This window comes from Polyodon spathula, chromosome 18 (genome assembly GCF_017654505.1).
Source record: "Polyodon spathula isolate WHYD16114869_AA chromosome 18, ASM1765450v1, whole genome shotgun sequence".
NCBI lineage: Eukaryota > Metazoa > Chordata > Actinopteri > Acipenseriformes > Polyodontidae > Polyodon > Polyodon spathula.
The window spans coordinates 34960431-35104609 of record NC_054551.1 but is presented as its reverse complement, the minus strand read 5'-3'; the positions used below and the strand labels follow the sequence as shown (position 1 = coordinate 35104609).

The 144179-nt window shown below is 42.5% G+C and overlaps 5 protein-coding genes across 7 annotated transcripts in view; 2 read left to right on the top strand and 3 right to left on the bottom strand.

The window, feature by feature from the left end:
- LOC121331087 (sterol carrier protein 2-like) overlaps window positions 1-2110 on the bottom strand; it is a 14376-nt gene extending 12266 nt beyond the window's left edge. The window contains exons 1-2 of the mRNA XM_041278250.1: window positions 1965-2110; window positions 77-134 (exon numbers count right to left, since the gene is read on the bottom strand). Coding sequence (XP_041134184.1) covers window positions 77-134; window positions 1965-2015 — 109 coding nt within the window. The 5' untranslated portion in view covers window positions 2016-2110. The remainder of the gene's footprint in view (window positions 1-76; window positions 135-1964) is intronic.
- Window positions 2111-2264: 154 nt separating this feature from the next.
- Window positions 2265-5055, top strand: LOC121331088 (carnitine O-palmitoyltransferase 2, mitochondrial-like). 2 transcript variants are annotated; one of them, XM_041278252.1, is made up of 3 exons: window positions 2265-2734; window positions 3748-3907; window positions 4125-5055. In XM_041278252.1, the coding sequence occupies exons 2-3, from the start codon at window positions 3904-3906 to the stop codon at window positions 4466-4468; spliced, it is 348 nt and encodes a 115-aa protein (XP_041134186.1). In that variant the 5' UTR covers window positions 2265-2734; window positions 3748-3903; the 3' UTR covers window positions 4469-5055. The 2 variants fall into 2 exon arrangements, with proteins under 2 accessions (XP_041134186.1, XP_041134185.1); XM_041278251.1 differs by having other exon boundaries at window positions 2265-2864.
- A 720-nt stretch (window positions 5056-5775) lies between these two features.
- Window positions 5776-8755, bottom strand: czib (CXXC motif containing zinc binding protein). The gene is made up of 8 exons (XM_041277064.1): window positions 8663-8755; window positions 8466-8549; window positions 7896-7952; window positions 7271-7352; window positions 7033-7064; window positions 6559-6636; window positions 6301-6366; window positions 5776-6120 (listed from the first exon to the last, which is right to left on the bottom strand). Exons 1-8 carry the CDS (start codon window positions 8666-8668, stop codon window positions 6043-6045), a joined length of 483 nt encoding a protein of 160 aa, XP_041132998.1. The 5' UTR covers window positions 8669-8755; the 3' UTR covers window positions 5776-6042.
- A 1699-nt stretch (window positions 8756-10454) lies between these two features.
- Window positions 10455-13077, bottom strand: LOC121330541 (protein mago nashi homolog). The gene is made up of 5 exons (XM_041277129.1): window positions 12886-13077; window positions 12044-12102; window positions 11360-11470; window positions 10784-10866; window positions 10455-10672 (listed from the first exon to the last, which is right to left on the bottom strand). The coding sequence occupies exons 1-5, from the start codon at window positions 12971-12973 to the stop codon at window positions 10573-10575; spliced, it is 441 nt and encodes a 146-aa protein (XP_041133063.1). The 5' UTR covers window positions 12974-13077; the 3' UTR covers window positions 10455-10572.
- A 41030-nt stretch (window positions 13078-54107) lies between these two features.
- Window positions 54108-127891, top strand: LOC121331037 (metalloprotease TIKI2-like). Of its 2 annotated transcripts, none has more exons than XM_041278145.1 (7): window positions 54108-54504; window positions 59220-59780; window positions 93632-93778; window positions 97875-98049; window positions 114620-114710; window positions 124115-124360; window positions 125941-127891. In XM_041278145.1, the coding sequence occupies exons 1-7, from the start codon at window positions 54400-54402 to the stop codon at window positions 126098-126100; spliced, it is 1485 nt and encodes a 494-aa protein (XP_041134079.1). In that variant the 5' UTR covers window positions 54108-54399; the 3' UTR covers window positions 126101-127891. The 2 variants fall into 2 exon arrangements, with proteins under 2 accessions (XP_041134079.1, XP_041134081.1); XM_041278147.1 differs by lacking the exon at window positions 54108-54504 and adding an exon at window positions 56437-56500.
- The last annotated feature ends 16288 nt before the right edge of the window (window positions 127892-144179 follow it).

Sequence of the window (144179 nt, the reverse complement as noted above, 5' to 3'; positions counted from 1 at the left end):
TTCTTGCACTGTGTGTATAATTGAATAGTTGGTTTAAAACCAAAAACAGAATGAGGTCAGGCTGCAGTACTGTTACCTGCTTCTTTAGCCATATCAGGGTAGTCAAAATCCTCTCGGGCACCGGGTTTCTCAAACTGGAAGAAAAAACAAAAGGACAGAAGAAATTGTGAAATCATAACAGACTGAGGCTTGGTACTGGGCCTGTACACAGTAAAATCTTTATATTATTTTATTAGTTACAGTCAGTGGTGTAGTCCTAAATCTTAAAGTACTGGAACTTTCAATTCAAATCTAGATTTTTCTAAAACATTGTTTTGCGTTTTACTGTTATTACCTGTGCATTACCCTGCTGCCACTGTGCTTTATTACACTTTGCTTTTATCATGGGAAACTTTTACAAGGGTTGAACGCTAGATGAAAACGAGATGAAAACCACAAGTGGCTTGTGAATTTGCTCGCTGAGTCACCCTGCCCCCTGCAGTTCTTTTTTTTTTCCCTTACACTTCAGACAACTGCTGCAGTGTGTGCAAATGGCATTGTGAAATAATGGGCTGATGTTGCACTGTTACCTGTATCTATGTTCTATCTGTGTGGAGACAAAATTCAAGATACCGTGATTCTGACTATTGGAGTTCAGCTCAAAGTCTGTCACGCCAAGAGCAATCCCCAGCACCTCAAAAACCATGACCCATAAACTAGCACCCCCAGAACATTATAGCACTGCAGAACATCAGGCTGTAGATCTACAAACTAGCATCCTCAGCCCATGACAGCACTGCAGAACATCAGTCTGTAGATCTACAAACTAGCATCCTCAGACCATTACAGCACTGCAGAACATCAGGCTGTAGATCCAGAAACATTACAGCACTGCAGAACATCAGGCTGTAGATCTACAAACTAGCACCCTCAGACCATGACAGCACTGCAGAACATCAGTCTGTAGATCTACAAACTAGCATCCTCAGCCCATGACAGCACTGCAGAACATCAGGCTGTAGATCTACAAACTAGCACCCTCAGACCATGACAGCACTGCAGAACATCAGTCTGTAGATCTACAAACTAGCACCCTCAGACCATGACAGCACTGCAGAACATCACTGTAGATCCAGAAACATCTACAGCACTGCAGAACATCAGTCTGTAGATCCAGAAAGTCTATTTCTAATACACTGACTGGGGTAGTCTTTATACTGTGCATTCAAGTAAGTTTGGGGCAACAATAAACTATATATAAAACAGAGCACAATGATAACCATGTTGAATAACACATTCAGTATTACAAGTGCTACTGGTGTAGATGTAGAACGATCACAGATAGTGTATGTGATGCAATATGTTATACAGAAATGATTTGTGCATTTACTCTATTTTTGTAGGTTCACTGATTGTTGTACTTATGAAAGGGCCACATGGCTTTTAATATAAATATTATTCTAAACACATTAAAATAAATAATGTTCCATTCCATCTGTGTTCATTTTACTATGCTATTGAAAATGTTAACATATGTTTATTCTTTTGACGAATTTAATAATATTTAAACTATAAAATAGTAGGATCAAGCATCCAAAATATTGCATTTTACAATGTACAATAAAGTACAGCAAAGTAAAAAGTATTATTATTATTATTATACTCTGTCTAACTATGGAGACCAGACTCCCAAGTTTTGTACTTGGTTTCTTTTCAGCATTGCCAAATGAACTGTGCAATACAGATTTGTGTTGAAATACACGCTGCAGCACGTTATCTGAGCTGCGCCATTGTTTAAATGCACAGCTGACAATGCACAATTGTTATAAACAGTACAAGACCCACAACAAGCAACACTACAGTGCACTGTTACACTGACGTTTCTTGCAGATCTGAACACAGTGCATCGTAACCAGCGACGACTGACACGTCTTTCCAAAACAAGCATAGCGATTATTAAAACTATTCTACATACAATTCTCTACCTTAGTCATGCCCACTCCCACCACAAACACTCTACGACTCGACGGTGACATCTTTGCAGACTGTCTTGCAGCGTAAATCAGCTGTGCTCGAAGAAGGAAAGTCGCGACTGACTGGCACTGCGTTGCTTATAAGAATGCGAAACACCGCAGAGACAAACACTTATCCCTAACAAGCCGTCCAATCTGTGACAAAGTTCATCCCTGGTCTTAAAGGCAAACTACACCCTGTTTGAAAATGTAGAACTGTTGGTTTAACTTATGACCATGTAACATCATGAGCCATGTTTTATTAGATATTTCCTGTCCGTTTTTTTTTTTTTTTTTTTTTTTTTTTTTTATATTGTCAAGTGTCACTGCGGGTGTATTTAATATGGTTAACCCTACATCATTATTGTAACTCTATACGACGGCAGTACGATAACATTGCCTTCTCGTTTTACATTGCGTTTTCAGCGGGCACGACTGTGTGTGACACCGCGACACGGTCTGTGCAAGATCACTGTCAAATGAAAGGGGCGGTCAAACTGAACAAGCACAGGGAACAAGCAAGCACTTGAACTGTAAATAATTAAACCAGGGCTAAAAAAATAATAAAAATAAAAACCACACACGTGTGCGTGTAACTGTATTGTACAATGTATAGCTTCTGAACAACATACAACAACCCAGCTCCCGCCTCGGCTTGTGTTTTGAGCCGGCTGCATTGTTTTCCTGCTTGCTGTTTTAATAGCGGTGAAAGTGTGGGCATGGCTAGCTTGCGAGCTCTACAGGTGAGTACAGTTTTCAGTAAATCGGGAACACTTCCGAACCTCGCCTGTGCGTTTGCAGCGCCTGGTTCGTGCATGCGAAGACAGAGGTACAGCACAAAGTAAAGATGAGACAGCAGATACACTGCACCAGGTGAGAGATTCTGCACTACTTTGTCATTTTTGTTGTTGCTGTTTGTACCGTAGATCAAGCACGTTGCCCCTGGCTATATAGCGACCTTGCATGCACAAGAACCGCACATCACACTAAATGCGGCTCATTTTACAATCATACATATGTATGCTTAGTGCTCAAAACCAACAGTACGACACTGGTTTAATTAAACGGGTGCTTTTGTCCAGTGTACAGACCGTTTAGAAACATCAAGCACACCTGCCTACTTTGGAACACCGTGTATTTACAGAGGCACTCATTCACTGGCAGTCGGCTGCCAAGTTAAAACTGGATTGAAAGGCGTCTGTTGACTCGGTTCAGAGTGCAGTCAGTATGTAGGCGAAAGAGCAACTCTGGAGGGAAGGGGTGGCGATCTGGTCCATGGTGATGCTTCTGGTGTTGCATACAAATACTTCCCTCCTGCAACAGACATATATTTGCAATATATCATTGTGTTTTTATACCACTTCAATGACTGTGTTCAGTTGTGTTTTGTAAATGAACTCATTACATGAATTTATTTTGTGCTGGGATGGAAATATGACACTGCAGTGGGTTCTTATTTCCGTCCCATGAGAAATCAATCTTCATTGTTTTATTTTCTGGGTTATTGTTTAAAACCTGAGAAGTAAAATTATAATAGCGCATATTGGTGGTAATCTCAACAGCAATCCTAAATGATATTAGTTTAACACACTTGTATATTTATACAAGGACCTCCACTGTTTGTTTTCAAACACAATTTCCCTTGTTAAACATACCAAAACAATGAGAAGTTGGCTCTTTTGAACAAACAAACAAACACACACACTATATATATAACGGTGTCAGAGCTTCAGGCGTTGACTTCTTTGTTCGTTAGGTTGCCTGTTCCAATGCTGGAAGAAACGATTAGACGATCCGACCGGCGTCCATCCATACCAAGCAATGCAGCCACGCCTTCGTCCGGGAGCCGGGCACGCACAGCGTGGACGAACTGCGCAAGATATACCACGGGCAGCTGACCTGGGAGGCCGCCATGGGTGAGTGACTTATCTGGACTGTGCGCTCCCCTCGTGAAGGTTCTCTGCATTCAATTCAAAAGCAGTTCAAGCATATTATATGCTCATCTGTGTTTTTAGTTTTTTTTTGATACTTGAGAAATGGACATTTTTTGCACATTTACAATTCATAAACTTGTGCAGCTTTAGTTCTGTTGTCTGATAAACCATCCATCCATCCTTTCTCGTCCCCTCACAGGCCAAGGGTTTGACCGGCACCTCTTTGCAATGCGCTACTTGGCCAACTCCAAGGGTCAGGCCCTGCCAGCTTTTTACCAGGACCCGGCTTACGCAGCCGTCAACCACAACATCCTGTCCACCAGCACGCTGACCAGCCCCGCGGTCAGCCTGGGCGGCTTCGCTCCGGTGGTCCCTGACGGCTTCGGGGTGGGCTACGGCGTGGGCTACGGCGTGCACGACCACTGGATCGGCTGCAGAGTCTCCAGCTACCCGTCCCGCCACGTGCACGAGTTCCTGCAGTGCGTGCGCAAGTCCCTGGAGGACATCTTCACTGTGCTGGAGGGGAAGCCCATCGGCAGCTAGATCCACTGCCTGAGAGCTGTGAACACACGCCGGCACAGGGATGGGAATAAGACTCCTATTGCAGAGCAGTTTCACCCATTCCAGGTTTTACTACCAGCTTGATTAGCCACAGTATGTGTTGGTAACAATCTCAGGTGTGTATTATTAATAAACTCATAGTAAAAACAGGAATGGATTAAACTGCTGTGCAGTCTTATTTCCATCGCTGCTTCATCAGGAGTGCTCTGGTTCTGTGAGGATATAGAAATATATGAGTTCTGTAACGGCAAAGGATTATTAATCAGGCAATAGGTTCAGTGTTCTTTTAAAAAAAAAAAAAAATTCTTCTGAAATAATAATAATACCCACATATTTTCTCAACAGAAAAGGTGTTAGTTGCTGCTATAATTTAACACAAGGTGAGCCTCAACATCAGTGGTACTCATTTGTGGCTCTTTCAGTCCACTGTAGAGATACTGCTAGTTTGCATTGTACTACTTTTGAAGTACAATACACTGTGAGATTAATACACTGAATTGAGTGAAATGAATGTAATTTAACTGTATATGCATTACCTCTTAGCACTTTGAGACTGCCGTGTTTTTAAACTGTGCCTTAATAAACAGAATAAAAATAAATGGATGTTGTCTGTTTGCATTATCCGTGGCTTGAAACAACCCAAGCCTGCCAGACAAGCCTGCCGGTTCTCCCTCAGACTGAATGTATTGCATGCTTAGTTAATGTATAAAGCAGCACACATAGCAACCCAGTCACTGTGATTCAGCGCTGCACAGCAAGCAGGTACTGCCACTAGGGGAAGTGCAGTGTTATTAACTGGGCTAATTTACCATTCCACTAAGAAACGACTGCTTGAATTTGCACTGATTTCCGGTTGCTGTTGAATGAAATTAGGCCAGTAAATGTCTATAAACCCTTAGCTGAGTATCAGTGCTTGTGTGGAGAGCTCAGTGTGCATAATTAAAGGGAGTACTTTGTGCAGCTTACGTTTAACAGGTTTAAATGGGAAGGTTCTTCCCTGCAGAAGAATGTAAATGCACTGGATTCATTTTATGCCTTTTCTCACAATCTCAAATACTCACTTAAAAAGCAATTCTGTGCAGTGCACCCAGACAGCCATGCAGGCGTGCTGGGATGGGAATGATGTAATAAAGAACTGTGGGAGTTTCTGAAGGTTAAAAACAATAGAAATCTCGCTGCAGTTTTTATTGTAACAGACAGAATCTACAGTAAGTAGCCTTCAGGAGGACACAGGGATCCGTTTTTGCAATTTTACACAATATTAAAAAATACCAAGCCACGCTGATGGATTCATTGAGCAAAAATGAAATCTTTTATTTAGGCTGCAGCTTCCACAAGTGTTCTCTCCATGAAATATCTTTGCCCTGGTGAAGCGTCCACCTGAACAGAATACAGGTGAGCAGTTCACCTGTGGTGTAACTGACCCCCCACATGCTGTATTAAGATGGCAGTCTATACAATGAAGGGTCTGATACTGCCTCATATCCCCTCAGTTGTGGGTAACTAAAATATCCAGCTGGTCTGGCGATGCGAAGGCCTGTTAGCGTGAAGACACTTCAGCATTTGATAAACTGGTGAGCGACTTCGTAGATTCCCACTGACTCTTTGGCTTTCTCGTCATAGTCGTTCCAGTCCTGGCAGAACCAAAGAGAAGACACTGAGCTGTGCAGGAGCTTGCGGTAGCACACGTGCTGCTCGGCTTGCGAGGGCTTTTTCATCGGCTTCGCTTCCTATCATGCACATTCAGCAAAGTAAAAAACACTTCACGACTTGTCCTGAATTCAGGATTGAGACGAACTCCAGCCAGTACTTACTCCTTCCTGTAGGTTAATTTCTGTGAATGGTGTTCCTGTCTCGGCTCCCTCTGCAGCAAAGCCAGCCTGAAAGCAAATCACACAACAATAGAACAACATGTAGGTGGAGAGCAGCAATCTGCATGGACTTCACCACTGAAATCTGGTTTAACTCTACAGCATGTACACGAGAAAGCACAATATATGAGATAGGGGTGTAAATAAAGACTCCCATTGCATAGCGGTTTGAGCCATTTCTGGTTTTAAAGATCTTCTTACCTGGGGCTGGAAATCCACAGGCTCCAGCCCCCTGCATTCAAACTGCACGATGGTCTTAAACCTCTCGCTGTCCTCAGCCTAGAGACAGCATGACAGAAAACAAATGAAAAGGATTATTATCCTTGTGGTTCATTTCATTTTTGTATCCAGCTTCCCCGAGCTAGACTGCATTTGCTCCTGAGTGGTAATCTTACTCTCACGTATCCTTACTTGTGTTTGCAAGGTCACTTGGTCTCTGTGGCTAAGTTTGCAATAATACATTTTCTCCCCATGCTTCTAAAGTGGAGCTTGAACTAACTACTCTGTCTGAACAGCACTAACCTGTGCTGCTGGGCTGACTCTTACATTTAAACTAAACAGAACATCATATTTAATAGCCTGCTGAAAAACTAAAGGTTATATGTTGCTAAACTTGAACTGTATAAACAATGCAATGTTTTTTTCACCCCCAATGGGTAACTGAGCATCACTTACATGGTAAGGTTTCATGGTGTCCTTCAGGATATCTGCAGAAACATGACAAATCTATTATGATTGCAATCTACAGCAGTGAGATCACCACACAGCAATACAATGACCTCCAGCGCTGACACAGCAATACAACAGATCAGTCCAGGGGAGGAGACAGGCGGGCGTGATTAGCTGCTGTGTGACCTCATGGGACGCCAGCATGCACAGCGCACAGCAATGATGAGCTCTCCCTCGCACTCACCGATCGAATTCTCTCTGGAGCACAGCTTGCACTTCTGCACCATGCTGGCACTCCCTCTCCCTCCCTTCAAAGGCACGCTGTCCTGCAAGACCAGGGATCTCTTACAGAGCTGTGTGTTAAAGCGTGCTGCCTGTGCATCTGGCCACCGAGAAATGCATTGAGGTGGAGGCACATGTTCTGCACGTTCTAGGGTCAGGTACACAGCACAGCATGCACCATTTATAAACACAAATCCTATTATCCATTTACTAGTACATTAATACCGGGATTAATGATGACACTATATAGTAGTGATTCTCAAACTGGGGGACCAAAAAAAGACAAGCAGATCTACAGTATAAATGCTGGCTACAGAGCACTGCAGCGGGTCACTGCAGACAGCATTGCATTTTGAAACTCCTGTCATATTAATAACACAGTAGTGGGTCTTTTCGCCTTACTATTTGTATATTTCACGGCACTTACTTGATTAGTAAACCCCAGTCTGGCAGGGCTGTTTGTGTGATTGCATTTCATTGCTTGCCTTTTAAGGTTTAACTCTCTGAATCCTAACTAAATGAGTGAAGATCACTGCCACTAATGAGTTTAAAGTTTGCTTTCATCATGAAAGAGCTCCGAGTCCTACCATCAATGTGATGTACTGCCATTTGTCAGAAACCTCGCCACAGTTTCCACACTTCAGCTATAAGAGAAAAAATGTTCAAAACAAATTTAGTATTCCGATCTAAAGTCAGTTTATCGAATACTGTTTCTTTTTCGTTATACAAGTACGACTACATAACAGTAATCAATTGTTAGTCCAAGTTAAGAAAGGCTAGGCAAGACAGTTGTAAGTTGGTGGCAGTGTAAAACCATGCTGATTCACTGTTCTTCATTTCACAGTGAGAACTCGCTAGACAAAACAACAGGACTCCCTTGGAAAACGATACATTGTGTAATGTCCAAGTATGGAAAATCCTGTTTTAAAGGGGTTGCTGTGTTAGGTACCGCACTACGTGGGCCGGTCTATGGTGGTACAGCAGTTTTTAGTTTTGTGAAATGCACTGCATTACAGCAACACAGGGCTGTGTCTGCAGCGATCGTGCTGACCCAGCAAACCGGATTTGGCTGTCGCTGTAAAACAAAACGTGTAGTTATATTTCTGCAATTCACATTCATGTCAGATTAATATAGCCGTCGGTTTGCACACGTTTACCTTCAGGAACCAGCGAAAATCATCCCCAAATGGCCGGACATTTGTGATGTTTTCTAACATAGCTTTGAACTGCAAACCAATTTTCTGTAAGAAAAACAAAAAGGCAACACAAAAGCTGTGTTAATAATAAACACTTTCGAGGTAAAGCGATACTATCAGGGCCGAACGAGACTTCAGCACGCTGTCCAGCTACTTACCACCATCTTGAACTTTCCAGCAGCTGGCAGACGCACGTATCTCGTCCTAAAGCTTTCACGCAAAGAAATCTACGCAATGGCTACGTGAATTATAAAACGAGCCTCGATGCGTACTTTCCGAGTGTAATGTTTGGAGAAGTGCACGGTAGTGAACTCCAGTGAGCATATGGAAAATAAAATCTATATTACCTACGTGGTATCAAGCCACACAATTACAGTAATACCTGACTTCTCATTAAAAACTTATGGAAACCATAATAGATCCAAAAGGAAAAACCTATATGCTAACTACTGGGAGACAGTCAATGGTTTTAGGAAAGGAGATCGTGCCTAACTAACTTGCTTATTGATGATGCACATCGACTGGAAAATTGCAAAGCAAATAATATTTAGATCCACAAAAGCTTTTGGAACAAAAATTGCAAGCTACGATCCACAAAAAGGGAAACAAAACTGAACCAGGTAACTACAGACCAGTAAGCCTGACTTCTATTATATGCAAACTTATATAGTCAACATGGTTTTAGGAAAGGGAGATCGTGCCTAACTATATATATATATATATATATATATATATATATATATATATATATATATATATAGACACACACACAGCGTATCAAAAGAAACTTATCACTTATATTTGGACACAACTCCTATGTGATCGAAAAATGACAAACTCTGTTTTAGAGCAGGTGCAGTGACTTTTTATTGTGCTGATTAACAACTGACATCACGAAGATGCTGCAAAATGATTTGTCGATCTTGGGCAGGTGTTGTGTCACCCAGTTCGTGGCCTGTCGTTAACAGAGTGTCTGGTTATACCTCTCACCAGGTTGGAAATGGCTGGCTGTGAGCCTCCAACATGCCGATTGCACTGCTCTCTTGACAGACGTGACAAACTGCTTTTATTCAAGCTTGCAATTCAACAGCTGAAATCACTCCATATCCAGTGTCCACTCCACTGTCTCACTAATTAGGTGATTAAGTGCATATGCTTCAGTCATAATCAAGGATGAATGATCAAGTGATTTATCAAAAATAAATGTGTTATAATAGTGATACATTTCTTTTGATGCTCTATATGTCTAATATTCATTGCACTTTTAATCAGCTGCAATCACATTTCTGTGTTATGTAGACTTGTCCACAGGGCTTCCCATGCAGCATGGTATGCTTTGGTGGTGACATCCATAGCAGTTTTATAAAATACAGTATGTAGGCTACTATATTACCAGATTCATACAAGGGAATTAATTGTGACCCGCTCATAGACAACCCTGGGGTTAGGAAAACACTGAGGATCTCTGAAGAACTGTGGGACTGGGCAATGCATTTGATAGGTGATACTTTGAAAAAATCAAATGGTAACTATGGTTGTAACCACAATTATGATGTGCACCCTCAAACAAAATCACATTCTACCAGTCTAATGTAAACCTAACCATAAGCATAACTAGCATCGCAAACAATACATTGACCAGCTGTTCTCCAGCAGCAACGCCATCACAGCCCCATTTAAAAACATGTGAACAAGTACAAATACAGGTTAAATAGTAGTCTACACAGTATTTGCCTGTATCCAGGTCATTTGTTCTTAATTTAGCTTTTTGAAACAGTTGAATCGTTCCACAAACGGCTTCTGAAATGTAACTGAAGGCAAGACTTTTGAAAATATTGTCAAATCGTTTCAGAATCTTGTTAATCCAACAGGATGCAGCTGATCTGGAAAACAGTTTACTGTAAATCACAACCTAACTCGTGAAAATATAAAAGCACATGCTAAAATAACTGAAGAAAAACAAGATTACTTTATTTAATTTAAAAAAAAGACAAATTCCCCCAAAAGCAATATACAAATGTTCCAAAAGAAGCAGACCAAAAAAAAAACACAGCTCCATTCCCCTTTTCTAGATGGGCTTGATCTTGAAGTGTAAACCGATAAGACTGAAGACGAGACATTTCAGATCTTGAACCAGGTAGTAAAATACTCGGAGGCCTTCTGGGTCTCTGAAACAAAAACAAAAGTATCCACTGAAGCAAGTGGCAAGCCAACAGTACATGCTTACATTGTTTTAATTCTTCTACTGGTACACATGCCTTCTAAAACCTTGTACTTACTTGGACTGATTGACGTCAATCAGAGATCCAATTTTGGAGGTTGTGAATGAAATGTGTTCATCTCCTATCACAATCTCCAGCTCCTGCAACACAATTACACACACTTAGAAACTAAACAGATACAGATTCAACAGAAATATACTAAGTGTACTGGCATCTGATTATTAATGTTACAAGATCAAGATCAGCCCAAGACATACAAGAAACATCAGCTCCATTTCAATGCAAGTGCACATCTACGCACTGATTGGGCTGACTTAACTTTAGGGAAACCAAGAGTCACCAAATAAAATATGCAATTACAGTAATACCAGAAGTGAAATCCATTGTACTAAATCATAGTCCAAGGCTCTTTGCTGCTTAAATAAAGCTAGCAAATAGTATTGTGTTAAATAGAAAAACACAAACACTTCAGGTCAAGTCTCACTTGTGGTGCAACCTCTGATGTACAGAAGAGACAGGACTGATGTGAAGTGCTCCTAGTAAAACTGCAGGGAAGGGTTAGGGATGGCTGATGAGATAATAACAGGATACTAAAGACCAGGTCCATACAAGCTAAACAAAGAGCACACCGACCTGCCGACCAACTCGATCAGGAGGCGGCCACAAAGCATCATCTTCCTTTGTGATTTCACTGTCGTCGATTATCCTCTTCAGCTCCTCCATCACGCTCTTGTGTACATAGGCCTGAAGAAATAAACAGGTTACTAGGCATCGTTCTTCACAACAACAAGGGCACTGAACCCCCAACATTACCAGTCTGGAAAACTTCTGTTTGAGAAATGATTCATTTGGAAAGAATTAGGTAGGATTTAGATAAACACTCAATTTACACACGTGTGGAATACAGAGCCTACTCTTATTTTAGGGTTATAATAACATTTTATTTTTATATAGCACCTTTCACAGTGGACCACCATCACAAAAAGCATTACAAGATACGAGGCTAGGGTGTGTGAACTATGCATCAGCTGCAGAGTCACTTACAACAACGTCTCACCCGAAAGACGGAGCACAAGGAGGTTAAGTGACTTGCTCAGGGTCACACAATGAGTCAGTGGCTCAGCTGGGACCTCCTGGTTGCAAGCCTGTTTCTTTAACCACTGGACCACACAGCCTCCTATGGATTATGGATTTTTGGTTAAATTATACATAAACTACCTATTTGTTTCATATTTACACTTTCATTGTAGAAAAAGGTCAATGTTTAACCATTCAATGGTTTAATTCCACAGAAAATGAATGGAGACCAACACTTACTTCTTTTCTGATCATGACATCATTTTTGTAATTACTGTTATTGGCGTACCTCAATTTTCCTGTTAAAAGAAAATTTACAATTGGATCAGGAAATCATTTGCAGGGCATAAACCAGAGTGTATGTAAATACAGTCAATTAGAATTAAACATGTAGAAAGGTTCAAATGTATATTTTGCCAGATTTAATTTCACACACTATATATATATATATATATATATATATATATATATATATATATATATATATATATATATATATATATATATATATATATATATATATATATATATATATAGACACACACACACACACATTATATATGTATACATGTGTGTGTGTGTGTGTGAGAAAGAGAGTATATACACACACACATAAATAAAAGCTGGTTACTTCATTGTTCATCCCAATTTTAAGCGCAGGAACACGAACGCATAAGAGACTCCAGTAGGAAGTCCTAACTTTCCTAATGCATGTTTTTTTTCTTTTTTTCGTACAAAACATTCCTGGACAAGGCGACTGTAAAGCTGAAATATCATTACTGTAGTCTAGTTATCTGCTGTGGCATCAATCCAGCAGACAAACTGCGCTCCCGGCTACTCTCGTGGGTCTCACAGTCAAACACACGCCATTTCTATCTCCCGCACAGGCCTAATCAAACAAGCTACCCCGGAGACTACACACGCCGAAAACAAATCCTCCGCGATTTCCCTCCTGCCGGCCACACCAGTTACTTCACTAAACGAGGTCGAGGCTTTACAGAAAACCACAGGCCCAGCTGCACCCCCCGATTTCCCTGCACAGCCGAACTGTGCGATCATTATTCCCGCACCCCAAAGCTCACCGTCGGGTCGGAACTCAAACTCCAAGAACTCGTGGCCGAATTTGCCCTTGTGCCCGACGTAGTACCGCAGGTAGAAGTCGCTCGACATGCTCCCAGGCTGCAGTTTCTCCGAGTCTATCTCCGAGTCTATCTCTTCCTCTCTCCTCCCTCTCTCTGCCGCTTTCTTTCACAGCAAGCCTCCTGCACGCAGCGCGACCTGATAGCGTCACCAGTACAGAGCGGTCGCAGGGAAAGCGCGTGTAGCGTCGAGACCTGCGTGGGAGGAGCCACGCACGACGTATCTCGTTTGGGACTGTCCGAGGGGCTCGTAAACCAGATTTTAAGGACCGTATTAAATAATATTATGGTAAAGACATGTTGTTTGAAAATCCATTTTATTTAATTAAATCGGTTTGCAGTTCATTGAACTTATTTTCACCTGTTTTAAATAATTTTGCACAGTAGCTTGATACTGCTTTGTACATCCTTGTTCAGATACATGCATTTAAAAACGACTTGAAAATCATTTCTTGAAAAAACCCTTAATTTATTTTACGGCACAGTTCTTTGTTTGTTTTCTATATTACTGTGTATAACGAGACACAGAAAAACATGTAGAGGTTTGGTAAATTATAGTAAATGCAGGTAGTCGTGGGGGAACTGCAATATGAACGTGTAAAAGATATTATATTATGTTGTAAGTGAATCGAAATGAATAGGCATTTTGTTCATGGCTTGCTTTCTTTCTAGCAGCAACACTATCTCTTACCATGAGATGTCAGCATTAGCTTGGAGTTGCCATCAATGCTGCTCCCCTTCGGAATGGCTGCTAACAATACAAACGGGTAACCAAACAATTGTACTCAATCTCAGCTGATATGAATCCCCAGCATTTCAATTACAATGTTACATCTAGGAAGCAACTGACAGCGGCAACACCAAGATCTTCAAAACACTAGACTGTTCCAAGAAGCAGCTCTGGGTGTGAACGAGGAGCTGTTCAGAGTGTCTCCGTTATTTCAGCCGACCTTAAATTCTTTCAAATGTATTTATTTATTTCTTTAACAGGTGTGGAACAAACAAACAAACAAAAAAACCCTAATGAAAATACCATTAAAAACTAAAAATAAATAAGTTCTTGAATCCCGACACATGCACTCTTTATTTTCCTTTGCAAAGAGTTTTAAGAAACACATCTACCAGCCGAAATTCTGGCAAAAGTGGGTTTCGATTAAACTAGTTAAAAGTGCCGATGAGCGTAAAGATTAACGGACGAATTTTGAAGGGCAATCTTTGATTTACAGCAGATGTTTTGAACAAACTTTCAGTTTGCATGAGAAAAGTAAAACAATGCTATGCAATGCAATATTTTTACAAGGTTGCCAAACTCAGCATGCATGTGTGACAATGGGGCAGCACTCAGCTTGGTATTAACATGGGCATATCTATTTGTCTGGCTGTCTGCCTGCCTGTATCTGCCTGTCTGTGTGTATCTGTGTGTCTGTCTGTATCAGTATGTCTGTGTGGCTGTGTCTTTGTGTCTCGCTGTATCTGTGTGTCTGTCTGTCTGTCTGTGTGTATCTGTGTGTCTGTCTGTCTGTGTCTTTGTCTCTGTCTGTATCTGTGTGTCTGTCTGACTGTCTGTCTGTATCAGTGTGCCTATCTTGCCCATGCAATCCTATTACATTTGGGATATTGGTTTTAAAATATTTTTAAAAGCCCAGATGTTTTGTGTTTGCCCATAACCAGCATGTAGAGTTCAACTACTCGCTGCTTCTCTTCCTAACAAGTGGGGATCCTTGTGCACTATTATCTTTTTCTGGTTCACATTATTTCATTTTTCTGTTCTTCTGCCTTTCTGACAGGTGCAGGGGATGTAGCGATTAATTTCCCATCAGTGCTCATGTTCCTGGGCTACAGGGACTCAGCCCACATCTGCAGGGCGAGGTCCAGTAGGAACAGACACATATTAGAAAGTGGTTAGAGACATCAGATCAGAGACACCCATCCAAACAGACCAGAGGGTCTCGTCACAGTGAGGTGTTCACCATGTGTAAGGACATTCCCCTGGAATAGCCAGGTTTTGTTTCCAGTTACTGGGCTAAGTTTGGCATCTGGTTGGGATGAGGTGCAGAGTTGTATTTGAAACCAGGAAGCCTCTTTAACTGCCGAGCTTCTGTTGCAATGCAATGTTTGATTAGTGTGTTTGAAGAGTTTCCATGGCTACCTCTAAACAAGTTGAGAGTGTATTTCTCACGCACTGTCTGCAGGATTGGGTCTGCAAGGTAAGCGAGTCAGGTCTGTAATACAAAGAATGCTAATGGAGCTATTTACTCTTTCAAAAAGAGTCTCAGTATGTAACCAGGTGTTCAACTGCCTTCAACCCCATGCCTTTAACCATGAATGAGAAATAGTAGTCCTAGTTCATCATAGTTCATAACACTCAGTCATGAGATATGTACTACACAACTGAGAAGAAACATAGAAAATGCAACTAGACAAACCTTGCCTGTAGTGTGAGTCAATGTCCTTTGACCCAAAAACAGATACTCACCTCAGCCCTCTTGCGTTTGACCTGAGGTATACAGTTGGTATGCTGCCCATATGTTCCTGTCTTTGTTAGTCTGATACAGACTCTTCAAAGAATAGTGGAAGATCTCAATGAGTTCCTTGTTATTATAATTCATCATCTACCTTCGCCATGAGTGATCACTGCAAATTCCATTGTCTTTTTAAAGCATTTTGTTGTCTCATCTGTGTGAATTGAACTCCATTAATAATGGGGGTGCCCAAGAGAATCAACCATCTGCTGGAAGATTTGGGAACCCGACGAGAAAATCACGAGCAGCTTCTGAATTTCTTTATTTTTGAACGGATATATTTTGTATCAGGCTGCTCTACTAGCTGATGGTTCCGATCCAATGGTCTTGTACAAAGTGCAATGGAAGCACAAGCGCTAAACACAGGCATACTGGAGATGCCAAGGTCAGAGCAACCAAATTAATTAGATTTGAGACACTCAACTGAAATACAGTTAGGAGGGAGACTGCTATAATCGATGACTGAAAAGTTCCTAAAAATATGGGGGACTCGACACTTCCGGAATATTGATAGAGCTGTGTGGGAAGCTCCGAGCTCCTTAGAGCAGCTCCAAGAGCAAAAAAAAATAAAATAAAGCAGAGAAGGCAGGTGTAGTTGCAGAGTAACCCAAACCCTGGGCACTTATCAATGAGACATGCAATGGAGCCCATGCCAGCCCACTGGCTCATTTATTGAGAGGAAGAAAAATCACTTTTTCACAAATGCAGTTGATAAAAGTTTGATGTATGGTGTAGACAGACTCTCAGGTTGGTAGCACGCTATATGATGAAGATGATGTGGAGTGACAGAATAATTACAAATGACTTCATGGCTGAGAAAGTAATGTCGGCATGGCAATACTGATGAACTTGAGTTTCACACAGGCTAATGAAAGCACAGCTCCATCTGCTTGCTTACTGTCAGAAAAGAATTCAGACACCTTCTTTTGTCAGGGTGGTTCGTATGAATGTGTGAATGCATAGAAGACTCGTACATTTCTAATGCAGAACATGTACAGAATATATATTCTGTATAGAAATGTATTTATTGAAGTAGATTTCTAATGCATTAAGTTAAAGAACATGTATTTGTTTATTCTACATTTTTTTAAAATATATATGTCTATTGAATACTGTATAAGCAATCAAATAGATATTGAAAACATATATATTATACAAGTTTGAAATAAGCTATGCACTTTTATTTATTCAACGTCATCGTGATTAAATGAATGGGAAAGGAAAGAAAGGCCTGCGTTGTATTTATAGCCTTTGTGTTGTGCCTGCAAAACTCAGCCTAGTAAAATGATGGTGTTTAATCCGTGTTGTAACAGCCAGGAAAAGTGAAACATTAATCTAATAAAAAAAAAAGCACATTTCCATGACATTTACCATTTTTATAATGCTGTAATGTAATCCTAACGATTCCAATGGGCCGTGGACTCTGGAGAATGAAACCAGCTTCGGATTCCCTTGGAAACATTACACCACACCTTAATGAGCTATAGCATTACTGGAACCTCTCGAGTGTGACTGACCTTCACTCAACCCCTTCCACAGGGCACAGTTAAGAGTGTCTCCACCATTCACCTGTGGGTGGTTCAGTGGGTTACAGGCTTCATGTGTTTGTATTATGAACCCCTTGGATAGGTACCCAGTACAGATGATAACGACTGAGGATCGCACCCCGATCTTCAGCTCCCATGCACTGAATGAGCCAGGCTCTATTGCTAGGCAGGCAGACATGTTATAACATATCCTGCCTGCACTTCTGTCATTGCTATCAGATATGCTATTAAATTGAGGGAACACAAAGACACTCTGTGGCTTGGAACTTGGTTTCAGGAGACTAGTTGGCCCACTGCATGGCACACCAGGGGAGACTTGGGGTTTGATACAGCAAAGCTGCCTCAAACTAGGTCTGCCGGTCTCCTGGGACCAGGTTTCAAGCCAGAGAAAGTAGCTTTGTGTTCCCTTAGATGTACCTCCTTGATTCATAATGTCTTTACAGAGGATGCACACTCCAGAAATAGCCAAAGCATGTTTTTGGATATATTTCTGCCAATGTACAGTAGCTTGTCAGCTATAGTCTGTAGGGCCAGTGGAGATGGTGGCTTTGGGGTTGCACTTATTTTGACTAGCACAGGAAAAGCATGGTAATCAACTACATCCAAGCATAAAAGCAAGGCACTGTTAGGCAAGGGAAATACAGTTTTGACAAGCCATCACAATAATGCTTGCACAGTTCAGTGCTGAGCTCTTCATTCCTTCAGCTGATGTATTGCTGCAGCAATTCCCCGTGTGGCTTGTTAAGGAATACATTTGTTTTGAAATGATCAGGTATTTGGCCCTTCCACTCAAGTACACATCTCGTGTGGCCCGTGCTAGACTGCCAGTAACTCTTCCTGCTGGAACGGGTGCTTCCTGTAACTCATTCTCACTCCCGTCTGGAGATCCCTTTATTAGTCACCTACCACCCTTTGAGTCGTTCATTTCAGAGAGTGCTCTCCGCTGGGACGCTAGATATATTTAGCTTCTAAAAGACAAATGCTTTCTGATTATTAGCATTGTTATTATTGGAAGAAGAAAAAGAAGATAGTGAGATTGGAGAGTGCTTTGAGGAATGGCCCTGCCTGCTTCTCGGGCTATGGGAGACACAGTGATATATGCTGGGTCAACCCTTCAAGCAAATCTGTGTGTTCTGAAGGGGTCCTGTCCCCATGCTCTAGGGGTGCTAGCTGTGTGTGCAGTTTGAGGGGTCCTGTTCCCATGCTCTAGGGATGCTAGCTGTGTGTGCAGTTTGAGGGGTCCTGTCCCCATGCTCTAGGGGTGCTAGCTGTGTGTGCAGTTTGAGGAGTCCTGTCCCCATGCTCTGGGGGTGCTAGCTGTGTGTGCAGTTTGAGGGGTCCTGTTTCCATGCTCTGGGGGTGCTAGCTGTGTGTGCAGTTTGAGGGGTCCTGTTCCCATGCTCTAGGGATGCTAGCTGTGTGTGCAGTTTGAGGGGTCCTGTTCCCATGCTCTAGGGGTGCTAGCTGTGTGTGCAGTTTGAGGGGTCCTGTTCCCATGCTCTGGGGGTGCTAGCTGTGTGTGCAGTTTGAGGGGCCCTGTTCCCATGCTCTAGGGATGCTAGCTGTGTGTGCAGTTTGAGGGGTCCTGTTCCCATGCTCTGGGGGTGCTAGCTGTGTGCAGTTTGAGGGGTCCTGTTCCCATGCTCTGGGAGTGCTAGCTGTGTGTGCAGTTTGATGAGGCCCCAGTAGCTGTCGCCCCAGTCAGGCACCAGTCGTTTCAGACCACACATAAACTGATCAGGAGTTGTATTACCGTTTAGTTTCTGGTATTTCTAAAGAGGGTGATTTAAATGCTCTATATTTCTCATTTCAAGATATTTTATACAAACTCAGTGGGGTTGAAAAATTACCCTAGACTATGCAAACTCCCCATGGCTAGAGGTTACTAAATTACTGTTTGACAAATGTGGTGGATTTATATTTTTTGCTGACTTATGCCTTTTATGGCAGTAAGTGCCCAGTCAACCTATCTGTCTTTAAAGAGCTGCTCTTGAATCCCAGCACGCACACAGCTTCGGTTAGATTATTGGAATAATCAGCATATCCGGAGTAAAAGGAAATCTTCTTTTTTCATTAAGCGGGTTGGAAAATTATTTTTTTTTGATCTAACTGATTTTCTTCTAACTCATTTTTTAGTAAATTGACGAGAGCCTGGAGCTGCATCTGCTGCAACTCACAGAACAAAATGTGATCTCATATTCCTGCTGCCATCTCCTTTTTAACTCTTTTACATGTTCCGAAATAAATAAGGATCTAAATGCAGTGTTTGGTGCTCCTGGAGTGGGGTTAGTAGGACTGGAGACCATAGGGACAGAAGAAATGCTGCTGGCCAGCAATATGTTGCCGTTATAAATGCACATTTGAGAGTTGTTAATATTTCTAATGGAGGTTTACCATATTCCTGGTCAATTACCAATGCCTTGATTTGGCTATGCCTAGTTACATCAGAGATGAATGTTTTTCAACCCCAAGTACGAGAGCTGGTTCACATATAACATGTCCTGACAGCCCCAACCTCCCCAGCTGAAGTGTTGAGATGATCAAGATGTTTGTTCACTCGCCAGCGCTGGCCTGGTAGGTGAAAGCAGGATAATTTGATGAATGGGCTGCACCGCGCCAGGTCCCCTGTCAACACAGTCAGCGCTAACCTGGAAACAGATCTATCTCCTCTAGCTCATTACCACACGGGCAGGCCTGTGGCTAATACGACTATGGAATGCAAAATCACAGAGGCAGCTTGCCAAAAACCTGCTTTTCTGGGACCAAATGATAACACCTGGAGGAAGAAAGCAGTACTGCCAAACAATGATTCATGACAGGTTTCTCAAGCAAGGTAATTTTTTGCAAAGCACAGGTGTAAGATGTGTGTAGGATTGAGAATGGTTCCAACTCTCTTATGAGAACATTGGATAATTGAAACACAATATATACTGTTTACAGTTGAAGTATTTGTAAGGCAGTAAAAACAGCTTTTCGAGCAAGGATGTAATGATGTAAGTACATGCAACTGTCAACTTGCATACCGGTCTGTGTAATTGATGATTTTTTAAAAGAATTGAGCCCATGCTCTTTAAAGAATTGAGCCCATGCTCTTTAAAGAATTGAGCCCATGCTGTTTTTAAAGATTGAGCCCATGCTCTTTAAAGATTGAGCCCATGATTGAGCCCATGCTCTTTAAAGAATTGAGCCCATGCTGTTTTTAAAGATTGAGCCCATGCTCTTTAAAGAATTGAGCCCATGCTGTTTTTAAAGATTGAGCCCATGCTCTTTAAAGAATTGAGCCCATGCTGTTTTTAAAGATTGAGCCCATGCTCTTTAAAGAATTGAGCCCATGCTCTTTAAAGAATTTTTTAAAGAGCCCATTGAGCCCATGCTGTTTTTAAAGATTGAGCCCATGCTGTTTTTAAAGAATTGAAAGATTGAGCCCATGCTCTTTAAAGAATTGAGCCCATGCTGTTTTTAAAGATTGAGCCCATGCTCTTTAAAGAATTGAGCCCATGCTGTTTTTAAAGATTGAGCCCATGCTCTTTAAAGAATTGAGCCCATGCTGTTTTTAAAGATTGAGCCCATGCTGTTTTTAAAGATTGAGCCCATGCTCTTTAAAGAATTGAGCCCATGCTGTTTTTAAAGATTGAGCCCATGCTCTTTAAAGAATTGAGCCCATGCTGTTTTTTGAGCCCATGCTGTTTTTAAAGATTGAGCCCATGCTCTTTAAAGATTGAGCCCATGCTCTTTAAAGAATTGAGCCCATGCTGTTTTTAAAGATTGAGCCCATGCTCTTTAAAGATTGAGCCCATGCTGTTTTTAAAGAATTGAGCCCATGCTGTTTTTAAAGATTGAGCCCATGCTCTTTAAAGAATTGAGCCCATGCTGTTTTTAAAGATTGAGCCCATGCTGTTTTTAAAGATTGAGCCCATGCTGTTTTTAAAGATTGAGCCCATGCTCACAGTATCAACAGCAGTGAATGATTGAAGTTACTCATGCACTACGGTATGTTACTACTCCTTCTTGCCCACTGCACATTGTTGTAAGATATTAGAGTTCTATATTAGTCTCCATTCTGCAATGCACATTGCCATGGGTATTACAGCATGCCTGGAGGATGCACAAGCACTGGCCAGCCTACAGGTCTCCATTCTGCAATGCACATTGCCATGGGTATTACAGCATGCCTGGAGGATGCACAAGCACTGGCCAACCTACAGGTGTGGTGTTAGAAATGCACTAACGTGCTGAAGCTACTTGAGATGGTTTGACCAATCTAGTGGTTTACTGGGACAAAATGGGTCAGCAATTGTAGGGTTCACTTACAGGACTGCTATTTACTTTTTGTGCGTTTGCTCAGCCTATCCAAACCAAAGTCTGTATCTGAGTATGTCTGTGCAAAGGTAAAGGTGTAAAAACAAGTAATAATCTGTTTTATATTGCCATGTATCATTAATGGTACACTGGTGTATCCTTTCTGTCTTCCATTTAACACATGCTACTGGAATGTCTTCTCAGGGCAGCTATTTATCATCCTGTTATAAAACCGGGCGATAGAATACAAAATACAGAGTTGTAATTCTTGTGTAATTTATTGTGGAATACAATGCAGTGTATGTTTTAAATTACTGGTGGAAAAAAAATGTGCATCTTATCATATGAATACTTAGAAAAATCTGTTGTTATTTTCTGTTATGGAGGAAGCTGCGTGGTATATATTATAGCATCTTTAGAAAGAATGTAGAGATTTGGTGTATTTTTAGACATCTGGGAACAGCGCATGCATTTGAAACCCAAGGACAACAGACAGCAGTAAACAGGTTCTGTCTGAGTCCTGCTCTCACTGTCAGCATTATGTTTTGTCTCTTGTCTGGATCCACTTGCTGATCTGTTTATTCCTCTAACTGGTACTGGGCACATTCCAATAGAGCCTTTCTGTTCATGACATAAGCACTTGTTGAAATGATGCCTTGTATAAGCCCCAACAGGAACACAGATTGCGGCTTGCCTGAAAACAAACAACAGCATCAACAAACTTTTTCAAGTTTTTCACCAGAAAAGCATTCAGAAGTGGGAGTCGTGGAGCTGAGGTGCCAGATGGTAAAGTGACTCCAAGGTCACATGCATGACTTTCTGTCCGTCTTTCTTCTGACACAGCATTCGAAACCCTGTGTAAATTGCATTAGCTGCTGTGCATTTCAGGGTAGCACAATCCCTACATTTTTGCAATGACGTTTATGATTTATTTGGGGAAATATCTTACAATTAAAGCTACTCTATTATAAGAATCAATTTTTAAGCAAGTGCAACAGGCAAATTGTTGAGAGAAGAGGAAACAATGGAAAAACCCAGCAAGAAATCAGGAGCAGTTTTATTATTGTTTGGAAATACAGTATAATTGTAAATCTCGAAAAACTACTCACTTCTAAATCTTTTGTAGTCATTTTTGTATTACTTTAGTATAAATACATGTTAGTTTGGATTCATATGTTGTTTTTTTCTGACTCTATGTGAACGAAAAGACACACATTTGCCCGTTCTCCCATTGGAAATAGTGATATTTTGAAATATCACTGTCCTGGTCACAAAAGCAAAGGTTGTGGGGAATAATAGCCATTTTCTATACTTTTGAGGCATAAGCAATTAGGAAATAACACTTACTACCCAGGAACAAAAAAAAAAAAAAAAAATTGTTACACAGTGTAATGGTAACAATATTTCATAAACAGTAACAGAGCCTGTAATTATTGCCACCTGAAAATGATCTATCAAAGCATGGAGATCACTGACAAAACAAACACGCAGGGCTGGGCATTTTTGGGAAGCTTGCGCCAGGGAAGAACCCATTTATCCTCTCCTTGCGGTGTTGACAGCCTCTCAAAGCAGAACAAGCATCTGGAAGGGAGCTCAGCTTTGAAGGGAGCTTGGAATTGTCAGTCACAGAACACTGAGCCCGGAGTTGCCACGGAAACCCTGGCAGAGTGCAGGTTTCTTTAAGCATCGCCACGTGATGACAGGACCGTGACTAACCCATGTGTGCTGAGCTGTAACACATTAAAGGTTACGCAACAGCGATTTTCTTTCTTAACAAATTATATTGCCCCCGTTTTTATGTTTTTTTTTTATTATTATTATTCATACATGTTTTTTTTTATTGAAAAAATAGATATTTTTGTTTTCAATTGATGGATCAGATGTGGACTGAGACAAGTTCAGACACTGATCACCAGCTGAGCCTGATTGGAACACAATGACACCGAATAGCCTCCATCATCAACAACGACAAGACATGAGGTTAACAAGAGAGCCTGGCTCCACTTAATAAAGGGAGCCGCGCTTCCTGTTAGATTACCAGTCAGTTTATCATTCTTTCTTACTGCAGTTTCCCATAGTTAAAGTGTGGTAGAGTGAATAAAGCATAGTGAAAGCATTGTAAAATATAGGGAAGCATTGAAAAGCACAGAGGCTTTTGTAAAACATGTTTACCATACCAGTTAACAGTGCTACAGTTTTATAAGGCTGGTCCCATTCAATACTAATCTTTGCTGTACCTGTCTTTACCCCCGTCTGACTTCAAGAAGACATGGTTTACTTTGATGAAGGCAGTCGCCGAAACGAGAGCTGGAAATGAACCAGCAACCCTAGCATTCCCAATCAAGCACTGTAACCACTGCACAAAAGAGACATGCTCCTGGGCAGAGCTAGATTGCATTCCCTCATCTTAGCTGTAGGGGTCAGTCACGTGCCAAAACTCGCATTACACTTTTAACTTCAGAACCCCGCCCCTGGCACGTTTCAAATACATCTTCGTGAAACCAAACTCTACTGCAATATAATAATATACTTTTGACCCCAAGTGTTGGGATGGCCTCAGTCTGTGTCTATCTCACCTCCTCATCAGATATTGGATTAGAGCCCCACTACACACACACAGCCAGCGCCCTGTAAATAATGATAGTTGCCTCGCATTTCCTGCATGGAGCCTTGCTGTCTGCCAGAGATGGGAGGATTAACTGTTATTAATGAGCTGCCTCCTGTCTGCACTTGAGGCTGCCTGCCCTCCGCAGCGATTGCCAAATGAGATAATTAATAGCTCACTGTTGCCCTCACCGCTCTTGCTGGGATGCGCAGGTTTCAAAGCTGAACACAGCCCTGCAGCCATTCACTCACAGTGTGCTGGCAGGCTGCAGTGCTGCTTGTTTATTTTCATTTCTATAACAGGAGTAAAAGAGCAATGTTCTTATACATACATATATATATATATATATATAATTTTTGTAATCCTATTTTACATCTGTTTTTCTACCCAATTGGAAACACTCAGCTGAATTGTCGCAGCTGCCTTGACCAATCAAGACACTGAAGATCAATGGTCAACCTCCATTCCCACTGTCAAGACAATTTCCTGCTTTATCGCCCACCAGACTTAATCAGGAACATTACTGAATTAGCATTACTGCTGAACCCTGGGTGTGAGGCCAGCCTGGAGGATCTCTCAGCAGTAGTGGTGTCTGAAGTGAATTAGCATTACTGAGATGTTCGGATGATCATAGCACTGTTAACACGTGACTAAGCTGCTTCATACGGGGCCCAGCATTTTCCTTTTCTTTTTCTTCGGCTCTTCTGCCAGGTGAGATAATATTATTTCAAACTAAAAGAACCATTATGATAACCATTTGTCACAATACAGCTGAGGCTTGTTCCTGAATCCAAAGGTCAAAGGACATTCTAATCAAAGACGTCCAAAACCATTGTGGGTCCGGCTCACAGTCACTTATTAGGCTGTGCTGCTTGACTCCTTCCAGAGGGTGTGTTTAAAACATTCCCAGAGATCACTGCAAGTTTGCGATGGTGTTGACTTCTACACACAGAGATACAGCTGCGCTCAGTCCAATAGATAAACATTGTGTCAGATGCTTTCATCTGACACTTCAGAAACACAACTTTCATCTACTGTTAGGAAAGATAAGATATGCTAAATATCGTACATGCATTCTCAAGGTAACATTATCCTCATGACTCCTGCTGTACACAATGAGGGATGCTATTTTTAGAGCGTTCGAATACCACAGTTCAGGTCAGGCTGAGATATCTAGTTTGCAGTCCTCGCTAGGAGGGCATTGCATCCGTCTTGATGCTGCCTCTGAGATGTCTGCCGTGGGTGCCAAAATGAACAGTCCCTGATGTGAGGGAGGCTGCGCTCATGGGGGCACTGCCTGCAGACAAGGGGACAACAGGAGCTGTCTGTGCATGGCAAAGGAGGACTGTACTGAGATGCAGGGAGGAGTGATGGAGAGGGTCACAGAGATACCCTTAGTAGATTACTTGCATGCCAGTCATGGTGCAGAATTGTGGGTTAAGGGTTAACAAGAAGAGATTCTGTGTATTATTAAATGAAGAGATTCTGTGTATTATTAAATGTATTATTAAATGAATAGATTCTGTGTATTATTAAATGAAGAGATTCTGTGTATTATTAAATGTATTATTAAATGAAGAGATTCTGTGTATTATTAAATGTATTATTAAATGAAGAGATTCTGTGTATTATTAAATGTTGCTTTTTACAATAAATTGGAATATGTTCTGGCTTTAATCTTTAATACAGCCAGGATTTTCTTATCCCAGGAGAGTGAACGCTTTTTTCCTTCAAGTGGTAAAGCCAGTTTACCTGTGTTTACCCTCGACTACACTGTTCAGCCTCCTCTCCAGACTGTGGCACTATGGCATTGACTAGACTACTGTACTTGGAGTCAGCAGCTGCCTCAGCCTCCTCTCCACTGTGGCACTATGGCATTGACACAGGGTAGAAAACATGCCAAAAATAACAGTAGATTTCTTAGGGAAATAAATGAAAGATACAAGATCTGTTTTGAATAAAAGTTGTTTGAAATACCTGTCTGTTCTGCCCACGTGGAAGTTATTTCTCCAGTCCAGGCCCCCGAGATCACAGCCACTGAATATTCAAGGAAAAAATAAATTGGGTTCAATTGGCTGTAATTAAGCTTGGCAGCAGACAGGCGATTGTTGATACACTGTACCACTACTGCACAGTATAGCACCGGTATATCAACAAGGCCTTTGTTTTCTATCCCAGGGGTTTAGCATAATGTGTTTTATTAAGGAGTTAAAAGACTCCCAAAAAAAGTTGTGGAGAGGCAGGCTGTCTTTGAAATGTGATCAAGAGAGCAGTGAGTGTGAGCAGCCAACACACTAGAACAATCTCCCCATTCTTACCCCAAACCCAAATGCACACTTCTGCCTGCCTTCCCCCATGCAGGCTTGCCTGCTAATTTGAGGGACACAATGATTTAATAAATGCCCTTGCAGTCTGCATGATGAATCAAGTGATATGCAATACACTGGTTTTTATAATGTTTTTCTTTTTTTTTTTAAATTGATGAGCACAATCTCATATACTGAACCATTAAGTTATTTGTCCAGAATACATAAAAAAAAGTATTTTTAAAAAGCTGAGGTGCATTGAAAAACAACCACTGGAATGGGCCGCTGTAATTTTGCTCGACTCAGTCACTGTGGCTTTGCATTGAGATTCTTTATTAACTCACAGCTGCCACATTTGCAAAAGGGGCAGCAATTACAGATTACTAAAACCACCTACCTTTTAGAAATTCAGCTTTTAGGAGTCCTTTTAGAAAGAGATCTTGTGATTGAAAAGGAACGAGTGCGTCTAGTAAATATTGATCGAAGCAGAAGCAGCAACAAAGAATTATACAGAGCATGCAGAATAAGATATTAAACAGGTAACAGATAGAATATCTGAAGGCAGTATAAAGTTCCCCTTTAACTACACAGCTGTTTCTGAAGATGTTTTATGGGGTTTGATCCAAGCTGTGGTCTATTGAATTGAGCATCTGCTGCCATTCTGGTTTCTGCAGTGTGCTGTAGTCTAACAGTGCCTGTGAGTCAGTCTTATAAAGCATGTGCAATCAAAGAATAGGAGCAGATCCAGAGGTCCGAATAGATCCAGAATATGAGGAGAATTCTTTTTTTAATATATTTTTTTAAATTGCAAGACATGTCAGAACTGTGTTAGTATCAAAAGCCCATGCATCACAACATAATGCATTTTATGGAGCAATAATGTATAAATACAGTAATTGCAGATCAGTGATCCCTTGCGAAATCCTGCATGTGCTTTCTTCAGTGTATTATTACACATAAATCATGGCACGGTTTTTAATGAATGCTGTAATTTTTCCTCCTGTCAGTGGAATTTGTTAATTAACATTGTACTGCTTTCCATTCCCTATAGGAAAGGTTAATCAAGCATTTATAGAATTGTGGCTCACTCTGGTGTACAGACATGTCTTCATTACAGACTTGCCCTGTATGGACATGTCACTCTGCTGCAGCCAGTCTCTAAGATTACCCCTGGTATGGAAGCCAGATTCTGATTGTTGAGCCAATCACAGTGTGGCAATGGTCCTGTGAATACAAACCTGTTCTTTAAGCAAGTAAGAAAAGTAACAACTTCTAAGCACAGCTAATAACATCCAGCTAATAAAAGGGTGGCTTATGACTGGAAATTAATTAAACCGTTTCATTCACGGCTTTACTACCTGTGTTTTCTTTGGCCTGGCTGAGGGAAACCAAAATATTACACCTGGTTAATAACTGGGCACTTTGTTTTGTAACGTTTTTATGTTAATCTTGGCTTCTCTCCCTCTCCCTGGATAGATGCTAGAAGACTAATCCTTGAAAAGATTGTTTTCTCTTTTAAATAATAACATAATATTAATCAGACTTTTTTTTCCACAAATCCAAATCTGCAGAATCCCCTTTTTTACCTTCAGTAAAACCTGCGGCCTGTACTTCTGTACATCAACTGAGCAGCTGGTAAAGACTGCGGGCTAATTACAAACCCATGCCTTCACTTTATTGCCTTCTGCAGATTACACGCAGCACCTCAAATACAATGACACCCCAGTGCAGCATTAAGGCAGGTGGTCTTCAGCTCATTATTATTCAAAACTACCACTTATAACGGGGCGGAGGCTGGACGCGAACTGGCAAGCACGCACATCACAGCAAGCATCTCAACCACAATGCATAATACTATAAATATAAAAACAGTTACATTCTGAATAGCACTTTGTGTAGACTTTCTGTACATTGCTGCACCTCAGAACTCGAAGCAAACCAAGCCTGCTCTCAGTTCCCCCACAGCTGTCTTATGTTACCCGCGTGGAGTTTAATAAAACAGCAGTCTTCAATCGAAACCAGAAAGGAAGGAGCAGGAAGAAAGTTTTAATCTGGGGGGTTCGTCTTAGCTTTCCAAAAATGAAAGGTTCAGAGTGCTGAGGCCATTGCCATCCTCATCTCCCTCCTATCCGGTGCCAAGGGCAGGAGGACTGGATTGAGAAATTCATTTCCAGGGCAGTGCTCACTGTATCTGAGTAATCCCAAACCTTAGCTCAGTGTTTGGATAACTTCAAAGAGGGGGAAGCTTGTTCTGTTTAGGGAGAATGGCCAGTTATACTATTGTCTAAATTATCTTATGTTTTTATTCTCTTAACAGCTCCCCACTGGGCCCCTTGCAACTTACATTAAACTAGATTTCTAAAACAGACTGTGTGATGCCACAAGATTCTTCTTTTCATAGCAGGTTTGAAAGACAGTTTCAGTTTATACTGAATGATGAAAAATAATGTAATGAAACATAGCACGGCAATTAGTAGTTAGGAAAAGCTTTCATGCAGACAACAAAGTGTCATGCTTTATCGCACTGTCCATGTGAAGGGGGTGGGGAGTGTTATGTGTGGGTCTCCATGACTGCCAAATGGAGCACCAAATCACTGCAGGCCTGGTCTGGGGAGCAGCAGGGCCTGGGGAGGGGGCCAGGGTCATTGAGATTCAGAGGAAACACGTTCATTATCTGGGAGGCAAGCGTGATAAAACAACACCAGAGCCATTGCGCTGGTGAGAGCGGCACTGGGGTAGCAATTACCCTGGTGCTGCCGTATCTACCTTGCTGATCTAGATGCTGCCCAAGTGCCTTGTGCACTAAACATTCCGTGCCGTTTCAGAATCATTCCAGCAGGTGGCAATGCTGTGTACACCGTTTATTCTACAAAGAATTCTGGAGAGTGAGATAATCAGCATTTCTGGCCATGCAAATGATGGTTGAATGAAAGTTTGGCGAGGAAAAGGTTTTCCTAGAAATGAAAACCACAATCTCCTCTTATTGGGGTGTGGGTTTTGCAAGTGGTGGTTGCTGATTTGTTGGTCGGCTGGTCCCATATTTCAAGAGTAGAAGAAAGAGTCTCCTCCATCCAAAAGAGGTCTGCTCTGAAGATGCTCAGTTTGCACAATAATCCACTCAATGCTGGTCTTGAGCAAGCTGCACCTACCTGAACGATGTGCAAGGAGGTAGACAGAGAGACACATAGAATTACTGGAGACATTCACCAATGTTTCATAAGAGTTAGATTTGAATCCGGTACCTGCCAGGCTCGGTCCTCCCTATTGGTAATGAAGGGAACACTAAAACCTGCTTCAGTATTTGTCTCTGTGGTTGAAACCATGAATTATTATAAAACAAAACAAAGCAAAGCAATTATGATATTAAAAAAAAAAAAAACTTCCTCCAGTCTATAAAAAAGATCAAAACCTTACCAAAGAATGAATCACACCAGAACTGCAGTAAGTCTTGAAGGAACGGCTGCTTTTGTAAAGGTTTGCACAGCCAACCCTGGCTTCTTTATTTGTAATAATGATGATTATGGTTGTGTGGTAAAGGGACACCCACCCCTCCCACTGTATACAGTATCTTTTACCACGTCAACGTTATTAGCAAATTAACATCACATGGATTCCTTTGGCGTATTAATTTCTAATTACCCTTATTAAAGGATTACCACAATGACATCAGTTATAGCGAAGGACGACAGTATAATAGAACGACAGTGGGGCAGCAGTGTGTCATTATGCTGGGGTAGTTGCACATGCAGTGAGGCTGATTCGCTCACCTGTTTGCAAGATTCTTACCCTCTTAACTTCTCTAAGGTAAGACAATGAAGGCATGTTTCTCCGAGAGATCAGTCACAGTGCAAGCCAGAATCAGTGTGCAGGCACTCAGACAGTGTTTGGATAGACTCAGATAGAGCCTGTCATTTGTTTATTTAATATATCTGTTAATTCTGGAATTCACAAACACCTTTTGTTTCCTTCCTCTAATTTCAGGACAGCTGGTATCCAATGTTTGTTGATATTACATGCATAGCATTCATAACATTGGCGTTCAATGTGCTGCCATAACATGGCTTACAATAATGCGGCAAAAAGCGTATTCATTAATAGATCTCAGTAATTGCAGTTAGTGTTAATCGCTTCTCAGACATGCTTATCAAATGCAGAATTTGCAATTACTTTTGGCCTGTGACTAATGCTATTACAACATGTTATATAAACACTTATTAGGCAGGATATGTCAAGCGATCATGACGGATTATGCACAGAGTTATGATATTGTGATATTATTACTTTAATAATAATATTAATATTGTGGGTTTCTTTGGCAAGTCCTAATGCAAACAGCAATATCCCCAACATGTATATGTATGTGTATAGTTAAGGTTGTGCATTTCACTGAGTGAATGAATGAGTGAGTGAGTGAGTGAGTGAGTGAGTGATTGAGTGAGTGAGTGTGTGTGTAAGTGAGTGAGTGTGTAAGTGATTGAGTGAGTGAGTGAGTGAGTGAGTGAGTGTGTGTGAGTGAGTGAGTGTGTGTGTAAGTGATTGAGAAAGTGAGTGTGTGAGTGAGCGAGTGTGAGAAAGTGAGTGAGTGAGTGAGTGAGTGTGTGAGTGAGTGAGTGAGTGTGTGAGTGAGTGAGTTAGTGAGTGAGCGAGTGTGAGTGAGTGAGTGAGTGAGTGAGTGAGTGAGTGAGTGAGTGAGTGTGTAAGTGAGTGAGTGAGTGAGTGAGAGTGTGAGAAAGTGAGTGAGTGAGTGAGTGTGTGTGTATGTGTGTGGGGGGGTTACCAAGTCAGACTCTTCACTATGAGATTTGTTTCAAGAAGGAACGGTTAACCACATAATTGCCCTGCCGATGGTTTTTTAAATGGCTCCATGGTTTTGAAGTGTGCTCAAACATTAACATCTGTTACTTACAATCCAAGGGGAGGCAGTCTCAGTCCTTGCTGGGGGTGTGTGTAGCGGCTTTCAGGCTCAGAAAGACTGCTCCGATGCCAAGAGGAGAACATGCTGCTTTTTTTTTTTTTTTTTCAACCAGGTCTTTGGTTTAGCAAGCTGAAATGGATGTAGGCTAAAAGAATAAAACCTTCTGCAAGGTTGCGCAAAAAATGGAGGGAGAGACGCCAGACATGCTTTGCTTTAGGCACACACTGGAAATGTGTTCGATTTCCTGTGCTGCCAGTGCTGTGCTGCAGAGCCCGTGGAAAGCAAGGCTTTAAAGAGTCGTTTTTGGAAGCCTGTCAGGGAAGCAGGTTTGGATAGTTTGGATGTATTTTTTTCTTTATTCATGTGCAGTTTTGGATGCTCAGTTTTCGGGCTTGAAAGAGTTTGATTCTGGATCCCGTTCGTGTGCTTGAAAATGAAGCCGTTGATGTTTAGTGAGAGCTCCGCTGTTCCGAATAGCAAGGCCCTGCAGAGCTATATCAGTATCTGATCTCTAATAATTTTCTAATTTGAAGAGAATGTCTAGCCCAGGTCTGAGGCGCTTCCTTGGAATCGCTCCTCATTCCCATCGAATCATTCAAAACCTCCTCTGGGATTATCTGCAGGATTGTCTGCAGTGTGTGTAAAGTCTGCTTCATTGAGCTCTGGTGCTTTGTGATAAGAGCAATCAGGGGAAGGAGGGCTGTGAAGCATGCAGTCTTACCTTTCCATGCCAACATTCATAAAGGGAGTCTGTTAAAAAAAAACACCTGACGCTACAAAAATACAAAAAAAAGCTCAATCTGAACCTCTCTCAACTGTTCACTTTTGCACAAGTCTTTTAAGTGGTAATCTTACAGTAAGGCTGACCCACTCTAGCAGCAATAACTGAACCACTCCACTAGATGCCATCACTGAGCTCTGAGCAGCCTACTTCAGCAGATGCTCACTCAGTCAGTTGCATGTAGTAACCCAAAGCTTGGGACACTTTTGGCACAAAAATGGGATGCAGCATACAATCTAGTCAATGAACACTAAAAATACTAGATACTAAAGGCTTACAGAGACAATCTGCTTTAATAAAATGCTAAAACATTCATTTCTAATGGTTGCTTTTACATCAAGCCCTGCCTGAAGGGCATATTGTTCTAGTCTCTGTGAATGTCTGTGAGCCTCAGTAAGAACAGCGCTGCTGAGGTGCCACGTTTGTTATTCCGCAGCTCGCAGAGCGAAGGAAAGAACATTCCAAAACGTAGATTGTCTGCACAGATAAAGAAGAGCATGAAGGCTGGCCTGTCTCTCCTAGCATGAGCGCACTGTATGTTTCTCTAAAGCAATAGAGTTTAGATAAGGAATGGTTTGGAAGCCAAGCATGCCCTTATTTATAAAACAATTCCCCTTCTTTCATGCTGATCTACAGAACATTGTGGCGCTTTCTCTTTTGATAAGCTCTCCCATCACTCCCTCCTGCTAAAAGAGCCATGCCCCATTGCACACTGCCTTACTGAGGCTTCCACTTCTCTCTGCTTGGGGGCAGCTTCCTTAGAGAATTTAAAGGAATAGCACAGTGTGTGAGTGTGGTAGAGTGGCCAGGAGGCAGGAAGGACACTCAGAATTTAAGAACTGTAAGTTTATTCTTCCAAAATCAAATTATAAACAAAAACACAGCTCACCGAGCCAAAACAAAAAGGTTGATGAACATAAAATAAAACAGAAAATCCCTCACCCAAGTCTGTCACAATACAGGAACGTTTCTCTTATCTCTCTTCCTGCAGCAGCACACCTCTTTGTTCCCTGCTCCCTGGTCGTCTCTCTAATAGAGCTCTGGGCTCCCCTTTTAAAGGAGGTGGCTGCTTCCAGTTATCACCAATTATTCTATTTTGGAACAGCCACATTCTCAACCTTTTGGCAGGGACAGGAATTAATCCCATCCCTGCCAACCATCACCAAAACACTGAAACACACCCACACTATTTACAGGCAGAGCAACAACAAGGCAGTGCATGCATATACAGAGGGTCCTGATAGTCTACAATAGTCTACAGGTTAAATATTTTTAGAGAAGGGTGTACTAGGATGCACAGCAGGATGCAATGATAATGCATTTGTGTAAAAGCAACAGTTTTATACCCAACAGCAATATGAAAGGTCTATAAGTAGCAGAATAAAAGTTTCATGTTGGTGTTCATCATGAAGAGTGACAGACAGACAGATACGATCAGCAAATAAGGGTTCACTTTTCTGAACGAGGACATTGAACATGGATTGTAAAGAATTGAAAATGCTAAATATATAATCAGAATCATGATGGAACTGAGTGGAGGCTGGGCACAAACTGGCCACCCCACACCACAAGCAAGCATTTCAACCACAATGCAACGGTCCTGTTAACACAAAAACATTGCAATATACAGCCACTGACAAAATACACACAGCACTGCAGCTGGGGGTTTGATTTAAGTCAAAACTTGAACTTGAACTTTGAACTTCAAGACTTCAGCCTTTAGCTTTTTTCTTTAAAAGCTCTAGTTTTACCCTTATCATTGTGAGGTTAAACTTTTCATTGCTAATATAATTATATATTCTTTAGATCAAAGTAAAAAACAAACTATAAATAAAAACAATGGGGGGTGATTATTATTCCCATGGAAAAGGATTTCCGAAGCCACTAAACTGTGCATTCCTCACTGTCTGCAGCACAGTCAACAGCACGCTTTCTATTCATAGTCAAGATGCTATCTCACATACCACACTGTACCAGGGCAGGCTGTGGACGCAGGCCGTTCCAGCTTAATGAAATGACACTTCAACTTCAGGGCTGCAAATCAGAAAATCAGTCTTAAAGGATGCACTGTTACTCAATCTGCACCACAGAGGATTGCATTGCATCCCCTCTGAAATGAGTCTTAACCATTGTACAGATAAAACAGTTAAGAGCTTTATCAACTCACTTGCATGGATCATGTACTGTACCTCTCGACTGCACAGCTTGTAATGAATCTCCTAGCGCTTGACAGGCTAATAATACTGATGTCAGCATATTATCCATACTTACTGTACCTCTCGACTGCACAGCTTGTAATGAATCTCCTAGCGCTTGACAGGCTAATAATACTGATGTCAGCATATTATCCATACTTACTGTACCTCTCGACTGCACAGCTTGTAATGAATCTCCTAGCGCTTGACAGGGTAATAATACTGACGGTAACATATTATCCATACTTACTGTACCTCTCGACTGCACAGCTTGTAATGAATCTCCTAGCGCTTGACAGGGTAATAATACTGATGTCAGCATATCACCCATACTTACTGTACCTCTCGACTGCACAGCTTGTAATAAATCTCCTAGCGCTTGACAGGCTAATAATACTGATGTCAGCATATTATCCATACTTACTGTACCTCTCGACTGCACAGCTTGTAATGAATCTCCTAGCGCTTGACAGGGTAATAATACTGATGTCAGCATATCACCCATACTTACTGTACCTCTCGACTGCACAGCTTGTAATGAATCTCCTAGCGCTTGACAGGCTAATAATACTGATGTCAGCATATTACCATACTTACTGTACCTCTCGACTGCACAGCTTGTAATGAATCTCCTAGCGCTTGACTACTGACTGCACTTACTGTACCTCTCGACTGCAAGCTTGTAATGAATCTCCTAGCGCTTGACAGGGTAATAATACTGATGTCAGCATATCACCCATACTTACTGTACCTCTCGACTGCACAGCTTGTAATGAATCTCCTAGCGCTTGACAGGCTAATAATACAGATGTCAGCATATTATCCATACTTACCGTACCTCTCGACTGCACAGCTTGTAATGAATCTCCTAGCGCTTGACAGGGTAATAATACTGATGTCAGCATATCACCCATACTTACTGTACCTCTCGACTGCACAGCTTGTAATGAATCTCCTAGCGCTTGACAGGGTAATAATACTGATGTCAGCATATCACCCATACTTACTGTACCTCTCGACTGCACAGCTTGTAATGAATCTCCTAGCGCTTGACAGGGTAATAATACTGATGTCAGCATAATCATACTTACTGTACCTCTCGACTGCACAGCTTGTAATGAATCTCCTAGCGCTTGACAGGGTAATAATACTGATGTCAGCATATCACCCATACTTACTGTACCTCTCGACTGCACAGCTTGTAATGAATCTCCTAGCGCTTGACAGGGTAATAATACTGATGTCAGCATATCACTCATACTTACTGTACCTCTCGACTGCACAGCTTGTAATGAATCTCCTAGCGCTTGACAGATAATACTGATGTCAGCATATCATCCATACTTACTGTACCTCTCGACTGCACAGCTTGTAATGAATCTCCTAGCGCTTGACAGGGTAATAATACTGATGTCAGCATATCACTCATACTTACTGTACCTCTCGACTGCACAGCTTGTAATGAATCTCCTAGCGCTTGACAGGCTGATAATACTGATGTCAGCATATCATCCATACTTACTGTACCTCTCGACTGCACAGCTTGTAATGAATCTCCTAGCGCTTGACAGGGTAATAATACTGATGTCAGCATATCACCCATACTTACTGTACCTCTCGACTGCACAGCTTGTAATGAATCTCCTAGCGCTTGACAGGTCAGCATATTATCCATAATAATACTGATGTCAGCATATCAGCATATCACCCATACTTACTGTACCTCTCGACTGCACAGCTTGTAATGAATCTCCTAGCGCTTGACAGGGTAATAATACTGATGTCAGCATATCACCCATACTTACTGTACCTCTCGACTGCACAGCTTGTAATGAATCTCCTAGCGCTTGACAGGGTAATAATACTGATGTCAGCATATCATCCATACTTACTGTACCTCTCGACTGCACAGCTTGTAATGAATCTCCTAGCGCTTGACAGGCTAATAATACTGATGTCAGCATATCATCCATACTTACTGTACCTCTCGACTGCACAGCTTGTAATGAATCTCCTAGCGCTTGACAGGGTAATAATACTGATGTCAGCATATCACCCATACTTACTGTACCTCTCGATAGCTTGTAATGAATCTCCTAGCGCTTGACAGGGTAATAATACTGATGTCAGCATATCACTCATACTTACTGTACCTCTCGACTGCACAGCTTGTAATGAATCTCCTAGCGCTTGACAGGGTAATAATACTGATGTCAGCATATCACCCATACTTACTGTACCTCTCGACTGCACAGCTTGTAATGAATCTCCTAGCGCTTGACAGGGTAATAATACTGATGTCAGCATATCATCCATACTTACTGTACCTCTCGACTGCACAGCTTGTAATGAATCTCCTAGCGCTTGACAGGGTAATAATACTGACGTCAGCATATCACTCATACTTACTGTACCTCTCGACTGCACAGCTTGTAATGAATCTCCTAGCGCTTGACAGGGTAATAATACTGATGTCAGCATATCACTCATACTTACTGTACCTCTTAGCTTGTAATGAATCTCCTAGCGCTTGACAGGGTGATAATACTGATGTCAGCATATCACTCATACTTACTGTACCTCTCGACTGCACAGCTTGTAATGAATCTCCTAGCGCTTGACAGGGTAATAATACTGATGTCAGCATATCACTCATACTTACTGTACCTCTCGACTGCACAGCTTGTAATGAATCTCCTAGCGCTTGACAGGGTAATAATACTGATGTCAGCATATCACCCATACTTACTGTACCTCTCGACTGCACAGCTTGTAATGAATCTCCTAGCGCTTGACAGGGTAATAATACTGATGTCAGCATATCACTCATACTTACTGTACCTCTCGACTGCACAGCTTGTAATGAATCTCCTAGCGCTTGACAGGCTGATAATACTGATGTCAGCATATCATCCATACTTACTGTACCTCTCGACTGCACAGCTTGTAATGAATCTCCTAGCGCTTGACAGGGTAATAATACTGATGTCAGCATATCACCCATACTTACTGTACCTCTCGACTGCACAGCTTGTAATGAATCTCCTAGCGCTTGACAGGGTAATAATACTGATGTCAGCATATCATCCATACTTACTGTACCTCTCGACTGCACAGCTTGTAATGAATCTCCTAGCGCTTGACAGGGTGATAATACTGATGTCAGCATATCACTCATACTTACTGTACCTCTCGACTGCACAGCTTGTAACGAATCTCCTAGCGCTTGACAGGGTAATAATACTGATGTCAGCATATCACTCATACTTACTGTACCTCTCGACTGCATAGCTTGTAATGAATCTCCTAGCGCTTGACAGGGTAATAATACTGATGTCAGCATATCACTCATACTTACTGTACCTCTCGACTGCACAGCTTGTAATGAATCTCCTAGCGCTTGACAGGGTAATAATACTGATGTCAGCATATCACTCATACTTACTGTACCTCTCGACTGCACAGCTTGTAATGAATCTCCTAGCGCTTGACAGGGTAATAATACTGATGTCAGCATATCACTCATACTTACTGTACCTCTCGACTGCACAGCTTGTAATGAATCTCCTAGCGCTTGACAGGGTAATAATACTGATGTCAGCATATCACTCCATACTTACTGTACCTCTCGACTGCACAGCTTGTAATGAATCTCCTAGCGCTTGACAGGCTAATAATACTGATGTCAGCATATCACCCATACTTACTGTACCTCTCGACTGCACAGCTTGTAATGAATCTCCTAGCGCTTGACAGGGTAATAATACTGATGTCAGCATATCATCCATACTTACTGTACCTCTCGACTGCACAGCTTGTAATGAATCTCCTAGCGCTTGACAGGGTAATAATACTGATGTCAGCATATCACCCATACTTACTGTACCTCTCGACTGCACAGCTTGTAATGAATCTCCTAGCGCTTGACAGGGTAATAATACTGATGTCAGCATATCACTCATACTTACTGTACCTCTCGACTGCACAGCTTGTAATGAATCTCCTAGCGCTTGACAGGGTAATAATACTGATGTCAGCATATCACCCATACTTACTGTACCTCTCGACTGCACAGCTTGCTCTTTAGTTGAATGGTTAGACGTTCGTCTTTGATCCCTATGGCTTGGGGTTCACCTTGCCTTTCCATTCAACTCAATGGGCTAAGATGCCAATTCATTCCATTAGATTGAAGGACGTTTCTAATTAAATGATTCCATTAGGGATTCCTGTCACAATTATAAATCCTGAGCACTAGGTGCACTGTAAGTTAAAACCTAATTAAAGGTACTGAGTTTTTGCCACCAATGGTGCTGTCTGCTATGCAAATAATCCTATTACAAGTAATACAAACTATAAGGGAGAACCAACCCCCTCATTCTACTCCTTGTTTCCAGTCCTAAGCTGCTGTACATGGCTGCACAGGGACTCTAGTGGTTATGGTGTTATTAAAATCAAAGCACAAAACTATTGATTTGTTATCCACCCAGGGCAGCTCTTACATTGTGCTTTATTTACAGTAGTTTATTCAAGTATTAAAGTCACTAAAGAGAGTTCCACTAAAACATTTTAATATATATTTGGCCCAGAAATGTTTTTTTTTGTAATCATTATATTTTCTTTATTAGTGTGTGATTCTATAGCTGTATCCGTTTTATTTGCTTTCATAAAGAGGCTTATTATTCGAACTTTAATGGGTTCACATTAGAACAACACTCTCACAAATCACACAGTGAATCACTGAATCTCTGAAGTAAACGTGTTTTTCTTCAGCTGTTTCTAAATGAACTGGACTTGTTTTCATTCCAGAGATTTCGTTTCCTTGACTGACTCCTCCTTCACATCTGTTGCTGTTCAAGAACACCCACTCACAACAAATGATCATTGTTATATAAACCTGATTTCTTTCACTCATAAAAACTCACGACACAGATCATGTTAGCTCTTGAATGTTAGTAAACATGTTTTTGTTTGCTATCTACAGCCTGTAAGTCCTGTAGTTTTTTAAGCAAGTGCAACTCTTGGATTTCCTGCTATAGCATCACTGCTTTAATAGTCAGACCAGCTAGTGTGTATTTCATATGGTTACTCGTTGACAGACCATCCTTGGTATTTGACGCACAAACCAAATCAAGTTACTGCTGTAAAAGCATAGAAAAGTCTAATAAAGCATAGGGAAAACATGGTAAAGCATAGGTAATGGGCAGTGTTTGCGATGCACTGCCCTTATAGATTCTATCCCCTGGCCAAATAATCAATTTAATTGAATTACTGAGATGTGTGCTAAATGAATTTGCAATAAATGAATGTTTCTGTCAATTTTATCCGTTCTAAAATGAATCTGGAAAATTCACAGAGTCAGACCTGTGTCAAAGACCACCTATATATCTGGAGCACCTGCTATTTATAATCTTTAATGACTGAAGTATTCAAGTGTACGTATCCCTTTTTAAACCTCCTCTGCACAGAGAGAGACCCCATGCTGACACAGCCAGTGAATTCAAAATGATTTCAAACTGTGCGTCTGTCCTGCTGTCCATACTTCAGATTTTGGTTGTATTTTAGCAGCTCAGCTCAGCTCAGCTCTCCCAGACAGCCGCAGAGTGACAGGGTGTGCTCTCCTGTCAGACACCTGACTGGAGTCAGCATGGTTGCCTGTCAACACCAGGGCAGGACTGTCTGCTGCTGATTGAGAGGCAGGTGGGGGGGAGTCCAGGGGTGAGAAAGTGCTGGTCAGCAGGATGATACTGGAGGCAGTTTTTTGGGAAACACGTTACATTAAGTGTCTTTAATTACTGTGTGTTTACATAGCAGTTACTTAGTAAATACATGTGTGCTTACACATCATTACAATGTTATTATGCATAGTTACAATGTACTTAATTTGTAAATCTTTTTTCATAACTGGTAGCCTAACCCTAACCCATTTGTTATACGATTGTGTACTTACATATATCGTGCAAAAAATTGTAACTATGCATGATAATATTGTAATCATGCGCAACTACACATGTATTTACTAATATGAAGTGTGACCACAACTATATGAAATCATAAAGATTTCTTAAAAATGGCATCATTATAAAAAAGCTGCTTTTCCATTTTGAGCAGCTGGTTTAAAATGGAAGAGATGTGAAGCAGTGCTGCGTGCCACTGGCTGGGCCCCCCGCCCCCCGTGTTCCAGAGCCACAGGAACTTGCCCCCCTGACCAGGAGTCTGCGCTGGCCTGGGAAGTAGTGAAGACTCTTTGTTACTGCAGCAGAGTTAATGATTGAGAGGTTACTGAATATACCTGTTCACATAAACTTTGCAAATTCTTACACAGGACTCTGTCCAGTCCAAACACGATTACCGGAGAGAAAGAAAACAAACTTTTGCCGTGCAGTACAGTAGCACACAGTACACACCATAACACAAGCCCTGGATCATGAAATGAAAGAGAAAAGGAGCGCTCTCTCTCTTACTGGTTCACCCATAGCAAAAACCAAGGATTGCAGTGACAGCAGGACTAGAAGAACGTTTCATGGCAGCTAAGGCCATTGCTTACAACCTCAGCTGAAGCTAATACAAGAACAGTTAATTAAAAAGAAACCCGAATGTGACTCTTAAGCTGTTGACAAGCATTGTTTTTTAGGGGTTGTCAACTAACCACAGAACAAATGTTTTTGAGTCTTTGTGGTGAAAACCCCAACTTGTTGAGTTAGTTGAAATACCAGCCACTCGCACACAGTGAGTTCATACAAAGGTGAAGACACTGGTTATTCTCACTGGTGCATGTCCAATACCTGTCAACTGTGTGGAGTTCACATAAACCCCATTGAGTTATACGCAGGCCTCTAAACATTCACCTCAAACTCAACTTTGTTGATCCCTTCAATATTGGACACACCTGCTTTAAATATCATAGTTTCTAAGTTGCATCAGAAGTTATAAGTTCTAAGTATTGCCACATGTCTACTGTAAGAGGCATATACAGTATCATTAGTTTCATAGAGTTTCGTGATGTTTATCTGGAATAACCCACAACCTCCCTAAACCCTGCAGCGTCACACTGTTTTAGTCACTGGAGAGCACTGTTAGTCACATTTTCATAATCCTCGGTCACAACTTCATCTCAGATCCATCCATTGGTTTGCCAAAAAAAACAAAACAACAAGCAGCCTACTTTTTATCAGTAAGAAGAGTCTGCACTGGGACAGCCCACTGAGCTCTTTCTTCAGTGACCAGGTCTTGTCTATTGCATCTCTTTGTCTTGCCTATACTTCACAGCCCACCTCAATGTCTTTGGCTGAAGCCTTCATCATGACCTGGAAGGCACAGAAGCCGTTGTCCACTCCATATGGTTTGAGTGCTGAGGGATGGATTTAGCTTTATTTGTCTCCTTTTCAAAGCGCTTCAGTTAAGATTCTCAATGGTTGCTCTTTCTCACTCTTCTGGTCCTGCCCAGTAAATTGGCAACAGGGCTGCACAGAGGATAGTGGCGAATGCTTCAGTTTCAAGCAGAGATCTCTCTGCTCATTCTGTTGTTAAAGTGGGACCCTGCACTGGGTTCATTTTCTTGAAGGATATGATGGGCTGACCAGGAGCTGCAGGAGGGCCAATAAAGAGCAGATGTGCCTGGCCTTGAAGCCCCAGATGACTTGGATAAATAAGTCTAACATTTCTCTCTTCTTGGAAAGCTCGAGTCTGTGGACTGCAGCTGCCCATAACAAGGTGGCCTTTGTTTCTTTTGGCAATTAGGAGGACTTGGTTGCCATTTATTTGCACAGAGAGCTTTGCCAAAGAATAAAAAAAATAATTAACCATGTTGACTGTGGCAATAAAAAAACAAATCACATAGAAAAAAAAAAGAAAATAAATCTAAGGCTGAATTAGATTATTGAATTAGTTTTGGTTTCAGTTCAGATCCTGTGTGTTTTTCTTACTATTTTTGTATGTTTTAATGTTAATTAAAAATCCACAGACCCTTGGTTTTCTGGACTATATATGCCACAGGATTGCTGAACAGCTCGATCCATTCCTGGTTTTTCTAGGAGTGTGATAAGACACTCCTGAGCTTACCAATACACTGTGGCAAATCAAGCTCGTATTAAAACCTGGAATGGATGACACTGCTATGAAATAGGTGTCTTATTTCCATTTATATATACACACTATAAACTGTCGTTCATCTTTAGTACAGGTCATTAACAATCAATCATAAACTGAGGTTAAACTATGAAATGACTTATACGTGTGGCTAATCCCTTCATCAGTGTAACGTACTGTAGACACTGGAGAAAAAAATAACCAGGACTCCTGTCTGCTTTGCTTAGTTTATTACAGGATAACCTGTGCATTACAAGTCACAACTGTTTGAGCTTCAGATAGATAGACAAATAGCATTTCAGAACAATTTATCTCAAATTTCTTTGAGAAAAATATGACAAGAACAAAACAACCCTGCCAAGAACTTAAACACTGCCACAAATCATATGGATCTTGGCAGCCTTGACAAGTCTTCAAAAAGGAAATGAATGTTCTAAATTAGTTAAGACTCTGTGCTCTCTGTAAGACATACTTGCTTAGCAGACAGAGCGGTGTTAGGGTAGAGATCACACAGACGTTCAGAATAACAGTCAAAACTGAAGAGGTATTTGCTGGTTGGCTTGGAGTCGCAATCAAGTTCCAATTCTCTATGACTGCCAAGAACACCTTTAATACACAGCAATACTAGATACAAATATGGGAAAAAGGGGACTTGGTTGAAGACATAAATGGAAAACGAGTTAAAGTAAGTTTAGAACAGAAGGTGGGAAGCACTGTTTTACACTGAGAGTTGTAAGTGCATGGAATAGTCTATCACGTGAAGTAGTAGAATCTAAAACAATGGAAACATAAAAAAGACTCAATTCTGTGCTTTTAAATGAGATCCCCCAGTGCGGGAGAATGGTGCTAACAAGAGACAAGCCTGGATGGGCTGAATGACCTTTTCTCATTCCCAAACTCTTCTTATGTTCTTATATAGAAAATTGTTTATTATTTGTTTTATCTTAAACTGTTTGACAAAGTGGCAGGCTCTTCTCGATGTGATCAAATGAATCAGTACGAGGCTCAGCAACCAGGAAACCTTTTTTACCATAATTCTATCCATTAACCAGCTATGCAGAGTGATCGGGATGAAATGCAGTACCTTTGATATTTCAGGACTGTCAGCCTTCAGGACTTCATGAAAAGGCACCCCAAGCAGCTGGAAGTCCAATAGCTTGAATGGATAGATAAACACATCTGAAAGTGTTTTGTGTGTAAAAAGATCCAGCTCATTTCAACCCTTCTGGCTGCGATCCAGTTTCCCTGGCTTGAGGGTTTGCTTTGTATGAATATGGATCCTGTGCTGGTTCAGAGTGAGCTGGGGCAGTTCTTTTGGGGCAGTTCTTTTGGGGCGGTTCTTCTGGTCAGTGTTTGCTTTCTATGAATACGGATCCTGTGCTGGTTCAGAGTGAGCTGGAGAGGTTCTTTTGGGGCGGGGCGGACTGACACAAAATAGAGCATTGTTAAAACTGCCCTTCAAACAACATACCTGTACTCACTTGATCCATTTTTTCTATATCAGTTATTCAATGACCTGGATCTCTGCCTTGTCAAATATTACTGGGGGGTTTTATTTTGGGGTTGCATGGAAGCAGCAGGCTCGTAGGTATTCTCTATGGACAGGAAGAGGGTGTTTAATGGTGAGCTGGTTTTTATAGTGATAGCGAGCTGGGATTCATATGTCTCGACATTGGTGTTTGAATTGTGAGCACTGAACACCCGTCCGAACCGCTGCCATGTTGAAACTCCACTCTGTTCGATGTACTTTCTACTCAGTGGAGGGGAGCGGAGAGCGCAGTAGTGTACATGCAGTTAAACCAGCTTTTCAACCAGGTGCCTACACCTTGTGGAGATTTTTAAATAGACAACAGGCACTGAATTGCTCTTGGACACATCAGCCCCAAGCCACTTACTTAATTCAGAAGGAATAAGTATTCAGTTATATATATATATATATATTATTATATATATATAGATAATTTACATTTAAATTTTGATTTCCTAAAGGAGACTTGGGCCCTCTGAGGTTATTATTTTTAACCTCTCATTAGGAACTTTTGAAGACTTTTCTTTCCAACTTTGTGCCACATGGTACATGGGAATAACAAACACCTGCTTTCAAAATGCTTTCCCTATTCTCTGACCATGAAGCAGCCTCATATAAATGAATCTTTGAAAATGTTTCAAGAATGACAGGTTGGCAGGGAGAATCCACTCGTGTTCATAAGCACCAGAGCTCATTGCTGAAATAAATAGATATGATTCCTCATCCCTAATGTTCTTGGCACTTACTTCTGCTGGATTTCCTTAGAACAAGAAGAAGAAAATGTTCTGACTATACACTATATTAAGATAAACAAATATTCTAGCTATGGTTGTAATATTAGACTGCAGCGGCCAGATAGATTGCATTTCTACCAAGCTGGCTCCCTGTTATTAATCCAGGAGCACTTATACGAAGATATACAAGAAATAAGAAAATAAATTATTGGAACATGAAAAGGGAAAAGGGAACAAAGGGAGTGACAAATACAGGAACTCAAGAAAGAGTTAGAAAGACATCAAACACATTGAAAACCAGGGGGAACAAGAAAAACAGAGAAAAAAGGAAAAAGAAAACAACTTTAGAAAGAAAATAAGAGATAAAAGCTGATAATAGATGTGTTTCAGACAAAGATGATGACTGCAGAGATTCACCTTTTCTGGTCTTTCCTTGTGTTGAAGTCCCCTTGTATTGCGTTACAATACCCATCCTCTCTGGAAGATGTCTTGTTTAGATCCCTCTCCTCCTCCACTCACCCAAGGAGACCTCGTAGAGCCCCTCCACCCTATTAGAGCTCACCGCTGCAGTCCCCCACTCACACACAGCCTCCCCTTTCCTCCAGTCAGCTGACCCGAGCCTGGATCCTCACAATGAATCAATATTTTCTTCTTTTTTATCTCCAGGAAAGGCGAGAGAAGAGGGAAAGGCACGCAGTGACAGTCAAGTGCATTCTGTCAGCTGGAAGTGAAACCCGGTATCCTGTAATCTGTCAGTCTCCGCTCCGAGAAACCTGTGTTCCCATGGCAAGTCCTGTTCCTAGCTGTCACTGGCTCCCCGAGACACACCAGCTCCGCTCCCCCTCCCTCTCGCTCCTGTCTTCTCCCGCTGTCTCTTCTTGTTTCTCTGATCTCTCCACAGTCTCCAGTCAGGATTTCTCTCTTTCTCTTTTCTCAGTAGATTTCTCTCACTGTCCGTCCTTAATATTATCCTTAACCCTAATTATAACTGTACATCTAACCCTAACCCTAACATTTTTCTGATACAATTGAGTACTTAAATATATGAGAGGGTTTGTATTGCAAAAATATTTACACATTAAGTACATTGTAAGGGTGCTCCCTGCAGGATGCTCCCGGAGTGTTTGAGAGGGTTTGTATTGCAGGATGCTCCCGGAGTGTTTGAGAGGGTTTGTATTGCAGGATGCTCCCGGAGTGTTTGAGAGGGTTTGTATTGCAGGATGCTCCCGGAGTGTTTGAGAGGGTTTGTATTGCAGGATGCTCCCGGAGTGTTTGAGAGGGTTTGTATTGCAGGATGCTCCCGGAGTGTTTGCGAGGGTTTGTATTGCAGGATGCTCCCGGAGTGTTTGAGAGGGTTTGTATTGCATGATGCTCCCGGAGTGTTTGAGAGGGTTTGTATTGCAGGATGCTCCCGGAGTGTTTGAGAGGGTTTGTATTGCAGGATGCTCCCGGAGTGTTTGCGAGGGTTTGTATTGCAGGATGCTCCCGGAGTGTTTGAGAGGGTTTGTATTGCAGGATGCTCCCGGAGTGTTTGAGAGGGTTTGTATTGCAGGATGCTCCCGGAGTGTTTGCGAGGGTTTGTATTGCAGGATGCTCCCGGAGTGTTTGAGAGGGTTTGTATTGCAGGATGCTCCCGGAGTGTTTGAGAGGGTTTGTATTGCAGGATGCTCCCGGAGTGTTTGAGGGTTTGATTGCAGGATGCTCCCGGAGTGTTTGAGAGGGTTTGTATTGCAGGATGCTCCCGGAGTGTTTGAGAGGGTTTGTATTGCAGGATGCTCCCGGAGTGTTTGAGAGGGTTTGTATTGCAGGATGCTCCCGGAGTGTTTGAGAGGGTTTGTATTGCAGGATGCTCCCGGAGTGTTTGAGAGGGTTTGTATTGCAGGATGCTCCCGGAGTGTTTGAGAGGGTTTGTATTGCAGGATGCTCCCGGAGTGTTTGAGAGGGTGTTTGAGATGCTCCCGGAGTGTTTGCGAGGGTTGTATTGCAGGATGCTCCCGGAGTGTTTGAGAGGGTTTGTATTGCAGGATGCTCCCGGAGTGTTTGCGAGGGTTTGTATTGCAGGATGCTCCCGGAGTGTTTGAGAGGGTTTGTATTGCAGGATGCTCCCGGAGTGTTTGAGAGGGTTTGTATTGCAGGATGCTCCCGGAGTGTTTGAGTGTTTGAGAGGGTTTGTATTGCAGGATGCTCCCGGAGTGTTTGAGAGGGTTTGTATTGCAGGATGCTCCCGGAGTGTTTGGAGGGTTTGTATTGCAGGATGCTCCCGGAGTGTTTGAGAGGGTTTGTATTGCAGGATGCTCCCGGAGTGTTTGAGAGGGTTTGTATTGCAGGATGCTCCCGGAGTGTTTGAGAGGGTTTGTATTGCAGGATGCTCCCGGAGTGTTTGAGAGGGTTTGTATTGCAGGATGCTCCCGGAGTGTTTGGAGGGTTTGTATTGCAGGATGCTCCCGGAGTGTTTGAGAGGGTTTGTATTGCAGGATGCTCCCGGAGTGTTTGAGAGGGTTTGTATTGCAGGATGCTCCCGGAGTGTTTGAGAGGGTTTGTATTGCAGGATGCTCCCGGAGTGTTTGCGAGGGTTTGTATTGCAGGATGCTCCCGGAGTGTTTGAGAGGGTTTGTATTGCAGGATGCTCCCGGAGTGTTTGAGAGGGTTTGTATTGCAGGATGCTCCCGGAGTGTTTGAGAGGGTTTGTATTGCAGGATGCTCCCGGAGTGTTTGAGAGGGTTTGTATTGCAGGATGCTCCCGGAGTGTTTGAGAGGGTTTGTATTGCAGGATGCTCCCGGAGTGTTTGGAGGGTTTGTATTGCAGGATGCTCCCGGAGTGTTTGAGAGGGTTTGTATTGCAGGATGCTCCCGGAGTGTTTGAGAGGGTTTGTATTGCAGGATGCTCCCGGAGTGTTTGCGAGGGTTTGTATTGCAGGATGCTCCCGGAGTGTTTGAGAGGGTTTGTATTGCAGGATGCTCCCGGAGTGTTTGAGAGGGTTTGTATTGCAGGATGCTCCCGGAGTGTTTGAGAGGGTTTGTATTGCAGGATGCTCCCGGAGTGTTTGAGAGGGTTTGTATTGCAGGATGCTCCCCGAGGGTTTGTATTGCAGGATGCTCCCGGAGTGTTTGAGAGGGTTTGTATTGCAGGATGCTCCCGGAGTGTTTGAGAGGGTTTGTATTGCAGGATGCTCCCGGAGTGTTTGAGAGGGTTTGTATTGCAGGATGCTCCCGGAGTGTTTGCGAGGGTTTGTATTGCAGGATGCTCCCGGAGTGTTTGCGAGGGTTTGTATTGCAGGATGCTCCCGGAGTGTTTGCGAGGGTTTGTATTGCAGGATGCTCCCGCAGTGTTTGCGAGGGTTTGTATTGCAGGATGTTCCCGGAGTGCTTGTGAGGGATTGTATTGTAGGATGCTCCCGGAGTGTTTAGTAAAGGTTTGTATTGGAGGTAATAGAATGAGCTCTAATTCTGTGCTGTTTGCTGTGCAGTTGTGGTGGCTCTCTGTTTCCTTGCTTGTTGAGGTTGGCAGAACAGACTCTCTGGCTAAGGGGGGGGTGAATCAGTACCCGCAGGATGTAGCAATCTCCTTGTTTTCTGCTGTAACAATGTTGACACGTGCAGTCCGGCTGGTCTCGGTCCAGTTCATGCTGTATTTGCATTATTCAAACAGTATTCACTGGCAAGCCTGTTAGGGAATGCATTGGTTTCTGTTGGAAAATTGCTTTCCACCACCCCCCTTTTTCCACACATTGTCACACCTTTAACTCCCTCCTGATCAGACCAATGAGGGGTGCTGTTCACTCCTAGCTCTCATATGGGAGGGGCAGGGGCAAATTTGTACATTATTACATGCTCCTTTCCTGTATATAATGTGGCCATTTTCTTCCATATTGCATGCGTTTTCCAGCTCTATAAGACTAAGTGCTGGAGTTTACGCAGTAAATTAAACAAAGCCCAGGCCAATGAGGGCCTGTGTGACCAGGTTAGGAACAGTACAGAACTGCAATAGCAAGATCACCAGATCTATGAACCATGAGATGGAACCTGAGGAAATTGTGAAATAAATATATTTTAAAAAGAAGAAGAATGATGCCAGCAGTTAAGGAATGGAAGAAGATACCACAAAGCCCATTGCATGAATGAGAGCCTGTTACTTTCAAAGGATTGTCTTAAGAGTATTAAAAATACTGCATTGAAGATATATGGTCACACACACACACACACACATGCGCACGCACACATGTACATATGCACTGCGATACAATACAATCAATACATGCAAAGATTCACACACATTACATAAATCTTCCTATCGGTCTGCATTTCATCACATTTAGTGTTACAAAGCTTTCTTAACAATAAAATCCTCACAGTAGTTGTTTACATTCTTTCTTCCTGCCCTGTAATAAAAATGTACAACTAATACTGTGTTCCAATTCTCCTTCTGATCTTAACCTCAGGAATTTGGGTTCGTTCCAGATTAGGAAACAAATCTGCAGTATAGTCTTGTGAAATCACTTGGACTTTGCAGTGATACTGGGGCACTCAGACCCAGGATGAATGTGGATGGGAGTAAGAATAAAGAATAGGGAATAGTTACGTGAAGGGAGGGATCCGAACAGATGAAGAGGAGGCTCCGGTGACACCACGTTCTAGGGACGCAGGTTCCACAGAAGCAGTGGCTCATTGGCTGTGTTAAGTAAGTGAGCAGCTCTACTCACTGATCGCCGATCAGATCTGCTCTGCAGCGCTCTGAGCAGCTCGGGGAGGGCGGAACTGGGCATGCCATTAAGTGGGTTCTTAAGTAATGTTGTGAGCTGCTCATGTAACACACCCACAGTGACGGTGAATTCCACAGAGGCTGCTTGGCTTCAGACTGTAAGCTGAGTATTCTGTGGAGGCCTGGGGTTAATTGTAACACATATTCTTTACTTTTGTCCTCATATGGAACAGGCGTGATTATCGATCAACAGAAGAACAAACCAGATGCAGATTTATGCAGTGCTTTCAACGGACAGCAGACTGATTTCAATTGAGCCTGTGAGAGATGGGAGACTGACAGCATTGAGCTGGGGAGCCTTGTATATACACAGATCAGACTGACAGAGCTGTGCTGGGAAGTCTTGTATATACACAGATAAGACAGTTTAGAAACAGAGGCAGCCTAAGAATGACCAAAACCATACCTGGAAACCTCTGCTCAGAATGGGTTACTGTTCCTTAATATTAAAAAATGAGTCCGGTTAGCCAAAAGGAAATAAATATTAGTACCGTCAAAACGCGGGCCAAAAACGATGAAGTATTGCATCTAATAACAGTCTCTGTGAGCTAACCCTAACCCTGGCATCCCTGCTCCACGGTCAGACAGCATCGCTGATCGAGGAAGCCAACGTTTTCCAACGTTATGGAAATGCGGAAATGGCAGATAAAGTTTAGACCCATTGCTCAGTCAATCTGTAATGGTTTCCTCACTTAAACTCCAGGTCCCAAGACGTACATTTAAAATTGAAATGATTTCTCTGGTCTGCGCACAGGACATTAACTTCCACTCCCCCAAATACAAAGCCTGGGCTTTGTCCAGGAAACTCATTTCCATTTATGTACTGAGCTTTCTGAGTATTCTGTCTCCAGAGAGAACAGAGACTAGTTTTAGCTGGTAGCCGTACTGATGCTATTAACACGGTAGCTGTGCTACATTTAAACACATTGGGAACCGTTAATACACGTACCCATCTACTAATAATCACCTTGCTTGTCAGGTGTTAAAACAACAATATGCCTGCTTCTATTGGTCCACTGAGTTCTGTAGAGGTATATCTGACTACTCCAAAAACATAGCATCTCTTTTAGCATTGCAGACAGGCAGTTTGCCTGAATTTAGTGACTCTAAATGGAAGCTTCATCTTGGGTCAATGGTTTTGGGATGGGGGATGGGGAAAGTTGCACAGTACTGATTTGTTTTTTTTATCCAGACCTAATTTGCTGAAGCCTGGCTTCTTTCAGGGAAGGTGCCCTCTCACAGCAACTGTATAAAATGCCTCAGGAGATCCCACCAGGAATACACCCAATAAACAGTCATCACAATCTCCACGCTTTCATGTCTTTAATGATGAATAAATATTTACAAAATCTCAGCAAGATCTCCGACAGGCTGCTACTTTTAAAACTGAAGCCTCGCGCTGTTCGGATTCAATCTCCTTCGTTTCACTGTGATTCATTCTCCTTAGAGAGGTTTACAATGAGGATTGACTGTCCTGAAGATACTATATGCTGGTGACTTTGCTAAACATAGCAAATGTCATGCTGAAATAGTTAGAAGAGATGACTAAAAACACATATAATAGGATAACGAACAGACAGATACAGGGTGGGACACATTCCTTGAAAACGTAGTCGCTGTTTTGATCTTTTTTTATTTTAGTGGTTATTCTCATATGAACGTTTCCAATACCAAAAGCACAGCAAAGTGTAATAAAGCATATTAAAATCATGGCAAAGCATAGGCATGCAAAGAGAGGTATGGTAAAGCTGATTAAAAAAAACATAGTAAACTATAGTAAATACATAGCATAGCATGGAGAAATCATGGGGGGGGGGGACAGCTAAACAACCCTGGAAACCTTTTAAAAGAGGCAGGCTGCTGTTGACTTTAGGAAAAGGAAGGACGTCTGCCCTTGACAAAACTGATTTTAACAGCTGAATTTGCTGAGCTTCAGGCAGAGGCCCAGATGGGTAGGAAATCGATGTTTAGGGTTTTTCACTAGTTCTGGTATTTATAGAAGGAACATGCCAACATCAACAGAAGAGAGAGATGAAGTGGAGAGCGAGAGAGAGAGAGAGAGAGAGAGAGAGAGAGAGAGAGAGAGAGAGAGAGAGAAGAGAGAGAGAGAGAGAGAGAGAGAGAGAGAGAGAGAGGAGAGCTGGGGAAGGGTCACAGAGAGAGAGACCCAGGCTGTTGCTGCTACATCATAACCTCTTTAAATAGAAATGCAGCACGTGAGCTAGTGGACCAACAGGAGAGCAATGCAGGGCTCACAGCTATTTGCACAGGTAGCTCATATTGCATGTAGCCCATTGTTTGTATTTCAGCAGCAGGGGGCAGCATTAACTAGAACAGAAGAATGTCAACTAAAGGCAAACTTACAGTCCAGTGCAGCCCCAGGCAGCTTCTACTGAGCAGCTACTGCAACTTCTCTTGGAAACTTTCAGCAACTAAATGCCACTTTAGGAAAACAAATAACAGAACATTTGCTTCATTTTAAAAGCCCTGTCTTTACCAGTGGATGTTTACTTGTTCACAAGACTATGTTTATGGGTGGCCTTGTCTAGTGTACAATTCGCTTTTAAATAAGCATATCTTATTCACATATATTGTGCAATCATTTTTTATATCAAGATATTACTGTAAGACAATGTTGTTGTTTTTTTTTAATTAGAACTACTGTTTATCACGTATAGAGTACCGTAGACTGGTGAAACTAGAGACAGGCTACATCTGACAAACAGCAGCATTGGAAGGAATAGAGTCTGGGAACTAATCAGCTCAGCAGAGTCATCAAGCCACAAACCAACCATCCCACAGCCATGTCTAACCTGAACCCTAACCCTAACACTAACCCTAATCTCAACCCCAACCCCAACCCTAACCCCAAACCCAACCCTACCCCTAACCCCAACCCTACCCCTACCCCAACCGCAAATCCCACAGCCATGCCTAATCTAACCCTAACCCTAACCCTAACCCTACCCCCAACCCCACCCCCAACCCCTACCCCAACCCCAACCCCAAAACCGAACCCCAACCCTACCTCTAACCCCAACCCTACCCTTAACCCCAACCATACCCCAACCATCACCCTAACCCCAACCTGAACCCCAACCCGAACCCTACCACTAACCCCAACCCTACCCCAACTATCACCCTAACAACAACCCCAACCCCAACCCTAACACTAAGCGCTGAGGTCAATATCATCTGCTACAGAAGTATGTCGTCTAACAAGGCAGTCTGTAATAAAAAAAATATATTTACATCTTTGCAAGCCTCATACCTTCACAGGAATGGAAACCAACATGTCAGCGCCTGGTTAAACTGTGTGACACTTGTTTACTTAGTCGCTCCCAAGGTATTTAGCAGAGACGGACAAGACATCTATTTATAGTTTAAGAGTATCTGGGATCATTTGATTACATAACAAGTTTTTATGCATTTCAGCACCACAAAGTCTGTGCTGAATCTGGCGAGGTGCCCATCAGTTAAGGTGCCGTGGATTTCACTGCCCACTTGCTGACAATCATGTGTCCTTTTGTACAAAGTAATGCCACACACACTCTGCACCCCTCTCTCTACACTGCATCAGTGAGCCAGCTTGGAAAGGTCTGACGTGCACATCCTGGGTTGCATTCTGTGCACCCAGGCAGACGCACATCTGCCATCATGCTTTCTCTGGTTACAGCATTAATATCTAGCTACTGTGCATCAATATTAAAACTTGTTGCCTCCTTTTATAGGGGTGCTTTCTGTGTTGGTAATGTTTTCCCATATGAAATATAAATATCTCTGACATGCAAAGCACATCTACATGATTCTATTTCATTGTGCTTGTATACCTGCCATATCTGAACTACATGACAGAGATGAGGTCTTCTCTGCAGTTTTCACCACCCAGAAGAATGTGGCCTTAGAACATACTGAAAAATGAAGTCCATGGTGTTACCACCCAGTGAATACAAATGTTCATGTATAATTCAGTATCATTTTCTCACCTTGGCTATACATAGTTATTTTAGGTAAGGGGACCTAAAATAGTTCAAACTGCCTAAAGACCGCCATAAATCTGGTGAAATGTGCAGAGCGCTGCGCTGCGCATTATGCTTTGCAGCCCTAACCCCAAACAGGCGCTTCATTAAATACCTGTGGCAGACACAATTTCACAAGCACAACAGAGTCATGACTCGCTTTCAATGTGTTAACAGTAAAACCCGCTCGACAATACTAATGCACGTTAAATAACAGCAATAGAAAAACGCAGCATATTGTAAAATATTCAGGCGTGGAGAGCGAAGAAAAAGAGGAGCAGAGCGAGATGAGATTCTGCAAGCTCTTTGTTTGCGAGCGTTTGGAAATGAGCAACAAGCCTCGGCAGTATAGCTCTATTGTTAGCAATGGTGTTTGCACGTCTGTAGAAAACCCCGAAAAAGCAAACTGGGGAGAGTACAATAAGGTCGACATGCTTTTGACTGTATATGAAATCATTATTGTAAATACATGAATTCAATTGGTTTAGATCAGTACATTAACTGAAGCACGGCTACACCTACATTAGATTCAATTTACAGAACTAACAAGTTTGAACGCACAGTACTACAGCTGGTTGATGTAAACTGAAGCTCGTCGCGCCCCCTTGTGGTAATGTATTATATATTTTAAAGTGCTTGCTCCGAGTTTATGAGAAGTTTTGGATTCTGACAAGTTGACAAGGGTGTGTACCCGCCTCCCTCTGCCTGCCTGTTCAAACAACAATCATGAAATCCCATCTCAAACACACACCCCCCCCCCCCCCCCTCTCTCTCTCTCTCTCTCTCTCTCTCTCTCTCTCTCTCTCTCTCTCTCTCTCTCTCTCTCTCTCTCTCTCTCTCTCTCTCTCTCTATCATGTTTAAAAAATTAAAAAATTCCCACGTACTCTCCTGTAAACAGTAAAACATAACTTCATTCCACTGCAGCCAGAGTGGGAGACCAAGTCAGCACTGAGCAGCATGGCGGAGATTCGGGCTCAGCTCGTCAATTCTGACCAGACAACTTAAAGTAACTGAGCAGGGCTACAGGAGCCTCGCATACCAACTGTAGATTGCTTTAGTTGTTTTATAGAGATTCATATCGATATCAGAAAGAACAGCAACAACAACAACACACACACACCCCGAGCTGCCGGCTATACCTTCTTCTTTTGGAAAGCGGAGATGCGTTGCTACGCTGCCTTCAGCTGCCTGCTTGTGAGTGTGATTCTACAAAAAGTTACACCCACGAGCCACAGCCAGCCCTGGCAATGCGAGCGCCCGAAGTCGGTAAGTTTACCTGACTGACTGTCAAACTTTTCAGGGCTCTGCGCAGTGCACAGGCTGTACAATACAGGCATAGAGATAGCAGCACTGGCAGTGTTCAGACACACGCATAGAGATAGCAGCACTGGCAGTGTAGTCTGGTCCGATCTCGATCGGTCGTTACCGTCACAAGGCTGTGTGCGTATCGCTATCGTCGCTACCGTCACAAGTCTGTGTGCGTATCTTATCGTCGCGACCGTCACAGTCTGTTGTGCTTATCTCATCGTCGCGACGTCACGAAGTCACACAGACACAGCAGCGCTGGCATAGAGATAGCAGCGCTGGCAGTGTTCAGACACACGCATAGAGATAGCAGCGCTGGCAGTGTTCAGACACACGCATAGAGATAGCAGCGCTGGCAGTGTTCAGACACACGCATAGAGATAGCAGCACTGGCAGTGTTCAGACACACGCATAGAGATAGCAGCGCTGGCAGTGTTCAGACACACGCATAGAGATAGCAGCGCTGGCAGTGTTCAGACACACGCATAGAGATAGCAGCGCTGGCAGTGTTCAGACACACGCATAGAGATAGCAGCGCTGGCAGTGTTCAGACACACGCATAGAGATAGCAGCGCTGGCAGTGTTCAGACACACGCATAGAGATAGCAGCGCTGGCAGTGTTCAGACACACGCATAGAGATAGCAGCACTGGCAGTGTTCAGACACACGCATAGAGATAGCAGCACTGGCAGTGTTCAGACACACGCATAGAGATAGCAGCACTGGCAGTGTTCAGACACACGCATAGAGATAGCAGCGCTGGCAGTGTTCAGACACACGCATAGAGATAGCAGCTGGCAGTGTTCAGACACACGCATAGAGATAGCAGCGCTGGCAGTGTTCAGACACACGCATAGAGATAGCAGCGCTGGCAGTGTTCAGACACACGCATAGAGATAGCAGCGCTGGCAGTGTTCAGACACACGCATAGAGATAGCAGCACTGGCAGTGTTCAGACACACGCATAGAGATAGCAGCGCTGGCAGTGTTCAGACACACGCATAGAGATAGCAGCGCTGGCAGTGTTCAGACACACGCATAGAGATAGCAGCGCTGGCAGTGTTCAGACACACGCATAGAGATAGCAGCGCTGGCAGTGTTCAGACACACGCATAGAGATAGCAGCGCTGGCAGTGTTCAGACACACGCATAGAGATAGCAGCGCTGGCAGTGTTCAGACACACGCATAGAGATAGCAGCGCTGGCAGTGTTCAGACACACGCATAGAGATAGCAGCGCTGGCAGTGTTCAGACACACGCATAGAGATAGCAGCGCTGGCAGTGTTCAGACACACGCATAGAGATAGCAGCGCTGGCAGTGTTCAGACACACGCATAGAGATAGCAGCGCTGGCAGTGTTCAGACACACGCATAGAGATAGCAGCGCTGGCAGTGTTCAGACACACGCATAGAGATAGCAGCGCTGGCAGTGTTCAGACACAGGCATAGAGATAGCAGCGCTGGCAGTGTTCAGACACACGCATAGAGATAGCAGCGCTGGCAGTGTTCAGACACACGCATAGAGATAGCAGCACTGGCAGTGTTCAGACACACGCATAGAGATAGCAGCACTGGCAGTGTTCAGACACACGCATAGAGATAGCAGCGCTGGCAGTGTTCAGACACACGCATAGAGATAGCAGCACTGGCAGTGTTCAGACACACGCATAGAGATAGCAGCACTGGTAGTGTTCGGATTAGTTATGGGGAGTTGATCGTTATCCACGTTTTGTAATGTTATTGTATTGTATTTTTTTTTCACGTATGGTAACCGATGACACGTCAGACTTTCTAAACGTTACGTTTTGAAAAACTTTGCTATAGTCATGCAACCCAGTCTGTGAATGATAGGCTTGTTCTTTCTCTTGACAATGTTCTGTATAGTCCAGCTTTCTTTCACTTCTGAAGAAATAAAATGCACTGTTTCAATGTATCTTTAATAAATCGGTTTGAATAGGTTAGTTGCGGCCTTTGCTATAGTACGTCGCACCCAGTTGTGAAAAGTTGACATAGTTAGTCCCAGCTTTCTTTCCTCTGAAGAAATAATTGAATTTTAGTATTACCAGACATTGGATTTTTAATAATAATAATAATAATAATATAATAATAATAATAATAATAATAATAATAATAATAATAAACTATATGAACATAATTTTGATTTTTTTTTTTTTTTTTTAACATTATGTAATCAAAGAAACTACAAAATGACATCGCAAAAGCCTACCGGAATTGATAGTATTTCATGTTAGCTTTTAAAAAGGCACATTCTTCAATTGTTGTCAGTTTTTCGTTAAGAATATGGATAATGTCAACATAAATTTATTAAACTATGAAGCACAACTAGTTAATCTAATATTGATGCTAAACTTATCTATCTATCTATCTATCTATCTATCTATCTATCTATCTATCTATCTATATACGGCAAGCCTACAGTTATGGCAAACACATTAATAGTTAATTAATGCGCACGGCTTTCCACCTTTCCTGTCCTCACTGTTCAGTCACTCTACAAAGCATTACGAGCAACGCTTATATACTAGCGAATTACCGCCTGTGTAATTATTCCAGTAATGGGGTTTTACATTTATTTTATTCCAAATATTAATATTTCCTCCTCATACCGTTATAACAAGTTATAATAACAGGTAGTGTTAATGTTATGATTACAAACATGTGTTTATTTGTAATCTGTCAGTTTTGTTGGTGCTAGTGACTGTTAACAAATAAACACACGCACACGCAAGTGGAACAAAACAGACCTTGGAAAGTCCAGATTGGACATTTCACCGATCGCATGACAGCGTGCCTTTGACCCGGGTGTGCGGGCTACGATTACTGTAATGCGCGTTTAATTTACTGTTACACTGGACTGTAATTAATTCATGGTTTTAGGGTAATCCGTGTTTTCTTTGTATCCAGTCACACCGCTGTCAGGTTACATGTTTTTATTAATTAAAAAAACAAAAACAACAACAAAAAAAAAACGGTCCTCTACGCTTATTTGTACTCTTCTTCGGGAGACCATGTAAGACTTATCAATTAGGGAAGTCTGGCGTGAACTGTTAATTCTCCAAATAAGTGAAGCCAGGCTGCAGAGATTCATTTCAAATGGGTTTAATTATATTTACTTAACAGATTACACACATTGCTATCTCTATATCTATATATATATATATATATATACAATCCGTGTAAAAGTACTTTCTGAACTGTGCGTGTGCAGTCACATTTTATATTAAACAAGAAAGAGTCTGCACAGTTCCATATTGCACGTCGTGGATGTTTTGTGATCGCTGTTTGAATTCCTACTCATCTGCCAGTTAAAAGAGTTAAACCTGCTGAACCGGGTTCTACTTAGTTTTTCTGTTGTTTGGGTTTTTTTTTGTTTTTTGTTTGCTTTTAAATGATGTAACTGATTTATTTTTATATATAAACACATTCATAGATTTAAATAGAAATACGAGAGTGCAGTTACCACTATATATTGAATGGAATTTCGCAATCCAAACTGGATTTGTTTCTTTTAATTCTTATAAAATAACTTCATTCAAAATTAGGATTACTCGAGTTTTGTTTATTATAAACATACTGTTTTCCTAAATTATTATGAAGTTTCAATATGTCAGAATTAGTTTCAAGCATGTTAAATAACCATGACTTCTGTGTGTAACTAAATTGCTTTTGAAAAGTACGGTAGGTTCAATTTGACTTACAAAAATGGTATACAGACTAATAATAATAATAATAATAATAATAATAATAATAATAATAATAATAATAATACCTATATCAGCAACCTTTAATATAAAACTAATGGTACGTCTCTGAAGCGCAAAGACACGTTTTTCGAAGAGGAATAAAACTAGCCAAAAACAGAGACAAAAAGATGCCTTTATATTATTGTCATCTAAATGAATATATTATTGTGTGTATGTGTGTGTGTGTGTGTGTGTGTGTGTGTGTGTGTGTGTGTGTGTGCTTGCGTGTCTCAGTACGTGCGTGTGTGTTGCTTATAATGATCTACACCTGCAAGTTTGGCTGGTGTCACTGTGTGTGTCTGTGTCTACCAGAGACACACAGCGGGTACATCGAAAAGGCAGGAGGGAAATTAAGCTCTGCAGAAATGGAAGAAAGTGAATGCAAGAGAAAGATGTAACAATCAGAGAAAACATTAGGGGAGTATAGAAGGCTGGTCTGGGTAATAGGGATAGCTGTGCAGACAGAATATACGGGTTTGTCTATGAGAAGGGGTGCTGGTGATTGTCACTATTATTTTGGACTAGTAAGGAAAATGATACGATGATATTGCATTTGATTACAATGTATTATTATTATTATTATTATTATTATTATTATTATTATTATTATTATTATTATTATTATTATTATTACTAGTAGTAGTAGTATTACAGAAACTATAATTAGAATTAATATAACCCTAATCTCATTTTAATTTTGACCATTTTACGTTGCCAGGTATTAAACACTAATGTGTTTGAGAGAGAACTAGAACAGGGTTTCCCAGAAAAAAAAGGTGTCAATAGTTTGAGCTGAAGCCCTTTTTCCTGTTCCTTGAGTATCCTATGCCCTTCCAGTTCCTCAGCCTGTACAAACCAACTCAATCAAATCCTCGCCTGCTAAATTGCTGCTTTTGTTTTTCGACCCAACAGCCAAGTCACATGAACTCGTTTCTGTGGACGATCAAGAGAGACCCCCCGTCGTACCTGTTCGGGACGATCCATGTCCCCTACACCCGCGTTTGGGACTTCATCCCTGAGAATTCCAAGAAGGCCTTCCAGCTGAGCAGCAACGTGTTCTTCGAGCTGGATCTCACTGACCCCTACACCATCACGGCTCTCACCAGCTGCCAGCTGCTTCCCCGGGGAGAGAGCCTGCAGAAGCTGCTGCCCCGGGAGCTATATCGTCGGCTCAAGAGCCACCTGGACTACGTCAAGCACATGATGCCTCACTGGATGACCCCCGACCAGCGGGGCAAGGGGCTGTACGCCGATTACCTCTTCAATGCCATCGCCGGCAACTGGGAGCGCAAGCGGCCTGTCTGGGTCATGCTGATGGTCAACTCCTTGACCGAGGCAGACATCCGCTCCAGGGGGGTCCCCGTGCTGGACCTGTACCTGGCTCAGGAGGCGGAGAGGCTGGGGAAGAGGACCGGGGCCGTGGAGAGGGTGGAGGAGCAGTGCCACCCGCTCAACGGGCTCAACTTCTCACAGGTAAGAGAGGCATCACCCTGGAATTGACAAGGGAGGGAATGAGGGGGTGAACAGAGAAGTGTTCGGCATGACCACTTAGAGCCTGAACATGTCCCAGCAGGGATGGAACTAACACTCCTGTTGCATGGCAGTTACACCCATTCCAGGTTTTACTCTGAGCTTGATTTAGCTAGTGTATAGGTAACATTTGGTTCCATTGGTATAGGTGCAGGTATAGGTTCCATTATGGCAGAAACCAAACTTGTCCATCTTTATCCCAGGGATAACCAACTCTAAAACAGAGTAAGATTTCTACTGACCAAGCCTGTGTAGAGTAAGCTGCTTAGAGACAAGGCACCAGTCTGGAGGGCTGCCTGCCGGCCGGCAGCGCAGAGGGAACTGTTCTGCCGTCTCTGCTGCTGGGTTAGAGTTTCTGGAGGCTCATAGAAACTGAAGAGCATGTGAGGTCACTGCTTCTGCTGCTGAGTATAATAAATCAACAGAAAGAGAGACAGGGTGCGTCACACTGCAGCCTTTAGGAATCAGCAGGGGCACAGTTAGTAACTTCATTAGCAGATGATATAATACAAGTTGGAAACAAATGCTCTTTAGAAGTGTCGGGTCGACCTCTGTAGACTTCATGCGCCCTTAATTACAGCAAAATGTTCAGTTGAGCCCCAGTTTTCTAATTCGCCTGAAATCCGCTGCTATTGAAAGCTATGCTATTGTTCTCTTGAGCGGCTCATTCTCCTAGTGGAGTCTGGTTCCCAACTGATCTGAATGTCGTGTTATTTACATTTTATAATGCTCTGTGTGGCAGCACCTGCCTCTGCAGCATGTTCGATATTCTACCGATAAACACATTACTGCTGTTCTGATTGAAATCTATTTCCAAAAGTCAGTTGTTAAGTGCTGGGGTAGTTAATTCACTTCAGTAACAAACCATCAGTCAACCAAAAAACTCAGCAAGCCTCCACCATGCCAAGTCCAGACCTCCTCTTCTCAGCTTACCAGTGAGGCACATGTCAGCAGGTTGCTAACTGACAGGGCTGCCTGGCGTTCTATTTCAGCGCAAGTTCCATGAGCTCCTCTCATAGGTTTGTGTCTGTGTGTACGGGAATGGGTGGCTCAGATCTCTCAGACACACACAAGCGTAGCCACATGCACAGCGATGGCCATGTTTTGCATCACCCTGTAGAATTCTGCTTCATAAAGTCAAATGAAACGTTCTGAATAATATTACGTTAACATATTGACTAACACACCACTTTGTAGTTTTCCATATACTGACAAAAATGGAAAAATGTGACATTTCAAAATCTGACATAAAATACTGTACAGCTGTTATGGCTTTTTAAATGATGTCTCAATCCTAAAATACTAGGTGATGCGAAACTGTTGACCATAGCTGTACATACGCACGCATGCATGCTGATGTGTGCAAACCCCAGCACTCAAATGTACATCCCCTACAGGAGCAAACATACTTGACATGCTGCTGTGTACACGCAAACAGATACTAACATGCATACTTTGCACGGCTGTAATTGAATGTAATTGAAGGCTCCCAGGTCAATGTCGTGCTAATTTGAGAGGTTCTACTCGCTAATCTGGCTCTCTCATCAGCACCTCTTAGCTACACTGTCATGACAGGCTTACCACATTTCTACAATCATTAGTGTATATGTCAAGCTGGTTATATCACAAAGCATTCCTGCGACCAGAAACAGTGCTCAAGTGAAACCTGTAATAAAGTTGCATCACTGTTGCTTTACTGCATACTCCTTGAACCGATCTGAGCATGATTTACCATAGCTTTCCCTGACAGTTTTACCACTGTCTTTATTGTTTCAGATGCAAGGTAATATTTTATTGTACCTGGTGGCAGGGGCACCCCGTACTAGTACTAGTGTATGCCTAAAGGACTTGATACTCAAAGATATTTACACTGATGTTAGTTTAATTTACAGAAAGAAAAGAATCCACCATAAACAAATGAGACATTCGATTGTGGGACTTTATAGGTGTTTAGGTAGTTAATTATTCTTTTTAGAATTGTTTTAGTTGTTCTCTACTTCTCTATATTTACTTATTCCTCTTCCTCCCTATCTTTCTCCAGTAGCCTGGGCTGTGTCTGCAGTCTGCAAGTCCTCAGGTTTTGTTGCGTTCTCCGTGTTGAATTTCTCTGGCTCCGAGTTCTCCACCACTGGCTTGTGTATATTGGGCTTGCCAGTGCTGAGCTCTTCATTCTGCCGTCACTGGCACTGAGCTGTTAGCACAGAGTTCTCTTTATTGAAACGCTGAGTGGGTTTCCTGTACGGTGCTGACTAACCTGCAGTGCAATACCTTCATGCTTCAAATTTAATTCACAGTTTTTTTTTATACTGGTATCACGTTGCTCAGGAATTTTCTATATCTAACTGTCAATGTACTTACTTATAGAACCCCTGTTCTGCTCTCTTTGTTACATTTATTTTATTATATATATATATATATATATATATATATATATATATATATATATATATATATATATATATATATATATATATAAATTAGATAAAATAAATATTTGGAAAGAGAGAGAGAGAGAGAGAGAGAGAGAGAGAGAGAGAGAGAGAGAGAGAGAGAGAGAGAGAGAGAGAGAGAGAGAGAGAGAGAGAGAGACATAATGGTATTTTGTCAAGTTTTTAATTGTATTTTGTATGCCAAGATATCCCTTTAAATTAACTTTCAAATGGAACTCTCATTATCTGCACAAAACTAACAGTCTCTGCTCAGGAGACACCATGGACCTTCTCATTGCACAGCCTACCCACAGTACAGTCCCATCACCTTCTCAATGCACAGCCTACCCACACTACAGTCCCATCACCTTCTCATTGCACAGCCTACCCACACTACAGTCCCATCACCTTCTCAATGCACAGCCTACCCACACTACAATCCCATCACCTTCTCAATGCACAGCCTACCCACACTACAGTCCCATCACCTTCTCATTGCACAGCCTACCCACACTACAATCCCATCACCTTCTCAATGCACAGCCTACCCACAGTACAGTCCCATCACCTTCTCATTGCACAGCCTACCCACAGTACAGGCCCATCACCTTCTCATTGCACAGCCTACCCACAGTACAGGCCCATCACCTTCTCAATGCACAGCCTACCCACACTACAGTCCCATCACCTTCTCATTGCACAGCCTACCCACACTACAGTCCCATCACCTTCTCATTGCACAGCCTACCCACAGTACAGTCCCATCACCTTCTCATTGCACAGCCTACCCACAGTACAGTCCCATCACCTTCTCAATGCACAGCCTACCCACACTACAGTCCCATCACCTTCTCATTGCACAGCCTACCCACAGTACAGTCCCATCACCTTCTCAATGCACAGCCTACCCACAGTACAGTCCCATCACCTTCTCATTGCACAGCCTACCCACACTACAGTCCCATCACCTTCTCATTGCACAGCCTACCCACAGTACAGTCCCATCACCTTCTCATTGCACAGCCTACCCACAGTACAGTCCCATCACCTTCTCAATGCACAGCCTACCCACAGTACAGTCCCATCACCTTCTCAATGCACAGCCTACCCACAGTACAGTCCCATCACCTTCTCATTGCACAGCCTACCCACAGTACAGTCCCATCACCTTCTCAATGCACAGCCTACCCACACTACAGTCCCATCACCTTCTCATTGCACAGCCTACCCACACTACAGTCCCATCACCTTCTCATTGCACAGCATACCCACACTACAGTCCCATCACCTTCTCATTGCACAGCCTACCCACAGTACAGTCCCATCACCTTCTCATTGCACAGCCTACCCACACTACAGTCCCATCACCTTCTCATTGCACAGCCTACCCACAGTACAGTCCCATCACCTTCTCAATGCACAGCCTACCCACAGTACAGTCCCATCACCTTCTCATTGCACAGCCTACCCACAGTACAGTCCCATCACCTTCTCATTGCACAGCCTACCCACACTACAGTCCCATCACCTTCTCATTGCACAGCCTACCCACAGTACAGTCCCATCACTTTCTCATTGCACAGCCTACCCACAGTACAGTCCCATCACTTTCTCATTGCACAGCCTACCCACAGTACAGTCAACACCTTTCTTTAGAGCTAGAAACACATAAAACAGGTATAAAGCTTTACTCCAATACCAGTTCTCAATGGCACAATCTGACTGTGCCAGAGACTGTTAGCAGGCAGGTTCCGTTACTCTAACTCAAGAGCCAATTTCGGATTGTGCAGGGGAGATTTACTGTGTGACTACAGTTTTAAAACTTGCATTTTTGGGACTAGTGGACTTTAATTTAAAAAATATTTTCTTAGTCGAGTGGTTTATTTTTAGAATGATACAATTCCCTTTGTTAATAACACAATATACTAATAAAGTATAGACTACATTTAGACTGTACTGCAATTGAAACAAGGCATACTTGAGACTGTACTCCATCTGGGGTCCATTATATGTACATATGGAACTTTGTAATGTTACAGTACCTGTTGCAGAATTGCCAAAGTATTTTGCTTGGATTCATTTATTTTATTTCATTAGTTGTCCCCAGTTCTGCATACCTGTCAACCCCTGTAGCGATACCCTAAGACGGGACAATTTAGTATATTTATTTTTGTTAAAAATGCTGTTTAACTTATTTCTTTGTGCCCTGTTAGCTGCGTATCACTTGACTTTATTCTAGACTGTCCCCAGCCAGACATTCATTACAAAGAGCTCCAGCAGTAGTAGTTGGTGTTGGCAGACGTGTTGGCTCGTTCGATCAGATTCAAGGCGCTTCTTATATAATGGAAAAATAAGACTTTGAGCTGAGATCCAGTGCGTTCCAAGAGCTGTAGCCATGATCATTATGGCCTCATGGGGGGAAAACATTTAGGATCAGGAGGCTCCATGATGAAGGTGAATGGAAATTAAAGAGGGGGGAGAACAGGGTGTCGAAAGAACAGCCTGTATGGGGAATTTCATACTACATTCTTGTTAGCGGCATTAAGTACGACTATAATATTATTCATATTATTAATTGTAATTAAAAAAAAAATCAAATAGTGACCTGTCTTGGTACTCTGGATGGGGTATACATTTACAAGGGGGTCCTGGAATAGAAGGCAGCAGAAGCACACAATCACCTTCAAGCATTTGTAAAAAAAAAAAAAAAAATCCTTTAAAATCTCTTCCTGTGATTTGCACACATTTTGATTTATTAAGATAGACTCTTACAAAATCAAACATGAAAACTATGATGCTTGCACTGGTCATTGAAATTACAACTTTTCTACTGCGATCCTTTGATGCCTCTCTAAGGCTGGATTGTGAAGATGGGAATTTGGCTGTTTTCTGGTTTCTAACCAGCATTGCCAGCCAGCCAGCTCATTTGGAGTAACAGGTCCTTAACTCGGCCACAAACAGCAAATCTAACTGTTACTACCTTGGCCAGCTCAGTAACGGTTACAGATAAAAGTGTGAGGCTAATTTTATGGTGTTTTACAACCTACTGTGGACTTAATTCTATGCAAATAAAATATTTAAATCTGGCTATGGTAGCGTTTGTTTTAAATTGAAGCCCTTCTCCAGTATCAGAGGTACTTTCTGTTTAGGTTGGGTTGGGCTCTAATGTTTTTAATTCCAGCCAGAAAAACCTGCTAGCTCGCAAACTACGAGGACCCAAAAACTTTTATTTCACCCGCCATGAAATCTCAATCCTGAAATAACTGAAGTAACAGTGTGTGCTTGTGATGCTATTGCACCAATCACATCCTTCACATAAAAAATAAATTAGTCTAGCAGAACCACAACCTTCTCAGCCAATTCCTCCCACCATCTCCAATTACAAACACAAAAAATAAATCCAGATCGCTCAAGAGCACCCATACTTTACAGTAACACCATCCACTTTTATATTCTACAGCGTTATTCATAAATATTCATCTGAACAGGATGAGTCCCTTGAGTTTCACATCTTGCATGTCTGTAGCAGGTAAATGGAGTGGTTCATAGCAAATGAAACATTATTAGAACAAGCAACGCTGGTCTCCTTAATGTAATGAAGAACATCGTTAGATCTGTGTTTTTTTTAATTTTCTTTTTTTATAGATTTTTCACAAGCTGTACTGTAGCTTTAGGAATCCGCTCCGCACGCACTGTGTATTCACTCTTCCAGAAGGCTATGTACGATTCAGATAATGGGAAGGATTGATTTGGAATGAGCTTGTGGTTCTGGATCTTCAAGCCGCTATTGATTTAAAAAAACAAAACCTCAAAAGAATTTTATGAATCTAGGAGTTGGCAGTCCTGAATCTGGCACCATGGTTTGAACTGGAATCCTTTTGAAACTGTTGCCCAAGAATTTAGCACCATTTGCTTTGAGTGAATTTGCATAAGGACACAAAGTGTATTGGGAAATGGTACAGATTGGACTGCAATTATGCAATTGGACATCAGCAATGACTTACTGTGTGAGAGGTTTTTCTAAAACTAAACTGGTCTACTAAGAATGGAAGACACCAGGAGGACAGTAGCAGTAAACGAGGGACGCATTTCGACAGGTGGAAATTTACAATGTGCGTACAGGCTGTAGACTGCAATACACTGCAAAACCCTTTTAGAACAATCCTCCTCTAGAGAGTCATTTGCCAGTGAGATATTAAATATGAAATAATTTGTTTTAAACTGTTGATCGTTGTTACAAAATGTGGAAATAATAATGCAAAAAAAAAAAAAAAAAAAATTAATAAAAGTTTCCAAAGGAAGTAAAAATAAGTTTCCTTTATTTTTCTCACTGGCCCCACCATACAGAAGCTCTCAGGTTATTCTGTTTTAATAAAATTGTTACCATCTGGAGTTACTGACTCCTCACTGCTGTATGCGTGTGTGTCTCCTGGATAGTCATACTAGAGAGAAATGTATTTGAATGCATGTAATGTTTCCTCTTGGAAAAACGTACCTGTCAGTAAGTAGGTCTCAAATGTGTAGTACTGAAAGAAACCCCTATGAGTTGAGTTGAGTTTATTCCCTTTCTGCCCACAGGCCCAGCACAAGTACACGTTTTCTTGGTCATTTCAACTGGATAATTAAATTGCCCCTAACCCTTTCAACACCTCATTTCCTGTTATTAACCAACCAGCTGCTTCCCCTGATGATTGACTGGCTACAGCACCAATGAGGTGGAATGCTCACACCACTTTCTTTAACCTTGACAGTACATGTTCGCTATAATATGTGCTTCTTGAAAAACCGAACATTTGATGTAGCGAATGGAAGGGATCAAAAGGTAATATGGTAAAAGGTACTCAGTGTGACAAAGAGTATCACAGCTAAGTGCTTGCCTTAATGACCCTCCTTTCAAACAGTCATCAAAAGCCACAGTGGAATATACAAGAAGCCCCCACACTTCACAAGAAGCCCCCACACTTCACTTGTTACACTTTCTTTATTGAGATCTACAGTACACCTAGCATGTTAATATTTCAGCTTATTTATACTATGCATTTACTATAATAACCACATTTTGCTTGTTTATTTTAGCATGCAAGCGATGAACTATGCTTTACTGCACTTTGCCATGCTTTCTTCATGATATACAGTTAATGCGGTTCATTTCTGGATCATACTGGCACGGCTCCTATTCTTGTTTCTGCGTGTATTGTAAGTGCAGTAGGATTAGTGGGCTTTGTTAAACTAATTTCTTTCTGAGTGTTTTGTCTAGGGGGTGGAATTCTATTAGTACAGGTGTAGTGCACCTGTTGGTTCTTTTCATTTCACAGCTGAGACGTTTTGTTTTCTGTTGCCGAGCTGGCACAGCTGGTATTAAATCTCTTTGTTTATGATGCAAATGGGTTGATTCCACCACTTGCTTGATATTCTTAATGCCTTATCAATGCCAATAAATTTATTTTAGCTGTGACGCACAACAAAGTTTTTGAACTCCTGCTGAATATTGTTTTGGTTCATTTGTAGACGTGTTCATTTGCAGACTCACACGCAAACTGTACTGCAGAATCAGGTTTCATGAGATTAACTTCTAGCTGTGACCTGGGGACACCGTTGAAAATGAAGTAGAGATGGGACGTAGGAAAGGGGGAAGGAGACATTACTTCTTGTAGAGAGTGACGAGGGGATGGAAAGGGTTACCTAGTCATTGGTGTTGAGGCAGAATCACTTGGGTCTTTTGAATTAAATCTGATAAGTTTTTTAGATTAATATAGCAACTAGGAACCAGACAACCTAACCCTCACCCTAACCTTAACCCTACCCCCTCTCCTACCCCTAACTCTAACTGTACCCCAGACATCTACCCCTACCCCTACTCCCACACCCCTACCCCTAACCCTAACCCTATCCCTATCACATTTATAGCAACTGCATTAACATCATTGCAAAGCAAGTCCTTTTTTTTATCTACTTTTCTTTAATGAAAAAAAGAAGTGTAACGTACTTGCCATCTTTTGAAGCAATGTAAGCTTGTTTTGAATGGCTTTTTACAGTTTATGTTTTATGTAGGTGCTTCCTAAGAATGGCATTTCGCAAATTGTTTCAGTGTTCATGGACTTGTATTATTGACTTCCCTCGGCAAGAGATGGGACAGGACAAACTACAGCCCAGTATAGCCCGTTTCTTTCCTATGATAAGAAGGACTAAGCCTTTTCTTTTGTCCTGTACTCCTCATTCAGTGAAGTGCAGCTTTTTTGTCAGTGTTTTGATTGCAAGCCTATTCCCAGATTACGAGAGATGCTGGTGTAGATTTAAAAAGGGTTGATACCTGATCTCAAAACAGCAGCTCAGTCTTCAATGAGGAGATTAAATTGTAAAGACCCACACAATGTGGCAGGCCCAGTGATGATAATTGTTTAATTTTGTTAAAGCTCTTTCTAATCTCCCAGGGATAAACCGATTTCCTTGTTGAATATCCGATCCTGTGCTCTGTGTTTTTAGGAGTTAGCTTTGCCCCAGCTAAACCCTCCCCCTGTTTATTTACAAAATTCCTGGGTCGGACAGCCAGTTTGGGTGCCAGCCTTTAGGACAGCGTCCCAGAATCCCTGGGAGTGCCTGGGAAATCATACAAGGACAGTGTGTGTACATGTTTCCTCTGAAAAGCTGTCTCGAAGTGGGTGAGGCGGCACAGTGGGGTCAATGCACTGAAAATCATACGTTCGCCTCTTTGACCTTGGTGGGATTGGTTTGGTGGTCTCAGAATACGATTACATTGACTAACATTGAAACTAAACTGAAACACATTTTCTCAGACAAACTTGTCTGATCCTTTCAGTTAACTAGTTTACTCAACCATGTCTTGACCTTCAGGGTTCACTTGCTGAGGTCAAATGTTTGAGTTTCACCAGCACTGAGGAGTAGATTAAAAGGTTTGTGACTCAGTCGAATGCCTCTAGCAAATGATACTGTGCCTGAAGTTTATTGGACTGGCACTTTGATTGTACAGTGCTGTGCTACAGCATGGTTTAATACTTCTTTAGTAACCAGGTAACACCTACCAGAAGCAGAGCTCTGTCTTTGGCCTGATCCCTTACCCTTCATGTTTACAATCTCCTGCAAGAGAGACAAAGACAAACTTCACACCTTGACAGCCGAAAGGTCATGAAACCCAAGAGACGGTGCAATCCCACTGGGGAAGAAAACACGGCTTTGGTTGGAAATCACAGAGGTTTTGTATTTTTCTGTTTCCTTGAGGTAGTCTGTTTCACCTGCAGATTAAATGTAATGTCAAGCATCTGCGAGTGGTTTAGAAGCAAAACAAGTAGAACAAAGCAAGCAGCAATCCTGCAACAAGCTGAGAAATATTTCCTCTTCCGTCTGCAGAGGAAAGCTAGTGTTTTTGTACATCACATTTAATACACTTTGTCATATCTTTATATATATATATATATATATATATATATATATATATATATATATATATATATATATATATATATAAAAAGAATTCCTTCAAATTCTCCCTGTTTTTGTGAATAAAATCAATGTACATTTACAAAAACGTGACATGCAGTCACATCCTTAAACACTTTTAAAGTTTGGTCCTCTATTTAGAAACTGTCCAGTCAATTCAGAAGTTCTTACCTTCTCCCTGCGTCCCACTGCAGCCCTGTGTCGGGTCAGGAAGGGATTTCGAAAGCAGTGCAGCCCCGTGTCGGGTCAGGAAGGGATTTCGAAAGCAGTACAGCTCCGCGTCGGGTCAGGAAGGGATTTCGAAAGCAGTACAGCTCCGCGTCGGGTCAGGAAGGGATTTCGAAAGCAGTGCAGCCCCTTGTCGGGTCAGGAAGGGATTTCGAAAGCAGTACAGCTCCGCGTCGGGTCAGGAAGGGATTTCGAAAGCAGTGCAGCCCCTTGTCGGGTCAGGAAGGGATTTCGAAAGCAGTACAGCCCCGCGTCGGGTCAGGAAGGGATTTCGAAAGCAGTACAGCTCCGCGTCGGGTCAGGAAGAGATTTCGAAAGCAGTGCAGCCCCTTGTCGGGTCAGGAAGGGATTTCGAAAGCAGTACAGCTCCGCGTCGGGTCAGGAAGGGATTTCGAAAGCAGTGCAGCCCCTTGTCGGGTCAGGAAGGGATTTCGAAAGCAGTACAGCTCCGCGTCGGGTCAGGAAGGGATTTCGAAAGCAGTGCAGCCCTGTGTCGGGTCAGGAAGGGATTTCGAAAGCAGTACAGCTCCGTGTCGGGTCAGGAAGGGATTTCGAAAGCAGTGCAGCCCCGTGTCGGGTCAGGAAGGGATTTCGAAAGCAGTACAGCTCCGCGTCGGGTCAGGAAGGGATTTCGAAAGCAGTACAGCCCCGCGTCGGGTCAGGAAGGGATTTCGAAAGCAGTGCAGCCCCTTGTCGGGTCAGGAAGGGATTTCGAAAGCAGTACAGCTCCGCGTCGGGTCAGGAAGGGATTTCGAAAGCAGTACAGCCCCGCGTCGGGTCAGGAAGGGATTTCGAAAGCAGTACAGCCCCGCGTCGGGTCAGGAAGGGATTTCGAAAGCAGTACAGCCCCGCGTCGGGTCAGGAAGGGATTTCGAAAGCAGTACAGCTCCGCGTCGGGTCAGGAAGGGATTTCGAAAGCAGTGCAGCCCCGTGTCGGGTCAGGAAGGGATTTCGAAAGCAGTGCAGCCCCGTGTCGGGTCAGGAAGGGATTTCGAAAGCAGTACAGCCCCGCGTCGGGTCAGGAAGGGATTTCGAAAGCAGTGCAGCCCCTTGTCGGGTCAGGAAGGGATTTCGAAAGCAGTACAGCCCCGCGTCGGGTCAGGAAGGGATTTCGAAAGCAGTGCAGCCCCTTGTCGGGTCAGGAAGGGATTTCGAAAGCAGTACAGCTCCGCGTCGGGTCAGGAAGGGATTTCGAAAGCAGTGCAGCCCCTTGTCGGGTCAGGAAGGGATTTCGAAAGCAGTACAGCTCCGCGTCGGGTCAGGAAGGGATTTCGAAAGCAGTACAGCCCCGCGTCGGGTCAGGAAGGGATTTCGAAAGCAGTGCAGCCCCGTGTCGGGTCAGGAAGGGATTTCGAAAGCAGTACAGCCCCGCGTCGGGTCAGGAAGGGATTTCGAAAGCAGTGCAGCCCCGCGTCGGGTCAGGAAGGGATTTCGAAAGCAGTACAGCTCCGCGTCGGGTCAGGAAGGGATTTCGAAAGCCAGCCCCGTGTCGGGTCAGGAAGGGATTTCGAAAGCAGTACAGCTCCGCGTCGGGTCAGGAAGGGATTTCGAAAGCAGTGCAGCCCCGTGTCGGGTCAGGAAGGGATTTCGAAAGCAGTGCAGCCCCGTGTCGGGTCAGGAAGGGATTTCGAAAGCAGTGCAGCCCCTTGTCGGGTCAGGAAGGGATTTCGAAAGCAGTGCAGCCTCATTTGTACTTTGACCCTGTGACCTTGTTTCAGAGTGTGTGTGGAGAGGGCAGAGAAGGGGAGGGAGGGAGGTAGGGATCAACAGGAATCATCTCTCTTGGGGAGCTTTTAGTTATGCTATTAACCCTTGCACTCCTGAGTTCAACAGGTGGTCATATAAGTTTTGGTAAAGTAGTAAAGTCCAACTGAATGCATGGTTATCTAGCCATGTGTTAAATTGGCCATTCTCCCGTTTGGAAGGCTCTTACTAATCTTATTTAATTAAGCCTTTTGAATAATGGCAGCTTGACTAGTTTTGCTTCCTTTTTGTCATTTCAATCAATTGCATATTCTAGTACAGTAGTATCTCATTATTGCTTCATGGAGAATACCTCTGAAGTTGAATATCTTAACTGAAACAATTTCTCATATTAGTGGTAATAGAGTGTCTATAAACTGAGAGAATTCTGCTTTCTCTCTTAAATTGAAAGTCTGTCTGTGCTGGGCATGAAGACACCTCCCTCCAGGCTGTTGGTGGTCTGCATATCCTGGTACCAAGCAGTGATGATGAGAACAGTAACAGAGAGGCAGACTGGTTGTGATTAACGTACCGGGGTGCCGATCCAACATTCCTGCTACAGCATCTCCTCATCGCACACACACACACCCACATGGCACTTGGATGAGAGTGTGAAACTAGGCCTTTTTGAAAACAGAGCACTTTCGGATATGAAAATTTAGCTTGGCTCAGTAAGTCTTTATGTAAGCAGAAGGTTTAATTGGTTTCTGCTGCCTTGGGTGGGACTTTGCCAGTCACTGAGCCCTGGTGTCGGAACACGCAGAGTCCTGAAAACTGCAACCAAATTATGCGTTCTGAATTCTTAAAAATGGGAAGAAATTTGACTCCATTGCTGGTGTTGCATTTTATATCCTGAATAATTATGCTTAATATCTACCATGTGGTGAGGCAACAGAAATGTGTCATCCACGCTAGTAGAGTGTGTCTTGTATGCTTTTATTAATGGGTCGTCTGTCTGACTGTTCGGAGCAGTGATTCACATGTGACGTTTTTCAGGGATAAATACAGTTTCATCTTGCTGTTTTTACTTTATTTATCACTGTGATTTTTTTAGTAATCCAATCAAAAAAATGAATGAACTGAGAGCGCGGTGAACTGGGGGGGGTCCAATACGTGTTAGCAAAGGGGTCTTTCAGGGAATGAGACAACAAGGATCTATCCTATTAAATAAAACCAGACACATCATTTGTAAGACAGGAAATTCCTGGTTGTTCACTCATTGGCTATGCTCTCTCATTGTTTATATACATTCCCGTACTGTTCACCCCATTGGCTATGCCTCTCATTGTTTATTGTTTATTTTGATTTCAAATACACTGCAAAGTATCTGAATCAAAGAGTGGCAGCCAAGTGGTTAAAGGCTTGAATATCACCCCTCAAATCATACAAATCTTTTTAGAAAAAACAAAACAAAACAACATTTTAAAAAAATTTAAAAATTCAACATATTTATTGGCATATAATAAAGTGGAGCCTCTCACCTGGAGCTGGTGAGTCCAAGGCCTTTTCGTTCAAGTTGCCCCAGTGTGAATGCTCCTTTATCCTGGCGAGGAACGCAGCTGGGAGCCCCTGTCTGAAGAGTGTAGTGGTTTTCCCTCATAAAGATAGTTTGTTCGGCAGATAGATTGCATCAAACGCGACCACTGTGATACACATTCCTACGGGGAGTTACAGAGCTTTAGTACTTTACGATTTCCCCTGCCACGCTTTTTTCACTTCTCAACAAATTCCCTCCAATTGGGTGGTGCATTCTCAAAAGAAAGGAATGGTTTGACGCGAGACATTGCTCTAGCTTGTAATAGGCCGCCCCCCCCCCACCCCCCCAACCTGCTACACGCGGGGAAACTAGTGAAGAGATCTGGAAGCCAGTATATTCTGGAGTGCTATGACAAGGATCATAAAGTCAGCAAATTCAGTGCTAGGGACTTCAGAGACTGCAAATTCATGCTGAGGATTTCAAAGACTGTAAATTCAGTGCTGGGGATTTCAGAGACTGTAAATTCAGTGCTGGGGATTGTGGTCGGCTTGTGAAAACAAGTTTCAAACAGGATACAGTAACACTCTATCAAACTTCTGTGCATGTACAATTCATTAAGACGCTATCAAACCGCCATACATGTAAAATTCAATAACATGCTATCAAACTCCCTTACATGTACAATTCAATAACACGCTATCAAACTCCCATACATGTACAATTCAATAACATGCTATATATATAAGTTTTCAATTTGAATCTCAAAAACTGTGCCAGAAAGAAGTTACATCACCAACTATAGTTGTAACCGTGATGAAATGAAAGGTTAAATTTACAAAGAGAATTCACAAGCAATTCAAATCAGCAAGCAACTACTGTACTGAATGAAAACCACTTCATACTACTTGAATCCAAACAGATTAGAAGTGATCAGAGGCTTTGTGATCTTGAAATGACCCATCTCTCCAAATACACCCTGGAAACCATGGATGTTCAATCATTCTCTGTAACATAATTGCATTTTTAAAGGATAAATGGTTCCTATTTCTTACAAAGGCATGTCCGGATCTTTAATACATTCCAGATGCGCTGATGTCTGGTTTGAGGGAGTGAAAGCCAAGCTCGGTAGGGGAATGAGATATTAAAACACACAACACAGGAGCCAGGGCTCCAGTGACTAACACATGGGGCGCAGCATACAGCAACAGAATGTACTGTCCGCTAATGGAGCTGGTGTTAGGACTGCATATAAATTATCACGTAGGAGCCTAAGCAGATACAACAGGCAAACGATTCAAAGAGGACCCAGATTGTTATATTTGTGCACCCTGTGCCGCTCTACCCTGAGCTGTAGTGTTTCCTGGGGACTGACTGCAGTGTTCATGTACTTGTCTGGATTTGAATAACCCAGTAAACTGAAGTGCTGAAATGCGGCTACTGCAGCCTGACTCTCAGTGTGGCCGTTATTTCCAACGGTGGCAGATCTCAATTCCACACCATTGAAAAGCATTCCAGCAGGGTTAAGAAAACTGTTCTTCTCTTTAGTGTATTTTGTCTGTAAAAGCAATCCTTCTGCAACTCCGCTGCACTGAAAACATCTGCAGCTGCTAAATGAAGCTTTACAGCTTTAAATGGCTGTTTCAGAGCGGGGTCTTTTTCAGTGAGCCAATCCTGGTTCAATTTTGGATCTTAAAAAAATTTCAAAAGTTATTTGGTCCAGTTTCTGAAACAGGATACAGGTGATCTCCTAACTAGGCAGCTATGATTAACCTGAACTGACAGAGAACTTTTGACAAGTATGCTCCCTTTTCAATGGCAATTTATTTTTTTTGCAATTAGTAAAAACAACACAGACTTGCAATGCAACCAGGGATAAAAATAAGACTTCCATTGCATAGCAGTTTCACCCATTCCAGATTTTATTAAATAAATAAAATAGCCCCAGACACCCTGTCTGTGTGCATGAGAGCTTCCACTGCCAGTGCAGGGAGAGTCAGTGCATAGCTGTACGGTCGGGTCTCGTTCCTGCAGGGGGTAATGCTGGCTGCAGCCCCGCATTGCAGGGAGAGTCAGTGCACAGCGGTACGGTCGGGTCTCGTTCCTGCAGGGGGTAATGCTGGCTGCAGCCCCGCATTGCAGGGAGAGTCAGTGCACAGCGGTACGGTCGGGTCTCGTTCCTGCAGGGGGTGCAGCCCCGCAATGCTGGCTGCAGCCCCGCATTGCAGGGAGAGTCAGTGCACAGCGGTACGGTCGCGTCTCGTTCCTGCAGGGGGTAATGCTGGCTGCAGCTCCACATTGCAGGGAGAGTCAGTGCACAGCGGTACGGTCGGGTCTCGTTCCTGCAGGGGGTAATGCTGGCTGCAGCCCCGCATTGCAGGGAGAGTCAGTGCACAGCGGTACGGTCGGGTCTCGTTCCTGCAGGGGGTAATGCTGGCTGCAGCCCCGCATTGCAGGGAGAGTCAGTGCACAGCTGTACGGTCGGGTCTCGTTCCTGCAGGGGGTAATGCTGGCTGCAGCTCCGCATTGCAGGGAGAGTCAGTGCACAGCTGTACGGTCGGGTCTCATTCCTGCAGGGGGTAATGCTGGCTGCAGCCCCGCATTGCAGGGAGAGTCAGTGCACAGCGGTACGGTCGGGTCTCGTTCCTGCAGGGGGTAATGCTGGCTGCAGCCCCGCATTGCAGGGAAAGTCAGTGCACAGCTGTACGGTCGGGTCTCTTTCCTGCAGGGGGTAATGCTGGCTGCAGCCCCGCATTGCAGGGAAAGTCAGTGCACAGCTGTACGGTCGGGTCTCATTCCTGCAGGGGGTAATGCTGGCTGCAGCCCCGCTTTGCAGGGAGAGTCAGTGCACAGCGGTACGGTCGGGTCTCGTTCCTGCAGGGGGTAACGCTGGCAGCAGCTCTGCTTTTCCTTTTCTAATCCCTGATCTGGGACCTCATTTACAAGCTGCTGCTGGAAGATCACCGAAAGCATGCAGATAAGAAGCTGTGGTTTACTCAGGAGTTGCACAGCTGGGGATATGATTCTGTATTTCAAATTCAAATCCTAGCCTTGTATTTAAAGTATTATGCCTGTATTTAATGTATTTGCATTGATTTTTACTGCTTGTGTTTAATGCACTATGCCCTGTATTTCACTGTATTTAATGCATTATGCATCGTTCCTCATTCTGTTCTAAAGCGCTTTGTGATGTTGGTCCACTATGAAAGAAACTATATAAAATAAATATTGATTGATTGAGTGATTGTTAGCAAAGCTGGATAGCCATGCACGTGAGGGTACTATCGGGTTCAGGTATATTATACTGGCACTTATACTTGGCAATTGTACTGGGTTTTAAATCGATTTACCATAGGGTTAGGGTAAGGGTAAGGGTTAGGGTTAGGGTTAGGGTTAGGGTTAGGATTAGTGTTAGTGTTAGGGTTAGGTTTAGGGTTAGCGATAGGGTTAGGATTAAGGTTAGTGATAGGGTTAGGGTTAGCGATAGGGTAAGGGTTAGCAAACTAAAACTTTTTTTTATCTGATACAAATTTATGTGTGTATATATATATATATATATATACAGAGTTAGTCTAAACACAGCACATAAATACAACCTCAAAGCTGAGATCACAACTGTATCGTTTTTGTGCATCACAATCACACAAACTTTTTCTGTGACACAAACACGACTGTTCAACCAAACTGCCAATGCAAACATATTCTTCACAAACCTCAATCAACATAAAAGTGATTTTGATGTTTTACAGTCCAGCATTAATATATTTAGCCACAATGCTCTTTTATTATTTTGCAGCCCTGGGCTCAGCATGATTCAAGAATGATTTTAAAGCAATTAAAGCAATTACTGGATCAGTTGGGGGATTCTCTCTAATCCCATGTCATCTCCGATATGATGCTAAACACTCTTCAGCCCGTTCAGGGTAGCGATCCGCACTGAGTCGCTGTGTCTGTGCCTGCACTCTCTCTCTGTCGGGACACAGAGACTCTCTCATTGTGAGGGAGGGAAGGAGGGAGGGAGGGCAAAGCCTTTTGTCGATGACGCAAATAGCCAAGGCCAATTATGTGTAATTATCAGGTCTTTCTGTTTTGACACCTGAAAACCTGGTCTGATGAGCGTCTGGAATCAAAGCTGCCGTGTGGGAATGAGTGAGGCTCCCTCCAGGTGCCTCTGTGAAGAGGGGCTGGCTCGGAGCTCAGGGCTCGGACTGGGGGCTTGCGGGGGGGTGGGGTGATGGGTGGATGGCTGACAGGTGGTTTCTGTTGTTTATGCAAATATTTGGCTGATGAGTTTTAGTAATCTAGATTCCAGTCCACATTAGTAAAACAACTGCAGATTTTTGCTCTGGTATCAAAAACTAGATCTTTCAGTATCAAGCAGAGCGTTCATAACAGAACATTTAAACAATAGAGCAGCTTTAATTACCGCCCAAGCACCTGGCAGGCAATTTCAATTGGCATCTGCTCCACAAACACTGTATCAGGCCACTGCTTTCAATGATATGAGATGTATAATAAACATGGGAGAATGACTCACGCTTTCCCCCTGGTTATGCTGCGTGTTTGCCAGAGTTTGCCATGTTTTTAACTTTACCATACCTCTCTGTGCTTTACAATGCTTACCTGTTGTTTGTATTTGGAAAGTTCATTCTAGATCTTTTACTGAATTTTCCAGTTCTTGACGGCTCCCTTTACAAGATAATAAAGTTGCAAAAAGGGTTTAACGCGTTGGCCCTCAGGCCTCTTAGCTAAATGTGAAGTTACTGCATGTGGTCTGTGCTGCCTCCCTGAATAATCGCTAAAAACCGGGTGCTGTTAGACATTTAAAATGGCTTGTTTACACAGATATTAAGCCTCGGAACCCGGTCGATTGGCGTTTCGTGTCATTTTTCATTAGCAGCTCTTTTTCGAGGTGAGGAAAGGCTTGTTCCTGCCTTGCAGTATGCCATCTTGTACGATTTGCTACCACATGTTTACAGAACTGCAATCAGCAGATACATAAAAAAATAAAATAAACATCACATTAGCGGATGAGGTCAACAGTCTTGTGTATTTGTGAGTGCTTCTTTCGCTAAACATTGCAGCCAATAAAACCTGATTAAGTGCAGTTGTTTCAGTGAAGGACTGGATTTTGGCTGATAAGTAGCGTAGCTGCTAAACTAAATGGAGGTGTATTTTACCATGGACCAATTCACATGATGTAAATAGAATAGTAGATACATACATACATACATACATACATACATACATACATACATACACACATACATACATACATACATACATACATACATACATACATACATACATACATACACACATACATACATACATACATAACACATTCATGCATGCATACATACATTAATAATAAACATAGACATAAATAAATACCTAATAATAAGTAATAAACGTGTTCATACCAGCACCATGTGTGCTTTTGTTCCCTGATTGTGTTAAAAAAAAAAAAGTTAATGCAGACAGCAAAGAATGTGTTCAGACTCTATCGGGTGAGCTGAGGAGACAGTGCACACTTGGCAGAAACAATCACTCACGTCCCCTTCGCTTTGATGTAACAGCCTTAAATTCTTTAATTTGATACAATATATATTAGAAGTTAATCTTGATAAGTAAACAAATCTAACCTGTTGGTGGTTTGTGTTCAGTTTTTCAATGAGAATAGAAATGCCCATGGTTAATAATTTCATACTGGCACCAAAAGATTGAAAAATAATACTATTATTTATTTAATAACTAATATTATCCTCGAATCATGCCCTGCTAACCTATACACCTGCTGCAGTCACACAGAAACACGTTGTACATTCATACATACCCAGCACTACAATCAGAGGCCAGAGTCCCTGAAGAGACTGACCACATAGCAATCGTTAGTGTTACTGGATCGACCACAAATCACTCAAGCCAAGCATTCTACACCTACCACAGAGAGTACAGGCAGAAAACTTTTTCTGTGACATAAACACGACTGTTCAACCAAACCGCCAATGCAAACATATTCTTCACAAACCTCAATCAACATAAAAGTGATTTTGATGTTTTACAGTCCAGCATTAATATATTTAGCCACAATGCTCTTTTATTATTTTTTTACAACTTTAATATTATATTTAAAGTGGTATAAAATGTGTACAGGAGCTGAATGTTTACCAATGGAAAGAACAGTGATACTTAAACATAAAGATTCTTCACATGCATTTATGTATGTAACAAACTGAAAAACAACACAAACACAAACAATACAATCAAGACAAACAATACGGTCCGATACAAACTGATCTACCCCAGGAGAGTGGCTCTCTACCTGTGAATACACATAAGCACATAAACAATATTCCAGTTGAGATGCAGTGTCTTGAGTTCCTTTTCACCCAGAATCCATAAGATCTCTGCAAAAGCTAAGCAAGGGAGTGGCCTTGTAGCTAGGGCAGAATAAATCTGCAGTCGCAAATATTTTCCAACAAAAGAAACAGCCCTTTTGGGAATTTCTCAGCGTATTTGATCCAACAAGAGAAGAGAGCCAAAGTGCTGTGAAACTGCTGTTCCTCCTGTGTTGCGGGAGGGATTATCGAGGGATTATCGAGGGATTATGGATGTGTTGATAGCAGGAAATCTTACATGGGGATCAGGACCTTCTCACACAGATGTTGCCCCTGGGTGTAGCTAAAGCCTTGCCTAAGTCTTAGGAACCACGAGCTCAGTGAAATTGACCATTTTGTGTGATTTGCCACGAAATTGCCTGTTTTTATATGATTACCAGTGTTGTTGTTTTTATAAATCTGAATGCACTCAGCCAGTTTGCTTTAGCAATCCAGAACCTTGCAATCTTCTGGTTCGTTTAGTTAGCCAATAAGAGGTCGTATACAGAATTGTAGGAGTTTTAATCTTGACAGTTTTGTGATGTCGTTTATCTGTTATTGATTTTATTAGCTCATGTGAAATTCAGTCTTATAGGAAATTGAATTGTACCAAAAATTGGAATGGATTTAAAGCGTGTGTGGTTTAATCAGTTAATCTCTAATTGATTAAAAGCCCCAATTTGCATGGACAGAAAATGAATCTTACATACTCAGGATACAGTTGTACTTGTGGGGCAGGATTGAAGATGATAGGATTTTGTATGCAGTGACACAGTGCCCCACCCAGCCCATTCCAGGCGATTGCCATGCTGAGGCGCTAGGGAGACTGCGCTTTGGTGGATCCCTGGAGACAGCATCAGCACCGCTGTGTGTGCTGAGGGTCCAGGGAGGCCTCAAACAGGCTGATCCCTGGAGCCAGCTTCAGCACCGCTGTGTGTGCTGAGGGTCCAGGGAGGCCTCAAACAGGCTGATCCCTGGAGCCAGCATCAGCACCGCTGTGTGTGCTGAGGGTCCAGGGAGGCCTCAAACAGGCTGATCCCTGGAGCCAGCTTCAGCACCGCTGTGTGTGCTGAGGGTCCAGGGAGGCCTCAAACAGGCTGATCCCTGGAGCCAGCATCAGCACCGCTGTGTGTGCGGAGGGTCCAGGGAGGCCTCAAACAGGCTGATCCCTGGAGCCAGCATCAGCACGCTGTGTGTGCCGAGGGTCCAGGGAGGCCTCAAACAGGCTGATCCCTGGAGCCAGCATCAGCACCGCTGTGTGTGCTGAGGGTCCAGGGAGGCCTCAAACAGGCTGATCCCTGGAGCCAGCATCAGCACCGCTGTGTGTGCTGAGGGTCCAGGGAGGCCTCAAACAGGCTGATCCCTGGAGCCAGCATCAGCACCGCTGTGTGTGCTGAGGGTCCAGGGAGGCCTCAAACAGGCTGATCCCTGGAGCCAGCATCAGCACCGCTGTGTGTGCTGAGGGTCCAGGGAGGCCTCAAACAGGCTGATCCCTGGAGCCAGCATTACACTTCAGCCATCAACATCGGGCCAATAGGAAGTCCCTGTTACCTGGCAGAGGAAAAGTGCTGAAAACTTGTATATTACAGTGAAGCTACGTCTTGGTTGGTCCCCACCAATACTATCCCATTTTATCTTGGAGAAAGCTGAGTCCAATATCAGTATGAAGTAAATAACAGCGACTCTTGTGTAATGAGAATTAGCCAGCAAGGCAGCAATGGGTCTGAGTGGTGTTACATTGGCAATCCTGTGTAACCTATCCTTAACCTTACCTGCAAACCCATGGGGTCATATCCATAATCACCTCAATGTACCCAAACTCATATTTCCGCTTGGGATCCAAACATATGTATGTTTATATATATATAAACTCTCAAGACTCACTTGTTCTCTCTTGCGTTCCATGCTCTTCAAGCCTGATATCTGTTAATAACACATTTACGCATTCCACATCCTAGCCTTGTATTTAATGTATTATGCATTGTCCCTCACTATCTTGTAAAGCGCTTTGTGATGGTGGTCCACTATGAAAGGCACTATATAAAATAAAAATTTTATCTGTATGCCATTACTCTGAAGATTAATAAATGCAGAGATTGTTTTGTAAGGCCTTACCGTGTTGACAGCTCAGAGCAAAAACTCACACAGGAAATAGTTTGGAACAGAAAGCTGCCAAATGCCATCCCCAATCGCAAAATACATCCGTCTGTTTAGAGCCAGGTCCAGGGGGGTGGGGATATTAGTATCATATCACAGTCTGAGCGGGATGACCAAACGGCCAATCAGCACGCAGGAAATTGATGGTGACAGCGTTCAGCGCAGAGAGGCCGGTGAACCCACTTGTAATGCTCCCCGGCGCTCTTTGATTTGGGGCAAAGGTTCCCCGCACTCAATCGCTCAAAGAGATTGATTATAATAAACCAATCATTGCGAGAGGCCTAGGCTATGCTTCATTCCAGCTCCCCTGGCAACGAGCCACTGCTGGGGGAGTAATGAGCTCAAATAGAGCCGTTCCATGGCATGTGCTGTAACGAGGCTTCCCTCGCTAACTGGAAACACATGGACGCCTCGGCCAGGCTGCACCTCACACTCAAGCTGTCTCTTCAGATCTCTGTCTAGGAGGACCAGAAATCAAGAAAGAGAAGAAAAGGAAAGCGTGCTCCAGAAAGCGGCAGAAAGCTCCAGAGAAACTCGCTGTGACCGTTAAGCGACACTGTGTAACGATAGAAAGAAATTGACCTAAATTCATACTGGTTGAACGCCAGCAGAATTCCATTTGAGTAACGTGGATATATTCTGATGAATTTAATAGCTGAAGAGAAACTTACCTCTTTGAATTTTTTTTTTTAAAATCCCACATTTTCATAATCACCTCAGGTGGAACTCTGGAATTTGTGTTTTTGAATGTGATGCTAGGGAGGTGGAGGGGTTGCTTTGTGTAATCAGTTTGAATGCCATCGGATCTTGATCTGTTGCTCAAGCATATATACGTGTTCAGCTTGTTGCAGAGTGTTAAGCACGTGATGGGTGTTACTGTACAACACAACCTTACACACGCATTAGATAGATGTGTCTGGGAAATCCATTGCCAACTCCATTACAATGTACATTACAATATAAGGCAGTACAATGCACATTTAAACCTGTGGCGCCTTTCATCTCATGCAAACCAAAGCTCTGTACATAGGCAGCAGTGCTTCTGCTAAGCGATGCTAAACCATCTCGTTTGGTAATTGGGGTTTTCTGCCTTAGAGCCCAGATCACCGCAGGTGGCTCCCTGGCACAGAGGGGGCCACTGCCTGACTCATTAGCAGTCTCAGCCAGCCCAGCCCTGTCTGCCTCTTTCCACAAGCCCGGGGGCATTGAACCTGCCAGCACCTTGCATTGCTGATACCAATCTGGGCACTGTGGAGCGACATAACTGAGGTTAAATCTTTTCCATATCCAAATAACTGCATTTTTAAAAGCTTACCACTTACGAACTGACATGTTGGTCCAGAGTCCCAGCATACAGCAGGTGCTCATGCGCCTGGTGATTGGCAGTGGATGCCCCAGCCAGTTGTGATTATTGATAGCAAAGTATATATGGCTTTTTACATTATTTAGTTTTATTATTTTTTCACAAATAGTCTCCTCCTCTCTGTGCTGCAGCCTCCACTTCATGTCTAATTGTCCTCTGGTCCTGGTTTCTATTTTGCAGTTACAGTATTGGCCAGGGGTAACTTCATCTTAATAATAGACTATCCTTTTTTTTATCCTGGTTACTTGTTCTTTAAACTCATCAACCTCTTTTATACGAGCGGTGAAAAATATCTCACTACAGATTCGTTTAGGGACTTCTTGCAGACCCCTCCAGTCGGCTCATTCTTCAAACACAGATGCTGCCAGAGTCAAGGAGAGCTCTTTCCCTCTTTGTGTCCCACAGACCCAGGCAAATATTTATCCACTCTGTGCAGAGCTATGGAGTGTTCACAAGGGCCGCCCTGCTTGCAGAGTGCTGGGGGCTGCGCTCACAAATGTCCCGTTTCCCAGCAGTGTCTTGTTTGCTGACGACTGTGAACGCTCGTTGCACATTGTTCATTTTGCTAAGGGGAGGATCAAGGGTTATAGGGGTCATCCTTGAACAGATTTATAATTAAGAGCCAGCACAGCTGAGCGGGTTGTTTGACCAGCTTGGATTTTTGGGGAATAGGGTGGATTTGGCCCATGCTGTGCTGGACAGAGAAGCTCTGGCTTCGACGAGGCCCTCTTGCTGCGATTGGGATTGAAATATCCCAGCAGTAATACTTGCATTCTCTCTACACTTGGATTTGTCTATTGAAGATATAGCAGGTCCCTGTTTGGGTGTTAATCCCCAGATTTCCTTTGCTCTGGGGAACTAAGGGATGCCTCTGCCTAGTGTGTAGTTTCCCCAGGCTGGTGGCTTTGAGAGCTGGTGCTGTCAGAGGGCTGCCCCATCTATGTGATTATTAAATCCAGTACAGGTCAATGAAATCACAGCTGGTTTAATTATTAAACAAAGCTTCAGTACCTCAATCCAGAAGCTGGGCTTCCCTGGGAATGAGAACTTGCATCTCATTGGATCACTCTGGATCTTTCCAGCTTTATATATCTTGTATCCATGAACCATTTCCTGGAATGTTTCTGTGTAAATAATTAAATTCCCAGTATACACAGATGCATCCCACTCATTTCTGTGCATCTCCCTATTTAGCCTGAATTTAAACCTTTGTTTAATGGTATATTTTGCCATGCAGATTTGATATAACCCTTAGTGCAGTGAGTGTAATGGCACCTGCCCTAAAAAAAGGTGCTTATGAGAATAGTTGATATAATAAATACAGCCCTGGTGAATAAATCAGACCTTGACTAGCAAGCAGCTGGAGTCTGTGTGAAACAGGAAAGCACACCCAGCTACCTGCCCCCCACCCAGTACTGCAGGGGTATTAGATAACCTCAGCACGTCCAGGACTCTGTTCCAACCATGTCCCTAATTACTGAATTAAACCAATAATAATAATAATCTTTATATAGCACCTTTCATAGTGGACCATTATCACAAAACGCTTTACAAGATACAAGACTAGGGTGTGTGAAATATGCATCAACTGTAGAGTCACAACAACAAGGTGAGACGGAGCACAGGGAGGTAAGTGACTTATTCAGGGTCACACAATGAGTCAGTGGTTGAGCTGGGATTTGAATGGCGACCTCCTGGTTACAAACCTGTTTCTTTAACCACTGGACCACACACCCTCCTAAACCAGTGGTTCTCTTTTGGGGAAAATTGAGATCCTGGATCATCTAAATCTGCCCCGCAATCTTTAGAATTCAATGTCGTTTTCGATGAATCTGTGTGTTGTTTACTCTATTCTTCAATCGTTTAGAGATCTGTAATCTAAACTTCAGCTTGTTTACTTTTACCAAAGTTAGACTTAGCCGCTTGCCGCTTTTGCATTCTAGAAGTCAAACATTGCATTTCCACATAACTTAAACCAATAAAATAAATTATTGCAAAGATGTCAGATATCGTGGTGTGGCAGGCTGGTGAGTGGATAGAGGCCCAGAGACAGTCTGGAGTTCAAAAAATAACTATTTTATTATAAACACAAAAATGAAAGAGCACAAGGGCCAAAACAAAGCAATTTAAACACAAAATAAACAATATAAAGCAAAAATGCACTCACAAAAATAAAGGTTTCCAGGCTGGGCAATGCCTTCACTGGATTCAAAACATTCAAAAATCACAAACACCAAAACACCAACCTGCTTCCTCAGCTCCCTCCTCCCAAATGAAAAGCAGAGGCCTCCTTTTATGTCAGGTGGCTGGGTGCTGATTGATTGTTAATTAAACTAATCATCTAATCAACCCCAGCCACCTGAACACAATGAACCAAGGCAGGGAGGGGAATTTAACCCCATCCCTGCCAATTTCTAAAGAGCAGAGCTGTGCTCTGCCACACGTGGGTTTATGGGTTTTTGGTTAGTGGTATTGAGATCCTCCATTGTTCACATCATTCAAATATTTGGTGATGTTTTTGTGTCTTTAACGATGTTAACATTAGACAGGCAATACCAACAGCTCTCATATTCTCTGGTGTTTTATAAACCATATGAGGCACTGCACCTTGTTGTTGTTTATCTTTAGTTTTGGGAAATTTTGCATCACACATCATTTCTTTCAAAGTCGAATGTGGATGTTCTGCACAATGTCTGTCAGTTTGTTGATGACAGTCTATTTTAAATGTCATCTATCTATATCTGTGAGTAATGCATTCAAAGCCTGGAAGGCTGGATCGGAAGGTCTGTTTGATTTCACTGTGAGACGGGTCTCCAGCTGTGCCCCAGGTGTTGCTGCAGTTCTCCAGAGCCCTGGACCCTTGTGGCCTGGGGCTGAACTACAGGGACACCTGGTTTCTTTGCAGCCCATCCATAAACCTGTGGCACGTTCCTCTCACTTTCAGCCCAGCAGGGGCTGAGGGATTACATCGAGGTCAAAGGGCATTGCCTTCAAGCCACCCCCCACCCCACCCCCACTCCAATGTATTGAACTCCAAGTAGAAGAATGTCAAAGAACATCATCACTACCCATTGTTCTGTAGTGTGCTAATAGAACAGAAAAGAGCTGGTTAATCTGTTGGACAACACCTGCAAAGTTAAACTTTCTGAATCATAGCTCCTATAGAGGATTGATGGAGGCTCTAGCTGAAATGTTTGTCTACTGCTATATTTTTCTGAATACCGAATCTCCCTTCTCACTCTGGCCTGCAGTATGATGTAATGGACTGCTGTCTGTCTGTCCATCTATCAAAAAAACAAAACAAAGAGCAGGGTAAAGGTAGATGGCATCATTTCTAAAGCAGCCCTGGATATTAAATACATTTGGTAATAAATTTACTATGGTTCTATATATATATATAATTTGTTATTTAAACAGTATTTTATCTACTGCAGGCACTCAAGATATAACTCCCGAAGGGAGATTATGAACCTGTGATATTCCTCACCCAATAAGTCTGTTTGGACACATTTTGTTTTTTTATAAAAATCTAACCCCCCCCCCAGGCCTATGCCCCTGGAGACCTGGGTTCAAGTCTGGTTCAGGACAGTGATTGGTGTGTTTCAGTGGTTTCAAGGGCAGCTCTTGCATATGAAAATCCTAAAGTTCTGCAACTGCATCAAAACTTGAGCTACCAAATGAAGCCACCATGCAAGTACTTTTATGAGCCCAAACTTTTTAAAACCAAGGAAATTCTACATTCCTGTAATTACAATAAGAATGAGCATGAAGGTCACAGTGCAGTTTGCTGTGCTCATGGAAACTCCCTGCCCCTGGCAGCACTATAAAGCCCAGGCCTGCGCAGCCCCCTCCAGTCTCCCCTGCCCTCTCCTCTTATTGCACTTGGCATCACTTGAAAGGAACTGGTAGGATGCTGCCCCCGGTGAACACACACACTCACACACTCACACACACACACCCTGGGCAAGCAGCGTTGCCAAGGTCACACATTGGGTGTAACAACACAAGCAGCTCCATACTGCAGTGGTTTAACGTACAATATAACAACTTCTCTTGGGTGAAATGTTCTTTGGTGCAGTTTAAATTTTCTAACAAATGGAAGCTTTTCTATACATGCTGTTCATATAAAATACAAAGCCCCCCTCCCTTCGCCCGCAAGTGCAGTCCCCAGGGGAAGGATGGCAGCTTTAATGAATTCCTCAGCGGTCAGCCCGGCACGTCCTCTCCCTGCACACTCACTTGCTGTTTCCCCCAATGGGAGATATTCATTAAGTTGGTCTGCTGGTGGAGCAGGAACTCTGATAACCTGTCCCCCAGGAACAACTAATACAACCACAGGCATTCCTCTGCTTTATGGGGGAATGGAAGGTAGTGGGGCTTAGTTGTTAGAGCTGAGGGACTGGGAGGCAGTGTGACCTTGTGGTTAAAGCTGAGGGACTGGGACACAGTGTAGCCTAGTTGTTAGAGCTGACGCACTAGGAGACGGTTTGGTCAAGCTGTCACAGTTGAGTTAAGTGAAGCTGTAAAGTGTAGGCTGTCAGTGTGTTCAACTCTACCCCACCCCCACCCCCCCACCCAAATTAGGGTCTCTCGGGACTGTCTGTGGGTGACAGATTGCCTGAACTGAGAATCTAATCTTTACTTGTACAAACCTCAAAGGTCACCGTTCAGAACTGCATTCCAGGAGAACCTGCTCTTTCTCACTGCTGATGTACAATCTACCTACAGTGAGCCCCCTGCCAGCCCTCTCTGTACATTCATTACACTCTCATAGAGTGAACCCCTGCCAGCCCTCTCTGTACATTCATTACACTCTCCTAGAGTGAGCCCCTGCCTGCCCTCTCTGTACATTCATTACACTCTCCTAGAGTGAACCCCTGCCTGCCCTCTCTGTACATTCATTACACTCTCCTAGAGTGAACCCCTGCCAGCCCTCTCTGTACATTCATTACACTCTCCTAGAGTGAACCCCTGCCAGCCCTCTCTGTACATTCATTACACTCTCCTAGAGTGAACCCCTGCCAGCCCTCTCTGTACATTCATTACACTCTCCTAGAGTGAACCCCTGCCAGCCCTCTCTGTACATTCATTACACTCTCCTAGAGTGAACCCCTGCCAGCCCTCTCTGTACATTCATTACACTCTCCTAGAGTGAACCCCTGCCAGCCCTCTCTGTACATTCATTACACTCTCCTAGAGTGAACCCCTGCCAGCCCTCTCTGTACATTCATTACACTCTCCTAGAGTGAACCCCTGCCAGCCCTCTCTGTACATTCATTACACTCTCCTAGAGTGAACCCCTGCCAGCCCTCTCTGTACATTCATTACACTCTCCTAGAGTGAACCCCTGCCAGCCCTCTCTGTACATTCATTACACTCTCCTAGAGTGAACCCCTGCCATGCCCTCTCTGTACATTCATTACACTCTCCTAGAGTGAGCCCCTGCCAGCCCTCTCTGTACATTCATTACACTCTCCTAGAGTGAACCCCTGCCTGCCCTCTCTGTACATTCATTACACTCTCCTAGAGTGAACCCCCTGCCAGCCCTCTCTGTACATTCATTACACTCTCCTAGAGTGAACTCCCTGCCAGCCCTCTCTGTACATTCATTACACTCTCCTAGAGTGAACTCCCTGCCAGCCCTCTCTGTATATTCATTACACTCTCCTAGAGTGAACTCCCTGCCAGCCCTCTCTGTATATTCATTACACTCTCCTAGAGTGAACTCCCTGCCAGCCCTCTCTGTACATTCATTACACTCTCCTAGAGTGAACCCCCTGCCAGCCCTCTCTGTACATTCATTACACTCTCCTAGAGTGAACCCCCTGCCAGCCCTCTCTGTACATTCATTACACTCTCCTAGAGTGAACCCCTGCCAGCCCTCTCTGTACATTCATTACACTCTCCTAGAGTGAACCCCTGCCAGCCCTCTCTGTACATTCATTACACTCTCCTAGAGTGAACCCCTGCCAGCCCTCTCTGTACGTTCATTGCACTCTCCTAGAGTGAACCCCTGCCAGCCCTCTCTGTACACTCATTGCACTCTCCTAGAGTGAACCCCTGCCAGCCCTCTCTGTACATTCATTACACTCTCCTAGAGTGAACCCCTGCCAGCCCTCTCTGTACATTCATTACACTCTCCTAGAGTGAACCCCTGCCATGCCCTCTCTGTACATTCATTACACTCTCCTAGAGTGAGCCCCTGCCTGCCCTCTCTGTACATTCATTACACTCTCCTAGAGTGAACCCCTGCCTGCCCTCTCTGTACATTCATTACACTCTCCTAGAGTGAACCCCTGCCAGCCCTCTCTGTACATTCATTACACTCTCCTAGAGTGAACTCCCTGCCAGCCCTCTCTGTACATTCATTACACTCTCCTAGAGTGAACTCCCTGCCAGCCCTCTCTGTACATTCATTACACTCTCCTAGAGTGAAGCCCTGCCAGCCCTCTCTGTATATTCATTACACTCTCCTAGAGTGAACCCCTGCCAGCCCTCTCTGTACATTCATTACACTCTCCTAGAGTGAACCCCCTGCCAGCCCTCTCTGTACATTCATTACACTCTCCTAGAGTGAACCCCTGCCAGCCCTCTCTGTACATTCATTACACTCTCCTAGAGTGAAGCCCCTGCCAGCCCTCTCTGTACATTCATTACACTCTCCTAGAGTGAACCCCTGCCAGCCCTCTCTGTACATTCATTACACTCTCCTAGAGTGAACCCCTGCCAGCCCTCTCTGTACCTTCATTACACTCTCCTAGAGTGAACCCCTGCCAGCCCTCTCTGTACATTCATTACACTCTCCTAGAGTGAACCCCCTGCCAGCCCTCTCTGTACATTCATTACACTCTCCTAGAGTGAACCCCTGCCAGCCCTCTCTGTACATTCATTACACTCTCCTAGAGTGAACCCCCTGCCATGCCCTCTCTGTACATTCATTACACTCTCCTAGAGTGAACCCCTGCCTGCCCTCTCTGTACATTCATTACACTCTCCTAGAGTGAACCCCCTGCCTGCCCTCTCTGTACATTCATTACACTCTCCTAGAGTGAACCCCTGCCAGCCCTCTCTGTACATTCATTACACTCTCCTAGAGTGAACTCCCTGCCAGCCCTCTCTGTACATTCATTACACTCTCCTAGAGTGAACCCCTGCCAGCCCTCTCTGTACATTCATTACACTCTCCTAGAGTGAAGCCCTGCCAGCCCTCTCTGTATATTCATTACACTCTCCTAGAGTGAACTCCCTGCCAGCCCTCTCTGTACATTCATTACACTCTCCTAGAGTGAACCCCCTGCCAGCCCTCTCTGTACATTCATTACACTCTCCTAGAGTGAACCCCTGCCAGCCCTCTCTGTACATTCATTACACTCTCCTAGAGTGAACCCCCTGCCAGCCCTCTCTGTACATTCATTACACTCTCCTAGAGTGAACCCCTGCCAGCCCTCTCTGTACCTTCATTACACTCTCCTAGAGTGAACTCCCTGCCAGCCCTCTCTGTACATTCATTACACTCTCCTAGAGTGAAGCCCTGCCAGCCCTCTCTGTACCTTCATTACACTCTCCTAGAGTGAGCCCCTGCCAGCCCTCTCTGTACATTCATTACACTCTCCTAGAGTGAACCCCCTGCCAGCCCTCTCTGTATATTCATTACACTCTCCTAGAGTGAACCCCTGCCAGCCCTCTCTGTACGTTCATTACACTCTCCTAGAGTGAACCCCTGCCATGCCCTCTCTGGCTCCATTTCAACATTGCTCACCCTTATGGAGAACACTCTTTTGAACACTGCAAATGCAGATAAAATGTGCGTGCGTCCGTGTGTTTGTCAGTGTCAGTGTGTGCATGTGTGAGTGTGTGTGTGTGTGCATGCATCACTCTGTGTGCATTTGTGTGTCCATGTGTGGACTAGCCTGCTAACTCAATGGGCTTCTGTCTGCCTGCTCAATGGCTGTCCCATTAAAGAAACATTTTTCTGTAATTATCTCTTTACAGAAACTAATTTGGTGCCTACAGCAGCTGCTTTTAGCAAGGAATGAGTTCCATTTCATCTCGAAAAATTTCTGCTTTGAAATTACCCCTGCGTTTAACCTTTCCCCCCCTAGAATTTGACTCGCAGATTTTCTGTAGCGATTTACCAGAGCTGGCTGGGTTGTAATTCCCTGTCAGCGGTGATTAATTTATTTAAACCCTTCAGACTGTTGAAATAGCATTTCTTATCTTAAGTACTTTCCTTATGAGCATCTGTCAAGACAATGAAGACAGTATACCCTGACATTTTTCTGTCCTTTTTTTTTAAAAACAATTTTAGAAAGAAAGTTCCGAGATAAAATTTATCTGTGTTGGCGCGTCTGAGCTCTGGCAAAACCCTCACTTATAAACCTAGACAAAAAACAGATTATCAAATCTATCTACTTCGAATTGTCATTTTGAAAGGAAAAAACGCACCAAATGAACATACTTGAAGAGTACTATACTATAAAAGATAACTTGTTTAATATTTGTTGTAGAATTGTAATATGCGGTGTTTTTCCTTTTAGAAAAAAGTGAGCTTTGACAATCCTTGACAAAACTCTTTGATCATCAAATCTGAGAGAAGACACAGGTTTGCAACTCTTTAAATACCCATAGTGAGCTGAATACAAATTTATCAGAGCAGGTTACATAAACCAGGGCATGTTAACATCAAATGATTTTCTGGAGTAAACAAATACATGCAGTCGGTGCTTTCTTCAGAGATATCTATGTGAAGCACAGGGGGCTCCGTGGAAGAATTGCGATGAAACTGTATCCCCACCCCCGTTGGGGGGGGGGTCTGTCAGGACGATGAATTAGAATTGCCCAGGGTGGTCAATAAGAGCTGGGATGGGAACGGAGACAAGCTGGTTATCCCTACAATCCCTCCGCTCAGCTGCTCTGTCAGGACAAGTGCTGATGGATACTCTCCCCATACATTTTTTCAAAAGAGGGTTCATAGTTTTTTAAATTGCGCCTGTAAATCTCCTGCAGTCGAGCCTTCAAAGGGGGCAGCAGCTTTTTTTAGTCTCAGGAAAGCTGGTCTTGAGGAAGTGCTGCATTCTCAGAATTTTTCCTAGTGATGAAGACCATCATGTTCTTTCCAATTCCAAATTGTTACTAATGTTGTTTGTTCTTGATGACAATGAGGTTGCCAGTCCCCCCCTCCCTTCAGTTCCATGCAGTAATGCTGTTTGTTCTTGATGACAGTGAGGTTGCCAGTCCCCCCCTCCCTTCAGTTCCATGCAGTAATGCTGTTTGTTCTTGATGACAGTGAGGTTGCCAGTCCCCCCCTCCCTTCAGTTCCATGCAGTAATGTTGTTTGTTCTTGACGACAGTGAGGTTGCCAGTACCCCCTCCCTTCAGTTCCATGCAGTAATGTTGTTTGTTCTTGATGACAGTGAGGTTGCCAGTACCCCCTCCCTTCAGTTCCATGCAGTAATGTTGTTTGTTCTTGATGACAGTGAGGTTGCCAGTACCCCCTCCCTTCAGTTCCATGCAGTAATGTTGTTTGTTCTTGATGACAGTGAGGTTGCCAGTACCCCCTCCCTTCAGTTCCATGCAGTAATGTTGTTTGTTCTTGATGACAGTGAGGTTGCCAGTACCCCCTCCCTTCAGTTCCATGCAGTAATGTTGTTTGTTCTTGATGACAGTGAGGTTGCCAGTCCCCCCCTCCCTTCAGTTCCATGCAGTAATGCTGTTTGTTCTTGATGACAGTGAGGTTGCCAGTCCCCCCCTCCCTTCAGTTCCATGCAGTAATGCTGTTTGTTCTTGATGACAGTGAGGTTGCCAGTCCCCCCCTCCCTTCAGTTCCATGCAGTAATGCTGTTTGTTCTTGATGACAGTGAGGTTGCCAGTACCCCCTCCCTTCAGTTCCATGCAGTAATGCTGTTTGTTCTTGATGACAGTGAGGTTGCCAGTCCCCCCCTCCCTTCAGTTCCATGCAGTAATGCTGTTTGTTCTTGATGACAGTGAGGTTGCCAGTCCCCCCCTCCCTTCAGTTCCATGCAGTAATGCTGTTTGTTCTTGATGACAGTGAGGTTGCCAGTCCCCCCCTCCCTTCAGTTCCATGCAGTAATGCTGTTTGTTCTTGATGACAGTGAGGTTGCCAGTCCCCCCCTCCCTTCAGTTCCATGCAGTAATGTTGTTTGTTCTTGATGACAGTGAGGTTGCCAGTCCCCCCCTCCCTTCAGTTCCATGCAGTAATGTTGTTTGTTCTTGATGACAGTGAGGTTGCCAGTCCCCCCCTCCCTTCAGTTCCATGCAGTAATGCTGTTTGTTCTTGATGACAGTGAGGTTGCCAGTCCCCCCCTCCCTTCAGTTCCATGCAGTAATGCTGTTTGTTCTTGATGACAGTGAGGCTGCCAGTCCCCCCCTCCCTTCAGTTCCATGCAGTAATGCTGTTTGTTCTTGATGACAGTGAGGTTGCCAGTCCCCCCCTCCCTTCAGTTCCATGCAGTAATGCTGTTTGTTCTTGATGACAGTGAGGCTGCCAGTCCCTCCCTCCCTTCAGTTCCATGCAGTAACGCTGTTTATTTGTGATTGGCTTGCAGGTGCTGTTTGCTCTGAACCAGACACTGTTGCAGCACGAGAGCCTTCGGGCAGGCAGTCTGCAGGTCCCTTACACCACAGAGGACCTCATCAAACATTACAACTGCGGGGACCTGAGGGCCATCATCTTCAACCACGACACCTCGCAGGTGAGCAGCACAGTGGATCCCAGACATAAAAAGGGAATGTGACAAGCATTTCACTCCAACTTAAAAAAACGTGAGGTTCACTTTACACAAATGCCTGGAAAACCCAAACTGCAGCCTCCATTAGAAGGAGAGATTGACTAATAAGTCAGCCCTCCACATCACCATACTAAGATTTTTGGGTGAAGATGGTAGCTCATGTTTAAATTACTCCATACTTTTTTTTAAAGCACCACATACTGTTTTTCAAGGGATCACAGTTCAGCGCAGTTTCATCGTCTGTCTCCACTTGATAAGACACACATGGTCGTTTAGGAGTGGTTAGCATGAACCCGATGCTTGGCAATAGAAAAGATTTACAGTGTTGTTATTGTTGTTGTCATTATGTATTAAGCACAGGCGCACACACAGATGAGAGCTGGCTTGTAAAGCAAGACCCCAGATATATATGTAGAGCCTAACAAGCCTAACAAGCATTACATGAGCAGCGTCTGGAGTGTCTCCAGACCACATGACAGAGCGCACTGCCCCAGCGCTGGACTGCCCTCCCTGATTGGATTACAGGGTGCTCCGCACAATCCTGGCCTCCACAGGATGCAGGGTCTCGTTCAGGGATCCAGCTTCAGCTGTAACCCCTGCAGCGCTGGATCCGGGTGCACCCTGTTTTTACTAAGCTGATGAAGGCTGTGGACTATCAGCCATGGATGTTAGTGTCTCTTTATACAGTTAAAGTGACAGAGAGGGGAAGGGTCGAATCAAAGACTTAGCTTGAGCTAAGGAAAGTCATTCTGAGAATTCCAATGTTGAATTAAGGTTTAAACATGTCTTTTCCTTTCGTTGTACTTGTTATATAAACAGAAGACTCTGTGAACGCCTATGGAGCGCTCTGTTTATTTCACTCACCTGTGGAATAACTGCAGCGCTCCAACATGGTTTTGTAGAGCAGCTTCTGTGTATGTGTTTAGGAATGTGTCATGCATACAGTATGGGAAGATCATTTTATTTATTTTTTAAATTATTGTGGTCGAGTGAAGTTTAAATCACAGAACATGTTATCGTAAGAACAATCCTTGTTTAAATTGACACTTGATGGAAAGTTTAAACTTTACAGAGCAGAGGGAGAGACAGGGAGGGAGAGTGCAGGGTTGTTCGGTTTCTCTGGTATCACTGCTTGCCCTTACAGGATGTCCTGTGGAGAAGTCTGGGCAGAAATTTGCAAATACAAAATTCATCTCGGTTTAAATGACTGCTTTTATACAGGGCGCTTTGTTCCTTTACTTCTGGGTGGTTATAGACGTTGCACTGTTTGCTTGTCTTGCATCCAGATAGCATTACGTTTGGTTGTAAAATATTGTCAACTATGTGTTTGAAATCTCATTAAAACCTCCCTCTGGAAATACTCAAAAAATATGATGACAGGGAAATCGCTGGTTCACATTTGAAGCCAGTTCTTTCCAGCCTGTGATATAAAAATGTTAAGATCTGACTAGCTTTATTAAAATTGTTACTGGTTCCCCTTTTATTGGGCTCATCATATTTTGCTTCCTTACTGTTTTCTGCTTCCAGCAATTCAGGATTTGAAGATATTTAAATAAACGCTGCAGAAAACGTCTCGCTTTTGGTCACATGGTCTGATTGCAGTTAGATCATTGGAGTGAGTTTCAACTTGCAGTAAGTCATCAGGCACTAGAAAACAATAATACATTTCTGTGAGAGAAAAAAACTAGGCTGTTTAATAAAGAACCGGATTGCCATTGAGTCACTATGAAATTGCAATGCGCTTCAACAAAATATCCCGGATAATTGATATGTTGCTCGTTAAAATATTGAGCACATTTTAAAAGAGGAGATGATTATCTATTCAGGGATACCGAGATGTTTAGTAAGTAAGGGGTCTGAGTGAGGAAAAGTAGGCAATACAATCCCTAATCTGGATAAAGGAAGGATGGAGAAAAAACAGAAAGAACAAAATAATAGTGTATTTTCTTGTTTCAAATAGAAACGTAAAAGGACCTAATTTAGTTCATTTAGTTCAGCTGTTCTCTCAGCATATAACGTATCTTCATGGATTCTCTCTCCCCTCTCATCGCTTGTTTTCATAATGAGCCCGATGAATCAATGCTGCCTCCCGTGTAATTCATTAAACCCTGCTTGTGACGCTCTTATCAGGCTGAGCTGGCATTGGAAGAGTTACTGCAGTAGGTAACGCTAATTGGGACTGGGTTCTGGGGGGAGAGCAGAGGTAATGGGAGGACATCTGGAAGCTCTTCACATGATCTGAGCAATCTCACAGAACCAGAGGAGGGGGGATATGGCACCTCCCTCCCTCCTAGTGGACCCGTTCATCATCATCATCATCATCACTCGTCTACGGCTAGACTTTCTTCAAGTCACGCGCATATCCCTCAGGATACCCAAATCGAGACTTCAGTGTAACAACACTTGCAATAAGTGAGAACCTTGATTCACTTTCTGCACGCAGATGCAGAGCTGCTTGTGTGTAGCTTAACACAACAGCTACACAAAGCTGGTGGCATCGGAGCTCTTGATAATGGAAGAGAGCCAAGTACAGCCAGAGACCGTCTGGAAGGGTGAAGAGAAAGACAGAATTAAACAAACAAAAATAAATAAAAGATACAGACACAATTGGACTGATGGAGTGGTGACAAGTGCTTGTCTCCTGACTAGTGAGCGCTCCCAGCTACCGCAATGGACAGGGAATATGTGGGGAATGGGTGGGTGAAAGGAATCCTTTGTCTGTTTATATATGCTTAATTCAATGGGTTACTTTCATTGTCAAGAGATTAGGAGTCAATGTAATTACTTTGTCCATGATCAGGGGCCCATGTTTCAGTATTTAAAATGACTAGTATCTAAATCTAAGAACACCATGCAGTTATTTCCAGTAATTACAATTGCTATAAGATGCTACAAAGTAATTTCATATCATTTGGGTAACACTTTACATGAAGGGTCTCTAAATATTGTGTATTGACATTGTAGTTACTTAGTAAGTACATGCGTACTTACAAATAATTACAATGTTATTATGCATAGTTACAATGCACTTAATCTGTACATCAGGATTCGCCATAATCCTATCCCTAACCCTAAACCTAATTCTAGCCCTAATCCTAACCCTAACCCTAACCTTAATCCTTTTACAATTGTGTTCTTGCTTCTTGCATATATTGTGCAAAAAGAGATGCAACAACCATCACTGAAGACGCCCCCCCCCCCCACCCCCCCACATCGTGCAAGCACTAAATGAATCACAGTAACCGTGAGCGATTTTAAACAAAGGGAGATCTGCACTTCAAACCATGTGTGTGAGGTTCTACAGGCAGGTGTTCCCCTCTATGAAGATGTTTGGGAGCTTCTCCTCGTGGACTGGAGGGAGTGACAGGAGTTAACAGCTCTCTAATGGAGCTCCAGTGTTCCTGCATCTCTCTCTCAGGCTGGAACCAGAGGGGCCCTCGCTGTTACCCCTATAAATCAACAGGAAAGCTGTCTGCTCAGTCGGAAAAATGTGGAGTTCATCACGAAACTCTGAGGCAGTTGTGGAACTGATTACCAGATGCCTTAGAAGACTGGATTTTATCTCACCGTGATAAAAACAAATGTTATGGCAAGAAATCTCAAACCTGCTTGAAAAACTGTTCAAACTACGCTTTGCACCTGCTCCTGAATGTAATGTCAATGTGTAGCTCCCAGCACAGTGTCCAGGGTTGAAGATTTCTGTGATCCCTCATCACCTGAACACTGTTCTTGTAGCATCTCTCCAGCTCATTTCAACTGCAATTTAGATGGCTTACGTTTCTGAATGATCACAATTTCATCAGCAAGGATGTATTTGTTTTCACTGTTATCACAGATATCACGATTTCTGTCACATTTGTTGCATAATAACTGTAGACAACGCTTTTCTGCTTTAATAAATATCATGTTTAATTGTGAAATATTTATGTTTAGACCATGATATTCCGTGAAAAATAAACCAAACCAGTTCTTCAGTAACCATCAGCAGAATATTTAATGCATTTCTTACCAAGGGTTCATGCGGTAACACTGCCAGTAACACTGTCTGTTTCTCCTCCAGCTCCCTCACTTCATCAACAGCTCCCTCCCTGACCACGAGCGCATCACAGCCCAGCAGATCGACAGCTACTTCCGACAGGAGCTGATCTACAAGAGGAACGAGCGCATGGGCCGTCGCATCACTGAGCTGCTGGAGGGCAACCCCGGGCAGGCCTTCTTCTTCGCCTTCGGGGCAGGTAGAGAGAGGAATTACCATGGCTACGACACAGGGGCCTTGTCCCGGAGAGTACCCCAGTGAAATGGTCACTTCTCTTATCAGCAGGAAATTCATTAGAAATACTCTTCCTGTGGTATAGAGGTTTTAGAAGTACAGTAATCCATCGCGTATCCACCCGTCACACATCCGCTCTCACTGTTTATCCACCCTGGTCAAGCTCTTCAGGAACATTCAAGAGAAGATTAGTTCAGAAGTTGTAGATCCTACCAAAGCTTTCATACACTGTGTTGAATGTGCTCCATGTGCTGCCATTGCTGGTAGGGTCACGTGGGCTGTTCGGTGTGCTGATAGGTAAATAAATCCTATTCGCCTGCAGGGGGCGTATCAACTTCAACCTACGCCTCGATCTCCTGCCTGTCACTCAGCAATTAATGCTGCACCCACACGGCTACCCTGTCATAAGCATTAATACCCTGTAAATTAATATACCTTACAACCAAGGGATTTAGGGGAGCTCCCTAATAAAAGCTGAATCTCAAAACAATAATTGTGCAAATATATCAGTTGTTACAGCTGTGTATCATGGTATTTAAAAAGGGGTTCATTTCCATATCCACTCTGACTCTGGTCCCATCACAGACGGATACGCGACAGATTACTGTAATAGTGTTTATTTCAGGGTTATTCATGCATTTCGTTAATTCACGGTAGGCCCGTAACACAATAATGTTTTTGGATGGTGTTTTTTTAGCCCTGAATATTTTTGTTGAGCAGTAGAATGCAAAATGAAGTTATATAATTCAAAACAGAACTAATTTGTTGAGTTCACATGAGAACAGGGCATATTTTTTTACATGGGACTTTAAAGTCCTGTCAGTACTTTAAGAACTCTTAATGGCGCTAAGATAAGGCTTGAGGTCCCTCCTGGGGTGAAAGGGTACATTAGTATTTTTTTATTGGGTGAACCGTGTATGTGACTTGCTGTAGGAATGGAATCCAGTGAATCCTGTCCCTCACTGTACACAAGCACAAAAAACATTCCCTCAGCAAAGGGCAGGGGGAGCTGTTGAGCAAGGTGGGAGTCTGACTAGTAATCACTTTGTATGGAGGGAATGTGAACTCTGGTAAGCAGAGGACCAGCTTTCCCCTAAAGCTCTAGCAGCAGCCCTCCGGGTCCCAGGGCAGCTGTAAAGATTAATGGCACAGTGAACAGAATAAAAGATATAAAAAAAAGAAGCGTTGAGTTTTTCTGCTCCTCGTTCCTCCTTTCATGCTGCGCTCACGCTGTGCACAGTTCACACGAAAGGGAGGCGGTGTTTTCTCTGGCAGAGGAGGACTGCCATAAAGCTCAGAGAGCCGTGGAATCTCAGGCTGTGGTCAAGGTGAAGTGCCTTTTCCAGCAGGAGTGTTTACCCAGCCGGGCTCGACTCTGAGACCACATCTTGCATCCTGCCGGGTGTCCCGTTTGTACCCTGCTTCTGGGGGCTACACTGATTTATTTCCCCAGACCAGTGCACAAGTGATGCTTCTTTAGCAGCATGGAAAAGGCACTAGGATGTTGTTGCTGTTGTTAGTAAACTCTCCTGAGATTTGAGAAGATTCTATTAAGTCTCCTTAGCTTTTTAGAAGCTCTGAAATGTTTCTGTGGTATTGAGCTGTATTTCTTTTTGATCTCAAGTAGCAGTCCCAATTCTCTTTCCACACCTGGTTTACATCTTTGCTTTCCTGTTCCTAGCTATTGAAACATGTTGGCTCTCAATGCACTGACGTTATTAGGAGCGTTCCTGATGCAGTAGACACTCATCACTCTGTTAATAAAATACCAGCTTGTTTCATTATGTGCGCTGCGTGCTGACTCTGGCGATCCGTTCTCGTTTGATAGGCTCTCTCAGCCCCCAGTGATACCTGCTTCTTTTGTTTAGACAACTCCCTTAACATTACACAGCTGCTTGGAAAGTCATGTGCAATTCAAAAAGCTGAAGTATGATTCATGGTGATCGCAGTATTCCTTCCTGTGTGTATTTTTCACTCTTACTGCCTCTCAAGAGTTAATTGTATAATGCTTCTTGAACTGGATCCAGCTGCAAAATGTGTGTATTCCTCATCAGCTGGGGCTTTTTTAGCAGTGTTTGATTACACAAGTGGACAGAGCATTGTAAGCTATTATGTGTAGATGTTTTAATGATGTTTAATGGGTTTGATTTGCTAATTTTACAAAGATTGTTTTAATATAATGCTGTGTAAGCCGTGATACATATTATTTTAAGATAAAACGCAACTGTGGTTGTGCTACAATAAGCTCTTCTCTAGACCCATTTCTGTTCCAGGAATTCCAGTGTTTTTAGTTATCTCATTTGACTTCATGTACAGTACATAAACTTCTGCATTCTAAAAGGCTGTTATGCCCCTGGGAATACTGTGTGATATTTCGCTTTGTCTTTAAATGGCATGTAAGAACTGCATTGGGAGGGGTTGTAGAATTGCATGTGAGAGAAAGCCACATAGACGGTCATGGGATATTATTTGCAGTTGCAGTGTAGGGACCCTAAATAGTCTGCATACCAGAGCACTGTTAGATACAATAATGATACCAAACACTAAAAATGATGTCCAGCTCTCAGCTGTGCCCCCCTTCACCCCCCCCCCCAATTGCTTACTCTGTGGGGGGGGGGGGGGGCTTTTGGCCCAGTGTTCCAGACATAACACGGCTGGTTAAAAACACACCATGGAATATTTTATTTTTATGTGCATATAATTTTACCACATGAGATAGCAGAGGGAAAGATAAATCAAATTGTGTATTAACAAAAAGAATGATTTCTACAGCCTCGTACAAATGAAGTGCTGGCCTTCCTACTGTTATTTGTGCCAGCGAGGCACTGCCTGGAAAGTGTGGAGCAGAAGCAGCGGCGAGGCAGCAGCTCCACGCTGTCTACCAGGAGAACAGCGGAACCTGTTTCATGTACAGACCGGGCTGTTGACTTGAAGTGACGCTACTGTGGCTGGAGCTCAACCAGCAGCCTCGAGATGACTCTCGATAGCCACTTGGCTCCTTGCTCCACCCTGTCAATATGTTTATTTCAGGAGCAGCCAGGGAGGCTGGTTTTGAGAATACACAGACAGACTTTCATGAGAAGTGTCCACGAATAGGAGCTGTGTTGCATTTTGCAGGCGTGGCAAAACATTTCAACTGTGAAAGAGCAGGCGACTAGATTGTAACTTCACCTTTTTAACAGAAGGAATGTGTTCTTATTTAGTGATGCTAAACTACACTTCCAATGTCGCAATTACAGTGATTTTTAAATTCCATTTCCATTCAATAATGTTCTGAAAATGTGTGGAGCGTAACATGTGGGTTTAAGTCGTTTGTGTAGATCTGCATTATTGCAGAGAGGAAACTTCACATTTAATGAATTCGGAGTTTGCATGTAATGAATTAAAGACAGCTGAAACGCAGCCAGTCCCCTCTCCCGACTCAGAGGAGCAGCATGTGAAATCATTTCTGTTCAAGCAGGCTAGTGCTTGTTCGTTTGACGGCTGTGGGTGAACATTTTAAGAATAACAGTTGCCAACTTATTACAAAAAAAAAGTGAAACTAAACAAGTGCTAATTACTGTAAGTGGCTGGTGGGGCCCCACATCTGTAACGATGCCATCTGTGCCACTGCCTCGTTACAATGGCATGTACAATTGTATTAGTTTTAATGCATTGTTTATCTCCCCAGAAATGAAGTTGAGTACAGGATGATTAATTTCAGTTTTATTGTACGTAACAAGGTACTAGCGCTGAGAACTTGGAAGCAGTATTTAAATGCCTGTTTCTATGTGATCTGCATTTTGTTTTCAATGGAATGAAGAAGATTGGGCTGTAGGCTGTACCTCCACTTCTGCTCCAGTATAATAAAACTGAATAGTGTGATTGATGCAGACACTGATGCTATTGTTACCAACCTGGATTTGAACTTTTTTCCCTGTTTTTTATTTTTTTTAAAGTGTAAGAGCCGGCATCATCTCGTAATCAAGTTTCCTTTTGTATTGATCTCTCTACACAGTGCCTCAGCACAGGCACACCTCATCAGTGCAGTACACATTCAAATCACACCTTTATAAATCACACACCTTGGTGTTTTCTGTTGCTAGGACTTGGATTGTGTGATGCATCAAAACACTTCACCATTTCAGTGTTTTTTTTGCTGTATCCTATCCCATCTTCTCTGTGTGGCTGAAGCTTGTTAGAATGTTGTTTTGTAATGCTCAGAGATTGAATAAACAGTTTATAGCTGAAGTTCAGACACTTCACTGCCAGCGTTTGCAGTTGAGCGTATTCGCTGCTCATCGTTTCAAACAGACCCTGAACCCAGCGTGCTATCCTGAGTGCCCCCACCCCCCCGCGGAGCCCAGCCCTGTTGGAGCCACAGGGACCCCCACTGTGCTCGCTCGCCCACATCGGCCTTGCCAGAACCTGAGAATCCACAGCAGGGCCTCAGGAGGTGTTCCTAGAGGTGCAAGTGCTGACTGAATAGAGTCGCTTGTATTGGGACTTTTCCACAGTAAACAGCCTATTATTCTTGCAAGGCTTGGCACGGGAAGCCATGCAGGGACAATTTTATCATTTTGTATTTTATATGCAATTATCAATGTGATGCATTACCTGCCAAAAACACCAGGTTCCAAAGAATGTTAGGCTGTTTAAGAATGTCACTGCGCTGGTGTTTGCAATGCTCATTGAGGGACTTGATCTCTAGAACTGATAATGGAGTGTTTACATGCCCAATAAGGTGCATTAGAGAAGGGACTAGAGAGTTTTCTAACATTTTATTATGCTCCGGAGTTGCAGTGGAAATACTGCAGTACGGGGTTATGGGAGGGCAAATGGCTGTGTGCTGAACATGAGGGAACATGCTTTTAAAATAGCATCACTCCTCCTCTGTTTGTAACGGTTCATTTATTTTTTGGAGGCATGAGAGCCTCATTATCTCATACTATTTATAAAGATGGGGACCGCAGCAATACTGAGGTCCACAGCGGTATGTCATGATGGTTGATCAGTCATGGTCAGTTTTCTATTTATGCTTTGTCAATTAGTAAACAGATTCAAAGAAGTGCTTTGTTTCCGGGTCAGTTACCAAAAACAATTTCGTTGAGTTAGCTTCTGCAATGATAAAGTGTTTAACTCTAGCCACATGATGTGATGGACAGGAGTAAAAGCGTTCTGTCTGTGGAGTGACAGTTGATAGTATCATGTCAGTGGCACCATTGATAGTGAGCCAGGGGTTCAGATTCTGCACTCCAGCACTCACCCTTAATCAAACACATCCTTTCACATGCTGTCCTTCCTAAAGGAGCAGCAAGCACGATGTTTACAATTATTTATTTCAGCAATTTTAATTTTTTTTTTTTTTTTTTTTTTTTTTTTGCAAAACTCCAAAACTGCACATTCAAAAGTATTCATACCCTTGATGCTATGATAGTATTGTCTTACAAGGTGCTAGAAATTTCAATATGATAATGCAGAACCTAATTCTGGAAAAGTCTAGAAAATGCTGGATTGCAGGTGAACATTCTTAGAGAGTATAAAAGGGTTAGCATAGGATGATTGCTGTCATTACAGAAAAAGTAAAGAGCTATCTGAGGACCTTAAAGAAGAATAAAATCAAGGTTCTGGAATGGCCTAGTTAAAGCCCTGATGTTTTTTTTAACTGTGGTGCATCTCAATGGGAGTGGAGAAGCAACACATTCAGTACAACAATCTCTCTAATGAGATCTAAAGTAAGGATAATTGAAAATAGAAAACTTGGCATTAATCTTGTGGAAGTGGCATAAGAGCAAGACACCTTTCTGGAGCCATTCCTACAGTAGAATTCACTACTGACACAAACAACTTAACCCATGCAAATGTATTTCAGATGAACCTGGTAGATTCTAGATGAAGATCTAGGAGCCAGAGAATTAATTTCTGTGTTAAATATTGGCAATCCAAACATACAGTAACAGGGGGAAAAAACTGTCTGTGTTTAATTCTCTGTCTGTAAGTTCCCGGTGCAGAAAGCACTGGGATCCCAGTAAAAAAGGACAGGAACCACACTTCTGGAATCGAGTTAAGTGTGAGCAGGTTCTGCCAGCCTTGTTTTTGCAGACATCCTGGCGTTATATTTTTCCGGCTGTGTGTGTGTGTGTGTGTGTGTGTGTGTGTGTGTGTGTGTGTGTGTGTGTCTCTGTGTGTGTATGTCTGTCTGTGTGTGTCTGTCTGTGTGTGTCTGTCTGTCTGTCTGTGTGTGTGTGTGTGTATGTGTATATGTGTGTCTATGGGTCTGTGTATGCGTGTGTCAGTGTGTGTGTGTGCGTTTGCATGTGTGTGCGTCTGTATGCATGTGTCAGTGTATGTGTGTGTTTGTATGTGTCTGTGTGTCTGTGCGTGTGTGTGCATGTGTGTCTGTGTGTGTCTATGTGTGTTCTATCATGGGGAGCACATGTGTTGCACATTTGTATAGATTATTGGCAGTGTGTCTGTTGTAATGTGTGACAGTCATCGTGAAAAGAGCCAAGAGAGGCAGCCAGGCAGCCGCACAATCCCTAGGGAGCAGGGAGCTGAGCTGCTGATCAGTCCAGTGTGGATGATGGATTGATGCTCCCCTACCCAACCCCGTCCCCTAGTCTGTGACTGTTTGTCTGTGGCATGTTTGTTGGGTGTCTAATTACTTATTTCCATTTTTCTCTGAATAAAAAGCAATGCAGTCCCCCAGGCCGATGTGCATGGCAGTTGTTTTGTGTACTCAGTTTGGGTTTGTATAATAATCCTGCAATCCATCTTCCTGACTCTGTCTCCAAATATACACAAGTGTGTTTACTGTGTGCTGCCCAGTAGTATGTTAAGTAAAACAAACTATGTGCTGTTGATGGTAGAGCATTTAAAGAATCTGGATAAGTCAAGGGTTTTGAGATGACGTCTCTAATGGGTTACAGGAATAAACAGATTTTAATCAGGTTTCTGTAATCTAAAAGCCTTCACCCCAACACATATGCTGTGTTCCCACATAGCTGGGTTTAATAGAACAGGTTGTGTCATTGTTTGTCTGGGTTTCTAATAGATTTGTATTTTGTGTGACATGATACTGGCATGTGGAACAGGGAGAGGGAGAGTATGGGAAATGAACATGTTTCTATGAGTCATCAGCTGCAGTATTCAGTGAGTTCATTCTGCATTCAAATCTCAGTCTGGATTTAGATGGATGGGTTTTCACTGGCTGTCATGCAGACACACAGAAGTATAAAATAATATTCACAAGGGTGTATGTTGAATCCCTCTTCAATGGATGAGCAACAAGAAAGAGAACTGCCTCTCTTAATATCCACTGACATTTTCTTCCAAATACACATGCTTGAAAGCAAAGCCCCTTCACAGTTTTTAATCAATCGGTCACCCTTTCTGCTGCAGTCACAGGGATACCACCCTGGGCTCCAAGCAACCTGCCCTTTGCCAAGCGCAGACTGAACCTCTTTTTAAATATTTACTGGAACACAATGCCAGGTTTCCTTCTGCCTCAGCTGCTCTGTGTCTCTGGAACTCTCTTTCCCTGGTCAGACAGTCTCTGTGCTTTGCAGCCCCTCATTGAAGCCCTGCATCCATCTTCTTCCCTCCACAGAAAAGGTTTTTAATCTTCCTGGGTCAACAGTAGCACTTCTGTGGAGTGTCTGGAACATAAGAGGAATCTCAATGCCTCACGTTAGAGTAGAAAGAGAAAACTTTGACAAAGTTACAAGGGCAAGGTCATCGGTCTCGGCTGAACTAAAGAAGGTATACAGTAACACATTTCAAAGAAAATTACTGGTACAACAGGCTGGAGAATCAGCTAAAACAAATCAAAAATTAACAGCCGACAACTTAAAGAAAGATCAAGAAGCATCAGGCATAATAATGCATGAAAGAGCTGTGCAAAGGCATCTGACCACTGAAGAATTGTGTGCATGTAGACCTCGCTGCAAACCACTTTTATAGAAAACAAACTTTAAAATTTGCCAAGGAATATGAACAGGAATCTGAAGCATTATTCAACAAAATGATCTGTTGCAATGAGGCTAAAACAGAACTTCTCCCCAAAATGGGCCACATGTTACCTAGATGCGCTGTGGTTAATCAAGCTCGTAGTAAAACCTGGAATGGCTGAAACTGCTATGCAGTAGGAGTCTTATTTTCATCCCTGCAGCAGACTTGCCTATAATTAGCAGAGCTGTCCAGTCATGTTCTGTTCACAGCAGTTTATTTTGTTTGTTCTGATGACCAAATGAAGGAACTCAATATGACGTCAGCCCACAGCTTGACATTTCACAAATTGTATTACTGTCTGAGAATATTGAATACATGTCATCTGTCTTTCTTTTTCTAATGAAACGCTGTTGGGTTTGTGTTCTAGCCTCACTCTGGTCATTCCCAGAGGTAACCTGCTGCTTCCTTCATTCTGTTCTTTTCTAACATGCCAGACACACTTTATCTAAAAACTTTATCGGTTTTAGGACTTGATAATGCAGAACCTAATTCTTATTATTATTTATTATTATTATTATTATTATTATTATTATTATTATTATTATTATTATTATTATTACTCGGTTCTGGAAGGCCTAGTTAAAGCCCTGAGTTTTTTGTTTAACTGTGGTGCATCTCAATGGAGTGGAGAAGCAAACAGTCAGTCAACATCCCCCCCCTCTCTAATGGCACGTTCTAAAGGGATGAAAATGTGCAGGTTTAACCTTTCTTGACCATATAATTCAACTAAATAAAAGCTTGGCTCAATGGGTTGAACCTCTGCTAGATTATGTAGGGCCGAGCTTTGTTAAATATTGGCGAATAGAGTGACCAGGGGTAAAAACTGTCTGTTTTCAATTCTCTGTCTGTAAGTTTCCCTCAGAAACATGGGATCCCAGTAAACAAGGCAGGAACCGACCTTCGGAATCGAGTTCAGTGTTAGCGTTCTGCCAGCCCGTGTTTAATTGCAGACTAAGCCTGTCCGTTAATTTTTCCGGCTGTTGTTGTGTGTTGTGGTGTGTGTGTGGAGGGTCCTCATGTGTGTGATGTCTGTCCTGTGTGTGTCTTTCTGTGTGTTTTCTGTCTTTCCTGTTCTGTGGTGTGTGTGTGTGTATGTGTATATGTGTGTCTATGGGTCTGTGTATGCGTGTGTCAGTGTGTGTGTGTGCGTTTCAGTGTGTGTATCTCAGTGTGCAGGCTATTTAATGGTCATTTAAATAGCAATCCTCTCACTCTTAGTATTATTTTAGTACACTCTCGGGTGTAAATTTGTGGCCAATTAGTTTAACTTGCCATATTGCATAAGTGTTGCAGTACGGCTCTATTTATTGACGTTGTTGAGTGGTTTGATGATGCTGCTCTGTTTGGGCTAAATCCTGTCACAACTGAACAGCTGCAAAATCACTGTATTACACATAATTGTAGATTCATATTTAATCTAAACTAAATGAAAATGCATGGCGCACCGAGGAGCAAGCACATGTGTCTGTGTTAATCACTTTATAAAAGTTATGTTCTTGACCGAGCACCTTGTTTTATTTGATTGCATTATTATGATTAAAGGTATTTAGAGTGTATTGTGCTACAGGACTTTTTAAAAGATTTTGTCCTAAGTAAACGGGGACATCTGGTTATCCTACATCAATTTCTGCATGATCGATTAAAAAATAAACATACATTTTGAAACGTGTTGATGTTGTTTTGTTATCAGGTATTTATGTCAAACAATTGTGATTGTGCAGGTTACATCAATATAAAGATAATAAAAGCTTGGCTCTGGGTTCTGCTATTATATATGCTTTGTATTGGTAGAGTGACCAGATTTTCAAAGCTCAGAACCAGGACACATTGTTAAATAATTGATAAGACTAATTAACCCATTTACATGCAGGCTATTTAATGGTCATTTAAATAGCAATCCTCTCACTCTTAGTATTATTTTAGTACACTCTCGGGTGTAAATTTGTGGCCAATTAGTTTAACTTGCCATATTGCATAAGTGTTGCAGTACGGCTCTATTTATTGACGTTGTTGAGTGGTTTGATGATGCTGCTCTGTTTGGGCTAAATCCTGTCACAACTGAACAGCTGCAAAATCACTGTATTACACATAATTGTAGATTCATATTTAATCTAAACTAAATGAAAATGAATGGCGCACCGAGGAGCAAGCACATGTGTCTGTGTTAATCACTTTATAAAAGTTATGTTCTTGACCGAGCACCTTGTTTTATTTGATTGCATTATTATGATTAAAGGTATTTAGAGTGTATTGTGCTACAGGACTTTTTAAAAGATTTTGTCCTAAGTAAACGGGGACATCTGGTTATCCTACATCAATTTCTGCATGATCGATTAAAAAATAAACATACATTTTGAAACGTGTTGATGTTGTTTTGTTATCAGGTATTTATGTCAAACAATTGTTTATGAAGCAATGCAGAATTAAATGTTGCCGGCAGCCATTTACAGAAACTAATGGTAGCAGAATGTTAGAGAGAGGTTTCCATTTGGGACGCCTGTACATTCTCCCCATTGAACCCTCTCAGTGCCTGAGTAACATGGCCCTGACCTGCTGGGGCCAGCTTTGTTTGCTTTGCATGAGCGCAGCACTCAGTCATGTCAGATGTTTAATAAGCACCAGCGAGCTTAAATATTTAGAGGATAGGGGAAATGGGTTAGATGTTCTTACAGAAAGCGGCTGGCCCTGGAGCTGGCCTGAGAGTTACTGGAGAGCAGTCCTCTTCTAGGAGGGGTGGTCTTTTTACGAGCAGGCTAGGTGGGTTGAGTGGCTGCCCCAACATACAAGCCAACCCCACACATGCATAGGATGTGAACACAGTTGAAACAAGGTACTGTCACCAGGTGGCGCTGAAATCTATGAAAAAAAATGTGTATAAAAGGTTAGAGGGGAGAGAGAGTAGTATTTATTTATTTATGTATGTATGTATGTATGTATGTATGTATGTATTTTTTCTGAATTCAATATTTAGTAACACCCATAATCCAACAAGCATATGGTATGGGTGCATAGGTCTCAATGAAAATCTGGAAAGCAGGTAGAGATAGACTTGCTCTCTGTCACACTGGAGAAAAAATGAATTCACGCGTAGTATCCCAGCCAGCCCTAATTAGTGATTAGGGTCAGACAATTTAATGCACCTGAAATCTGACCAGATAATTAATACACGATTTAACCAATATTTATAGTCTTTAAGACCCAATTTAAGTGTGACTCCAATCCAAAAGAAAATCGACCCTTTTTATCCAGGTTTTACTCTCCTGCCCTGCTGAACCCACATGGCTTCCTGCACTTCTTGTGTTTTTCAGCGGTTTATCGCGTAGTTTGCAATGAAAACTCAATAGCAATGGCCGGTAATTATGGAAAGGAATTGGTGTTGTCCTGGGCTGTTTGTCTTGCTGCGGTGCCCTGCTGTGCGGAGCGTCCGTTTTTCTGTTTTACAGCCACACTAACACGGAACTATTGTTTATTTGTGGCTCACAGCTTAGCAACCATATGCCACCACCCTACATGAACTCACTGCAGCTGTCTGTCTACCAAAAAGCAAGCATGGCTGGGCAGACTGGTGGCAGTGCATCCAGTGCTTCGGAAGGGTGAGGGGTTCACAACAGCTGAGAGCCCCAAGGCAGCATCCGCAGACCAGGCAGAGAGCAGAGCTGTGCACTGATCGCTTTAGAGGAACATACTGGACACTGCCCACCCTCTGTCTGTCTGGGATTGGACAGCATAACACATAACAGTTGGATATGGAAAATAATCACAGGGTAGGGTGAGATGCCAGTGGGGGCTGGTGGCTCTGCAGTTAGCATGCTTGCCTCAGGTCTGGTGAGTTACGAGTGAATGCACTTCAATTAACAAAAATGTGGGGCTGTCCGCAATCAGGAGAGAAGTAAAGTCTCCACTGATCCTGCTCAGCGTGGGGGCATGGTCTCTTTGAAGGGGAGCTTGCATGAACATTGCTCTAACCAGTGAGCTAAGGCTTCACTTTACCCAGCTAGCAAAGGAGACAGAGCCTCTCTGTGATTGAGAATTCACGGTCAAAAGACTTTCCTGTAGTATATTAAATATGCTGTGGACAACGGGACACCAGGACAAGCTTGGCGGACCGGTCGGACGTGAGGTGCTGCATCAAACAGACACATGCAGTGCTGGCAGTAGCTGACTGTAGCTGACAGCTCCCTCTGCACTCAGCAACACAGTCCTGCCAGATGAGCAAGCTCCACCTCTCAGAGACCTACAATAACAACAGGGATTAATGCGCCTGTCCCTCTTAATGAAGATTAACAGCCAGTATAAATGAACACGTGACTCTTCTGGTACCAGCCTCTCTGGGTTTTTTTTTCCATTATCCCCAGCCCTGGCTGCTCCACCATTCCACATGTGGCAGCCGTTTCTCTGCACACCCGGGATGCTGGCCTGTTAGCTGTCACACAGCATCTCTATGAGCCCGGCTTTGGAGAGACTCGGACTGAACCGAAATGGAAAATGAATCCGTTCTTTTTGTTTTTACTTTTCAACGAGTATTTGAACTGCTGGGCAATGCTTTCAGGTCCGTCATACAGCCGGCTGCATTAAAACTTTCTTAATAAACGGTGAGGGCTAGATCAGCACACCTGGCTTGATAAATAGGCCTTATCTGAGGATGTCCCAGACTCACATCAAATATCATTAAGATTGCCACCATTTGAGAGACGTATCTATGTGAAATGACTTCTGTCTAATATGATTCTAATATGATTCTGCATCTATGTGTTGATGCATCAATAAACAAAACGTAACAATAAATAAATGGTGAGTGCTTTTGCAAAGGCGCGCTTGAAAATGTCAGCCTGTAGATGTGTACTAGAAACACTGAGCTTTTTATTTTGTTATTTTATTTTTTATTTTAAAGACAACTCTCCCACTTCCTTCCTCTGTTGAGAGGTCCTGAATTGTTGTTCCATAGGGCTCTAATGCCATACAGCTAGGATGTCTGGTACTTTGGGAGAAACGCGTAAACAAATCCCATGCCTCATACAATCCTTCCTGCCTGGATGCCTTGCTAATGAAATGTGCCTCTCAGGCAAAGCCATGCGCAAGTGGCTCCATCCTGGGTGCATGGCCAGACAAGGTACTGCAATTGTCAAATACAGCAATTGTGCAGTTACTGTATTAGTACAGTATCTAGCAAACAATTGTTTTAAAACCAGCACATTAACATTGCATCGAATGTAATCTGATTTAATGTTCCCTAGCTGAGTTTGTGCAATATGAATTTGCCATGCAGTTACAGGGAGGGTTGTGCTTTCGTTGAATGACAGTGTCTGTCTGTCTGTGTAATTTGTTTGAAAGGAAGTTTAGTTTAGGTCTGCTGGGAGCATAAACAGTTAGGTCAGCAAGCCCAGTATTCATGGCTGTGGTCACATTGCCTTCAGTTCTGAGGGTTAGTACACAACTCAGTGCTAGTGTTGTGTTGGGTACAAACTCTGGTGTGGAATCCTAATAGGACAAGACAGTTTGTGTGTACTGTGTGGGCAGCCTCTTTATTTTCTGAGAGGTCAAGGCACCTGTTCAATTATCTCTCGCCAGTGTAGGACTATTGCATTTGCAGCCCTGCTGTTTCCACTGTAGCACACCATTACTGTCCCGAGGCATCGCTATTAAGCCCTGGCCTGTTGCCCTTCCAGAATAGACCCTGTCTCACTGTGAGGCTTCCAGTGGGTCATTTCATCTGGTCATGAATACAAACTATTACAGCATGGAAAAGAAAACAGAGCAGATCTGCAATGTCCTAGGATGAAACCTGATTCTTGAATGGCTGCAAAATGAAACGTCTGATGTCTGTTTAATTGGGTAGATTTGTCACTTGATAAGTGGAACTGGAAATGTACACATGTGGAGTGCATTACCCATGTTTACCACTGAGGATTAGCTGTTCCTGATGGCGCTGGGGCTGGAGGCATGCCGTGCCAAGGCCACCCCATTCCAAAAGGCTACCCCCAGTGCCAGGATCTGGATGGCGGCATTCGGGGTGCAGACATGGCTCACTGCTGCTGGGACAAGCTCAATTAACTCTGTCCTTTGCCTGAAAGCTTCTCTGTTTAGTGGGCATTTATAGCAAAATATTTAATGGAACATTTAACTTTCTCGCAGCAACAGAATACATCACAGATCATATACCTTACCCCAATGTAAACTCATTTCAGTGTTAGCAGAATGACTCATTGCTTTTCTTTTCTCTTTCTTTGCATGCTGAGGATTCCATCAAGGGTTTTAAAACTGCCCACTGTTCTTACTGGGTAAAGAAAGCTGTTACAGTGTATCCAAAAGCAGGTGCACTGAGGACCAGTGGATTCTGTGCACTTAGCCGGCCAGCACCAAGAGGCATCTACATGCAGCTGTTCTGTACAGCTGTCCCAATGGGAAATAGTAGGTTGATTTTGTAAACTGTCAGAAACTCTGAAGTTGATTGAAGATGTGCTCCAGACAATGTATGCTGTGTATATACTGTGTACGGGACATTAGGAGCTAGCCAAGCATACAGGCGTACCACATAAATCTCGTTAATAGCTGGAGTTTGGAGGGATGCTGAGTGTTAGAATGTTTATTTTGTTGGAGTTTTAATGATCCTGCTGTCGTGGTAAGCCGTGCTTTTTTTTTTTTTTATTTACTGTTGCAAAGCCTGTTCCTTTCCAATATTCAGAATGCATGTGCCTTTTTATTTTTTTATTTTAGATGTTTCCAGGAAGTGTTGGCCCCGTAGAGTAATTTTACAGCATGCCTGCAGCATGCGTAAGCTTCGCGTGCAAGTCCGTGATCGGAGTTGAGTGAAAACATTGAGAAGTTAGATTTAACTTGTTAAGACCTTTCAAAAGTGTGCAGAATGTTCTCTTGCACATAAATCACAGCACTGATTAAAGTGCAGTGAGGGCAAGATGGATGGGAGAAGGATGAGAAGAGCAGCAGAGAGCAGACAGAGAAGTGTTTCAAATCACAGCCTCTTTGAAGCTGAACAAAACCCTTTGTGGAATCAAAGGCTGAGATTGTAATATTCGAGTTATCGCAGTCTTCCCAGACTCCAGTGTATGTTTTTTCTGTTTTGTTTTGTTTTGTTCTAGACTTATAAAGGCAAAATAACCCTAACCCTTTTCTGTTACAATTGTGTAATATATATATATATCATGAAACAAGATGTACACATTAGCACATTGTAACGCTTCCTTTTGATGACCAGAATCAATGAAATCATTGAAAATGCTAAAAATGATAAAAGGAGTAAGTGGAAACAAAAGTATCATCCTGAGTATATCTTGTTCAACTCTGGAATCTTCAGCTTTCTGAACAACACTGACAATGGTCCAAGAAAAACTAAGAACGCAGCCATCTGTGTGACAACGAGAGTGAATCCATGAGTGGAACTGGGCTGCAGCCCTTCCAGTGTCCATACCTGGAGGAGTCTTCCTGTTCCCACTGTCTCTCATGGATGGCATTCGCACTCCATCCTGCAATTCTGTGTGATGCAGCGGAGGGGATGTTTGTGTGATGCAGTAGAGGGGATGTGGATTTTGAATGATCCTACCCTGTAGATAGATACTGTAAATCACTTGCATTACCCAGACACTCTCTCTGCTTCACCAGGCCAGTTTCCAGGCTGGTAATTCCTCACCTTTGTGTGTTTCCTGGGCATTGTAAACTTTATTAAAAAAAAAAAAGTATTTACAAGCTGTGTGGTTCTGTGCTGCCATCCTGACCCCAGAGAAGCACACGGCCTGTGTGCCTATAAATACTGAAATAGCATACTCCAGTCAGCAGTGTAAACAAGCCTGCTCCCACAAGCCTTTGAAAGCCGGCCAAAATCATCTGTTGTGAATGATGTTTGTGGTCTCGGGGGTAACAAAGGATGTGGGCTGTTTCAGCTGGGGCTTTCTAGATGTACCGTGCATGTGGATTCTTGAATTCCAACAAGTGAGTAATTGCATAGGTTATAAAACAGGGAAGGAATCCATTTAAAGCAAATGCTAGGACTTTTGAGTTACTTTTGAATTACATATTGTACTGAATCTCCCCCTAGCAGCTAGGGGAGTCAATAATACTGACATCCACATAAGACATTGAAATGACATTTGTCTTTGAACTACATGGTTTGCATGGGGCGCCACTATAAGAGAATGGCATCTCAGCCTATTGAATTACATGGAAATGCAAGGACTGGACACGAACCGCAAACCATACGTTTCAAAGACAGATGTCTTCCCATTCAACTGAAGAGCCAGCTCTGTGCTCGAGAGGCAACTACAGGTCCTGTGCTGATGTCAGTATAACTAACTCATCAGCTGCTAGGAGGAGATGCATTACAATCTGTACACAGTGAAGCTCAGCCCTGGTGGAACTGCTCACTAAATCAATCTCTATGCTGTTATACCCAGGATGGTAATGGCTGCACAACTGGAACATCCTTTCCCACAGTAAACCCAGGCGGATGCAGAGAGGTGCCAGTTGGAATGCTTAAGGCTTGCTCCTCTCAGGCCACCTGTTTCTGAAGAAGACTCTTTTGTGTTTTGTTTCAGGTCACTTCCTGGGAAACTACACCGTGCTGGACATCCTGAGGCAGGAGGGCTATGAGGTGGAGCACACGCCCTCTGGACAGCCAATCACAGAGTGAGTCCTTACTGCGCCTCGCCAGGGTCCGTAATGCACCAACGGCAGTTATCTGCTAGATTGATTGCACCCTCCCGAACAGACTTATACCTGGATCATGAGTGACGAGTTACACTAATAATAAGTTGTATCAATGTGTCCAATGAGAGGCATCCGGTCGAAATGCCTGTCATTGGGGGGCAGGGAGGGCAGTAGATAGACCTGGCTGGCAAGATGTTATTGAAAGTGCAGCATGAGTTTAACCATTGGGTAATCCGAAAGCAAAGTCATATTCTTCAAGTCTAAAAAAAGATACATTAAAAAGCAATCCGAAAGCGGGATGGGGGTTTGGGGGCAGTGAAAACAAACAATGCTGGGAGGTTGGGCGCCCCAGACTCCTTGATCTCCATTGATGAAAAGGACTGACTTCCTACTGTGTGCTGCTGTTTGCCTGTGTTCTTATCCCCTTGGCAACTGCGAGAGACAAAGACACTTCACTCCGCTGCCCTGGGTGAGTGAATGAGTGAGGGAGTGAGTGAGTGAGTGAGTGAAGAAGAGTTAGTGAGTGAGTGAGTGAGTAAGTGAGTGAGTGAGTGAGTGAGTGAGTGAGTGAGTGAATGAAGAAGAGTGAGGGAGTGAGTGAGGGAGGGAGGTGGTGAATGAGTCTGGGAGGGAGGAAGTGAGTGAGTGAGTGAGGGAGGAAGTGAGGGAGTGAGTGAGTGAGTGAGTGAGGTAGGGAGTGGGGGAGTGAGGGAGTAAATGAGGGAGTGAGGGAGTGAGTGAGTGAGTGAGTGAGTGAGTGAGGGAGGGAGGAGGAAGTGAGTGATTGAGGGAGGGAGGGAGGAAGGGATGGAGGGAAGGAGTGAGTGAGTGAGTGAGTGAGTGAGTGAGGGATTGAGTGAGGGAGTGAGGGAGTGAGTGAGTGTTTTTTTAAATGCTGAGCCCTGCAGTATATGGAAGATGCTCAGCTGTATAGAAAGCCTTTAGTTGCTGAATGCAGCCCCCCTGTAAGAGTCTGTCTGAGCATAAAGTATAGTCTGTTTTCGACCAGGTAGTCTTTAAATCTGAAAAAAACATGCTTTTCATTTTAGCTGATTTTGTGATTTGCATGTAATCCTAATGACCCCATGGCTCCATTATTAGATTGAAATAACTTTGAAACGCTAACATCCTGGCCCAGAAATAGAGGCAGAGTTTCAAAGGTAAAAGGTTCACTTTGTTTATTGCTGACCCAGTCAGCCCCCAGCTGTTCTGTCTTAAAAGTGCAGCTAGAATAATAAAGCCCCCCCTCCCGTCACTGACCCTGCTCTGAAGACTCATGCAGGGTAAGCACTCCCAGGTGTGGAGCGGTACAGCTTCAACAGGCACAATTATAATAGCAAGAAATAAAACAACTCATTACAAACACTACCAGTTCTGATTTAGGGATCTGGGATTGCAGCCTGACAGCTGTGTGATCTGGTCAGAATTGGAATATTGGAATATTGGAATACTGGAATTAGAATATTGGAATACGGGAATATTGCACTTTTCCCAGGACAGAAACTAACAAATATGTGTAGAAACATTATGGCAGTTACAGCAACCACAGTTTACAAATGACAGTCCTGGTGTATACAAGATTAACGAGTTTCAGTGTCTTTGCTACACCTACCGTCACCACAGTCTCTCGTGGGGACTTTAGCAAAAGGATGCAATGAAATACAGGGACATTTTTACCAAGGTTTACTCACTTTGTAGGTGTAACCTCAGCACTACATCATTATCACATTTTTATTGAACTCTGCTGTAAACAGTTCAAAAATAGTTCTTATTTTGTAAAACTACTTATTATATACACAGTATATATATATATATATATATATATATATATATATATATATATATATATATATATATATATATATAACTAAACGTAACCCTTAGATTTGCTATACAATACTTATCTATTATGAAGAATCACTGCACTACAACATCATATGTTCACTGTTTTCTACAAAAAAAAAGGCTGATCAGATCAGAAATCCATACAATTTTAGCAAAAATAAACAGATTGCAAAGAGATTTCAAATACTTTACCAGGATTAGCCTTTCAAGATGAGATCATCTGGTTTACGAAGGTGTTCTGTTTATTTAGCTGTGCTGAAATAAATGTGCTAGCCATTCTGTGCCTGTGGTTCTTTGGTCCAGAAGGAGGTCCTGTGAGCTAAACCTGAACAAACAAAAAATAAAGTGATGAAAAACTTGAAACATCAAAATATCTGGCTAGCGGTGAAGCATTCTCCAGTCCACAGGAGGGGCTGGCAATAACTGACATCAAAGTGCGACTGTGCTGAGACGTGTGTAAAACCTGGGGTCCGGTATGTGATGTCCCTTCAGAAGTATACACAGCCCTCTGAGCACAGAGTTCACTGTGCAGCCTGTCTGAACCCCAGTACTGGAGGTGAACCCCAAGACGACTGCCCTGGTAAAGGCAGCGACTGACACAGTAACAGAACAGAGCTGTGAACAAAGAACAGGAAGCCTGGTACTTACAGACCCAGAACGATTTCTTTACCTTTCCTTTCCTTTGGAATACAGCACCTGTTACACCATCTAACAACCCATATACTGTAAGAATGATGGGGTCTGTCTATAGCAACAGTTCCAACAGTGCACCGTAATACTGCTGTCCTTCAGCTCTGCATTATTAATAGTTGGTGTTTTCCCCCTTAATCGGTAAGTTATTTACCGTGCTAACGTCGCTAGAGCCATGCACAACAGCTTTTACTGCAGAGCTATTCCTCTATCGGGTTGCATCCGAGAGTTTGACCTGTCTGTATTTAAGATGCAGAGAGTGGGGAAGGATAACTCAGAGGAGCCCACAGCTCCCCTGCCCTCCAGACGTTTCCTGTATAGGTTTCATCCAGGCAGGGGGGTGGTTGCTGGAACCGGGCTAAGAGAAATCATGCAGGGAGGTTTGGGGATGATGCTTTAAGGGTTATGGGCTGGTTTATTTCATACTGGTATGGCGTACTCATATGCTCAGTTGTTTATTTGAAACAGATTTTGCCAGCAAAACACAGTGGAGATTCAACATCTCACTTCAGTGTCTCCCCCAAAGATGAGCAAAACAGGAAGAAGCCTCTTACTCACAATTGCAAGACCACGTACATACTTCTAACTGCAGACATGCAGAGAAAGAGAAGTCAGCACAATTGAAAGCAGGTGCACGGTTGCTATTTATTTCATGTTTTGTAGAACTTCAGCTGCAAGTATAAAGAACATACACATTGACAGAATATAGTCGCTAACTGTTTCAGGAGGGCCACATTTCTGCTGCGAGGAGTCAACAGTGGGCCCCTGAGGGCCACACTGGCACAATACTGCATGAGGAGTCCCCAACGGGACCTGAGTGGTACAGATCCAGAATACAGTTGTGTCACTGGCCTTTTCGGAGGGGTCAGACTAAGGAAAGAACTTAGCATGAGAATAGCTCATTCATATCTCCATCAGAGACCCTTTTGTTCCATACCTGCCCACTAAAATAAGTTATTGGCATCATAAAGCACCTTTTGGATACAGTTTTTGGCACAGGGGTTTGCTAGTGCGCCGTCTCAATATTCAGCTCACGCAAGCACTGAATTCTTCCGGATGCTGGCTTATGCATCAGGCAGGCAGAAGATGAATGTCTCCAGTGCTGTGGTAGCAGTGCCCTACAGGGAGTCTACCTCTGTGCTGTACATGCCCTGTGGATACGAGGGTTTCCAGTACTTTAGTGCCCTCCTAATTCTAGATTCCAGTCTGTATCTGCTCTTCCAGCACTGACAGTTAAACAGTACATTGCATTTCCTAACTGTGTCAAGGTATTAGGTTCTTCTTATGCAGTTCCTGCTGTGCTCAGTAGACAGATAGCTTCTGTGTTCCCTGTTCCAGTCTCTTATATTATACAAGCTGGAAGAGTACTAGTGCTCTGTCTTCTGTTCTCTGGCTAGACTGAGGTGTGGATATATTTCACTGCCGGTCTCTTAACACATGTTCTGAAGAAACACACCAGAATATAAAAATGCAATATTTATTATTTTAAAGAGAACAGAACATTCCCCTCCTGTTCTTTTTAAATAGAAGGAGTAAGAGGAGAAAGCGATCTCGCAGAGTGATTTGTATGTGTGTATAAGGTGTCAGTGATGAAAAACTGCAGTTTAAGTGAAGGTGACACGCAGAACCTTGCAAGGGAGACTGAAAACCGCAATCCAACCGAACTTTACCCCCTTTCGAATCCATTTCTTCAGGGATATCAGCAAACCTGGAGCCAGACAATTAGAAAGGAGCGGCGTGTTTAAAGTAAAGGGCTCTGGAAAGCAGCTGACCCTTCGGTCCTCTGTTCCAGTCGTGGATTGTTTAGTCTCAGCCCCAGAGGCAAAGAACTGTCTTTAAGAAACTGCAGAGAAAGAGCAATAACCCTTCCTTTCACTACAGAAAATCTATTATGGGGACTTTTTAATTTCTTTTCGTCGAAAGGGTGGGGGGTAGAGTTGCCATGTGTTTATGACCCAGTTATAAAGAAAGGTATTTTGGAATCTGATCAGTGCAGCGGTTGTAAAACAGGTTTACATTTTTCTATTTTATTTTTATGAACATAAATATAATGTTGATAGTTAAAATAAGTAAATTCATAAATATTACCACAGTTATCTTTTGATTTTTTATTTTTTTTTATTAAAGTCAAGCTTTTCAATCAGACTCTTGTTGCTGTAATAGTAAAGCACTTGAAGATGCTTATATGTCATAATGTTTATAGGCATCACTTGGCTCATTGCTGGCATTAAAATATGCAGGAAAACAACAGTTCAGAAAACAAATGCCCAGCACTGTTGTGAGAATCATATTTACAGTCTTCCAATAACACTGTCGTTCAATCTACAAATAAAGGTGTTTTGAAAAGACCTGTTTATCTTATTGCTGACAGTAGTCATATTCAGTGTTCCGCAAATGAAGTTTAGAGTTTAACTGGCATAACAATAACCAGGACAACATGTGAAACACTTGGATAAAAAAAGGCATGTTGACTGACTCGTTGCTTCACAGGTTCGCTGCTGTGAGTCACCCGTAATTTACATAGCGCCCCTTTTAATGCAAAGGCATAATGTAATGGATCCTCCTAATTGTTTCTTTGCTAATTCTGCCTTGTTAGTTGCACAATGTAACAGGGAGGTGTCTCTCTAGACAGAATGTCTCTGTGAAACAAATGGTGTGCACTGCAGTGACTACATGCCTTACACAGTAAAGCGATCGATTTCCTTTAGGGAATACATAACTAGAAAAACAGCTTTAAGCTTGTTTCTTCATCGTCAGATAATATAGAAAAGGTCATGGTTTAACATTGCTAATTATAGTTTTATTAATTGCAGGTAGAGTGGAAATAAATAAACTAAACAATGTATTTAGCTGACTTACTTCGGGAAAGCCCCTCCTTGAGCGCAGTACATTGGGTCTAAGTTTTTCAGCAGAAGAATGCAGTGTTTTGACATTTTTTATTGCAGTCTTTTTTGCTTTCTTGTTCTGTACATGTTTACGGCTGGCAATATGATCTTTAATGATACTGACTAGACAAAATGTGTAGAATAGTATCCTGCCATCCTCATATAGATAATCAGAAAATGTTGTAGCTCTTGTCTGTTGCTGAAACATTGTTTATTTTTATTTTGTTGGTACAGCCGCCATGTTGACTTTCAGCAGAGGCACATGAACGAAGTCACATGATGAATTAAGTCAACTTGGCTGGGTGTAGTGCAAAAATCAAAACAACGCAGAACACTGGAGATGCAACGAGATAAACATAACACTGCACAGTTCCATTCCCAAAATGCCTAGTTCCATTCCCAATACCTAATTCCGTGATTCTACGATCGCGGAAATCCAGTAGCCCGGCTATATTACCTACTCAGAATATCACAGCTCTAAGGCAGCATCTTGTTTCTGGTGGGAGCTAAGCTTGTGTTTGTAATGTTTGAAACGTTCTTATTACATATTCTCAAATACTTTGTTGTGTAACCATGTTCAGAAGGAGCTGTGTTAAGTAGCTCTCATCCAAGTTCAGCTGCTGCTCATCAGTTCATATTGCCTGCCATAGATGTATGTTTAATATCAGACAGATCAGCATCTCTGTTGTAAAAGCAGCATCATCTCGTGATCTGTGATCGTGGCATCTTCAAGGGATCCTTTCTGCTTCACCTGTATATACAGCCTCATTTTCATTTTGATTATTAGGTTCTGTAACAGAGACAAGGTTCAGTCACTGGCTTCTTGGACTCATCCATGCAGCAAAGAGACAGAGCAATGCCCATGATGCACTGCCAGCATTATCCTGTACTAGGGACAGGAATCCCCACAAAGAAAAGTATTGATTGTGTTGGCAGGACTTCTCTGTTTTGCATGCACAAAGAGCATAGCAATGTTGCAGAAACTGTTTTTTTTTTTTTTTCGTAAACCGTTAGGAAGTTTTCCAGCCTTAATAGAAAAAAAGCAGCAACATTTCAATTTTGGAGTGTGAGTGGGGTGTTGGAGAGGACAGAAAGGAACGCCTGGCAGTCAGGCAGTAACTAAACACCTAATTCACACACTCAGAGCAAAATACAAAGCCTAAGATGGTCACGAGATTTGCACCACCTGGTCAGTGCAATCCTAACTGAACTACGAATCTCTTGAAGCGCGGCTCAAAACAGGAAGATAAGTCCAAGATGCTGTTCATTAATCATATTAATAATATATATCACAATGATAGTACATTAATCAAATTCTAGGCACATGTTTCTAATTATATGCCCTTCAGTCACTGTGTGCATTATTGTACCACGGTGCGTTTCCTAGCTATGTCTCTATATGCTTTTTCAACGTTTTGACAAGGCAAACAGATTTACACATTAAGTACATTGTAACTATGCATAATCATTGTAATGATGTGTAAGCACACAGGTATTTATTAAGTACCTACTATGTAAATGCACAGTAAATAGAGACACAATGTAAAGTGTTATCCAATTTGCTTACAGGCATTCTTTTGGTTTTTGCATGGTTTTGGTGCTCTACAGCAGGGTTTCCCATGCCCGGTCCTGGGGACCCCTGTGTCTGCTGGTTTTCGTTCCAGCTGAGCTCTCAGTTACATCAAACATTTACTTGAACTAATAATGTGCTTAATTAGACCTCTGACTGTTTAAAAGGTGAAAACAATTTAAAAAATCGAATTAAGTTAATGAATAGTTCAAATAAGGATTCAATTGAAAATGAAAACCCTGGTCTAAAGAATTAAGAGTCTAAAGATATAGGGAGTTTGTACTAAAGACAGTAGTGTTCTTGGTGAGAATGCTTTAAGAATCCTACGTTTTTCATGAGGCACTGAAGTTGTCAGCTTAATCCAAAGCTCTTTATTTCAGTGGTCTCCAGCTCTGTGGTCTGTGTTATTCTACAAACAGACACAAATTACATCAGTTTTGTCTGGCTTGCATGTGTTTATAAGCTTTGTAAACACTTACATTAGCAGGATTTCACTGGAGCTCAAAACAATGGACTCCCAGAATCATGAAATATGCAGCTGAACTGAACCAGAAATACTGCATCCAGCTGCACCTGCTTGACCCACACCAACTAAGCAACCAGTCTGTAGCTCCAAACCTGGAGCCCTCCTCAGCGACTCCGCCCTTACACCAGCCTGCATCCTGCCGGGTCTCAAAGGGCTGTTTTCCAGCAATTTGGAGAAATAAAAATGCAAAAGAAAATGGATTTCCTGTTGCATTATTTCTAAGTTCATGTCTGTAGAAACCAGTCAGACCTCCAAGGACAGTGCCCAGGGCAGGCAGGGTTCTTTCTGCAAACTCACTGAGAGAGAGGGACACAACGGTGCAGCTTGCAGGTGGGGCGGGAGAGCTGTTCACAGTTTGATGAAGACAGATCTAAACTGGCTTGCTCAAAAGCAACAAGGCAGATTTGTTATTAGAGTTTGAATGGTTCATTTCTGTTACTAGTCGTTAATAATATCGTTTTCTATTACCAATGCTAGACTTTTTTTATGGAAAACGACCATGTTTTCATATTTGAAATTGGTTAGTGGATTAACAAACTCCTACTCACACAATCCTTTGAACTGTTTTTCCGTATTGATATGAGTCAGGGACCTGTCTTTATGACTTTTCTATTGATCATGCACTGCCAACACTAAATTCAAATAAATATATGTTTCCACTGAGCTCATGGGTTTGTAAGTTAAAAAAAACCAAAATCCTGGCATTCAATCCACAGACTGTCTCCAGCAGTTTCAACTGCTGTCTCACAAAGTCACGTGAACGTACTGTACTGTCCAGGAGAACTGTACAGCAGCCTAGCTGTAGTTTTGAAAATGTTCTGGTTTTCATTCCACCTGAGTTCTCAATTACTTAATGGAACCAAGTCTTTTCTTAATGGGTCACCACTGCTTTTCCTGTTTTTAGCCCTTGATGATTTTAGGATACCCAGAAAGCCTGCAGGATTGTGGCTCTGCTGGACCAGAGTTGACCAGCCCTGATCTATAGTATCAATAGATTGAATATGTCAATCCATTTCTTCTGCATTTGTGTTTATCCCACTTTATCCCAGCATTAGACCCCAGCACCTTCAGGGTTAAATTAGTGTGCAAGGAAAAAAAAATTGTCAAAGCAACACCAACAGCCCATTCCTCTCATATCTTCAGAAGATGGGCAACCTCCCAGAATAATTGCATGGCTGTGTGATTGTTGGCAGAGGCTGAGCGTGTGGATGTTTGAAACATTCAGCCAGTCCTGAGACCACCAGCAGCAGTGTGTTGTCATGCTTTCACACTGGAGCGGATTGAAGGAGAGGGCTGTGCACACTTCCTGAAGCAAGCTGAAGGAATTACAAAATGCAGGGCCTGAACACAACACCACTGCAAGCACACAAGATAACAACCAGCAGGGGGCAGCACAAACAAGGAAACAGATAAAGATAGAGGATCTTATATTCCCAACTATAACCTGTAAGTTAACTGTGTTGGTTTTATTGTAAAATGTTTGCAGCTGATATAGGAGAGCTAGGGGTGTCCAAAGATGGCTCTTCCACGCCTGGTCTTTATTCCAACCCTGTTCTAAATTGTTTAATCAAACCAATTAAACCTTCATTCAGACCCTGAAGTAGTTAATTATATCACTGTACCTGTTTAACCTGGAGTGGAATTACTCTCCAGGACCGGGATCGTTGGGCATCCCTGATATACACAGGAACATGGATACATGTGTAACACAGTGGAGTCAGGGCGTGAACCGGTGACCCTGTGCACCCCAAATGAGCGTCTTAACCGCCATGCAAAAGACTCAACTGCATCCATGGTTTTAGATTGGCTGTATTGTATGGTTACACTTGCTTCAGCTCTTTCTTTTCCTTTTGTTCCTGTGATGCAGGAAGCCCGACCCGTCTGCAGGCAGCCCCTCAGAGACAGAGCTGCCCCCACTAAGGCACCCCTTGGGGACGGGCTTCCCTGATGCAGCCCTCTCTGAAGAGGAGCCCCTGACACCCCATCTGCTGCTCCCAGACAGCCTGAGCCAGCTGGAGGAGTTCGGGAGGCAGAAGAAGCGCCCCAGAAAACAGCAGCGGCAGCAGGGCAGGCAGCGGCAGTTCAATGACCTGTGGGTGCGCATGGAGGACAGGTCAGTGCCAGCCTCTCTCTTAATGACTACACACCAGACCTGGGTCCATTATCATTACACAGCCTCTCTCCTAATGACTACACACCAGACCTGGGTCCATTATAATTACACAGCCTCTCTCTTAATGACTACACACCAGACCTGGGTCCATTATAATTACACAGCCTCTCTCTTAATGACTACACACCAGACCTGGGTCCATTATAATTACACAGCCTCTCTCTTAATGACTACACACCAGACCTGGGTCCATTATAATTACACAGCCTCTCTCTTAATGACTACACACCAGACCTGGGTCCATTATCATTACACAGCCTCTCTCCTAATGACTACACACCAGACCTGGGTCCATTATAATTACACAGCCTCTCTCTCAATGATGTATGCATTGAGTCTGGTCCTCTTGATCTGGAGCGCTCCTAGTCTCTGTTCCACCTGAACCAGTTTTACAATAACACTTTGAAATAATTGGCTGCAAATCTAAAATGAATTGCGACTGAATGCTGCAGGAATAACACCTGACTATCTCATGCGCTTCCTCTGAGTTCTGCAGTAGTTAATTTTGAATGGATCCCTGTTAATTCATGTGTCGTTCATATTACCTGTATTGTAACACATTCCTACATGTCTTAGACATGTGATCACCATCATGATCAGCCGCACATTGAAAATGTCCTCCACAGCCTTGTGTTTTGGAATATTGTTGTATTATTTGAGGGGTGATTCAAGTGTTTTCTTAATTGAAAGAAACTTCTAGAACAGATTCAGCCTGGCTTGTAATTATTTTATAGTGCCACGCGTTGTTGGCATGATGGTGACGATGGAGGTGTGCAGTAATTTTCCTCACCAGCTGAGGGGGACAGCGAGCTGCTATCTTAATTCATACCCTGTAATTAAAACAGCAATATTGTACACTCATATTGAGTCAGGTACACTGGGACACTGTAACAAATAATAATTTATAATAATTTAAAAAAATAAACAAGAGAGCAAGTTATGTTCACACATCATGCGGAACAGTTATCTCTTAGCGTCTCTCCCAATTTCAGGAGCATGCCCGGCTTGGGTAAAGGGTCGCTACTGAAGGTTATAACTTGGGAAGAACTTGCCTGGAATGGTGCGATGCACTGCTGTGATTTTGATGAAACCGTGCCAAGGAATTTTTTTTAGGAGGCCCTATTCCATGTAGGGAGGCAACAGTTATGATTTTTAATTAAAAGCTTCAGTCAATAGCTCTGTTTGTTTGTATTAAGGTATCTTCATTTACTGTGTCTAATTGTATAATACAGCCATATGAGTGACGCAATAACACTGTATTGAGCTTATTTACTGCAGTTTAAAAAAACAACATGTATGGAATATGCTGTGTCCTGTTTGCTTGGCTGCACAAATGCAGTTTGTTTCTTTTTTTTTTTAATTTCACTTTTACCAAAAACCGATTGGACAGCTGAAATAGTTGATAGAAAAACCCAGCCGATCATAACCAACTTGCATCCTAATTCCACACGCTGTCAATGGAAATTCATCATTTACTTGTTTTTTTTGTTGTTGTTTTTTTTTTTTTTTACATTTTTCAGCACAATACAGCTACCAAACATCCGAACCACCAAGGGATCCGTCACAGTGGAGCCCCCTATAACATCGCAGGAGCAGCAAAGACAAATGGAAGCCCAAAATCGGCACCCCCTCAGATGGGAGGGGTCCCCACCTCCCCCTCATCCCCTGCCCCCACTGTGATCCCCCCCCAGGCTGCTGTGGTCTGCCTGCTCGCTGTGCTCCTGCCCCGGCTGCTGCAGCCTTCCTGACCAGCAAAGAGAACCTCAACCTCGCAACGGAGAGCAACTCAAAAAGACTCAGAAACTGCACTTGGCTACTCTGTCAAGCAGGGACTTTTTTGTAAAAATGTATTCATACAAGATAATGTATATTTATTCACCCTTAAAAAGAAAAGTTTATTTTGTTGTGTTTGTGTTTTGATAAAAGAAAAGAAAGCAGACCTTGTACCGACACTAAAGTTAGTAATTTCTAATGAAGCAGCAGAGTGCTCTACAGGCTGGAGGTTCTGCTTCATAGCCTGGCTCAAAAGATACATTATTAGCAATTAGTGTTTCAATCAGTGGTTCTGTGCAAATGATTAAAAAGAAACAACATCTATTTGGTATTCATCTGGTTGTTCTTCGTCTCTCACTCTGTGATTCCATTAGAGAACATCGATTCCGATGGTGCAAATGGCCTCCTGCAATACCATAGCATCTCAATTTCATTTATACAGCGTCCTTCGTGTGCACGCACCCCAGAGAAATAAACAGCAAGCCAAAAGAGCTGCAAACTGAAGGGCCTCGCACACTCAAAGCCCTCGCACACTCAAAGCCCTCGTACACTTAAAGTCCTCACACACTCAAAGCCCTCGCACACTCAAAGCCCTCGCACTGAAGCCCTTGCACACTCAAAGCCCTTGCACGCTCAAAGCCCTCTCAAACTGAAGCCATCGCACACTCAATGCCCTCGCACACTCAAAGCCCTCGCACACTCAAAGCCCTCACACACTGAAGCCCTTGCACACTCAAAGCCCTCACATACTGAAAGCCCTCGCACACTCAAAGCCCTCGCACACTCAAAGCCCTTGCATATTGAAGCCCTTGCACACTCAAAGCCCTTGCATATTGAAGCCCTTGCACACTCAAAGCCCTTGCACACTGAAGCCATCATATTGAAAGCCCTCACACAATAAAAGCCCTCACACACTGAAGCCCTCACACACTCAAAGCCCTCGCACTCTGAAAGCCCTCACACACTCAAAGCCCTCGCACCACTGGTTTATAATCGAGTTCTTGGAATTTTCCAATAGGCCATCTTTTGCCGATCTCAAAGTAGGAGCTGGAACGATGAACAGCCTGGTATGAGAGGAGTAGTTTTGTGAAATGCAATGTGCTGCTTCACAAGAGCCAGTCTAGTGACCTTAAAACTGGGTAAATACGACCGACAAACTCAGTGTGTGGAAGTATTCATGCTGTGACGTGCCATGTGGCTGGAAGTACACTCACCTCCCCACCAGATGGCAGCGTTTCCCATCGCAAATACCAGCCCAGCAGCCCAGGAAGTAGAAATGCAAGGGCCTATTCCAAAATATCCCAGATGAAAATACAAATGATTTTTGAAGACAAGAACGTGGAAATCTGGAGGACAAAGTAACATCAGTACTGTGACATCATTAACAGAAAATAATGACATAAGAAATAGCTTAATCTCCGATTCATTAAGGTATCACAAACAAAAGCAACAAATCCATGAATTTCAATGTATTACCTTTGAATAGATGTGCAGCGGTTGAACATACGATTATTAGAACAGCTCACTGTGCCTTCTAGTGGTGCAGAGAAGGACTGCATACTTTTTACATGTGACAGAGCAGGGAGTATTAATTAAAGGTGTATACCCCGAATGTTTGAAAATATTTGGACACTCTTTAAGTGAAATGGGCATCCTGTTTAATATTATTTGATTAAAAATGCAGTTGTTTTAAAGCAATGATACCCAAGCCTTTGAAAATTGATTTCATTATGTTTCGTGTTGCATTTGTTCAGTCTGAGAGCCGTGAAAATCCCATGTCAGTTGTGCAGAATTGCTGCCAGCAGTTAACCAACTTAGAGTACTCTTATGGGAATATTGGAGCACTTTAGTAAAAGTAATCATTTGAGCAGTTAGGGGCAGAAAATGGTCAAATTGCTTCAGTGGAAGTAATTGCACTTTCTTCCACTTGAATTGCTGAGTGTAAGACATGCATGCAGAGCCACAGAAAGCCAGGGTACTGTTTTCACATCTCTTTGAGAAGTGCACCGTGTGATTAGAGCATGCATTCCCAGTGAAACAATGACTTGGAATGGATTCTGGTCTGCGCGAAGTCCAATATATAAGGAAACAAATAAACCTATTACCTTACAAACAAGGTCATGTAAACCTCGCTGCCAACAATTTGGAAAGTGATGATAGCCATTTCTGTTGTGAAAAAAAAAAATGAAAAGGGCGAGGAGGTTCTGAAGATATAACCTCTGTTAACCTGCCCTAAACAAAGGCAAGGACTCCCCTAAACCTAGACTGGTACAAAGTGTCATCACATTACAAGGACGAGGGATTTTTGAGATATATCTAGACAAAATGTCATTGTGCCAGCTCCTCGATGGAAACCTTGTCCTGCTCCTAGGTCCTTTCCTCTTATGGGAACTAGCCTTGAGCAGTCTCTGCAATGCGAGGTGGCTGCTGGCAGTGGTATCCCACGCTGCTCGTGCATTGCTGAGTGCCATGACAGTGACTGCATGCTCATTGGACGGCTCCAATGGAAACATTGAATCTCCTCACAACTCAACTCTCTCTGTCTCTCTATCAGTTATCTCCTCGCAGCCAGGTACCTCTGCTGATTCTGAGCTAATGGTGCCTGTAACAACAGGCACACACCAGCCATAGCCTGGGCCAAAGCTGCTGCTTGGTGGAGAGGCGCTGAAGTGTTCTGGCTACAGACAGCGTGATGGTGAGCCATGTCAGCGCTTTCAGCAATTAATCTCCAGCAGGGAATAAACTACTCCTGAGGCAACAGAAGAGAGAAGCTGACATCAGCCCTTCTGCACCCTCATGCATCGCCCCACACCCTGTATGTGCAGAGAACCCACATTAGCATTTTCACTTCATGTTTAAAAGGCAATCAATGAGCCCCCTTGTGGCTTACCCAAGTTTTATAGGACTGTTGAACAGCGTTTAATTATTTTTTTTATAAGTAATGTAATGAATGCCCTAAATAGAAGATGTCCTTATAAATGCAGTGCTTTTGATTACAGAAATGCAGAACCCGTTCCTCCCTCGTCTCTCACTGGGTGGCAGCAATGTGTTTCCTGGCTCCGGCTAGTGGACACAGTGAGATTGTCTGGGGGGGGGGGGGGGGGGGGGTCTCCATTTCTGCTATTTTTTCACAATCAGTAAACCTCTCAGCACTCCTATGCCCAGCAAAGGGAGTTGAAATTTCAGATGGGGTTCCTTTACCTGCAGCACAGAGAGTGAACAAATACTTTCAGATGCAACTGGACTTTACCAGGGTCGGGGTGAAAACAAGGTCAGGGAAACCACATGAATGAAACGGGTCAAGCTTTATTTTAAGGGTCACTTTATAACAAGTTTACTGGCATTTACTCAGTTTCTTGTGTTAGGTTAGTTAACATAATAAAGCATCACTGAAAGCTGCCTTCTTAATGGTAGGTAGGATGTGTTTGTGAAGCTTGTTAATCACTCGTTTAGGAGTGGATCAAACCCTGTGTGTCATTGGTTTTACCTGCTGTAATGTAGTTTAAGCCAAGCCCAATGCTGCACCCTGTCCCTACTGCTGCTGTGTGGTGGGCAGGTGTCACTACAACCTTTGATCACATAAAACAAAACAGATCAACACCATCGTAGCACATAAAAAGAGTCTGTGTCCTTCCAGTGCTGAGGGGCAGCGTGGGAACCTGCACTGAGCTGCCTCTTTTTTATTAGACAGTTTCATGTGTGTTTACGAGATTAGAAATGGTGCAGAAAGTCAAGGTTAGCTTGGTTAATGGATAGAAAGAAGCAATAGTACCAGGTCCTGTTGAAATCCTTTGTGTGAATTAAAAGGCATCTAGACATCTGCAAATCATAAACCATCCTGCCCAGTCCAACGATAGATCTCAGGAGCATCGCTGCAAGAGATGAGAGTGCAAGGCAAGTACGCTGTCCAGTAGGGTTACAGCTGGGTCTGATGGACACTGTGCTGTTACTGTCCGCGTTACAATGGAACCTGTTCTCATTGGACACCAGTGAAGCATCTCGTTCCCCTCGATAGATAATGAATGAAAGAAAGTGTGAAAAGGATTTGAAAAAGTGACCTGAAAGAACAACTTGCTTAATAGTTCAATAGTTGTGTTTCAATGAAAAGTTATGCTTTTATGTAGGCTCCCTAAATAGATTGTAAGGCTTGTTGTCTTATATGAAACCTTACAAGATAGACTGCAGTTTGTGATTAAATCCCTTTTCTTAAAAGTTCATTTTACCACCCACAAAAAACCTTCAAGCACCACGCCAAACAGTCCCCTCGCCCCCAAGGACCCCCTCCCAGCAGGAAAACTGGATTCAGTTCCAATTCTAGACACCTGTTTTCTGTAGAACAGTCTACTTTATGCATAGCTGTCTCGCCACACTGTCATATAAGCCAAACACATAGGGAGTTAAGAAATCTCCAGCCAAATGCTGCAGGCTTCTGTGTGGACTGCGAGATGGACAAATTGAAAGAGGCCGGAAACCCACAAGAGAGATGTTGCAGCTCGCGTCTCGGAATTTCCTCTGCTGGAATATCCCGCTCAGGCTCCACAACAAGACTTTTAGACTGGGTGGGCCTGCCCAGCTCACAGTCTGTCTTTCACATATCTGCAGCATACCTAGATGTGCATTCTGAAATGTTTAAAAGCTGCATTTGGTTTGAGTCATGATGGCAAGACTGCCAGTCAGATAGACTGATGATAGAGGATCATATTGAAGTGCTTCCTGAACCTTGGACACACAAAAAGCAGTAAGTTAGTTCTGTTCAGTGCTAAAACATGTACGAGTTAGGTCGGCTAATCATATTCTATCCACTAGATGGCGACAACAGTACATACAACTAGACAACAGAACAAGAGACGGGCCAATGTAACCAGACTGCAAATACACAAGAATATGCGCGAAAAAACAAACAAAAAAAAAAAAAAAAAAAAAAAAAAAGCAACACAGCGATTGCTATTGTTTAAAACCCGTTTAAATGTATTCATAATCGTAACTGTCCTCAACTAAAACCACACCATTAAAAATATGTAAAATCAAAATGTTTTTTGAAAGAGTTGTTTTTAAATGAATTACAATATCCCATTTTGTAAAGCAGACAGAACGAAAAAGTCCTTTTGAACTTACACGTTTATATTCAAACAAACCCCAAATAACATATTCCTGTGTACAGTAGGGCACAGCTCCCTCACTCACATTAAACAGGCTCTTATATTACCAGTATTATACTGGGAGCCAACGTGCCCATGTAATTATATCTGCAGCTGCCAGGTTCCTGAATCCCCAAGTCAAATCCAACCAATAATAAAAGGGCACCATCCTTGAATTATATTAGCGATGTGTTCATGAGAAGACAGGAACAAAAACAGAAAAACAATGACATTCAACAAATGATCCTGAGGGTTCTGTTTGAATCCGATTCGAAAGCGTCATTTTGAAATAATTTATATAATAGTTTGGTACAACGTCAATTACAACATCACATCCCGGGGAAAGGTTTCTGCTCAAATTTGCACTATCAAAAAGATATGTTACAATTAAAACACTACCGCCATAATTAGCGTTAAAAGGAGATTAAAACAAATAAAAAATAAAAAACTTTGTACTGAAGCAAAATGATTATCAATAATAATAATAATAATAATAATAATAATAATAATAATAATAATAATAATATCACGTTTCACTCTTTTAAAAGCTCTCCACACACTTAACATGCAGGTGTGTTGTTTATTTGCGTTTGTTTTTTTCACTTCATGGAAAGTTCACCGCACACGCTACATTTATTTCTCATAAATCGGCGGGAATAAAGGCACACGCGTAAACAACCAACAGCTATGTGAACAGCAGCCCCACGCAGTCCTTGCCCGGGTGTTTGGGTGAAGTGTAAACAAACATCTAGATGGCGAGAGATATTAAGCAATTCATTTTAAGAAATGTACCGATAGAAAATAGATATCAACATATGCCAAAACATCTCTAAACGGCTCGCAGCATTAATACACTGGATTCAAATCAAATACGATTCCTAAATTAGAGACTTAGATTTAATTACTTTTAAATTATTTGTTGTAAAAGTTTACGCTAATTAATTGCCTACTAGAAGCAAATACACCATTATGAATTTTAATATGATAATTAAAATGATTACCAGTATAAATAAATACATAAAGTATTTTAAAATATATTACATATTTTAAAAGCATGAATTGTGCATACAAAATATATGAAAGAGTATCCAGTCCCTGAATAAAATAAATACATAAACTCGTATTTATTACATATTTTAAAAGCATTAATTGTGCATGCAAAATATATGAGAGTATCCAGTCCCTTAATAAAATAAACCAGAGTGGATATAAAATTAAAATGTCACTAAATTGAATTGAATTTCTCATTACGTGCCATGAGAAGGATTGCAGGATACACGCATTGCTCGGAGAACGCCGTGTTCGCATTAGATATTGCTTCATTTTTTTCCGTCTTGAATTCTAAACAATATTCTTGGCTATTTTGACAAGATTGTCCCATTTAACAAAACACTCTGCGAGATGCGTTTGAACCTCTTGATAAAAGCAATTATGAAACCAACACTAGGCGAATTCATAACGGGCATGTTTGAGAATTACTGAATTAAACAGTAATTCGGAGACCTCACGTGGAGTTTGTTAAACTGATAGCAATTGATAGATAATTCAAGAAGCGGATCCCTCCCGCGTCATACCCACGAAGCGCACGCTGCGTTCTGTCCTATCAGACATCAAGACCGGCTGTATTGAAACGAAGACAAAACCCAATATAAATAAAACGCAATACAAAAATGAAATGTTGATTTGTTTTGTTTTTGAAGGGTATTTATTGTTTCATAGAGCTCGCACATCTAGATACGGTATATATGTTTAACTTAACTTGTGTGTGTGTGTGTGTGTGTGTGTGTGTGTGTGTGTGTGTGTGTGTTCAATAGCCTGTATTTAAAGAAAGAGATGAGAAAATAGAATAACAGGCGATTCCAAACAATACAGCAAACATTAAAACATGAATAAAACTACTGCTACTAGAACTACTACCGCACTAAAAATGATAGCACAAATAAGTATAACACAAAACAATTGCTATTATTATTATTATTATTATTATTTTTTATTATTATTATTATTATTATAAAACAAAAGGTAAAGCATGATAAAACCCTTATTTGTCTCAGTAACCAAGCTGAGTTGTCTTTAGACTTCATGGCAACAGCAAACAGTTGTCTGGCTTAGAGAACAAGTTTAAAAACCAACAGCTTTTCCACCCCTTTAGCCCCCCAGGACAATGTTTGCTTTTGCTAAAATACAATTTTGCCACAGCTTTGGGGGGACTTGCTTGACAGAGTGGGGGTCCTGACACTGACACGATTCAAAGTGGGCTGACCCGGCCTGTGCCTGTGCAGCTTTCAGAGAGAGGGGCCTGCATATAAATAGAAAGATTACAGTGAGAATCAATTTCTGGTAAACTCATTAGGAATGCGTCATCACCTTAAATGATTCCCTCTCCCCCAGCCCTTGTCGTAATTACTTGCACAAGTCGCTGATGCCCTTTGGTTCACTGCGTTTCATAAATGAAGGTTAAGTTTGCTTAACCGCTCAGGATTTGCAGTCCATGGTAAAGCATAAAATGTGCAAGCCCCTGTGTGCTCCTCTTCGGAGAGGAGAGCTGTTGACTCAGGGACGCCAAGGTTAAATGGTGGCTCCCGAGCCCAAGTTATAGTTTATAAGTCTCAAGGCGCTGGAGAGCGGGATCCCAGAGTCACGTGGAAAGGTTCAAGACGCAGACAAGGTTGTCTTAACAAGCTGAAGGATAAAATAACCAGTCTCAATTCTCCAAGTGTTTCAGGAGAGGTGTTTTTAAAAGATATAAATTTGACAAAAGACCTCCGACAAGACAACGATTCAGTATTTGCATGATATCTACATTCAGCATTAATAAACAAAATCGTGTTTTAAAATGACATATTTTTCCTTCGTTTAACTTGTTTGTTTACAGTATATCTTAGAATCCGAATTATTATTTATTATTATTATTATTATTATTATTATTATTATTATTATTATTATTATTATTATTATCAGATATTAACCCTTTGCTGCCCAGTGTCCAATATATTTGACATTGAGGAAATATGCATGGGAACATAGCATACAAGGGGCAATATAGAGTTAAAACAGATTAGTTAGGAGATTCTTCAATTTCAGTCTATTGTATACATCTTTTATTAGTTTTGTAAAGAAATGTAAAATGTAATCCCGTTGGCACAGCGTTTACTAAAGACACCGCTAATCTAAAACAACCGCTCCATTACGGATCCCGTTCTCACCCAGGACAGCTTTGTAACGTCTCGGCGCATATTATATTCCTGACAAGCACGCCCAACAAAGGAGATGCATTCCCTGTGGTAAGTGCAAGCCTGAGGCAAAAGCACACTTAACCCGCCCGACCGCGCACATTGATTTTCAAAGGTTGGGCACTACTAGAGCCTAGGATACAGAGGACTTAGAGAAGTACGGAGCTGCAGCTCGAAAACACTTGACGTAATGAAATATGGTAATCCCGGTTACATGTAAAACGAGAGCAAACCAAAACGAGATCGGCTCATAACTAGAGCTCTTCAGCGTGCGTGTTTGAGCTCTTGCATATCGGATGAAAAACAGAAACGCGCAGAATCAATTTGGACAGCATAATACATAAAGGTGGAAGCGTTCAATGAGCTAAACACTGTTTTTATTTGATTTAATTCTTGTACAGCAGTAAACCCCTATGTAAATTAATGCTGTTATTAAAATGCTGGCCAGCTGCAAGGAGGCCACAGATAATGTGATGCGCAATGAAAACATTTATTCATAGGGCAATTGAATAAGTGTGTGTATACCAACAAAGCACAGGTTATTTATTTGTTTTTATTGTTAGGCAACAGCATTTTTATATATAACTTCTGTCATTATTTTTTAACCACAAGGATAGTGTTTTTTATTTATTCTGTTTTCTTCAGATTGTGTTTTTTTTTTATTATTTTTACTAAGAAAAACATAATTAAATTGTTTCACAGAGCAATCTGTTTTACATAAAAAAGTATATCTATATTGCAGGATTTTGTGGAAAAAAATAGACACCAATGTATTTTTTCTATAATAATAACGTCGACACTAACAACACGCTTCATTCTCGTAAAGTAATGCAAAGGCATCACGCCTACAAAGAGATGTGATATATATATATATATATATATATATATATATATATATATATATATATATATATATATATATATAAAGGCCTATTAGAATGTGTTACAAGAGTTCCATACAAAGGCAGGGTTTTACCCATATGCAAAATAAATATATTATAATTGGAATATCTGAAATAATACTCCAATAATACAAATGCAGCCCTATATGATTACATTCCAGATATAAATATTGATATCACAGTCATATGAAAATAAATGGGATAATTACAAACACATTTTCTTGATTCACTGTCCCAGTGCATGAGGATAGGGGTGAAAAGGCTCTTGATTAGCCCATCATCGGGTCATTTCTAAGTCCTCCTGGGAGGTCCGGTTGCCATGGATGTAGCTGGCTACAATTAAAAGGGCTTTTGGTATCTTTAATTTGGGGTACCTATTGAGGCTTGAGGCAAGGCTGAAAAAAAAAAAAACCCTATATGATATTGCACCATTAGAACCCTAGAACCATATGGAATCATTGTGGAACCTTAAAAAAAAAAGAATTCCAGAGAACATGTGGTAGGGTTCTATATGCCCAGGACTCTTTCATATAAGACCACATTTACCCTAATGCATTTCTTATGGCAGAATTTCCACCTATGAGATATTTACTATTACCAAAAAAAATGTATTATCTATGTGTACTTTGAAGTTCCTGTCAATGGTAGACTATATCTTTTCTTCAGTATGTGTATGTGGTAACTTTGCATTTTGTAAGACTTAATAATAAAGGGTTCCATACTTTTCTTACTATAATTTCCTTATTAGTTTTGCCAATTAAATCAAATGCACCAGTATCCAAGTGTAATACATTAAGACATATGTTAAACCATGTTTATGAGTGAGTCTTTTTTAAATGTGTAGACCTGCATATTCATGATTATAACCTCTGAAAAAGAATAATGGGATATATTTAAATAGGGTTTCTCCACTCTTTAATGAACTCCTAGTTATTGAACAAGGTAAAACATCTGTTCATTGTACAAAACTAGAAGGAAACAGTTGAGTAATACAAATCAACATGCAGCTGAGTAATACAGATCTGCAAGCAGCTGAGTAATACAGATCTACATGCAGTTGAGTAATACAGATCTGCAAGCAGTTGAGTAATACAGATCTGCAAGCAGCTGAGTAATACAGATCTGCAAGCAGCTGAGTAATACAGATCTACATGCAGCTGAGTAATACAGATCTGCAAGCAGTTGAGTAATACAGATCTGCATGCAGCTGAGTAATACAGATCTGCATGCAGCTGAGTAATACAGATCTACATGCAGCTGAGTAATACAGATCTACATGCAGCTGAGTAATACAGATCTACATGCAGTTGAGTAATACAGATCTGCAAGCAGTTGAGTAATACAGATCTGCATGCAGCTCAGTAATACAGATCTGCAAGCAGCTGAGTAATACAGATCTACATGCAGCTGAGTAATACAGATCTGCATGCAGTTGAGTAATACAGATCTACATGCGGCTGAGTAATACAGATCTACATGCGGCTGAGTAATACAGATCTGCATGCAGCTGAGTAATACAGATCTGCATGCAGTTGAGTAATACAGATCTGCATGCAGCTCAGTAATACAGATCTACATGCAGCTGAGTAATACAGATCTACATGCGGCTGAGTAATACAGATCTGCATGCGGCTGAGTAATACAGATCTGCATGCAGCTGAGTAATACAGATCTGCAAGCGGCTGAGTAATACAGATCTGCATGCGGCTGAGTAATACAGATCTGCAAGCAGCTGAGTAATACAGATCTGAAAGCAGCTGAGTAATACAGATCTGCAAGCAGTTGAGTAATACAGATCTGCAAGCAGTTGAGTAATACAGATCTGCAAGCAGTTGAGTAATACAGATCTGCAAGCAGTTGAGTAATACAGATCTACATGCAGCTGAGTAATACAGATCTGCAAGCAGCTGAGTAATACAAATCTGCAAGCAGCTGAGTAATACAGATCTACATGCAGCTGAGTAATACAGATCTACATGCAGCTGAGTAATACAGATCTACATGCAGCTGAGTAATACAGATCTACATGCAGTTGATTAATACAGATCTGCAAGCAGCTGAGTAATACAGATCTGCAAGCAGCTGAGTAATACAGATCTTCTCTTCAGCACTCTCAAGTTGGTTTGTTTTTCTTTTGTAACATTAACATGAATTTTCTCTTTTTAAAAAGAGGAGCTAATGAAAGAAAGGAGGAAAGAGTTTGAAAATATGTTTCAGTGTCTCAGCAGCAGCAAAGACTAAAAAGTGCAGTTTAATTCACAAAGCAACACACATGCAAAGCAGAAGAGTCTTGTATCAATGTGGAATTAGGCTACAGCACATCCAGGGTAGCACCCAATTTCAAAAGGGGCAAAAAGGAGGTCATTAGCACCAAGACAATGACGTTTAACAGTGTCAACGAAACACCCACTTGGCTCATACGAGAGCTTATTACTGATGGAACTTAGACATACGTTAGTGTATGAAGCATGTTCCCCATTGCATCGTATGTGTTTCTTATCCTGTTTAGTGTAGAGGTGCTTCTATGAGAAGAAGAGGAAGAAGAAGAGGAATGTGTTTCAGTCAGCAGCTCTGCATGGTCAAAGAGTCACGTTAAACACTCCTTCACTGTCTGTTTGTTTGTTTCGGCACACTTCATTAGATAATGACAACTGGGAACACCTTTCAAGTGTTTTTGTTTTGTTTTGTTTAGTTTACAAAACAGCAACACCAGTAAAATAACGGTCTGCTACCGTTTACAAAAATATACAAATAGAATAGAGTTAAGCATGCTGCATGCAATGCAATCCTATCTCCCAAAGTTATTTGTATTTCCACAGAATGTCAAAAACAGAAAATTCACAGCAACAGGGGTTAAATATTTGCACTTCAAACAATGGGGGGAGGCACAAACCACAGCTGGGTAACGTTTAAGGAAACATTCTGATTTGTGTGCAAGCAGTAAGGTCTCAGTATGAGTCACTACTGCTATACAGAATGAAGACATGTCACAGGTAGACATCACTACAAGTCTGTGTTGACAAAGATGGGGAAAATATTGAATGCGGAAATGTATCAGAGGAGATGAGGGGTTTAATATAAGGAGAGGCCTCTATTTCGTTCTTTGACCTGCTGTATTTACAAGATGACCAAACACACAGGCGTCCTGTATGGAACCTTGGCCAATTTAGAATCCCGGAAGAGAAACAGCAGCTCATCAGGGCAGCTGAGGTGTACTGAGGTCAGGGATGAGGGGGGTGGGGCAATTCCCTGGGGAGCTGCCTTCTCAAACACCAGCTAATGGCACTTGGCTGTTGGAGAATAAGATCAAATATGAATGCTCTTGAAAACACACTTTGGATTATTAGCCTACAACTGCCATTGTTTTGCAGAAAACTGATATTTCCAACAAAGAAAGAAAGAAAGAAAGAAAGAAAGAAAGAAAGAAAGAAAGAAAGAAAGAAAGATCACTGTAAATCTGCATAAGTCTCTATGTCTCTGGGGGTGTGGTTTTATTGCTAATGAGGTATGAGGACCTGGTCCAGTCCTTTTTTTATAAAGTGTTTGGCATTTAAGTATTAAACCATTCAAATAAAGCTATGCCACTTAAGACCAGCATTAAAAGATCACTCAAAGCAGCGTTTTTCAATCAGACCAGGGAAAGGTGCACCCGAAGACTGCAAAGTTTTTAGACTTCCGTGTTGTTTGCAGGCCATGGCGTTAATCATAATGGTACCATAATTTAAACAGCCCATCAAGCATCCTATTAAATCTCCTGTTAGGGACGAGTGAAAACAGGGGCCATATAACCCACTGCCATGGCTTTAACTAGTCTGGCAGCTCCATTATGGCTTGAGTTTATCACCTGCTTCAGGTGTATCCAGGTAACTTCAAGGACAGTTTGCTGTTAAAATACCAGAGTCAAGGTAATTGCACTCTCCTGCATCATAAACCTTATTTACACACAGCGCTCTGACCTAGGTTCATGATGAAGGAAATGCAAGTAAATACATGTCTGCCTTTAATTGTTTACCAGCATTATTATGTTTGCAAGTTTGCAAGTTTCCAGTCCCCTCCGAACAGCCCTCTTCATTGTTAAAATCCAGTGATCAGAAGGTGGATTTAGAGACCAAGTGTTTTTTTTGCAATATGATATACATTTCTATATTTACAGTATGGTATATATATAGAACTGGCCCAGATTCATGTTCAGCTGCATAAATTTCAAGGTGTATGCATACAATAAAACGCAGAAACCATTAACATATTTTGAGGAAATAGCTAGTTGAACAGAATGGGACTAGTTAACTACACTTTTGCTCTTTTGCTCCAAGACAATATTTTAACTAAAAAAGAAAAAAAAAACTAGCAAGAAATCAATTAGGTTTAGTTAAGCATTTCAGTTTTTCTATAATATATATTCTGTAGTGGATCAAAAAGTATAGTTCCTGTGGATACATACTCGCTATGGTAATAGCATGCCCTGTAATCGTCCTTCTACTAGGCTGCATGATTGACCACTGCTAGTCCAGACCTTCCTGTTGAGACAATTTAATTTCCAAATAAATAAAATGTGCATTTTCTTCATCATGACTGTGTGGCTGCCAAGTCTTGCCAATAACTGGTCCCTCTCTCTCTCTCTCTCTCTCTCTCTCTCTCTCTCTCTCTCTCTCTCTCTCTCTCTCTCTCTCTCTCTTTCTCTCTTGCATCATCTCACATAATTTGTGGTTGACTTAGTTCTTTTGTAAAAACTCCTTAAAGTTATAAATCAGAGTGTCGAGAGAAATCAGAACCATACAGGAATGCAATGGAAACATGGATGTGCAATCCGACTTGAATGTTGTCTTAGGGGAGAATCTTATAGCTCCACAGTGAGGTGTCTTCATGTAAACACGAACACATGGTAAGGTATTGCACCCCAAGGGGTAAGATGCAGCGCTATGCACACATACACGAAGACAGTCTAGCTCAAGGGTTGGAATATCAATCTCACAGCTAAATCACAGAGCCACATTTCAACATTCAACAGCTGTCTACTTGGCAACTCAAAAAAAGAACAAAATGAAGAGTTATTTTTCAAGTGAAGGGAAACTGGGAGATTTATTCCAGTTGGCTTAAGTGCAATCCTCTTGTTAACCATTACATCTCTCTCATGACATCCAGTTGATCTCGTTTCATTAAAAATGGTTCACTCAGCTCTGGGCAGCAGTGGATCTGGTACATACCACTGCCCTGGACTGGAGTCGTTAAAGGTCTCTTTTGGGGCTGAAATTTGTACCCCACTTTTTTGTGACAAAGTAATCTTAAGTCTATATCTGTGCATGCTCAACTAAAACCATATTTTTCAGACCACTTTCCTTGACCTTAGCCCTAACCCTAACCCTAACCCTAATCCAGTCTGAAACAGGTCCAGTCTCACCTACCATAATACATCAGAACAGCCTGCAAACACTCCTCTCATTCATTAGCATTATACCTACACAATGTACATAAACATAACAAACACGCATGTAGGGGAAAACAAATGTTTGCTGGAGGGAACAAATATTCCTGGGGGAAGTAATATTGTTTACACCAGGTGACAAACAGAGAAACCCCCCTGGTGCAGATCTCTGTAGTGACTGGGTGGAAAGTGTCTTGCTGATACATGAAGAAAGGACAGGGGGCTCTTATATTAATTACCATCATATTGTTAAGCTGGCAGTAACATCCACTGCTCATGTGTTTCCATCTGTAAACCAACAACAAACAAAAAACACAAATAACCACCTTTGACACCATTAGCTTGAATCAGCTTGAATTTTCCACCTGATGCATTTATTGACAAGCATACTTCAGGAACCCAGTTAAACTCTGATTCAAGTGAATAGAGTTGATTTCAGTTCCAGATGATGGCTTTTCATTTTCCTTGTAGAAGGTGCTGTATCAAATAGCAGAATGAGATTGTTTTGATAACAATGACCTTTTGCATTGCTTGTGGATATCTGTAAATTGTTTTTTTTTGTACTTGTTTTTGCAAGGGAACAAATACAAATTAAAAAACAAAAGCCCAGGTAGAACTCAGTGATGGTTCTGACCATCTGATTCACTTTCTCAGACTGTGTTCATTTGTCATCAGCCTTCAGTTATAAACAGGAAACAAGCGGCTACAGTGAACACTTCATTCTCAATTGCAAAAGCATGTTAACTAATATACCCCATCTACCAACCCCTGAGATCAAATACTATTCTACTACACTGCACAAGATCCTGTGTGTCTTATTAAACTCAAAGTTAAACCAAGAATGGGACAAACTGCTGTACACTGGGAGTCTTATTTACATCCCTGTAGGTGTCATCAATCTTTATTTTATATAGTGCCTTTCATAGAGGACCACCATCACAAAGCGCTGTCATGGATGTAAAACGAATTCACTAAAGGAAGTCATGGAATTAAAATGAATTCACTAAAGGAAGTCATGGATGTAAAACGAATTCACTAAAGGGAATCATGGATGTAAAACGAATTGATGGGCACAGAGCCATCGCTGTCGATGCTGAGGGGTACACTTGCATGCTCTGGGGGGCACTTTCCTATTAGATATCACACTGTACCTGGTTATACTTACGCTACACGCTCTTCAAAACAGAACATGCTGCTCATTTTAGCAGTATTTAAAATACTGTATTTACAAATGCATAAATGAGAACATTTATGTTGAATTACCGTAAGCAGGATACTTAATTTATTTTGCACATTAAAACATACAGCAGCCCACTCCAGAATGTAATATATCCTATGTCTTACAGTCATGTACTCCCTTGGTGAGATGGTGTGGTTACCTACAATAATGTACCACTTACTATTCTTTTAGCAATCTGCTGCAGTCGATACCAGATATATAATAACTAATAAAGTTGACTTTACGAGCTTGGAGGCATAGCTGGGCTTGTTTGTCTTTACCAATGTCCTACTGGAGACCAGGTTTATGGTTTCAATGTTTTTTTTTAAGTGTACACAACATGCAGAGTCATCATCCATACTAGCTATTCATTACTGTGACCTTGTGTTTAAGTGCTAGCTGTTGTTGGCGTGTGAATAGAACACTTGCAATTGAGCTAAACGTGCGTTCAACACACACACACACACACACACACACACACACACACACACACACACACACACACACACACACGTGTATATAATGATGATAATAAAATACACTCCCACATCCTCCACATCACGCAATAGTCCGGACGTGTCGAAATAAGAAAACGTTATAACGAATAACCAAGCCCATTGCCCTACATAAGGGTTGTAAAACATCATAATTCTAACAAGTGACAGCCCTTTTACTGTCGACACTGTAAACTGAGGTGTGTGTTTTGTTTTGTTTTTTTCGGGCAATGCCACCCTGTGAAATGTGTGTATTGATGCCTGTAATCGCTTTCTCCTCCCCTGTTTTCAGAACCATCGAAGTGTGTCAAAGTGCTCGTTTTACAGCAGGGAGTTAACTGTCTTTAACCCAATGTTGTTGCTTAATTAAAGCTGCCAGCTCACTTGCGGATATCAGTACCGTGTGGGCGAAAGATTAAATGTGGGCTGGTTACTGTACTGGAGCGAGGCGAGGCCCTGGCTAAAGTAAACAGCACACCGCCGCCTCCAATAATATTAGTACACCTTATTACTTATAACACATGTGTGGGTATTTGTTTATAAACCACACAATGTACAATTGGAAATCGCAGCCTGGATTAGTCAACATTAATAATAAACACACACACACGCACGCACGCACGCACGCACGCACGCACGCACGCACGCACGCACGCACGCACGCACGCACACACACACACACACACACACACACACGCACACGCACGCACACACACACACACACACACACACACACACACACACACACACACGCACGCACGCACACACACACACACACACACACACACACACGCACACACACACACACACACACACACACACACACACACGCACGCACGCACGCACACACACACACACACACACACGCACGCACGCACGCACAGAGAAAGAGGGGTGTGTTAAAGGGCTCGAACGTATTCCGCGCGGAGCGATTCTGTCACACTGCTGTTGAGGTTTGCCAATATCTGTAACAGTGTAGATTATCTAAAAAAAAAACCCAAAAAACTAAACGTTGGGAAGTGGATCACTGTACTGTATACAATGATGCATGTGTTAAAAATGCACTCAAACTAAGACAGGAAAATAAATGCGGAAACCTGAGCGCATTTGAAATATTTAGCTGCACTGTGTAAGGTTCGCGACAGGCTGCAAAACTACATTTTCCATGCTGGGTGTATTCTCGCGGGGTTCTGTGCAAACATGAACTGCGTTTTCTTTTTAGGCAATAACCTCTTATCTGTCCAATTGCTAGCTGTTATAAATGATGGATGCGACGTGGGCTAAAACAATTATACACCTGTCTGTAATTCCAGACCCGTCACACAAAACACAAGCAAACAAAAAAATAACCGCGTTTCACAAGACAAATGAAGTGGAAAAGCTGGTTCAGATCCAAATAGCCTTCTGAGTGGGAGAGTTTATTTTGGATTTATTTTATTTTTATGAATACAATAAAATAATAAACGATGTTTTGAACAGCGCATTCACACGGAATAACGTCATGTTGCGGAAGGCATATTTGCAAGATATGAAACAGAGAGAAGAAAATAAAAAAAAGGGAAAGATGGAACGTTAGAG

Bases quoted from the DNA above. Each gene is read 5' to 3' on its own strand.
- czib (XM_041277064.1), bottom strand. The intron at 7,953-8,465 runs GTAAACGTGTGC...TTTCTCTTATAG, and splicing joins ATTTTCGCTGGTTCCTGAAG to CTGAAGTGTGGAAACTGTGG. The intron at 7,065-7,270 runs GTGAGTGCGAGG...ATGTTTCTGCAG, and splicing joins CTCCAGAGAGAATTCGATCG to ATATCCTGAAGGACACCATG.
- LOC121331037 (XM_041278145.1), top strand. From the start codon at position 54,400: ATGCGTTGCTACGCTGCCTTCAGCTGCCTGCTTGTGAGTGTGATTCTA. The intron at 114,711-124,114 runs GTGAGTCCTTAC...CCTGTGATGCAG, and splicing joins TCTGGACAGCCAATCACAGA to GAAGCCCGACCCGTCTGCAG. The intron at 124,361-125,940 runs GTCAGTGCCAGC...TACATTTTTCAG, and splicing joins TGGGTGCGCATGGAGGACAG to CACAATACAGCTACCAAACA.
- LOC121330541 (XM_041277129.1), bottom strand. From the start codon at position 12,973: ATGTCGAGCGACTTCTACCTGCGGTACTACGTCGGGCACAAGGGCAAA. The intron at 12,103-12,885 runs GTGAGCTTTGGG...TTCTTTTAACAG, and splicing joins GTTTGAGTTCCGACCCGACG to GAAAATTGAGGTACGCCAAT. The intron at 11,471-12,043 runs GTAAGTGTTGGT...TTATTTCTTCAG, and splicing joins ATGTCATGATCAGAAAAGAA to GCCTATGTACACAAGAGCGT.